Source organism: Bubalus bubalis, chromosome 3, assembly GCF_019923935.1.
Source record: "Bubalus bubalis isolate 160015118507 breed Murrah chromosome 3, NDDB_SH_1, whole genome shotgun sequence".
NCBI lineage: Eukaryota > Metazoa > Chordata > Mammalia > Artiodactyla > Bovidae > Bubalus > Bubalus bubalis.
In genome coordinates, this window is record NC_059159.1 from 44,760,142 (window position 1) to 44,904,320 (window position 144,179).

The 144,179-nt window shown below is 45.3% G+C and overlaps 3 long non-coding RNA genes, 1 other non-coding gene and 1 pseudogene across 5 annotated transcripts; 1 reads left to right on the forward strand and 4 right to left on the reverse strand.

The window, feature by feature from the left end:
- Window positions 1-1,329: 1,329 nt before the first annotated feature.
- Window positions 1,330-1,464, reverse strand: LOC112584104. The gene has a single exon (XR_003108453.1). It is a non-coding gene; the product is annotated as a small nucleolar RNA SNORA70 (small nucleolar RNA).
- Window positions 1,465-4,166: 2,702 nt separating this feature from the next.
- Window positions 4,167-91,739, reverse strand: LOC112583775. The gene is made up of 4 exons (XR_006549656.2): window positions 91,291-91,739; window positions 43,870-43,950; window positions 5,908-6,015; window positions 4,167-4,225 (listed from the first exon to the last, which is right to left on the reverse strand). It is a non-coding gene; the product is annotated as an uncharacterized LOC112583775 (long non-coding RNA).
- LOC112584014 lies at window positions 56,707-56,803 on the reverse strand (annotated as a pseudogene).
- On the forward strand, window positions 89,058-91,800 carry LOC123332694. The gene is made up of 2 exons (XR_006549658.2): window positions 89,058-89,537; window positions 91,174-91,800. It is a non-coding gene; the product is annotated as an uncharacterized LOC123332694 (long non-coding RNA).
- An 18,286-nt stretch (window positions 91,801-110,086) lies between these two features.
- On the reverse strand, window positions 110,087-121,451 carry LOC123332695. Of its 2 annotated transcripts, none has more exons than XR_006549661.2 (4): window positions 119,795-121,451; window positions 115,585-115,870; window positions 111,032-111,328; window positions 110,087-110,709 (listed from the first exon to the last, which is right to left on the reverse strand). It is a non-coding gene; the product is annotated as an uncharacterized LOC123332695 (long non-coding RNA). The 2 variants fall into 2 exon arrangements; XR_006549659.2 differs by having other exon boundaries at window positions 111,110-111,328; window positions 119,795-121,447.
- Window positions 121,452-144,179: the final 22,728 nt, after the last annotated feature.

Consider the following 144,179-nt stretch of genomic DNA (forward strand, 5'->3'; position numbering starts at 1 on the left):
CCGCACAGCAAGGAAGACCCAGCACAGCCACCCCCCCAAAAAAATTCTTTTTAATAAATCTTAAAAAATACTGCAATGTAGGGATCTCTGCTTATGATACTGAAAAATATGTGTGTATAGCAATGTATGAGATTCCAAATGAACAAGTAAAATAATGGGGTTAAATGCCTGATACAGTTCTTGCTCTTTAAAATGACTTAAACAACTATCATCAAGAGGATTCTTGTATCATGTTTCAAAACATAAATACCTTTAAACTAGATTGCCTGAACATTACTTCCAAGGTTTAACCTAAACCTCAGTAGGTTAAACAGTTGTGCTCTTTACCATCTTATACCAATAATATAGATAGAAAAATCAAGCTGGAAACCAGGGAAGAGAAACATAAAATTACAAGAGCTGTTCACTGGCTTTCCTGTCTTCCATGGCCCACTTATCCTCTTCAACACCACCATGGAAGCCAAAGTTAAAATTGTGCAGGCCCCTAGCCTGCCGCAGCACCAAGACACAAATATTACTGAGACACAGGCCTACCCTGGAGCATCTCCTTGGCTGTTACTAGGGTCACTTCTACTCATAGTCACACACCAAAAGAAGGGTGAGCCAGCTACAATCCAATCTGGGGGAAAAGAGATTTGCTACAATGACTATATAAACGAGAACTACATATCATTTTTATCTATTGAAAGTAACAAAACATTAAAAAAAAAGCTATAATGCTTAATAGAGGTGTTGAAGTGGTGAGATGCCATGCTCATACATTGCTGATGGAGTGTAAATTGTACAGGACTGGGAGGTGGGGAGCAATTATGTTGTATCTACGGAGAGCCTAAAAATACTCAGAGTTGAGGATTTATGTTAAGGAAAACATGAAATCCAGAGAAGTTTATGAACACAAAGATATTCGTGGCAGTGTTCTTTAGAACGGTTTTCCTGTATCTCCAGGTTTTCAGGGCTTCTTTTTTGGTTGTGGCTTTTTGACAGGAAAGTAGGCCTTACTGGTGGGCATGATTAAGGAGAGGATGGTGCCAAGTATCTCATAAGCCCAGGGCCTACCACTTATCCAGCCAGCCACGACTACAGAGGTATCTGACCCCACGGCCCTCTGGGGTGAGCTGCTTTTCTGCTGCCGTGTTTTCATATTTATCTGCATTGAACTTAGCAAATCACTTCTTGGAGATGTGGATTTTCTGGCAGCCAGGGAACTTGAACTTGGCCCTGCAGAGGGCCTCAATCACTGGCTCCTTGTTCTGCAGCTTGGTGCGGATAGATACCTGTCTGGAGCTTAGACTGAGGACAGCATGCCAGTCATGAAAGTCCACTGGAAAGCGTTGTCTTCAAGGTCCCTTAGGGCAACCTGTACAGACAACTGACTGCTTACACCACCAGGGAGGCTGCTCTGTGCAGCCACTGCACCCTGGGACCCCACAGGGAAAAGCACGCAGTCAGCTTGATTGGCTGCAAAAGGGCTTCTTTTTCTGTTTATGTGTTTCATACACCAATGGCCTACGACTGTGTCAGGCTCATCACTGGCTGTGCCCCTCCTCCTCATTCTAGCAGGATACGGGCCCAGTTTTGGCCAGGGCTGTATTTCTGCTGCAGAGTAGACCTTCCTGGGCACATCTGATAAACCAATAGGACAGGCTTGCCCATGACTCTACCCAGAGAGATAACTGTATCCAACAAGGAAAAGGTGGCAGGCCCACTCAAGTCTGCTCAGGGACTGAAACTTCAGGGGTCAGAGGTCAGAGGGGAGGGGTGAGTTCAAGTCCTGTGTGAATCCCAGGCAGAGATGAGGCTGCAAATAAAAGCTGAAAGAGCTATTTCACCGGAACCTTTGAATGACATTGGTACTAAATGTTCCTCCACTCTGAGGAGGGTATCTCAAAGCATTCCACAAAGTATGACATGAGGCCTTGTCCTCACTTCCTCATAGAGCTTAGCATGCTTCTGCCCTGGCAGGTGGTTCGACAGTGGGTCCCAGGCTCCTCCACTCCCAGCCTGGAGGCCTCAAGTGTCTGATGTTGACATTGATGAGCACCTGGAGGGCTTCTGTTTGGACTCCCAGAAAGAAAGAAGAGACTGGAGACCCTTCAGGCATGCATGAAAGCTGACAGTCACCCAGGAAAAAAACATTAGCAAAACATTCCAACTCTAGGAGTTTTACTATCTCCAAAATATTTTTATGACCTCCTTTTCATTTGGTCCTTCCAGCAAGGAGTTCTTCCTTTCAGTTTCAGTTAAGGAAACTGGGGCCCAGAGGCCACCTTCTTTGCTAAAGACCATCCCTGTGGTCATCCACACAGCCCAGCATCTCTGCTTTACTTTGGCACACCACAGGGGACTGTGGGTTTCCCAGGGGGCTCAGCTGTAAAGAATTCACCTGCCTATACCGGAGACGCGGGTTCATTTCCTAGGTCAGGAAGATCCCCTGGAGGAGGAAATGGCAACCCACTCCAGTATTCCTGTCTGGGAAATCCCATGCACAGAGGAGCCTGGTGGGTCTCAGGGTCACAAAGAGTCAGACACAACTGAGCAGCATGCATGCAAGGGCCTTTATCCTGGATCCAGCCTTAGGGGAGAGGTTCAGAAAGATGTTGCAACCTTCAGCCTAGGTCTGATTCAGGGAGAGAAGGAAACTCTTTTTGAGCCTTTACTAAGTATATTATGTTTTTAAAATCTCACAACAGTCTTCTAAGGTAACAGACACTCAAGAGAGCACTTATACATCTCAGACACTTCCCAGAGTACCTTATAGACATTAAGTCTTCTGACCCTCCACCATCCCTAGGAGGTGGTTACAGCAAGTACGATCACCATGATGAGGAAACTAAGCCCAGAAAGGTCAAGTAGATTGCCCACATGGCTCACAAGAGGTGGAGCCAAGATTTAAACCTGGCATTTATTCCCTGAGGCCAAGGTTAATCCAGATTTACAGATGAGGAAATTGAAGCTCAGAAGCTCATTTGACACCTCCCAGTTGGGAAAGAGCAGGGTCAAGAGTCAAATTCAGAACTTCCTGCTTCTCATTCACAGTGCGTTATAGGTCCTCTTTCAGTGGACCAATGAGCAAGGCAGCTCGCTTTCTCTTCTCTTTTAGCACCAGGGCTTTCTCTTCTCCCTCCTTGCCTCTGCACCACCCATCTGCCTATGCACAACAGTCTGTGAATACAAAATGCATACCTATAGACATGTAATCAACCACACAAACCTACAGCCAAACACTTATAGACATACAATCAAACTACCAAAACAACAAAAAAAACACAAAGAAAAAAAATTGAAAACAAAGGAAATAACAACATATTTCGTGTTGTTTTTGCTCAGTCACTAAGTCATGTCTGACTCTGCAAACCTGTGAACTATAGCACACCAGGCTTCCCTGTCCTTCACTATCTCCCAGAGTTTGCTCAAACTCATGTCCATTCAGTCGGTGATGCCATCCAACCATCTCATTCTCTGTCGCCGCCTTCTCCTCTCACCCTCGATCATTTTGAGCATCAGGGTCTTTTGCAGTGAGTTGGCTCTCTGCATCAGGTGGCTGAAGTACTGGAGCTTCAGCATCAGTCCTTCCAATGAATATTCAGGACTGATTTCCTTCAGGATTGACTCGCTTGATCTCCTTGCTGTCCAAGGGACTCTCAAGACTTATTCTAGCACCTCTCTCAAGACTCTCAAGACTCATTCTAGCACCACAGTTCGAAAGCATCAATTCTTCAGTGCTCAGCCTTCTTTAATATACTTCATACTAAGGAGCAATGTTTTGTGTGTGTGTGTGTGTGGTGTGTAAAACTGACTTTTCATCAGAAAGAATGGCGGCCAAGAAACAGTGGAACAACATCTTTAAAGCACAGAGGAAAAATTCTGTCAACTCAGAATTTTATATCCAGTGAAAATAGCTTTCAAAAATGAAAGTGAAACAAAGACATTTTCAGATACATGAAAGACAAGAGGATTCCTCACCAGGAGACTCATCCAAAAGAAATGCTAAAGAAGTTCTTCAGATATGTGTTCATGCTCAATCGTGTCTGACTCTTCGTGACTCCACAGACTGTAGCCTCCAGGCTCCTCTGTCCATGGGATTTCCCAGGCAAGAATACTGGAGTGGGCTGCCATTTCCTCCTCTCGCGGATCTTCCCAACCCAGGGACTGAACCCATGTCTCTCATGTCTCTTGCACTGGCAGCAGAACTCTTTGCCACTGTGCCACCTGGGAAGCCCAAGTTCTTCAGAAGGAAGAAAGAGCAAAGGAAGAACAAAGGCACAGGCAAACTTGGGTAAATATAGAAAACTATTTCCCTTTTCGCTTGTTTGTTTTGGTTTTGGGGGACTGTGCCATTTGGATGGTTGGATCAACCAGGGATTGAACCCGGGTCCTTGGCAGTGAAAGCACAGAGTCCTAACCACTGGGCCACCAGGGAATTCCCCATTTCCCTTGTCTTAAGGCGCATGTGACTGTGTAAAGCAACAATGTAACAATAAATTGTGGGTTTGCAGTGCATGTAGATGTGATATATAGGACAGCTGGGGTGGGGTCATGGTTAATGGGCCCATAGAGCTGCAAGGTTTTTATATGTCATGAGAGTACAAGTAGTCAGTCAGGAAGTGGTAACGTCAAGGATGACTAATGCCCAGATCTCATCCTCTTTGTCTGCATCAGACAAGAAAAGTAAGCGGGCAGGAAGAGAAAACTAGACCAGGGAGAGAGTGGCTGCTTCGGGGCGAACAGCTGCCCGACCCGGAGGATTCCCAGACCTCAAAGTCTAGCCCAGTGAATGACAGGACCCCACGTGCCTGGGCAGGGATGGGGCCCAAGGGAAGGGGTCTCGTCAGCCCCTGTGTCTGAGCAGACGCACCTGGGATAAGGTGTCCTCCAGAGAGAATAGGGAGGTTCCTGTGGCCACAGTGAATCCCACCCCTGACCAGGGACTGGCTAACTCTCCACAGATGGCACCATGCCAGCTATCCAGGCTAGCTGAGCCTATGCAGAAGACCTAGACAAAGTATTGGGGGAGCTGGGGTGGGGTACAGGTGTTACCCCAGCACCCCGGAGTCAGCCTCGTAGACTGTGGGAAGCCTGTTCCCTTCATACAATATACTGAGGTGGAGCCCAAAGTCCAGACTTTGGGCTCATCACCCCAGAACCAGCCCTGCCACGCCAGCTCAGCAGCATCCACAGAGTTGGGTGCCTCCCTGCTCAGTGTCTAAGCTTCAGCTCCAGGGGCCCCTCCAAGCTCCTAGACTCTGGCACCCCAGCCTCTTCCCAGGAGGTGAAAGCTGCTTTCTATAGTTCTTTTCTCCAGATTTCTTTTCCTGCTTAATATAAATACTTATATTAAATTTCCTCTGAAGAAATTCTGCCGTGATTTCTGTTTTCCTGCCAGACTCCTGCTGATACGGAAAGAAACAAAGGTGCTCCTCCCAGAAGCCTGACGTGGCCCACAGGAGACAGTTGTGGGACAGAGGGAAAGGCTTGGCTTTGGGCTCTGGTGGTCCCAAATTCAAATCCCAGCTCTGCTTTCATTCCCCAAGTGACTCCAGGCAAGCCTCAGCTTCTGCAACTTTCTCTGAGCCTGAGTTTTCTCACTTGAAAATAGGTTTGATAGCACAAACCTGATCTATCATTCTCTCTGGGTACAAGAGACAAAATCATGATTTGAACTAGATTAAGCAAATGGGTAAAACTATGGTGGAAAGTTTCCAGAAAATAATCAAGTGCAAAAGGTGAGAAGGCAGGGATAGAGCCTGCTCACATCTGACTGGAAATAGGATCTCAGATGCATTCAGGCTTTCTTTCTGCCTCTGAGACTGCCCCTTGGTTTGTAGAGCTCATCTTTCACCACAGACCCAGGTTCCCATATGGTAGAGGAAAATGGCCTCCAAGTAGCCTTCAGACTCTCACACTTACAGCTTTGCCCACCGAAGAAACGGCTCCTCCTGACTGAACCCAGCTTGGTAGTTTCCAGGGAAGGGCTCCAACTGGCCAGGATGGGTCACCGTGGTCTTGAAGCAGGGTCTTAAAAGGGATGACATCTGTCAGTCAGCTATATCATATCTGGATCTTACGTATCCAGGTCAGCCATTTCCGCGATGACTATCCCCATTTTACAGACGAACAAGCAGAGGCTCAGAGAGGAAGGAACCTGACCACAGTGGCTTTCATCTAAGTGCCAATGCTGCATATTAGGTCACTAAAAGCATGTTATTAGTAGCTTTGCAAGTTTCACAGAAAGCAGCTGGCTGGGAGTGAATGAGGTTTTGCAGAAGGTGAAGGAGCCCACACTGGCTTCATGCCCACAACCCTGGGCACGGGGTGGGGGTAGGCAAATAAACTTGGGAGAGCCCAGCTTCCTCCAGGGGAGTGCGTGGTGGTATTGGCCCCATTTGAAAAAGAGAAGAAAATGAAGGTTCAGAGAGGTTCGGTATCCAACTCCAGGTTCCACAGCTCAGAAGCAGGGCTGGAGTTCGAACCCGAGCCTCGTGGCTTCTCGGTATTACCCATCACAGCATCAGCGTGCCCAGTCCCCTTGGGAAATGTCGTGCTAGTGGATGGACTCAGGATTGAATGACCTGCTCTGGCTTCGTGTGCTCCGGTCTTAGATGCTAGCAGAGTACAGGTCCCTGTGGGATTGGGACATTTGAAAAAATGTGGGGAAAGGGTGCAGAGAAGCGAAAAATGGTGATTAAGAGACAAAAAGGGTCATCTGGGGAAAGATAAAGACAGCTGGGACTGCGTTGCTAGGAGAGGAGGCCCAGAGAGACCGTGGCTGAGGCCCAAGCTCGCTAGCAAAGGTTGGCACTGTCGGCCGTAGCGCTCCCCAGGCTCCGTGAGCTGCCCCTCGGCAGGCTTGCTGCAGTCACGCCAGGCCTCCCGTTCACCTGACAGTCCTATTTCATGCTCAGGGTGCTGCGACCCCTGAAGGAAGTGGGCTGAGCCCTCCAGGTGGCCACTGTTGGGAGCAGTTACCCCCAGCCCACAGGCAGCCCAAGAAGCCACAAAGCTTATGAGATTCAGGGAAGCTGAAAGCCCTCACCCGTCCCACCCCTCAACAGTCTGAGGTTGCTTCCTGATTCATCCCTTTGGTAAAAACACAGAAGGACAGCCTGAGAATTCAAGTACACAATGGTCGTAATCGGCTAGTAGTAAGCAGCCTGCCTCCAGTTTGGGCCTTGCTCCAGGTTTTTTGAGCAACTCTTTCAGTCACTTTCTCTTTCCGGGCTCAGTTTTCTCACAGGTCAAGGAGTAGACCAGCTTCATGATTGTGAGAATAAAAAGTGGAAATGAAGACATACTGTAACACCCAGGTGACAAGGCTGCCAACAGAGGGTGGGAGCTCAAGAGGAAAGAGTAACAAGAGACAATGCCAGAATTCACAGAGCAGGTAAAGCCCACTGGTCCAGAGAAGGTGCCCCTTGGAGAGAGTCTGGACACCGCATTTCTGCAGGGTCATGTCCAGACCCTCCTCTTGCCCTGATTCTGGCTTTTCTCCAGCCCTCTTCTCTGCCTGACCCTTCAACCACACTAAGTTACTTACAGTTTCCCAAATATGTCACTATTTCCTGTGTCCATGCCTTTGCAAAAACTGTTTTCTTGACCAAAAAAAACCTTTCCCGCCCCCATCCAAACCCTGTCCTCCTGGGAAACTCCTAGGTATCCTTTAAACTCCACTTCAGTCACCTCCTCTGTGAAGGCCTCCTGACCCTTGGCAGTGGGCCCTCCTCGCCCCCTTCACCGGGGTAATTGCCCCTTTTTCTTTGTTTACTGTTGTACTCAACACTTTTTCTCAGCCCTCATCTGTGGATCTGCTGCATCTGAATCATCACGGGAGTAATTTAAAAATATTCAAGCCCAGGCCCCACTCCATGAGAATTTGACTCAGGGAATCTGGGGTGGGGCCAGGTATCAGAACCTAAGTTGAAGCCCCAGGTGCTCGTCATGCTCAACCAGGTGTGGGGATCACTGGGGTGTGTCCCTTGAAAGCAAGGCTTGTCCTATATACTAGGGCCTGGCTCAGAGGAGTGCTCAGTGAGTGAGAAAAGAAGGAAAGAAATAAGGAAATGAAGAGGAAGGAGAAAGGAAGGGGGAGTAAGGAGGGAGGAAAAATGGTGAGTAGTGAGAGGAACAGAAAGATAAAGATGACCATGGGACTTCCCTGGTGGTCCAGTAGTTAAAAATCCACCTGCCAATATAGGGGACATGAGTTCCATCCCTGGTCCAGGAAGATCCCACGTGCCATAGAACAACTAAGCCCATGCACCTCAGTTACTGAGCCCACATGCTCCAACTGCTGAAGCCTGTGTGCCTAGAGCCTGTGCTCGGCAAGAAGAGAACCCACTGTAACGAGAAGCCCGAGCACCATAACGAAGAGTAGCCCCCATTGCCACAACTTGAGAAAGCCTACACACAGCAACGAAGACCCAGTGCAGCCATAAATAAATTTAAAAAAAAAAAAACAAAAAAAAAAGATGAGCATGATTCAGGGGATGGGCAGGAAGGGGCGGGAAGCAGGGGAACTCAGAGGCAATGCTCCAGGACCACTTCTATATCACACCTTGCCGAATGTTGGCAAAGACAGTGATTCTGGAGTCAGACCTGCCAGCGTGTGCGTCTTGGTTCCTCCACTCACCAGTTGTGTGTGCCTTAACAATTCACTCCGCCTGTCTGTCTGCTCTGCCTGTTGGTGGTTAAGAGCTGCATCTGTCTCACTGATGATCTGAGGACCCAGGGACCTCTCAGGGTCAGCACTTTGCAAGCTCTGTTGTGTGTGCGACCCATCTGGGGATCTTGTGGAACTGTCGATTCTGACTCAGTATGTCTGTAGTTTAAATGACCTTCCAAGTGGAGCTGGCACTGCTGCTCTGTGGACCAACTCTGGTAGCAAGGACCTAGATCAGAAGTCAGATCCGTTCTTGTGCTGTTATGTGGCAGCCTGGATGGGAGGGGAGTTGGGGGGAATGGATACATGTATATGTATGGCTGAGTCCCTTTGCTGTCCACCTGAATCTATCACAACACTGTTAATCTCTCATGTCCAACTCTTTGCAACCCCATGAACTATGCTGTCCATGGAATCCTCCAGGCCATACTGGAGTGGGTAGCCATTCCCTTCTCCATGGGATATTCCCAACCCAGGGATAGAACCCAGGTCTCTCACATTGTGGAAAGATTCTTTACCAGCTGAACCACCAGGGAAACCCACGAATACTGGAGTAGGTAGCCTATCCCTTCTCCAGTGGCTCTTCCTGACCCAGGAATCGAACTGGGGTCTCTGCCTTGCAGGTAGATTCTTTACCAGCTGAGCTAAAAGGGAAGCCATGTTAATCTCTGCTGCTGCTGCTGCTAAGTCGCTTCAGTCGTGTCCGACTCTGTGCGACCCCATAGACGGCAGCCCACCAGGCTCCCCCGTCCCTGGGATTCTCCAGGCAAGAACACTGGAGTGGGTTGCCATTTCCTTCTCCAATGCATGAAAGTGAAAAGTGAAGTGAAGTCGCTCAGTCGTGTCTGACTCTAGCGACCCCATGGACTGCAGCCTACCAGGCTTCTCCGTCCATGGGATCTTCCAGGCAAAAGTACTGGAGTGGGGTACCATTGCCTTCTCCGTGTTAATCTCTACTCCAATGCAAAATAAAAAGAGTTTTAAAAAAAGAAGTCTGATCGGTTCCCTTTCAGGGTTCCAACTTGTTCCTCTGCAACAGGATAGGAATGAGGCCCCGGGGCCCCCTCCCCTGGGCACTGGGTGTGTGTTCCAGACTCCATGCTAAGTTGATCCACACCCCACCTCACTGAGTAAAGGGAGGCCCCTGTGTTTTCAGAACCTCAGCAACAGCGATCATACATTACTCGCACCACACTGTATGAGTTTCCTGTGGCTGCTGTAACAAAGTGCCACAAACTCAGTGCATTAAATGACACAAATCATCTTTCAGTTCTGGAGATCAGAAGTGTGAAATGAATCTCAGGGGGGCTCAAGTCAAGGATTTGGTGAGCTGGTTCCTCCTAGAAGCTCTAGGGGAGAATCGGTTCCTTGACTCACTCAGCTTCTAGATGCTGCTGGAAGGCAGCAGTGGCCATACGGCTCCAATCTTTGCCTGTTGTCACATTACTACCTGTACTCTCTGACCTCTTGTCTTCTTCTTATTGATAAAAGGACCCCTCAGTGTTGACATTGACCACCCAGATAAGCCAGGGTAATCTCCCTATGCTGAGATCCTTAACTTTACCATACCTGCAAAGTCCGTTTAACCATGGAAGGTAACATACTCACAGTTCTGGGGGTTGGGAGGTGGACATCTTTAGGGGCTGCTATTCTGCCTGAGTCAGACCCTGACAGTAGCTCCCAGACTGCTCATTATCACTAGGGAACAAACTGTTTTTCATGGCCCCTTCAAAGTCCAGGCCCTGAGCTGCCAGCAGTGGCCAGGGAGAGCAACTCCTCCCACTGGCCACTCATTGGCGTGACCTGCAATGTCCCGTGCACTGACCTTCTGAGTGTTAGAGGCTGAAGGGGCAGGACAAAGGTCATGGTGTGCCCTCGAGCCCCAACCATGTGCTTACCATAAAACGCAGTGCTTGTAAGAGCCAGGCCAGAGGTGACCTCTCAGTGCCAAAGAGGAGCACTGAACAAGGGCCAGACAGAAGTGGGCGGGGCCCTGGCTAAGGAGGCAGAATGGACAGTCTTTGAAAAGAAGAAGAGAGCTGAAAAAGTCCAGCCCTACTTTTCCCTAAAGCTGTAACACCCTTGTCCCCACAGACCCTGCTACGTGAGTGCAAGCTGAGCCAGACTCCCCTGATGGTTGCATGCTCTGAGCCCATTCATGGGTCTTTCGAGTGAAGAGAGTGACAGGTTCCCATTTCTGCCAAGTGTCCAGGTCAGAGGGTGAATCTACAGGGCAAATGGAGCCACCCCCTTGGCCTGTCCACCATCTCTCTCCATTGACCTGCAGGGAGGCGACTAGCCATCCAGATTTTCCAGGGACTGAGGGCTTCCCTGGGAAAGCGAGGACAAGTCAGTCACCCTATTTGTAGGGCAGCTACACAAACCCCAGCAGTGGGCTTGGCTGCCGTCCGCCTTCCAGCCCCAGCTGAGCTGGCAGGCTCCTGACCCTGTCAGCTGGTGGGGTTCATAGCTGTTAAGAAAGACTATCCGTGTGAAGCAATGTCTGTGGGTGACAGGTGGACCTCAGGGGCCCTCTCCTTCGGGGCTGCTGAGTCACACAGGCTCAAGGTCTGGGAAATTCAGGAGCTTGATTTTTCTCAAGTCACTAGAGGGTAGAGGTGGGGCTCAGGCTGGAAAGAAGGGGATGAGGAACAAGACCCCAGGGTTAAGTCTCCACCGACCATCCAGAAGCTACAGTGATACCTTTCCAGGGTCGAGGCCATGCTGCTGGGAGGGAGTATGGTGTGGGAGGACACGGGAGGCTGGGGTCAGACAGACCCTGGCTTCTCTGCTTCCCAACAGAGTGCCTTTGAGCCAGCCCACTAGCATCTCTGAGCTTCGGTTTTCTCCCTAGTGAAAAGGGGTTAATAAGACATAGTGCAGAGTTAAGATGAGCCATAAACACCCAACATGAACCTGCCTAATATCCCAGAGGTGGCTCCTGTCCTGAGGCCCAGATCAAGGTCAATAGGAAAGCAAATTAGCAACCAGAGGCTGCCTGGTGAGCTTTGAACTGAAACAGAGGGAGCAAGACAAAGTAGAGCTCTGGACTCAAGGCCCTTCCCTCCATTGGACATATTTCTCACCCGCCCCCTGGCACTCCCATCCTTCTAGCATGACCTCATGCTGGCTGCATTCCAGATGAATCAGATTCTACTTCCATCATATGACACGCGGACACTCTGCTAGGTTTTAAAGGTTTTTTAAATCTAAGTGATCTCATTTGACCATTCCAGCAACTATTTGGGGGTGAGGGTAGATGATACTCTCCCTATTTTACAGATGTGGAAACTGAGGCTCGGAGAGGTTGAGGAAGTCTTATGGATTCAGGCCAACGTCTCCAGACTCACAATTCCATGTTTTCCCCACTGAAGCAGACCCTGTGACATCAGTCACATGAACGGGGTATCCCCCTGAAGAAAACATAGTGCAGGCACCCACTCTAGTGGACAACATCTGGAAGGTTCACCCATCCTCTGGGTAACTTCACTTGACTGCAGAAGATTCGTTTCTTAAGACTACGGTCCTCCTTCTCATTCCTGGCTCAGCTACCGAGAGATAACGTCCTCGTTCTCGTGTCTAACTGGCCCTCCCAAAATCCCTCACCCCAGACACTGCGAGCCAACTCCCATCCACTGCTAAAAATGGAAGTGGCAACTCCAACTTCCTTTTATGAGAGAAAAGGAAATTTATCAGACTTGAGCAGAAAAGGATATATCCTGATAGGAGTGTGACGCGTGTCAACTACAGTCAGGGAGAAGTGCCCAGTCGTGTGGCTGGCTTTGCTGGCCTAAGTCACAGAGCCCACTTCTGCTATGGCAGGACTGCCACCCACCCCAGAAAAAAAAAAAAAAAAAAAAGCCCTGGCATCCTTGGGAATCCAGCCAGAGAAGGCGTCAGGGGATAGGGCTCTAGAACTTGTCCCCTGATGGAAGGCTTCAGAAATTTGCTTACTAACTTGTAAACTGGGAGATTTTGAAGCCCAGAATTGACTGGAACTTTGATCTATGAAGGAATTGCCAAAGCCTTTATCACTGGATGTGGCTGCAAATCTGACCAGCCTCAGAGGTGGGGAAGGAAGCGGAAGAAGGCAAGGATACAATGCAAAGCAGGGGAGAAGGCACTCTCAGCCTCAGACAGGTACAGCCAGCGATGGTCACTGCTGCATGCCTGGTGGTCAGGAAGCCCTGGAAACTGCCTACTCTGCCCATCAATAAAGGAAGCATTACACAGACCATAACAGCCTCACCTTTCCAAAGAAGTCTCTACACTATTTTTTAAAAATGAGGACAGTACAGAGGTTCCTCAAAAAATTAAAAATTGAACGACAATGTTCAATTTTTTAAAAATATTCAGTAATCCTACCCTTGGGTATTTATCCAAAGAAAGCAAAGACACTAATTCGAAAAGATACTGTATCCCTGTGGTCTCTGCAGCATTATTTGCTATAGCCAGGATACAGAAACAACCTGCATGCCCATCAGTGGATGCATGGACAAAGAAAATGTGATACACACACACCCACACACACAATGGATAATTATTTAGCTATAAAAAAGAAGGAAAAGCTTGCCATTTGGGGCACCATGGATGGACCTTAAAGGCATTATGCTAGGGAGAGTAAGTCAGACAGAGAAAGGCACACACCGTATGATCTCATTTATATGTGAAGTCTAAAATAAACTGAACTCATAGATGCAGAGAATGGACTGGTGGTTGCCAGAGATAAGGGAGTGGGGGCAGCAAAAGAGATGAAGGGAGTCAAAAGGTACAAACTTCCAGTTATAAGACAAATAAGTCACGGGGATATAAGGTACATCAGGATGACTCTAATACTACTATATTATTTAAAAGTTGCCATGAGAATAAATCCTAGCAGTTCTCATCACCATACACACACAAGACATGTAATTATGTATGGTGACAGACGTTTAACTAGACTTATTATGGTAATCACTTCCCAATATATACAAATATTGAATCACTATGCTGTATACCTAAAACTAATAAAATGTTACATGTCAATTACACACACACACACGCCAAAAAGGAACGTGGACAGAAAGATAATTACACTGGTGGGACTGATCTCTAAAACTAATTAAAAAAAAAAAAACAGATTGCAGGGACTTCCCTGCTAGTCCAGTGGCTAAGACTCCACGCTCCCAATGCAGGGAGCCCGGGTTTGATCCCTGGTCAGGGAACTAGATCCTGCTTGCCGCAGTGAAGACTGAAGATCCTGGCTGCCACAGCTAAGACCTGGCAAAGCCAAATACATACATAAATAACGGGGGGAAAAATAGATTGCAAAACAATGCATAGTATATCATTTCTATTTAACAAATTAGACAAAGCAGTTATATATATGTATTCATGTATATAAAGTCATAAAAAAGGATTTGGGAAGATAAACACCAAACTGATAACAGAACCCCCATTATCTCTGGAGAGGAAGGTCAAGGGGGAATTTATCTGTACTATTTGTATTTGTATATTAAGCAATTAAAACAAATGACTTTTAATAAAACAAATGTTTTAAAAAAGAAAGCAAGTGTGGGCTCCAGCTGGCTAAGATGTAAAACAGAGACGGTGCTGAGTTTCCATGGAGGTTGGGGGAGGAGCCTGAGGATGGAGCTTGAGGAGCTGGCTGCTTCATTCTGTCCCAGGTACTCAAGCTGCAGCCGCCCAGAGTACTGAGAATTTGCCCGCTCACTGGTCTAGTGGCAAGGGCACCCCACCGAGGCGAGCGTAAAGTGAGAGCAAGTTCCCCTCCACTAACACCCTCACCTGGACCCTGATTCCAGTACACAAAGAGCTGGTGTCTACATCTTCATCCATACCTGGGGGCAATGACATCTCTGGGGCAAAGTGAGGCACTTTGAGTTCCTTCAAGCTGTGAATTCCTGTGTCAGAGGAGGCAGAGCATGGCTTGTCCACTCTCTGCTGGAGCCAGCTCAGTCTCTGCCTGTTATGGGGTTGGCCAAAATGTTCATTTGGGTTTTTGTTCATTCTGTAACATCTTACAGAAAAACCCAAATGAACTTTTTGGCTAACCCAGTAGTACTATACACTCCAGGTGCAGAATGAAGGATGGAGGCCATGGGAGAAGAGACTGGATGGGGTGGTACAAAGCAGTCCTTCTACTTTGCAGCCTTGCCTTTCTAGTACAGCAAGAGAGAAGTGCTCAAGAGAAAGGGGCAGCCCCGCCTTGACCCAGTTAAGGAGGGGAAATGCGCAACAGTGGACGGGTGGGGCGGGCAGAGGCTATAACTGCAAGGTCTTCAAGTGCTGGACTGGAAGCAAGGAGCCAAGCCCTGGATCTCAACTCCCAAGGGAGAGCAGGGCCCTCTGTCCCCTCTCTCATGATTGCGGGTAGGATAGGAGGGCCAAGTCTTTACAGAGCTTTTAATTAAAGTATAGTTAATTTGCAACGTTGTGTTAATTTCAGGGGTACAGCAAAGTGATTCAGTTATATACATATGTGTGTGTATATATATACATATAGACAGATCTGCGCTTTTTCAGATTCCTTTCCCTTGTAGATTATTACAAGCTATTGAATATAGTTTCCTGTGCTACACAGTAGGTCCTATTGTCTGTTTTATATTTAGTAGCGTGTATATATTAATCCCACACTCCCGATTTATCCCTTCACCTTCAAGCCCCAGTTTTGCTCCTCCAGGCCTTCGAACAATTTTATAACCAAATTTCCCAATTAAATCTTCTATTTGACACACCTAGCATACATTTTAATGACTAGATGTCTACTCTTACATCAGACTGAACAACACACACACACAAATAACAGAGTAAATGTACATGGCAACAGTCTACACTGGGAGGGGGTGAATAGAGTCTAACTGGTTTAAGAATCTTCTATTGTTTGGGAGGAAAGCAAAGGTTTAGATTAACTTTTGACCTTGACAGGTTAAGAATGCATGCTGTACCTTCCAGGATATTCATTAAAATAGTGGAAAAAGAGGTTTTTTTAAACAGTGGAATTGAGTTTTTTATAGATATAATTATTTCAAAAGAAGGCAAGAAAGGAAGGGGAAAAACCAATATGGAACAGGCAGGACAAATAGCAGAAATAAGGTGGTAAATTTAAACCCAAAGATATATATACATATTATATTAATTATATAAATACTCCAGTTAAAGATAAAGATTATCAACATGCTTTAAAAAGAAAAATCGAGACTTCCTTGGTGGTCCAGTGATTATGACCATACTTCCACTGCAGCAGACATGCGTTCAATCTCGGGTTGGGAAGTGCCACACGCTTCTGAGTGTGGCCAATAAATAAATGACTAAAGTAAAAAGAAAAATCCAACTGTGTGCTGTTTATGAAAGACAGAAGAATACATTAAGGGTGAATGCAAAAGGATAGGAGAAGATAAACCATGTAAACACTACCCTAAGAAGGTCTATGTGCACGTGTGCTCAGTCGCTAAGTTGCGTCCAACTCTGAGACTGGACTGTAGCCCACCAGGCTCCTCTCTCCATGGAATTTTCCAGGCAAGAATACTGGAGTGGGTTGCCATTCCTTCTCCAGGGGATCCTCCCAACCTAGGGATTGAACCCGCATCTCCTGTGTCTCCTGCATTGACAGATGGATCCTTTGTCACTGAGCCCCTGGAAAGCCCAAGAAAGCTTATATAAATTGCATTCATTATTACAGTCATTTTACTACTATCAGACAAAATAAACATTAAGTTAGGTTAAAAGACATTACGAAAGCTAAAGAGGGTCACTTCATAATGGCAAAAAGGCTCAATTCACCTAGAAAATGTGTTACAAATTTTATGCAGAAAAGAGAAGTAAAAGAATTGGAAAGGAAAAACAAAACTGTCATAATTTGCAAATATAAATTTTGCACATAGGAAGTACAAAGGGATCTACAGAAGAATTATTAAAATCAGTAAGTTTGACAATATTGTTAGATATAAAAACCAGTATGTGTGAAGTCGTTCATGGTTTTATTATACCAGAAACCAAAAGTATAAAAAATGGTTTTAAAATATACTATTTACAAGAGCAAAGAAATATTAATTATGGAGAAGAAAATTACCAAAAGATATGCAGTCTCTTTGTGGTACAGTTGTAAACCTGTATTGAGATTTTTTAAAGGCTTCAGTAAGAACAAAAATATCCCATGCTTGTTTGATCCATACCTTTTATTATATATAAAAGTTAACTCAAAACAAACCATAGACCTAAATGTAAATACTAAAACAACAAAAAGAATACATAGGAGAAAACCTTTGCAACCTTGGGTTAGGCAAAGATTTCTTAGATGTAAGAACAAAATCACAACTCGTAGAAGAGCAGATTGATGAACTGGACTTCATTAAAATGAAAACCTCTGTTCTTCAAAAGATCCTGCTTAAGAGAATGAAATGACAAACCACAGACTGAGGGAAAAAATCTTTGCAAAGGAGTTATATCCAGAATATAAGACATTCTTGAAACTCAATAATTAGAAAACAACCCAGTTAAAAATGAGCAAAGGATGTGAACAGACACTTCACCAAAGAAGATATACAGATGGAAAATAAGCACATAAAAAGCAGTTCAGCACTGTGGAAAGGAAGATGGGAAGGGCCGGGGAGGAGGGATCACCAACAGAAATGCAGAAACCTCTGGGCTGATGGATTTGTTCGTCATCTTGTTTGTAGTGCTGGTTTCGTGGGTGTGCACAGATGTCAAAACTTATCACATCTCACACTTTAAATATGTGCAGTTTATTGCATGTCAGTCTTACTTCGGTAAAGCTATATTTTAAAAGACTTCAATAAAAGCAGAAATGCACCGTGTTTGTGGGCTGACAAACTCAACAGTCTCCCTAGTTTGATTTATAGATTCATTGCAACCCCATTAAAAATCCCAGCTGCTTGTTTTCTTTTGTGGAATTTGATGAGCTAATTCTAAACTTTATATGGAAATGCAAAGGACTAAGAACCATCAAGACATTCTTCAAATGTTTCCCACAATGTGGGAGAATTTGGTTAATGAAATATAAAGATTATTATAAATCTGTAGTAATTAAGATGGGGTGGTATTGGCTCAGGGACAGACCAACAGACCAATGAAATAGGAGAGAGAGCCCAGAAATAGGCTTGTGCTTACATGGACACCTGAGATGGTTTGCAGAGCATGAGCGGAAGAGCAGACTTTACAATAAATGGTGCTGGGACAGCTGAGCATTTTTCAGGGGGGATTAGGGGGTGAATATTGGACCCCTACCTCACACCATACACAAAAATCAATTCCAGATAGTTCAGTTCAGTTGCTCAGTCATGTCCGACTCTTTGCAACCCCATGAATCTCAGCATGCCAGGCCTCCCTGTCCATCACCAACTCCCGGAGTTCACCCAGACTCACGTCCATCGAGTCAGTGATGCCATCCAGCCATCTCATCCTCTGTCGTCCCCTTCTCCTCCTGCCCCCAATCCCTCCCAGCATCAGATCAGATCAGATCAGTCGCTCAGTCGTGTCCGACTCTTTGCAACCCCATGAATCTCAGCATGCCAGGCCTCCCTGTCTATCACCAACTCCCGGAGTTCACTCAGACTCACGTCCATCGAGTCAGTGATGCCATCCAGCCATCTCATCCTCTGTCGTCCCCTTCTCCTCTTGATCCCAATCCCTCCCAGCATCAGAGTCTTTTCCAATGAGTCAACTCTTCGCATGAGGTGGCCAGAGTACTGGAGTTTCAGCTTTAGCATCATTCCTTCCAAAGAAATCCCAGGGCTGATCTCCTTCAGAATGGACTGGTTGGATCTCCTTGCAGTCCAAGAGACTTTTAAGAGTCTTCTCCAACACCACAGTTCAAAAGCATCCATTCTTCAGAGCTCAGCCTTCTTCACAGTCCAACTCTCACATCCATACATGAAATATTAGAGACAACAAGTTTAGAAAAATGGTTTGGGATAATATCTTCAAGATGACAGGGTAGAAAAGAAATTCTTAAACACATGGACAAAAAGCACAAGTCATAAAAGAAGACATTAGTAATCTCAACTATATTAAAAAAGGAAGAACTTCTGTTCTTGAGAGAGCAAAAAAGACCACTCACAGAGTGAGAGAAGATATATTTTGCAAGTCATAGAATTGATCCAAAAAAGTAAATCAAAACTACATAAATAACATTGGTTGCCAGGGACTGGGAAGGAGCAGAGAATGGGGAGTTATTGTTCAACAGGTGTAGAGTCTCAGGTTTATAAGATGAAAGAGTTATGGGGGTGGATGGTAGTCGTGGCTACACAACAATACCACTGAATCCTAAGCTTCAAAACGGTTAAGATGGTAAATTTTACATCACATGTATCTTAACACAATGAAAAGGAAAAATTAATTACCATAAAAAACACTGTACACAGACAACCCAATAGAAAATCGTCAAAAAATTTTCTAGACATTTCGTAAAAGAGGAAATACAAATGGCTAATAAACATGTGAAAAGGTGCTCAATCTCATTAATAATCAGGAAAATGCACATCGAAACGACAGAGAGATATTACTATATATATATCACGTTGATAATCAAAATCTGACACCACCAAGCATTTAGGGAGGATGCGCAGCTACAGGAACTCTCTTATAAGACATGTAAGTTGGTGTAACCACTTTGGTGAACAACTTGGCATTTTCTGGTAAAGCTGAATACAAACATACCTAGAGAGACTCATGTATCTCTTCACCACGAGTCATGAAAAATGAACGTTCACAGCAGGTTTCTTGTTAATCAGATAAGTTAAACCTCCATGTCAATGAATTATAATATATTCATAAATGGAGTACTGTACAGAAATGAAAATGAGCAAACTACAGCTATATATGTGACAACATGAAGCTTACAAATATTATGCTGAGCAAACAATGAATACAAAAGAATACATTTAGCATAATTCAATTTCTTTTAAAAATCTTACATATGTCAAAACATTCAAAATATATTGATATTATTTAGGGATGAAGTTATGACCAACCTAGATAGCATATTCAAAAGCAGAGACATTACTTTGCCAACAAAGGTCCGTCTAGTCAAGGCTATGGTTTTTTCCTGTGGTCATGTATGGATGTGAGAGTTGGACTGTGAAGAAGGCTGAGTGCCGAAGAATGGATGCTTTTGAACTGTGGTGTTGGAGGAGACTCTTGAGAGTCCCTTGGACTGCAAGGAGATCCAACCAGTCCATTCTGAAGGAGATCAGCCCCGGGATTTCTTGGGAAGGAATGATGCTAAAGCTGAAACTCCAGTACTTTGGCCACCTCATGATAAGAGTTGACTCATTGGAAAAGACTCTGATTCCGGGAGGGACTGGGGGCAGGAGGAGAAGGGGACGACAGAGGATGAGATGGCTGGATGGCATCACTGACTCGATGGACGTGAGTCTGAGTGAACTCCAGGAGTTGGTGATGGACAGGGAGGCCTGGCGTGCTGCGATTCATGGGGTCGCAAAGAGTCGGACATGACTGAACAACTGAACTGAACTGAAGTGAACATGGGTGTTAAAATCAAATGAAAAGGGACTTCCCTGGTGGTCCAGTGGCTAAGACTCCATGCTCCCAATGCAGGGGGCTCAAGTTTGATCCTTGGTCAGGGAACTAGATTCCACATGCAGCAACTAAAGATTCTGAGTGCCACAATCCCTGGTGGCTTAGTTGGTAAAGAATCTGCCTGTAATGCAGGAGACCTGGGTATGATCCCTGGGTAAAGAAGATTCCCTGGAGAAGGAAATGGCAAGCACTCCATTATTCTTGCCTGGGAAATGCCATGCACAGAGAAGCCTGGTGGACTACAGTCCATGGGGCCACGAGAACTGGACACAATTTAGCGACTAAGCCACCACTGTCAAATAGAAAAATATAAAATGAAAAGTAAGAGAAGTCAGAATGGTAGTTATTTCTGGGAGGAAGGAGTGGGTTGTTAATGGAAAAGGTACACGCTTTTGGAATGCTTCTTGGAATGCTGTCAAAATTCTAGGTGTTCAAGTCCAATGAGCCTCTTCCCTAATCATGGAATTAAAGTCTCCCTCTTCATCTGATTGGTCCAACCTAATTCATGTGCCCAGCACTGACCAATAGCTATGGTTAGAGGAATTGATGGGCTTATTCTGGAGTTCGGAAGTTATCCCTGTGAAGAGAGATGAGATTTCTTAAATTTAGATCAATCAGTTCCATCCCTAAAGTTGGGATGGGATCAGCTTTCCTTTAAGGCACGACATGAACCATCTGGGATAGAAATGATAACTGAATAAAATTGTGATTCTTTTAAGAAGGAAAAGAAACAAATACTGTGAAGGAACCCAATTGTGTACTGTACCCATAATTGGTGCTGCTGTGGTTAGACTTTCATAGTTGCCATTCCTGATGTTACCAGCACTGGACTCCGGACCCCTCTATTAGCACCACCACGTGAGAAATTTCTAACTCTCCCTGGTAGGACAAGGGGTCTTTTTGTCACTCCCTCAGAATTCAAGGACCCAGGCAAGAGCACAGAGTTGCATCTAGGTCACTGGCCTTCCCTATGTGCCAGGCAGTGGAGGAGAAGATCATCTTCTACCTTGATTCTCTTAGTAAGAGGTGGCCTGCTTCCTATCAATTCTGAAAGTCCTCTAAAATAGGACAGGGACAACCTCTTATGCTAGTTAGCCAGTGGGGGAGCAGAAAGATATATCCCTTGATCCATAAACCATGTTCAGATCCATTCTCCCCTTTGCCCCTGCCAACACCCTTGTATAGCAGATGGGGCTGTTACTATTTCCATTGACAGCAGAGGAAACTGAGTCTCAATAAATATATCTGCCTTGCCCAAATTCACATAGCTATTGAGTGGCAGAACTGGGACTGAACCATTTCTTTGAGGCAGGAATTTCTCTCCCTACAGCCTCAGGCTGCCTCCTATCAGTGAGTTTCTGGTCATTAATAATGGAGCAGGTTTGACTGGGAAAGCAAATGGCTTCTCAGGAAATGGTGCAGAGATGGGAGGCTGGGGCAAATCCTACCCAGGACATTGCTGGGAATCTCAATCCTCGAGTTCAGTTGCACTGAGGTTAGGGGTGGCTATTTTGGTCTGCGGTTAGCTAATCTTCAAATCTCAACTCATCCATGGCCACCAGCCACACCCCTACCCATCACTCCAGCAAATTCCAGAAAAACATCGACTTCTGCTTTATTGATTATGCCAAAGCCTTTGACTGTATAGATCACAACAAACTGTGGGAAATTCTTCATGATGTGGGAATACCCTCTGACCTGCCTCTTGAGAAATCTGTGTGCAGGTCAAGAAGCAACAGTTAGAACCAAAACATGGAACAATGGACTGGTTCCAAATTGGAAAAGGAGTACATCAAGGCTGTATATTGTCACCCTGCTTATTTAACTTATATGCAGAGTGCATCATGTGAAATGCCAGGCTGGATGAAGCACAAGCTAGAATCAAGATTTCTGGGAGAAGTATCAATAACCTAAGATATGCAGATTACATCACCCTTATTGCAGCAATTGAAGAGGAACTAAAGAGCCTCTTGATGAAAGTGAAAGAGGAGAGTGAAAAGGTTGACTTAAAACTCAACATTCAAAAAACCAAGATCATGGCATCTGGTCCCATCACTTCATGGCAAATAGATGGGGAAACAATGTAAACAGTGACCGACTTTTTCTTGGGCTCCAAAATCACTGCAGATGGTGACAGCAGCCATGAAATTAAAAGACGTTTTCTCCTTGGAAGAAAAGCTATGAGAAACCTAGACAGCATATTAAAAAGCAGAGACATTACTTAGCTGACAAAGGCCTGTCTAGTCAAAGCTATGGTTTTTCCAGTAGTCATGTATGGATGTGACAGCTGAACCATAAAGAAAGCTAAGCGCTGAAGAACTGATGCTTTTGAACTGTGGTGTTGGAGAAGACTCTTGAGAGTCCCCTGGACTGCAAGGAGATCCAACCAGTCCATCCTAAAGGAAATCAGTCCTGAATATTCACTGGGAGGACTGATGTTGAAGCTGAAACTCCAATACTTTGGCCACCTGATGTTAAAAACTGACTCACTGGAAACGACCCTGTTGCTGGGAAAGATCAAAGGTGGGAGAAGGGGATGACAGAAGATGAGATGGTTGGATGGCATCACTGGCTCAATGGACATGAGTCTGAGCAAGCTCTGGGAGTTGGTGATGGACAGGGAAGCCTGGCATGCTGCAGTCCATGAGGTTGCAAAGAGTGGGACGTGACTGAACTGAACCCATCACTCAGCAGCCATGCCAAGACTGGAAAGGATGATACTTTAGAGACTTGAATGAGGGCTCCTGTGGAGCATAAGAATCAAAGACTCTTTCTTTAACTTGACTCCCTATGCTATGCTATGCTGAGTCACTTCAGTCATGTCCGACTCTGTGTGACCCCATAGATGGTAGCCTACCAGGCTCCCCCGTCCCTGGGATTCTCCAGGCAAGAACACTGGAGTGGGTTGCCATTTCCTTCTCCAATGCATAAAAGTGAAAAGTGAAAGTGAAGTCGCTCAGTCATGTCCAACTCTTAGCGACCCCATGGACTGCAGCCTACCAGGCTCCTCCGTCCATGGGATTTTCCAGGCAAGAGTACTGGAGTGGGGTGCCATTGCCTTCTCCAACTTGACTCCCTACCCAATGCATAAATCCTTTTGTACCAGAAACCCATGACTGGGTACCTCTGGGGCAGGGAACCCACCTCCTTTGCCAGCTGCTCAATCTAATGTCAGGCTAGACTGACTTAGAACCTTCGACTCCAATTGAGTCCGAAGTTCCCTCTATGTACTGCCCACTCCCTCGTATGGTTCCTACTTTCTGCAACAGCATAGGATGAGTGTCTCCATGACACCCCTTCAGGGACAATAAGGGGGGGGAAATGAAGAAGAAACAAGATGGGAAAGGAGACATACAGGGGTAAAGACAAGGCAGAGGAAAAAAGGGGATAATTTCTTCCCCATGCTAAACATCCCAAGTCCTGCAACCTTGACCACTGTTAACTGAAAACTGCTCTTCCTACCAGAATCAACCTTACATGGGCAAGAAGAGCCCCTGATGTGGGCTTGCCTATGACAAATGCACACAGACTAAAGATATTTAACAAATAAAGATATGGTTTTTGCAGTAGCCATGTACAGATGTGAGAGCTGGACCACAAAGAAGGCTGAGAGCTGAAGAAATGATGCTTTCGAAATGTGGTGCTGGAGAAAACTCCTGAGAATCCCTTGGACTGCAAGGAGATCAAGTCAGTCAACCCTAAAGGAAATTAGTCCTGAATATTCATTGGAAGAACTGATGCTGAAGCTCCAATACTTGGGCCACCTGATGCGAAGTGCTGACTCATCAGAAAAGACTCTGATGCTGGGAAAGATTGAGCACAAAAGAAGTGGGAAACAGAGGATGAAATGGTTACATGGCATTATCAACCCAGTGGACATGAGTGAGCAAACTCTGGGAGACAGTGAAGGACAGGGAGCCTGGCGTGTTGCAGTCTATGGGGTCACAAAGAGTCAGGGGTAACACACTATATTAAATATGTAAGGTCTTACCTCCATGGGTTTGATTACAGAAACTAATAAAGTATTCTCTAAATTAAAAAAATCTGCTTTCTATTGATTTTTTCATTTTGTCAATTATATTTTGAACTTACATGTCAATTGTATTGTTATGAAGATGTATTTGAATGAGTGGAGGCTGGATATTTCATATGACAGTTTGTTAACTCATAGTTAAGTTAGCTCTTCATGTGTTAGGTATGAGCAATTTTGACTTATAACTTTAGATTCTTTGGATTATTGACTGATAGCTTTTAACTATTTTGATGCATGGCACCATTAACTAGCACTTTTACCCTGGCCCCACCAATGTTAAGAGACCGACCTGCCCACCAGGAGAGGGTCAGCCACATGCTTGTCAGAACAGGAGGTAGTGACAGACTTTGGAATCCAGTTTTCCAGGTTCACATCCCACTGCCACTTAAGCGAGTCAGATCCTTTAACTTCTCCTCATTTTAGTTTCCTCAGTTACACCACAGGAATAAAAATAGCACCTACCAAGTAAGATTGTTGTGAGGATTCAGTGGGGTTCAGACCCTGCCAGCTTATCACAGTTCTGGTCACAGATGCAAAACATTTAGTGATGGGTGATGACGTTAACATACATGGTCCAGATGTAAAAAGGATAAAGATGCAAGCTCGAGACATGTACATTATTCCAAGTTTAGTATATAAAGGGGAGATATTTATACAAAAAAACATATTGATCGTCTCTTGTATAAGCCGTATATAAGTCCAGAGAATGTTTAAGAAGCTAATGACAACAGTTACAGAGGGGACTGAGCGGGGAAGAGGGACGAGTGGGCGATTTTTCACTGTTTACTTGTTTGTGCGGGGTTTTCTTAATTTTATTTTTGGCCGCACCTCACAGCATCTTATTTCCCCAACCTGAGATCGAACCTGCACCCCTCGCACTGGAAGCACAGCTCAACCCCTGGACCATCAGGGAAGTCTCTTGTGTGTTTTAGCTTTATATTTGAACTCTGTGAATGTAACTCTTATTTCTCTTCATTTAATATTTAAAATGTGTTGCTCAGAACTGGACGCAACGTTGTGACAGATCAGGGCAGAGCCTTCAATGCCCTCCCTTGCCCTGGAAGCACCCCAGAGACCGCGCTGGCTTGGTTTTGCCTCTGAATCACACATTTCATTCCACTTGGGTTTGTAGTCAACAGACTTAGGTACTTGGTCTGGCCCCTGACTGCAGCCCCCTGACAGGAAGCCCAGCATGGGCCTCACAGTCCTGCCTGGCCTTGACACACCTCCCACACCCACTGGTCCACCTGTCCGAACCTCATGCTACCACCTGCAGGCCCGCGAGTCCAGCTCCGCTGCCCTCCCTTCCCCTTCTCTACCTGAGTCCCCAGCTCAGGCCAGGTGCTGAGCCTCGGCCCACTTGGCACCTCTGAGTTTCGGCCTTGGGCAACCACTCTGTCCTTGGAACCTTCCCCAGGCCCACCCTGGCCCCTTTGGACCACTTGGGGACACATATTGGAGGAAAAAAAAAAATTTTTTTTCAGTACAGTTCCTTTTAGAAACCTGCATTTTAAAATTAGGGAAAAATAGCTGTTTGAGACACATCTTTTTTTTTTTTTTTTTTAACTGCTGTATTTAAAATGAATCACCAACAAGGACCTACTGTATAGCACAGGGAACTCTGCTCAATGTTATGCAGAGGGGAGTTTGTATGGCTGAGTCTCCATGCCATTCATCTGAAACTATTACACTGTTAATCAGCTATGCCCCAAAACAAAATAAAAGTTTAAAAAAACAGACACACTTTCAATTCTTTTCACAGCTTATGACAGAAATAACCAGCAGAGGAAACCCTTGCACGCACGTTGGAAGCTAGGATGCATCATCCGCACACCAGAAATGATGAAGACTTTACGCTAAATATGCAGCATGTAGGAAGAAGCCAGGGGAGGACCTTTGGAACTGGTTCCTGAGCTACCTTGCCTGGGAGAGGTCTGGTTTCAGAAAATCCACAGTTCTCCAAAAGGGGTAAGAATCAAAAGATTGAATTCTTTGGAAAAAGGTTGTAAAACCATAGGACTGAGCCAAGAAGTGCGTCCCTGCTCCCTGCCCCCTCACCTTCTCGCCCCGGCCCCCAGCATCAGGAGACAGCACAATGCAAACCTCTGAAAACCATCTTCAAGCATCATTACGTGGCAGCGGTCCTACCACCACCCATAAATATTTTTCTATTGACTTTTGTTTTAGTCTTTAACAGTGTCCTATGAACAATTTCAATAAACAGTGCAAGGCAAAGGAAGAGAAGCTCCAGAGAGCAGAATAAATCTTCAACATGTTAACAAACTCCTAGCCAGCTCTGCCGTGGACTGAGAAGGAACCCAGGGACACTGAGAGAGGCTTGGGCACAGACCAGGCACGGATGTGGCCTCCTAGGCTCCGCCAGCATCTCCTGCGGCGTGGCCAAGTGGAGACGGAAGGAAGGTTCCAGAACGAGGAGAAAGAGGCCAGCTGGAAATGGGGATGGGTTGAGAGAGGAGGTCCAGCCAATCACCGAGTTGTGAGGCACCCCAGAGCCCCTCCCCGATCTTCCCCACTGTGCTGCGGACTTCAGAGCTCAGGCTGTGGAACCCAAATGCCTAGGTTCGAATCCTGGTCCCACCACTTACTAGCTGTGCCCCCTCCGGCCTCAGTTTCTTCACCTATAACTCAAGGATCAAAGTAGTACCTGCCACCCGAGACTGGTGTCAGCATTAAGTGAGACAGTTCACACAAAGTCCCTCGGCACAGGAGGCGATGTGCTTGATAAATCACACCTGATGTGATGTAACAGGCAGGGAAGTGGGGAGCTCTGAAAAGTCCCAGGATGTCCCACAAGCCAGTCTCTTGGATTCAAAACGTCTTTCATTTGCTTTTTCCCCAGTTCCCCCAGGGATGAGCAAGTTCTGGGAAATGGTGCCGCCAAATATTAATTTGTTTACAGCTCTCACTGTGGGCCATGGCCCATGAATACCTGGACTGGGACGGTTAACCCTGCTCCCAGGAGGCAGGCGCGTTCAGGAAACCAGCCCGTGGATGGGTTGGCGGCTTGTGAATGGGAGCGGGGGAAGGCACTGGAGGAGCAGGGTCCAGATGGAAGGAGCACAGCGCTGGGGCAGAACCTGGCTCCCAAGCACCCCTTGTGTGGACATGGGCACGTCATTTAACCTCTCGGGGGGCCTTGACCTTTCTTTTTTATACAATGGACATGATGGTACTGTTGCCAGGATTTCTGTCCAAAGCAAGTTCGATAGCAAAGGTGAAGAGCCTGGTATGAGCAGGTCCCCCACCCCTGCCTTGAGGAACTGAGGGAATGGTGTCCCCCACTGAATTCTGAAGATCCAGGGGGGTCTCCAGCTCACAGGACTCTCCAGCAAGTCCCTTTTCTGTTAGGATCCAATTGGATCATGTGCTTTAAAGCAGCAGTCCCCAAATCTGTTTGGCTCAGAGACCAGTTTCATGGAAGACAACTTTTCCAGGGACCGAGGTTGCGGGGAATGGTTTGGGGATGATTCGAGCATGTGACATTTATCGTGTGTTTCATTTCTATTATTATTACATTAGTCCTACCTCAGATCATCAGTCGTTAGATCCCAGAGATGTGGGACGCCTGCTTCAAAGTGTTTTTGTGCATGCTAAGTTGCTTCCGTCACATCTCTTTGCGACCCCATGGACTGTAGCCCAGAAATTAAGGCTCCTCTGTCCATGGGGATTCTCCAGGCAAGAATACTGGAGTGGGTTGCTGTGCCCTCCTCCAGGGAATCTTCCCGACTCAGGGATCAAACCTGTGTCTCCTGCATTGGCAGGCGGGTTCTTTACCACTAGCACCACCTGGGAGGTCCAAAGTGCTTCAAGAATGACAATAATTTGCTTATTTTCTAATACATGCTTTTATGTACGAGGCCTCACTGACACCTCTGAGGCTCAGAGAGGTAAAGTGATTGTCCCAGGGTCACACAGCAAGAAAATGGCAAAGCAGATCAGATGCTTGTTTTGCAGCTCTGAGTCCCCAGCGTTTTCTCTCTGTGTCCAGCCTGAGGGGCAGGCCCACCCCACACCATCCCCAGGCCCTGCAGGGCATGGACAGTGCAGCCTGGGCCAGCTTCCCAGCTCCTTCCCCACTGGTAAGACGACCCAGGGGCTATCTGCTGCCATCCCTCCAGTGTCCGCTGTGGGGCTGGGTTCAAGCCCCAATCCATCCAACTCTGCAAGTGTCAAATGGGTTAATATCTAGAAGCAATGAGCACAGCACTTTGCCCCTGCTCGTCTCCAGGGGCAGTGAGCAGGCTATGGTCAGACTCGGAGCTCTTACAGGCAAGGACTGTGTTTTCTCTGCGTAAACTCTGTTGACTGCAGACTGAGAAAAGCACAGGACTCCACGGAAGAGCAGGCCCTGGGATTGTGGCCGAGAAAGAAGACGACTGCGTGGAAGAGACGGGGCAGAAGCGGCCAGCGAAGTCGGAGGAGAACCAAGGGAGTATTGTGGGCCAGAAACTCAGGGAGAAGAGTTTTTCAGGAAGGAGTAGGCCACAGTGCCAAATGCTGCAGGGAGGCCTACAGGGTTGGAATGAAGCAGTCTTTGGATTTTGCAATCGGGAAGCAAAGGAGGCCATGGCAAGGGCAGTGTCCATGGGGGACCAGATGGCAGAGGTCTGAGTGGCTGAGGGAGGAGAGACAGGGACCAAGGAGCTCGCTCCAGCTCGGCAGGAACAGCCCACATTCACCCACTGTCGAGCTTATTATTGTTCATTATTTCAGTAACTTTTCTCAACAATCCTATAAGATGTGCTGTTATCCCTATCTTATACATTACAAGATCAGAGAGGTTAAATGGTTTCCCCAAAGTCACACAGCAATGAAGATGGCGATCCAGGAGCCAAGTATAGTTCTCTTCAATCTCATAAGCAGGGTTAGAATTGACATGCGGGAGAGGCTAAGGATACAGGAGAGGAGGCAGAAGCAGTTGGGGACTCAGGATCCAGGCCATGGAGCCAAGGATCTCCCTTTCTGGTTTCTGCCCCTATGAAGCACTTAGTCTGAACCAAGACTTATTTTGAGGGCTCATAGTTTTACAGACTGATGGAACTTCTCTGCACCCCAGTTCTACAGTAAGCTCTTTTGGCAGTTGGACCAATGAAGAAGCTTCTGGAGTAGAGTGGAGCCCAGAATCCATTAACGATTAAAATGAACACACACACACCCCCCTCTTTACATGAGTGTAGCCGACTGAAGCGACTTAGCAGCAGCAGCACTCAAACTTGCATTAGCTCAAATGGTCCTGCAGCAGCCCCAGGTAGACACACAGGGAATCATCGCCACTTGGCAGAGATGCAAACTGAAGCTCGGGGATTTTCATCAGGCGCCGAGGCACCAGAGTGCGAAACTGCTCTGCTGAGAGCAGGTTTTAATCTCATCCTGGCTGATTAACTCTGCCAAGAGCGCAAGGAGAATGAGATCAGAGGGAAAACTCCAGGATGAGTCATTTGCTCTACATTCATGTATTGACCACCTACTATGAGCAGACCCTGTTCCAGGAGGAGATTTAGAGACAAAAGGACAACTATCCCTGCCTCCAAGCTGAGGGGACAGATAAGGACACGAACGGCGATTTCTTCTTTGGCAAGTGCTGGGGAAGCCTGGGGCCCTTGGAGCAAGGGCACAGGAGGAGAGGCGGCTATTGAGTGGGGAGGAAGACTGTGACCTCTCTGGGGTGGGGGTAGCTGTCCTTCACCCCTGAATGTGTACCTTCCTCACCCTGGTGCTTTCGTAAGACAGGCCATCCAGACACACCCACAGCACTTCTGGGCTGTCCCCATTTCTCCCTGGCAACCTCAGTGACAAACCCTGGCCAGACACTGCTGATGGGCTGAGCTTCGGGGAAGAACCTGGACCCAGCACGAGTCGGGTTCAAGACAGTCCCGTCCCTGCCACCAACTCTATGTGGCCTAGGGCCACTCAACTCACAGCCTAAACCTGGATTTTTCTCATCTCTCCAACACCATTGGGCCAACTCCAGGGAGCTGCTGGGAGAATGAAAGGGATCGTGTTCACAAAAGTGCTTTTTAAGCCGAAAATCTCTTTACAGAGAGTGAGGGGCTTTTCTAAGGCTTCTCCTGAATTCCTCCAACTGAGGTTCAAGATGGGCAGAGCCTCTCTTCCAAAAGCAGCGGACGAGTTAAGTCTTAAGCTCTCCAGCCCAGGGGGAGCAGAGGCAGAGTGAAGGGCAAGTCCGGAGGCCTCTTTTGGAAATGACAGGATCCATTTAGCAATCAATTAGCGAGGTCCCCAGGCTCCGGGCCTGCACGCTCGGCAGAAAGAATGCACTGCACCGTGCTGATTAGAAACAGATGCACTGGCAAACAGACCTGGCCGAGCAGGGCCGGAATTCCTGGGCACCCAGCTCCTGGCTGGGAGACGGGGTTCGTTATTACATTCTGGGCACCGACGTGGGGAGAGAGGCCAAGGAAACCAAGCTCAGAGAGCAGCCTGCCCAGAGAATGTGTACCTTTTGAGGGGATTCGGAGGCAGGAGAGGGAAGAATGTTGACTCTGTCAGAAATAATCTGGGATAAAATTAGTTCGGCCAAATACAGAACATGACATTTGACCCACAGAGGCTGATGCCAAACACGATATGGCTGAAGTGAGTGACCTGGGTGCTGAGCAAGTTGCAGGGGGCCCAAAAAATAACCTGCTGCCATCCAGCTCACTGACTGAGTGCTCACTGTATAGAGTGCCCTGCAACAAGCCCTCTATACCCTCTCTCATTCATCTGTCACAGTGACTCTGACTTTATGTCCATTTTGCAGATGAGAAAACTGAGATACAAAGAGGTTCGGTAACTTAATTCAAGATCACACAGATAATTAGTAGATCCAAGACTTGAACTCACTTGGGAGGTCCCCTCTCCTAACCATGATGGTAATTATTTCTCTCCTTCCAACTTTTTCCTTCTCCTTTGACAGATGAAAGGGGACTTTGAGGGCCTCTTCTCCAGTTTCTCAGCACTGCAGGCAAGCTCACCGCAGTGTCCCTGACCATGGGCAGCAGCCTCCATCAACCGTCCCAGTGAGGCTGGGCTCACCACCTCCCAAGGCTGTTGGTGCTAAGCTTGGACAGTTCCCAAAGCCAGCCACTCTTACTTCTATTAAGCCTAAAGCCGGGTGGGTCCCTGCAAGCCTGGGGTTTCCCCCAGCCATACTGCTTCTGCCCTCTTCATCCCCTCCAACAGTGTCTAATTCCTTTTCCCTGGGACCATCTCAGGTCATGATCGTGACCTCGTCCTTATTTTTCTAAGCAACACAGCCTCTGTTTGACAGCTGCTCCCTGAGGTCAGCTGTGCAACTCCCCCACTATCACCAACACCCTTCCTGGACACCCGCCAGCACCGATGTCCCTGGTGGGTCCAGATGTGAACATGGGGTCAACCAGCTCTCCCATCTCCCTCCAGCACAACATGGAACACTCTTTAAAATATTATTTTAATACAGTTTACCATTATAAGAGTGATACAGTTTCACAGTAGGAAATACACACGTGCCATGAGCAGAACAAACTAGCCTCCCCAGAGAGGGAGAAATCACCCGTTATTCTACCTCCAGTCTTTTATGCTTCATTCGTATCTGGCTTTGTTTATTCTATAAATCTGTGACCTGTGTGTTTTCACTTACCATTATAGCACAATCACTTGGCTGTGTTTTTAGAAAGTCTCTGAAAATGCTGTTCGTAATGGTCACATCAAAGTCAATGACATGGACAGACCTACTTTGGGACAGCGCTATGAATCCCCGTCTCCAATTCTTCCTGACTACAGAACCTCGGTTTTGTTCGAGGTCTCCACAAGATGTCACCTACATACTAGGGGATAGGGCCCTTGATTCTAAACTCGTGGCACTAATGTCAAGCCCCTTGGCCCTATGTTTTCATGATCAAGGAACTTTGTTATCAGGCCTGAGCCAAGGGCAGAGATGGAAACTGAAGCTCGGGGATTTTTGTCAGGCATCCCTAATACACAGACCAGTATTCTAGCACCTAAACCCTTTTTAGTACCTTACTTGATTTTGTAACCTCAAGATGGCATAGCTGGAGAGGCCTTTAAAAATTATCCTCTCAATTTTTCAGATCATAAAACTGAGTGCAGAGAGGGCAAGTGAGTTGCCCCAGGTCACACAGGGGTGATGCTGGTCCAAGAACTAAGGGCTTTGGACTTTCAGCTTGGGGGTCTCTCCACAGCCACCCTCATGCTACCCAGGGTAACTGTCGCTCTCAGCCAGCTAGGGAGGGCTCATGTTAGGGCAAAGTTTGATTTTCTTCGACACCAAGAAGAATAAATCAAGAGAATCATTTTTAGCTAAGACAACTGGCCTCTTACCAAGAGTTCAAATTTCACCAAACAAAACAAAATAAAACTAAACCCAGTGGAGGGAGGAGAGGTTGGGGAGAGGAGAATGGAAATCAACAATAGCACATGGGCCAGAGATGAAGCAATGGAAGCACAGGGGCCAGAGGGGGCTGGCCACCCTCTCCAGCTTCCCCGCTTTCTCTCTCTTAGTCTCAGCCACTATTATCCAGAAGTCCTCCAAGATCATCAGACTTGAGCCTCTTAGACAAACATACTGATGTCTTGAACCCTGGAGAAGGGAATGGGAGGACCATATTCTCCAATAAAATAAGATTCAAAGGGCAGGACCAAAGGATTTCTGTCTTCTGGTAACTACAGGGATGGATAATTTATGGAAAACACAGATATGTGAATGAATGAATGAATGATATCAGCTAGAAATCACCTCAACCAGCACTGAACCGCCAGAGACTTAAGTCATTTCATGTCTCTGGTCTCAGAGTCCTCATTTGTAAAACATATCCTCCCAATTCGTTCCACAAATGTTTCCCGAGTGCCTTCTGTGTGCCAGGCTCTGTGCTGGGCACTGAGGGAAGGGCAAAGGCTTAAGGATCCCGGTTACCAGGGGACACAAATAAAGAACAAAAGAATACTTTTTTACTATCTTTTCCCCAGGCATAATGATAGGCCAAAGGGCCACAACAATTAACAAAAACAAGTAGTAAGCCTTATAATTTTGGAAATATGGTTTGCTAAATAACCTGAAGATCCTTCCACTAATAAACACTTAGAAACTGTGGATAAAGTATAACAGGCGTCCTTTGAAAAACAGAGCCAAGTTCTCAAGGAAGAAAATCCTCAGGAGCAAGAAATTGAAAGGGGATTAAATATCAAAGGAATAAAGCTTTGAGTTGGCTGGATGGCATCACTGACTTGATGGACGTGAGTCTGAGTGAACTCCGGGAGTTGATGATGGACAGGGAGGCCTGGCGTGCTGCGATTCACGGGGTCGCAAAGAATTGGACACGACTGAGCGACTGAACTGAACTGAATGCTGTAGCTGTGTGGGAGGAACCCTACCCCAGTAGTCTAGAAACTCCCAGACTGGTAAGGTAACATGGTAACATTAGTCTCAGGACAGTGATACCCCCTGGATTCCTGACAGTAACAAACACGAAACCACTCAGGAGAGCACACCCTCTTCCAAGGCTGCACATGATTCTCACAGATAGAATGCTGCAGGAGATGAGCTCATAATCCTAAATTACAAGATGACTGAGCAAGATTCAGACAAAATAAGCAATAGCATTTGATCCCCACTCTACCCATGTCATCACCAAGACTTTAACCACTAGAACAAAAACACACGGTCTACAAACTACGTATAGCTTGAATAATTAACAATGTAAAGGAAGGAATTTTAGAAAGGAAAGAGAAAGGTATTTGTGGAATGAATTGGGAGGATAAGTTTTACAGAGGAGGACTCAGACCAGAGACATAAAATCATTTAAGTCTCTGGTAGTTTAGTGCTGGTTAAGGTGATTTCTAACTGATATCATTTGTTTACTTATCTGTGTCTTCCATAAATTATCTATCGCTGTAGTTAGAAGAAGACAGAAAAAGAAGTCCTCTGGTCCTGTCCTTTGGATCTTACAGACATATTTGGATCAAGCAAACATACTTGGAAAGCATCTAACTTGAACTGCTAGAGAAATATAGAAAGTCACTGAAATTAAAAACCCAATGGATGAGTTAAATAGCAAATTAAATGCAGCTGAAGAGATGACTGGTGCACTAGAAGGTACTTCTGTTAATAATTTACCTTATTGTTTCTTATGCAACAGAACATTTTTGAACAGAATTATGTTGTTATAGGTTGCAGTGTCATTTTAAGACTCTTCGTACAAAGGATAAACAAAGAGAAATTGATTGCTTTAAACACAGATGTAATGAACTCTTTAACATTAACTGTCAAGCACATTCCTATCATACTTTTGAACAGACTAGCCTCTGGTACCAGGCATTTCAAACCTTATTTCTCCATCAGTATTCACACACTTCTAATCAGTTCAGTTCAGTTGCTCAGTCGTGTCCAACTCTTTGCGACCCCATGAACTGCAGCACGCCAGGCCTCCCTGTCCATCACCAACTCCCAGAGTTCACACTTCTAATACTGAACATCGTAAGACCGGTCATAGTACGATGCCTGTCCCCTGCACCTTAGGCCGCAATTCCAGGTGAACCGACACAGTGAACAGTAGTATTTATTATCCCTGGAAGCCATTCCCAAGCCAGGATGGCTAGTGATCCCTGACTTATATATGGAAATGACTGCAAACCACGTAAGTATATACAATTGAGGCAAAATGGTCTGCTCCACCATCCTCACTTCTTGTAAGTCAGAGAATTACTTTTCCCAATATGGCCCCAGGTTAGAGTTTGCCAATGAGAGAAATTTGAACAAGATTGGAAGGTGGAAGAGATATAAGGTGAAATACCTGAAATATTAGCCATTTTTTCCCAGAAGTTTGTGGAGGTCGGAGATGGCGTCAAAATGTCTCAACAAGCTACCACTCTGAGGCTATGTCAAAGTAGTTGTTCACAGCCTTTCCACACACTCATATTTCACAGTCGTGATGGCAAGGTGTGGTAGTTTCTCAGACTGTCCTACAATCAGGGGCTTCTCCCAGTCTATCCTGCCTCCCCTTTCCCACACTGGGCCAGTGGTATAGATACTGGGCTATGTTTATTCATAGAAGCTGACAGTTTGGCTGGATGGGCAGGGACTTTGAAATAACAAGATTGGATGCTGCTGCTGAGTCGCTTCAGTCGTGTCCAACTAGTTGGCAACAAAGATATAGGGGTGTGAGAAGATCTCTCCAAATGAATGTATTTGCATGGGGTGGCTCAGCAGAAGAGGGCTCCAACATCAGCGAGGAGGAAAGCCCATTCTACAGGCATCATTTGGCCTTTTCCCCCAGCCCTCATGGAAAAATAGCCATGGGTGGGAGTGATGGAGGTGAGACACGGGCTCAGCAATAATCCCCACTCACCATGGCTGCTCTGCCTACAGCCCCTGTGAGAGTCCAACTTGCTGACCACAAAGATAAACACTGAGCCCTGAATACAACACCACTTTCCACAGGGACCAGCCAAGCCATTTGACAGAGCAATGATGGCATTGAACCAAGTCCATCATAGACAGCTTCATGGAAACTAACAAGCTGATTCCAAAATCTGTAAGGATCACTACAGGACCATGAAACCTAAGTTACTCTTGAGGAAGAACAAGAAGGAAGGATGTGTCCTACCAGATATCAAGATAAAGCTAATCAAAACAGTGTGGTATCAGTGCAGGAATAGAAAAATAGTCTGATGAAACAGAAGAGCGCGCCCAGAAACACACACACATATATGGAAACTGGATTTATAGCAGAACAGATGTTAAAGATTTACAAGGAAAAGGATGGACTATAACAAATGATACTGACACAACTGGTTATCCATACAGAAAAAGATTAATTCCTTCTTCACGTCCTACATAAAAATCAATTCAGGAGAGATTAAACAGAAATAGGAATGATAAAACTATAACAAAAATTAGAACACAATATAGAATAATAATTTTAGGCCCTCAGGATAGAGGAGTTCTTAAATAAGGTATAAAAAAAGCACTTACCTTTAAAAACAACAACAAAATAGGTGAATTAAGAATTTCTGGGGATTTCCCTGGTGGTCCAGTGGCTAAGACTGTGCACTCCCAATGCAGGGAACCCAGGTTTGATCCCTGGTCTGGGAACGAGATCCTGCATGTTGAGACTAAAGACCCCACATGCAGCAAAGAAGATGGAAGATCCTGAGTATCATAACTAAGACCTGGAGCACCAAATAAATATTAAAAAAAAAAAACTTCTGGTTTTCCAGAGATTTCATATTGAATGAGAAAAAACAAGCCACCAACTTGGAGATGAAAATTGCAACACATATGACAAAGGATTAATTTCCAGAACGTGTAAAGAATGCTTGTAAATCAATAATAAGGAAAATAATCCCAAAGGATACAGATGAAAGGCAAAAACAGGAATTCCACTGAAAAGACAAATGTCAAATAAATATGAGAACATGCTCAACAAAACTGAGTAAAGGAACTGCAGATTACAATCACAATGCCTAAATTAAAAATTTAAACACACACAGAGTGGGGCAGGATGCCCTTGAGCAGAGGCACAAAAGGAGGATATAAGATATTAGGTAATGTTCTGTCAACCTGAATGCTGAGTGCATCATTCTTTGGAATAGGTTTTATATGCATGTTTATGTATGATACACAATAAAAGCAAACACACAGAGGGCTAAAGCAAGTGTCACAGAACTGAGGCTGCCAAAAAATGGTCCATTATATGTAATACTGTAATAGAGAGGAACAAATCTGACTTCATATTGGATCTGTTTCTTTGACTTTAGCCTTTGTAGTCTACTGCCTTTGCTGCAAGTTCAGAATGTTGCCTATAGCCTGAAAGATACAGGACAGCCTGTTCTCAAGGCTCTGACCTTTAAAGATATAACACTTTTTCATTCAAACAGAGATAAAACACTGCAGAACAGATAATACAGTTTGTCTTGTTGAAGGTTTACAGGAACATTGTACCCAGACATACATGGACAGCTGCAAGAACAAAGGATTCCGGCATCAAGAAGTTTGAAGCAATCAACCCTCATCTTTTAGTTTTGAAGAAGGCTGGATTCTAACTCAAAGAAGATGGTTCTCTGGGACACTAATTCACCATCTTCTCAGTATGGTGGCTTTCCACATAGAGTCTCTATTCCTTGCCCCAACAACTCATCTCTCAATTTACTGACCTGTTATGTAGTGAGCAATATGAGCTTGGACTTAGTAACAACATCTAGCATGTTACAATAGCAGCCATGATAGCTTTAAAGGGTACTGGCAGATCAGACAATTGGAGAAGAAAAGGACATATTAAGTTGATGATACATTAACTTTTTTCTTATGATACAATTTAAAATAAAAGGTTTTTAATGCAGGGCTTCTAAAAAGAGAAAATGGTTAAGCACTCACTAGAATTGATGGATTTTCAGACATAGGACGCACACGGTGAGTCCTTAGAGGGTAAGTGAAAGTGAAATTATACTTATGTACATTATAGTTAGGATGATCACATAATTTATCACTCTACATATGGTATTTTTTAGAATGAGAGAGATGCTGTTAACAGTTCAGTTGCTCAGTCGTGTCCAACTCTTTGCGACCCCATGAATCACAGCACGCCAGGCCTCCCTGTCCATCATCAACTCCCAGAGTTCACTCAGACTCACGTCCATTGAGTCAGTGATGCCATCCAGCCATCTCATCCTCTGTCGTCCCCTTCTCCTCCTGCCCCCAGTCCCTCCCAGCATCAGAGTCTTTTCCAGTGAGTCAACTCTTCACATGAGGTGGCCAGAGTACTGGAGTTTCAGCTTCAGCATCATTCCCTCCAAAGAAATCCCAGGGCTGATCTCCTTCAGAATGGACTGGCTGGATCTCCTTGCAGTCCAAGGGACTCTCAAGAGTCTTCTCCAACACCACAGTTCAAAAGCATCAATTCTTCGGCGCTCAGCCTTCTTCACAGTCCAACTCTCACATCCATACATGACCACAGGAAAAACCATAGCCTTGACTAGACGGACCTTTGTTGGAAAAGTAATGTCTCTGCTTTTGAATATGCTATCTAGGTTGGTCATAACTTTCCTTCCAAGGACTAAGTGTCTTTTAATTGCATGGCTGCAGTCACCATCTGCAGTGATTCTGGAGCCCCCAAAAATAAAGTCTGACACTGTTTCCACTGTTTCCCCATCTATTTCCCATGAAGTGATGGGACCGGATGCCACGATCTTCGTTTTCTGAATGTTGAGCTTTAAGCCAACTTTTTCACTCTCCACTTTCACTTTCATCAAGAGGCTTTTGAGTTCCTTTTCACTTTCTGCCATAAGGGCGGTATCATCTGCATATCTGAGGTTATTGATATTTCTCCTGGCAATCTTGATTCCAGCTGTGCTTCTTCCAGTCCAGCGTTTCTCATGATGTACTCTGCATATAAGTTAAATAAGCAGGGTGACAATATACAGCCTTGACGTACTCCTTTTCCTATTTGGAACCAGTCTGTTGTTCCATGTCCAGTTCTAACTCTTGCTTCCTGACCTGCATACAGATTTCTCAAGAGGCAGGTCAGGTGGTCTGGTATTCCCATCTCTTTCAGAATTTCCAACAGTTTATTGTGATCCACACAGTCAAAGTCTTTGGCATAGTCAATAAAGCAGAAGTAGATGTTTTTCTGGAACTCTCTTGCTTTTTCCATGATCCAGCGGATGTTGGCAATTTGATCTCTGGTTCCTCTGCTTTTCTAAAACCAGCTTGAACATCAGGAAGTTCACGGTTCACATATTGCTGAAGCCTGGCTTGGAGAATTTTGAGCATTACTTTATCAGCATGTGAGATGAGTGCAATTGTGCGGTAGTTTGAGCGTTCTTTGGCATTGTGTTTCTTTGGGATTGGAATGAAAACTGACCTTTTCCAGTCCTGTGACCACTGCTGAGTTTTCCAAATTTGCTGGCATATTGAGTGCAGCACTTTCACAGCATCATCTTTTAGGATTTGAAATAGCTCAACTGGAATGCCATCACCTCCACTAGCTTTGTTCGTAGTGATGCTTTCTAAGGCCCACTTGACTTCACATTCCAGGATGTCTGGCTCTAGGTCAGTGATCACACCATCGTGATTATCTGGGTCGTGAAGATCTTTTTTGTACAGTTCTTCTGTGTATTCTTGCCACCTCTTCTTAATATCTTCTGCTTCTGTTAGGTCCATACCATTTCTGTCCTTTATCGAGCCCATCTTTGCATGAAATGTTCCCTTGGTATCTCTATTGTTAACAGTTATGCAAGGGTAACAGGTGCTGTCTGGATTGTCCAGGGCAAACCAGATCCTGGTGAAGCCACAATCACAGAGAAAATACATATTGCTTAAAAAGGAAACAGTGTAGAATGCAATAGACTTTTCAACATAAACCAGGAGACAATGAAAAAATACCTTCAAATTACTCAGAGAAAATAAAGTTCAACCAAGAATTCTATATCCAGCTAGATGTAAGAAAACAAACAAACTATGTTTGCTCAAACTAAGAAGAGAGTTTACCATATTCATGCTGAGAAAAAGACCTAAAGGATGTATTCAGGGAGAAGAAAATTAAATATAGAAAAGAAAGGAGAAGCAATAAACAATGATGAGCAATTAAATTGATTAAATTGATAAATTTAGATGAATCTAAATAAACCATGACAGCTAAAGTTGGGATTTAACACACTTAACACACTTAACAACAAATGAATCAAAGAAGAAATTAACATAGAAAAAGAAAATATTTAGAACTGAATAATAAAATTCTACACATCAAAGTTTGGGATGCAGCTACAAACAGCACTTAGAAGTCATAGCCATAAAAACATGCAGTAGGAGACTGTGGAAAAATTAATGGATTAAGTAACAAATTCAAGATGTTATACATACAACAGAGTAAATCCAAAAAAAAATAGGAAATCATAAAGAAAGAGCCAGGTATTAACAAAAGGCAAAACAAAGGAATAACAGAAGAGGTAATCAAGTTTGGGTCTTTGAAAATATCAGTAAAATAGACAAACATCTGAACTGATGGATCAAAATATGAAAAGGCACAAATAAATAACATTAGGAGTGAAAGAGGGATGAAAAGAATTTAAAAACAAGATAATACCATGAATGAGATTATGCCAATACATTAGAAAATTTAAATGAAATGGAAATTTCCCCAGAAAAAAATAAAAACTTACCAAAGCTATTGAATAAGAAATAGAAAATCTGAACATACAACTAATCATTAAATAAACTGAATCCATGTTTTAAAAACCTACACATAGACACAAACACACAAAGCCTGGCCCAAGTGATTTTATAAGTTAGTTCTATCAAACATTTGAAGAACAGGTAATTCAACCTCATGCCAACTATTCCAAAGACTAGGAAAAGAAAGAAACTTCCCCCAACTATTTTGTAAGGTAAATATACCCTTAATACCAAAAGCAACAGCAAGGAAAACATAAGGAAGGAAAATTACAGCACAATCTCACTTTTCAACATAAATGCAAAAATCTTAACGTTTGCCATTCAATATAATACACAATACAATTGTATATTGTACAATACTATGTACAATAATAACCATCATCAACATAAACCAATGAGGTTGGTTCTAGAATAAAAGGATGATTTAATATTAAAAAATCTATTTATAGAATTCATAGATCAAAGAGGGAAATTATATGACTATTCAATAAACAGAAAAATTCTTTTAAATATTCAACATCCATTTATGATATAAATATTTTTTAAGGTCTTAGCAAACTAAGATTTGAAGGAGACTTTATAACTTAAAGTGTATCTATGAAAACTTTGGAATGAACATCAAGCTTTATGGGCAAATATTAAAAGCATTCCTTCAGAGGCAGGAGCAAGACCAAGAGATCCATTATCTCCTCTTCTAGCCACCATTATTCTGGAGATTCTAGACAGTGCTCAAATACAAGAGAGAAAATTAAAGCTGTAAAGATTTGAGAGGAAAAAATGAAACATTCACTACAGATTATAGGATTGTCCATATAGAAAATGTAAGAAGCAGTTACTGCCAAACCATAGGTGCAAATAAAAGGGTTCAGAAAAGTGCTTGCTAAACCACCAGTGTGCAAAAAATCAACTATGCTCCTCTAATCAGCAACAGATGATTTAAAACGTCATTTTTACAATTCTATTTACAAAAACAAAAAAACTGGAAGATACCAAAAATTAATCCAACAAAAAATGCACAAATATCTTTAAGAGAAAAAGCACATAACTTTATTAAAAGACCTTAGGAAAATAAAAAAGAGACATAAACTGTGTTCACAAATGAGAAGACTTGGAGTCATAAAATTGGCAATCTTCTCTCCAAATCAATAAATACAATGCAGATACAAACAAAATTAAACAAATTTCAACTGTGTTGAATGTGTGCGCCTGCACACATACACACATGCCTGCCACCTAACAAACTTATCCTAAAGTTTATAAGAAAGAGTAAAGACCCTAAGTAGGCAAGCTGATTTTCAAGAATGAAGAAGAATGACTTACCCTACCAGATAGCCAGACATTTTATGAATTATAGTAATTAGCACAATGTGGTATTGGCATAGGGACAGAAAAATAAACCAATGGCACAGAATAGAACCCAGATACAAATCTAAATCCATGTGGAAATCTCATTTATGACAGAGCACTGCAATTGGGGGCGGGGGCGATGCTCTAGTCAATAACAGTTTTGGGAATATTGGTTACCCAAATGGAGAAAGGGGGCAAAATAGATTCTTATCTCACACAGTAGACAAAAATCAATTTCAGGTGAATTCAAGACCCAAAAGTGAAACACGAAGTTTAAAACCTTCCAAAGCAAATATAGCAGAAAATCTTTATGACCTCAGAAAAAGAGTTCTTAAAAGCAAGCAAAAAAAATAAAGGAAAAGATTGTTAAATCTGATGACAGACAATGCCCTTAACAGAGTCAAAAGATGAAACACAGCGTTTCTCATAAAGTTAAACATACACCTTCTCTACAGCCCAACAATTTCACTCTGAGTTACTTACCCTAGAGAAATGAAAACATATGCCCACAGAAAGACAGGTACAAGAATGTTTATAGCCATTTTATCCATGGTAGCCAAAAACTGAAACAACCACACTGTCCATCAACGGGAGAAAGGATAAACATATTGCAGTGTATTTATACAATAGCAATCTACTCAGCAATAAAAAAAGAAATCTACCCAACATGGATGAATCTTATAACATTATCCTGAGCAAGAAGCCAGACACACTCACTGTATGATTAAATTTATATAAAATTCTAAATCGAACACGATTAATACAATATGGTAAAAGATGTTAAAACAGTGGTTGCCTGGAAAGGAGAACAAAGACCTTACTGGGGTGATGGAAGTGTTCCATGACATGACAGAGGAGTAGGTTACATGGTTCCATACATCTGTCAAAACCCACCAAACTGCAGCCATTAAGATTGGTGTGTTTCCTGTTGGTGGGAATGCAAACCTAGTACAGCCACTATGGAGAACAGTGTGGAGATTCCTTAAAAAACTGGAAATAGAACTGCCTTATGATCCAGCAATCCCACTGCTGGGCATACACACTGAGGAAACCAGAAGGGAAAGAGACACGTGTACCCCAATGTTCATCGCAGCACTGTTTATAATAGCCAGGACATGGAAGCAACCTAGATGTCCATCAGCAGATGAATGGATAAGAAAGCTGTGGTACATATACACAATGGAGTATTACTCAGCCATTAAAAAGAATACATTTGAATCAGTTCTAATGAGGTGGATGAAACTGGAGCCTATTATACAGAGTGAAGTAAGCCAGAAAGAAAAACACCAATACAGTATACTAACGCATATATATGGAATTTAGAAAGAGGGTAATAATAACCCTGTGTACGAGACAGCAAAAGAGACACTGATGTATAGAACAGTCTTATGGACTCTGTGAGAGAGGGAGAGGGTGGGAAGATTTGGGAGAACGGCATTGAAACATGTAAAATATCATGTATGAAACGAGTTGCCAGTCCAGGTTCGATGCACAATACTGGATGCTTGGGGCTGGTGCACTGGGACGACCCAGAGGGATGGAATGGGGAGGGAGGAGGGAGGAGGGTTCAGGATGGGGAACACATGTATACCTGTGGCGGATTCATTTGATATTTGGCAAAACTAATACAATTATGTAAAGTTTAAAAATAAAATAAAATTAAAAAAAAAAAAAGATTGGTGTGTTTCACTGTATTTAAGAAAAACAAACAAACCTCCCATTCCCCCTAAAAGACAAACTACAGCCTGGGAGAAGATCTTTTACCTGCCAAGAGATTCATGTTAAAAATCTATAAAGAACCACCACAGATCAATAAAATCATCAAATAAAATAGGCAAAGGATAGCAACCAGCAATTCACAGAAGAAAAAAAAAACATTTGAAAATATGCTCAACCTCACCAGCAGTCATATCCTTTATCCCATATCCAAGACAGCACTTCATATCCTTTGCACGCACAAAGATTTCGAAGTCTGGGGATATTGAGCACTGGTGAGACCACAGAAAAACTGGATTTGGATACCCTGCTCCGAGCATGGGAACGCAGATTGGCGGTATCTGGGAACGGTGAGGATGCTCATACCTCACAGTTCCATGCCAGGTGTGCCCCAGTGATCTTCAGCTGGAGGGCATCTGCATCTCTCCCGCATGGACGGCAGGGATCCTCACCGCAGCATTGTTTATAACCGGAGAAAAAAGAGAGAGAGAAATGAAAGGTGAGGAAAGGGAAAGGCTAACAATATCTACTGCATCTATCAGCAAGAGAACAGATTAAGTGCAGGAAATCCCCTACATACCAACCTCCACGTTTCGAACTTTCAAAGACGTAAACACGTTTGTGTGTACAATCACATCAGGCATGAGTGAAATTGCAGCTTGCCCTCCATCTCCTATCCTTCAGCTCTACCATCTCCCACTTCCTCTCCCTCCTCTAGTCAGTAACTCTTCTTGCCTGTTCACTTGATGCCAGCCCTGTATGCCAGCTGTTGCCCTGTACTACTATACTCTTCAAGGTATTATCCTGTAAGATTAAAAATGTTTTATTTTTGTATTTATTTTTTATGTATTATTTGTGTGAAAAGTGTTATAAACCTATTATGGTACAGAACTATGTAGCTGATTATGTTAGTTGGGTACCTAGGCTAACTTTGTTGGACTTATGAACAAATTGAACTTAATGAACGTGCTCTCAGAACGGAACTCGTTTGTATGTAGGGGACTTACTGTATGGTGAGTTCATACCACGGACTAAAACTCATCAGTGAAAATAAATGAACTCCAGGGTAGACAGAGTGTCAGAATAAAATGTGAAACAACAAGCCACAGAAGAACATAAACTGTGTATTTCATATACATAAAGTTTAAAAAAAAAAAACAGCAAAACTAAACCACCAATTGTTGAGGGATGCAAATATTTTTGGCCTAAGTATAGAGAAAAGCCAGAACATCAAACACACAACTCAGGATCATGGTTACCTCTGAGAAGGGAGCAAAGCGGGTGGGATGAGGAGGGTTTCAGATGGACTTTAAAAGTGACAGTTGGGCTTCCCTGGTGGCTCAGTGTTAAAGAATCTGCCTACCAATGCAGGAGACACAGGTTCAATCCCTGGTCCAGGAAGAACCCACATGCCAAGGAGCAACGAAGCCCATGTGCCAGAACTACTGAGCCTGTGCCTGGAGTCCATGAGGCACAACTACCGAGTCCATGGGCAACAACTACTGAAGCCCAGGCACGCTGGAGCCCGTACTCCACAAGAGAAGCCACCGCAACGAGAAGCCCACTCCCTGCAACGAAGAGCGGCCCCCACTTGCCACAACTAGAGAAAAGCCCGTGCAGCAACAAAGACCCAGCACCACCAAAAGTAAATAAATAATTAGCAAAATTATTTTTAAAAGTGATGGTTATATTCTTTTTCCCCAAATTGGGTGGCGAGTACACAGACATTCACTGTCAATGGGGGTGGAACTCTGGACGGAGTGACAATCATTAACGTGGTGAAGGGAGGATTCCATGAGATAGAAGCCAAAAAGAAGTGGCTGGGAGGGCTGGGGATGTGGGGAGCTTATGGGTAGGGACGCGGACCGGAAACCAAAGGACTCCATGAATGGTCTTTACCATATACTGCTTATGACAGAGGCAACAGGGTGTCTGCCGACAAACGGGAGAGAGGGGCCACCTTGTCTCCCCAGCCTGACTGCAAACGCCTGTCCATACCAGTGTCCTTCAAGTTCAGCCACCATAGGAGACAGCAGACAGCTGCCGGAGGGGATGCTGAGAGGCTGTCCCGGAGTGGCCAGAGAAGAGGCAGTTGTTGCTCAGTCGCTCAGTTAAGTCTGACTCTTTGCGACCCCATGGGCTGCAGCACACCAGACTTCCCTGTCCTTCACTATCTCCTGGAGCTTGCTCAAACTCATGTCCACTGAGCCGGTGATGCCATCCAACCATCTCATCCTCTGTCGTCCCCTTCCAGGTGGTGCTAGTGGTAAAGAACCCGCCTGCCAATCCAAGAGATGTAGAGAGACGTGGGTTCAACCCCTGAGTCAGGAAGAGCCCCTGGAGGAGGGCATGGCAATCCACTCCAGTGTTCTTGTCTGGGGCAGAGGCAGAACCTGCTTCGATGGATGACCGCCCCTGCGCCCAGTGGCCACTTTACAGTTGGCACAGGCTGCGAGCAGCAGGGCACAAGGGGTCTCTGTGGGCGCCTTCCTGGCGGAGGCTGGGGTCCCAAGAGAGAAGGCCATCTCAGGTCAAGAGTGGGGGCTCTCTCCCAGTTTCATCCACCCCCTGCCCCCATCCCAACTGGAGCTCCTTCACAAGTAAACGCTAGGAAAACAAAGGAAAATTATCCAGCAGGGGCCTTCCCCTCTGTGGAGCGAGGAAGTCTCGGTCTCAAGGTGAACGGGGAAAGAGGAACTCGCTTGGCTGTGCAGGTCACAGGGTCAGCAGGAATTCTGATAAACAAGAGGGACGGTGGCACCAGAGCAGGGTTCGGGTGGGAGGATCACTGAGATCTGGCCACAGGGTCAAGAGGAGGCCAAGGATGCACCCGTCTCAGGGAAATGAAATGGTGGTCATTTACAAGCACAAGTTGTTTAACATTCCAGGGGAGCTGGCTGCTAAGCCAACTCTTCCTGTAGAAGTTTAGGTGGTGGGTGAGTCATTGTTATAAATAGACCAGTGATCAGAAAGTCATCGGAAAGGACACAGTCCCAGAGACACAACCTTGGAGGGAGTAGGAGGGGCCACATACTTGAGAGCTGGGTTCCAAGAGAAACGCAGAGGGAGTGCTCTGACCGGCTACGGTGGAAGAGGAAGCAGACACTTAGCAAGAGGAAGACGCTGCAGGGGACTGACAGGGACCAGCCTCCCGCGTGGCTGAGCTAAGCCCCGCTCACAGCCCACCACTCCCTGGATCAGACCAAGCCATCTCATCTTCTAGAAATTCCTCCAAAGAATTCAGACTGTTCTAGGATCCCAAGAGACCTCATCCACCGAGGCACGGGAGAACAAAACTCTTCATCCAGAATCAGCTCCTTCATTCTCCTACAGTTGGCATGCCTGATGGGTGCTGGGGACACAGACAGCCCCTGCCCTCAAGTTCACAATGACTCAGAAATCTTAGGAAACTTGTCGAAGGGGAGAACACCATCAGGGTAACGAAGCCCTAGGCCCAGAGGAAATCTGAGTCCAGCCCGGGGTGGGGAGAGGTTGCCCAAAAGTTTTTCCTGATCCCCCTGAGGCCAGGCTGGGCGCCCTCCTCTTGGCTTCCCTGTACTCCATCAAATCGTGGGTCATGGAAAGCATTCAACTGTCCTGGAACTGGGCCAAGTCCCAAAGCTGAGAACAAAAGGAGCTAAGAACCTGGTACCTCCACACTCAGAAGGGGAGGCAGGGCTTGCCCAGGCAGCATAAAGCACAAGCCCCAAAAGGACTCAGAAGCCACGGAATCCACCCAAAAAATGTCAAGGGACAGGAAAGGGGGGTTTCACCTAGCATAATGGAAAGCAACGTGAAAAAATAAAAATGCTTCCTGTTTAGACGCCTGTGAACTGACATTCTCCAATAAACCATGAATCACGGGACGATGGCTTCTGTTTCCACAAAGGGACTGTAAGCTCCCTGAGTGGGGAGGACATGTCCCCCTCTGTCCCCAGCACCTGCAGGGTCCCAGGCCCAGTAATGTCGCTGGAGGAACCCGATGCCCAGCTCCCTCCGTTCTCACCTGGGCTCCTCACACTGCATCTCTGGTCGGACTAGCCAACTCCTCAGAACCAGAAGCAGCCACATCTCACACGAGGCATCGACCCTTCGGGGGTCTCCCCTCATCCCAGGGCCCCCGATGTGGGCCTCAGAGTAAAACTCACTTTTGGGAAGACTCGCCCGCCCACCCTGGGCCTTCTGACTTCTCCTCTGGCTCGACCCTCTCCCCTTTTCTGGACTGAGGACCAGGCCCTCAGAGCCTGGCACACTTTATGGAGTGGACATTCCAGATTTCTTCTGGGAAAGCCAAGGGAGGGAGCTGCCCCACCCCCCACAATGACCCACCAGCTGGAGGTCAACAGGAAGTGGCCAAGAAGCCCTGGAGGAGATTCCCTCCTGCAGTGTAGAAAAGCCCCACGTCTATTCAGACAGGAGGTCAGGGAGGGGATGACAGTCCCCGTGAGCAGAGCCGACGGCCCCGGCCTTGGCAACTGAGATGCTGGGGCTGGACAGCTGGTTGGCTGACCCACTGACACAGAGGCCTTCCTCGGGTCTTCCTCCCAACACTGCCCCAAAGTGGGTAAGACATGGGAGGGCAGTTCCGAACCACCAGCCCCCTCAGACACTCCAGTTAGGAGGGCCCAGAGACCCAGCACCCACTCATGTCTCAAGATCCCCAGGGAGGCCTCAGGATACAAGCACATGGCCCCCAAAAGACCTCAAAGGTCACCCAGCGCAATGGTTATCACTGTGCCCCAGGGAGCCCCAGGACCCCGGACAGGGGCAGCACAGCCAAGACCTGGGCCCCTCCTCCCATGTGGGAGCTTAGCTTTTTTTTTAATCAAATATTTGTTTGTTTGTTTATTTGGCTATGACAGGTGTTAGTGCAGTACACAGGCTCTTTAGTTGTGGCATGTAAACTCTGAGTTGCACAATGTAGGATCTTAGTTCCCTGACCAGGAATCGATCCCAGGCCCCTTCTGCTGGGAAAGCAGAGTCTTAGCCACTGGAACACCAGGGAAGTCCCAGAGCTCAGCTTTGATCTGTTCTCCTTATGAATGCAAAAGGAGGTTACCCAGGCAGGGTTTTGTTTCACAGCTGGGGAAACTGGGACCAGAGAGTGGGGAGGACTGGACCAAGGACACTGAAACAGGGAGTCAGGGTCGGGCTAAGGAGCTGGAGCTAAGTGTAGCAGGCACTGGGGAGCCAGGGAAGGTTTCAGGGAGGGAGTGGCAAGCCTGAAACAGGCAGAGAAGAGACCGACTAGGGGATGGCTGAAACTGGCTACACTGGGAGCTGGGAGATGCGGCAAGAACTCAGCGGGAGGGGACGAAGAAGATAAGAAAGAAACAGACCTACTCTGAAGACATACAGATCTGGGTCTTGGCACCTGGCTGAATGGTGCCAGCAAGTATGACCTGGCAGGAATGGGCAAGTGAGCAGAGGGGCCAAAGACAACCCTGAGTTTCTGACGAGGTTGTCTGAGAAGCTGGTGGGGCCTTTAGCAGGAAGAGAGTAGTCAGGGGGCTCAAATTCAGGCAGGTTTGCTTTGAGGAACAGGAAGGACAAGGCCACTGGGGTTGTGGCTTAAGTCTACTTTCCTACAGTGGATTTTTTTAAGCTTTTTATTTTATATTGGAGTGTAGCCAGTTAACAAAGTTGTGATAGTTTCAAGTTAATAGCAAAGGGACAAAGCCATGCATATACATGTATCCATTCTCTCCCAAACTCCCCTCTCGTCCTGGTGGCCATATAACACTGAACAGAGTTTCCTGAGCTATACAGTAGGTCTTCCTACAGTGGGTTTTAAAGTCAGCTAGAGAGACTTCCCTGGAGGTCCAGTGGTTAAGACTCTGCGCTTCCACTGCAGGGAGTGTGGGTTTGACTCCTGACTGGGGACTGAAGATCCCACATGCTATGCAGGAAAGCCAAAAATTAATAAAAATTATTTAAGTAAATTAATTAATTAAAAAATAAAGTCAGCTAAACTTGAGCGCCAGCCCCCTAAGCTCTTCCATCAATTGTTTAATCTCTCTGAGCTCAGTTTCCTCACCTTGTAAACCGAGGGTAATAATAGTTCACACCCTAAAGATTATCAACAGGACTAAGACACCACACGTAAAGTGCCTGGTGCATTTTAACTGCTGATAAGTATTTGCTGTTGTTCTTATTACTGAACTTCCCTGGTGGCTCAGACAGTAAAGAATCTTCCTGCAATGCAAGAGACCCAGGTTCAAGCCCTGGGTTGGGCAGATCTCTTAGAGAAGGGAATGGCAACCCACTCCAGTATTCTTGCCTGGGAAATCTCATGGACCGGGGAGCCTGGCGGGCTACAGTCCATGGGGTTGCAAAGAATCGGGTACAACTGAGTGACTAACGTTACTATTATGTCAAGTTCTTAACATACATAACCTCATGTCATCCTCCCAGCAATCTGCAAAGCTGTTCTTTTCCCAATTTGCAGGAGAGACAAACAGAGGCTCAGAGAGATTAAAAAAGTGACTCAGGGTCACACAGCAAGCATTAAGGCGAGAGCAGAGATTTGAAGCCAGATGCTTCTGGTTCAAAACACAACCTTCCCAGCATCAGCTGTACCTCCACTGCCTTCCTGGGACTGCAGGGCTCTCTCCCACTTCTAGAAAGGGGAGAGTCAACAGATGCGAGAGTGGGTGATAGGTTTGAACCTATAGGACAGAATCACCTGGACATGGTTTGGACAATTTCATTTGTCTCCAGTGGACCCGATGACATTTTCCTTTTTTCTGTCTCCCCACTTTTTCTTCTCTCCCATCAATGAGACTGTACTCTCAACTCCAGTGAATCACCGGAAAATTTAAGTTTAAAAAAAAAAAAATTAAGAGGAACATTGCTCCTACGTAAGCCCCTGCCATCTGTGAATCATTCAAGACAGGTATAATGGACATAATTATAGCTCACCCACAAGCTAGACCCAAAATCAGTCCTAAAGGCTGATTTCAGAATCTAGTGGTTTCCCCAGCAAAGCCCCGGGCAACTCAAACCTGAACGGGTGCTCATGGCCTTGGTCATTTCACTGGGGGCCCAGAGTGGGAGGAACCTGGGTACCATGCCCTGACCCCAGAGACATAGCAATTTTAGAACTCCCCTCCAGCCCCACCCCCACACCAGCTTCACCCACACCACCTTTCCACCCCCACTTTCTCAGGGCTCCTCCCTCCATTTGAACTCATCCTCCTTCTGACCACCTTGCTTCTTATTCCTTTATTTCCTTTAATAAAGCCAGACCTTTATTCCTCCATCACTGTAAAGTCATCTGACCTAGCAAGACGTGGGGCGATATTCAACTCATGATACTACAAATAACACCTTCCTTTACATGTCCAGACGGCCAGGAGCTCGATTATTCACAGGGTTTGTGTGGCAGTTCAGTGAGAGGATGCATGCAAGGTCCCCTCGCACAATGTCTATGTTCAGTAAATGCCAGCTATTATTAGCACTTCCAGCCTCTTCACCATCCTGGGAGATGGACGTCCAGGAGCTCCCAAGTAAGAGGGCCGCCTCCACCCACAGCCTCGGGGCCCCGTATTCTGGTAGCCAGGATAAGGAGTCCCAAGGGGACACGAGTTAGATTGTCAGAGCTGGCAGGTCATCCATACCCAATAGGGAAACTGGGCCCCCAGAAAGGCAGAGACCAGCTCAAAGCCACCCAGTTGGTCAGTGGCAGAATCAGGGCAGGATCCTAAGCCTCCTGCACCCAGGCCTCTTCTCCTTGCACACCAGTACATGTGCCCCCCTCAGAGTCACAGAGATCATGGAGCAAGCTTGATGCGTCTCTGCGATCCCAAGAGATGAGACGAGCTTCTGGGAAATGGGAGGCATTCTGCTCTCAGCTAATTCATTCCAAGATTCTCTAGCTCAAGGTCAGATGCAAAGGGCCTGTGGTCAGTGAGAAGCATGCTCTTGCATGTTAATCTCGCTGGTACCAAAAGGAAAAAAAATACCCCTAGAGTTCTCAGGGAAGAGCCCTGGAATCGGCCTAAAATATCATCAGGAAGCACAGTTTGAAGACCTCCCTTTCCAACCTGCTCTCCAGGACCCCTCTGCAGGGACTGCACCCCCAGACCCATCAGCTCACCACCTCCTCCAGGCCTCAAGACACCCTAAGGTCTCACATTCCCTATAGTCCTTTCCGCATCAGCAATTCAAGAAAGGCCCCTTGCCAGTCTACCGAGACAAAGGCATGGTCCCTCCCCTCCCAGAGCTCATTGGCTGGCCGGTGGAGAAAATACACAAATGGAGAGGAGATAGGTGTGGGCAGAGACAGTCCAGCGAGACCTTGCATGAGTCAAAGTAAAAAGATGTCATCCCAAGAGGCATGTGGTCCTCCCTGCTGCTGTGGTCTTCTTTCCAAGCAAATCAGCTACATCTTTCAAGGGCCCCTCCTCCAGGAAGCCTTCTTTGATATAAACGGTGCAAAAGCGCTCCTCTGAACTTCCACCCTCCATCCTAACTGGGCTGTGACCATTCAGCGCCTTCCCCTGCCCCATAGCTGGGCCCTTGACCCACCTGCAGGGTCTACCCTGCCCCAAGCACAGAGCTAACGTCCACCTGAGGTAGCCTCAACTCCTGACCTTCTGATGGCAAACCGGCCCCTTTCCCAGTTTCCCAGGCTGCCTTTATCTGCTTCCTCCCACAGGAATCCAAGGCAGCAAGAGGCTTAAAAAAAAAAAAAAAAATCTTCCACTCCCTCAGCAGCATAGGGTCCTGGGTTGCAGTGGAGGCTGAGGTTTTGTATCAGAAGGGTCCTGACCCCATCTGCCCCATGATTGGCAGGGAGGAGCAGTGTTCCTCGTCCAGTCAGGGTTCCACCCTCTAGGCTACCAGTAACAAAAACCTCAGCTAACACAGACTTCAGCACACTGAGGGTTATTTTTCTCACATAAGATGTCCAGAGATGTGTGCATGTGTGTGTGCTAAATCACTTCAGTCATGTCTGACTCTTTGCGACCCCATGGATTGTACCCTGCCAGGTTCCTCTGTCCACGGGATTCTCCTGGCAGCAATACTGGAGTGTGTTGCCATTTCCTTCCCCAGGGGATCTTCTCAACCCAGGGATGGAACCTGAGTTTCTTACGTCTCCTGCATTGACAGGTGGGATCTTTACCACTAGTGCCCCCTGAGTGGGACCTTCCTAGTGGTCCAGTGGCTAAGACTCTGAGCTCCCAATGCAGGCGGCCTGGGTTCAATCCCTGGCTGGGGAACTAGATCCCACATGCTGCAACTAAGACCCAGAGCAAACCTGGACTTTTAATGCCCAAGCCAGAGTCCTTCCCAGGCTGCCTCTGGCTGTTTCATTCAGCCAGGGACAGAGCCAGAGGTGGGAGCTTGGATGCTGAAGCCTGATGGAGCCCATCCCAGCCTGGACTCTTGGGGGGTTTCTGGAACTTCTTTGGTTCCAAGGCAAGAGGCACCAGCCAGGAGGGCAGGCTGCAGGGCCCACGGCAGCTCTTGAGAGGCTGGTTCCTACCACCAATCCTTAGGCTGAGCTCTGAATCATAACTAAATGGATAAAAAGCATTTCAAGGGAAATTCTGGGTAAGGCAAGTTAGTACCAGTTGACTCACCTTGAAACTGCCCTCAAGAAGTTCTAATTAATATCTCTAACCCTTCTAGTTTCAAATGTACTCTCCTTGCCTTGGGATTTCACCCCGTGCTCAAAGAAAAAAAAACAGTTAGAACCCTAGAAAGACGCATAAAGGCCTCAATATGGAACACTTTGACGTAGTACATTATGCAATGTACATTTTTTAAAAATTTTCTTTCTTTGTGGCTGTGCTGGGTCTTTGTTGCTACGTGCAGCCTTTCTCTAGTTGCAACTCACAGGCTTCTCATCGCGGTGTCTCCTCTAGTTGCAGAGCATGGGTTCTAGAGCATATGGGCTTCGGTAGCTGCAGCACATGGGCTCATTCACTCCCCGGCATGTGGGACTGAACCCATGTCTCCTGCATTGGCAGGCAGATTCTTTACCACTGAGCCACCAGGGAAGCCTGTATATATTTTAAAATAAAAGCTAAGAAGAGAAAGCTCTTAGACACTGGAGTAATTGCCCCCATTTTCAAGGTTGCTTCTGTTAAAGAGGTACTAACTACCAAAAAAGTAATTTCACCAAAAGGGATCTGCATCAAAGAGACAGTGCACAATGCAAATTAAATGACAAGGGCTATCATGTTTCACTTACCAAATTAGGCTCCCAAATTATTTTAATTATATATCTGCTGTGGCAAGGAATAGAGCAGACCCTCTTGCATGCTCCTGGTGGGTGTTATTAATTGAAACACACTTTCTAGAAAGTAATTTGGTGATACCTATTGAAAACCTGACAAAAGTTCATATCCTTTGATCCACTGTTAGGAATCTCCCCGCAAAGAAGCCATTCAAAATGCTGGCAAAGAGCCAGATGCAAAGAGGTTCATTATAAGTATTTCATAATGAGGGAGAAATAAAAACAGGCTAGATATTCAGCATTAGGCGAACCATCAAGTAAAATGTGGGTCATTCAAAGTATTGCATCTTATCTGGTTACTGGAAGTTTTTGCTAACAGGTGGAAGACCCAAATCAAGGGTTATGATTGAGCAGTGATGTCTGCTCCTTGCAGGACTTTGTGAGGAGGGTGGAGAGCAGACACGTGCTATGCACACAAACGATTCGGTGGAAGACTTGAGGTCACCAAGCAGGAGCAGGAGGTCGCAGTCTCTGGTTTCTGTTCTCATTTGCAGTATGTATGGATTTCCTTTAGCATTTTTGCCTTCTTCAGGCCAGTGCTAATCCACCATGTCTGTCTCTGGACATTCAGATGACTGGGATCTCCTCTAGAACCAGGCACTTTCCCATGTAGAAACCCCAAGACTGAATGACCTCTCTCATCTCTGTTTGCATGATGATTTGTTCTAATTTTTTAAAAAAATGTCCTATGATCAGTATGTAGAAGGTTTAGTAAGTACGGTGGCAGGAGCGGGGAGGAGTAGAAAAATTCACAAAGCCCACATCCCCTAGCTAAGGGTGGGTCAACAGCTCTTTCAAGGACCACCACCTGCTTCAAGATATTTGAGGAACCCAGGAATCTCAAGCCCCACATTTAGATTGAGTTTATCTCAGATTCTAGAGCCCCCAGGCACCTGCCAAAGAAATTTAAAATCCTCTTAAAAGAAAGCATCATTGTTTTACAAATAATTTTTTCCAACACCATTTCCTCCACCAAATAAACAAGGGACAAGACACCATGAGTGAAAACTGGCAGAAAAAATAGACAAGAGATACAAACTAATAGGGAGCCTGGATCCTGGCATTAATCAGACAGGACCACAAAATAACTGTGCCTGCTACGTTCAAAGAGATAAAAGCTAAATTTGAAAAGACTGGCCAAACACTTGACATTATAAGCAGTAACATGTCAGATTTGGAAATGAACCAAATAAAATAATTGAATTTACTCAACTGAAAATATAATAACCAAAATGCCTAGGCAAGATGCCAGCATCACAGACTGTCCCTTTCTGGTCTGTGTTTTGGGGCAGTGGAGAGCTGACACTGAGCCAGGGCTGAAGTTTACTTCTGTCTCGTGTTGAAGCACGTAAGGTTTGTTACCACCAATGCACCTTGAGTCAGGTCGGGAGATTTTGCTTGCTTCTCAGCCCAGACTCTGGAAGTAGCTTTCATATTAATTTCAAAGGCACCAGCAATTATAGCACCCTAGGGTGGTAACTAAGGACTCTAATTTTGATCCCAATGCAAGAGAAAGAGTCTCACCAGAATGCTTGGCTAAGGCAGGAAGGATGAGATATATTTGAGGAAGACTTCTTTCCAAATGTTTGCAAATTTGTTTTAAATTGCTCAACTTTCCTTCTCAGGAAATCTCATCTGTAGAGCAAGCATGACCTCTCTCTTTGCCAACTTTCCTAAAGGATTACTTAGGCCCATTTGCAGTGGTCATCCCAATGTTACTTATAATGGAAGCCCCCTAAGTGTTCAACTGTAGTGGAAGGGCTACATTAATAGGGCCACAGCCACTGATGAACCATTTATTAGCTACCCTGTGCTGGGCTTTCCTGGTGGCTCAGACTGTAAAGAATCTGCCTGCAATGCAAGAGACCCAGGTTCGATCCCTGGGTCAGGAAGATCCCCTGGAAAAAGGAATGGCTACCCACTCTAGTATCCTTTCCTGGATAATTCCATAGACAGAGGAGCCTGCTGGGCTACAGTCCATGGGGTCACAAAGAGTTGGACACGACTTAGCAACTAACACTTGCACTTTTTCACTGTTGCCTCTCAAAGCTGGTGGGGAAAGAGAAGAGGCCAGAGGGGCCATTCCTGGCCCTCCAAACAGCCTGCAGACATCCACAGCTTAAAACTGCAGGCCTGGGGAGAAATAAAGACAAAAAGCTCTAAGATATGAACCAATCCTGAGACAACCTGCCAGCAAGGTCAGTGGGGTAGCTGACTCTGACTTCAGCACCTCTGACCTTCTCTTTACTGATTTAGATGGACAGAAACCCAGGACCTAGCTGCCAAGAGAGCAGCCAGGTTGTTTTGTGGTTCTGGAGTCAAAAGTCTGGATTTTTTACAATATCTATTTATTTATATGGCTGCACCAGGTCTTAGATGCAGCATGCGGGACCTTCAGTGGAGGCATGTGGGATCTAGTTCCCCAACCAGGGATCGAACCTGGGACCTCCTGCACTGGGAGCACGGAGTCTTAGTCACTGGACCACCAAGGAAGTCCCCAACGGTCTGGATTTTATCTTCAGGTATCCGAGGGGAAATATCTCACCACAAGAGCTGGCTTCCCGCCCCAGCCAACACATACGCTCCTGTTTTAACCCAGCCTCGAATGGCACAGGGAAGACCTTGAGACCCTCTGATTGTCTAAGACAGGAACCCAAATAGACAGGACTAAAATAGTCACACGCTCCCAAGTCTCACTCTCTCAGAGGCCACATGAGAACCTGGCCAAGTACAGATGGTCATTTACCTGACGCAGGAGAGAACGAGAGTTGACAGCCAAAATGGGGCAGAACTGGAATTTTAAAACTAGATCTCATGCCAACAACCATCCTCTGTTCTCTGCATCAGTCAAGCTGTGTGTAAGGCTGGACCCCACTGCTCCCTCTCGCACCCCAAGGCTGAGCCATGACTTTCCTAAACATTTTTTAATTGGAGTAAAATTGCTTTACAGTGTTGTCTTGGTGTCTGCTGTATGACCACGTGAATCAGCTATAAGTATACAACTGATAAGAACAGATGTTATACTTCATCTTAGCCAAAAGGCCAAGAAGGGATCCTAAACATTTTAAAAGAGAAAGAACTGACAATATGGTTGCTTTGCCCAAGAGTTCAACAAGATATGTGGTGATTTACTCAAAACCCAACCCTGGAGAAAATACTGCATGATTTTATAAAATCCTCCCTCACTACCTGTAACCTCTTTTACTACATGCTGGGAATTTAAGTCAGGAAAAAAAAAAAAAAAAAAAAAAAAAAACACCTTTCTCATACAAAAAAAAAAAGATAAACATGTGAGGTGATAGATGTTCATGAATGATGGGAATCCTTTCACAAGTGGTACTTACATATCACCAAAATGTGTGCATTTAAGTGTTTTGAGGTGTACTTTAAATACCTTACAATTTTATTTGTCAATTATGCCTCAATAAAGCTGGGGGGGGGAATCCACAATGATTACCCCCCAAAAAAAAGAAATGAAAAAACTTGAGTTTTTTCCCCCCTTGAAGGAAGAGACTTAACATTCAGTGGGTGATTGCTCTGTGCCAGTTAATAAAGTAGACAATTTAAACTAATTACCCCATTCAAGCCCAACTATCAGATGAGAACACTGAGACTTGGCAAGCTTGGCCCTCTCAAAGCTGCATGGCAAAGAAGTGACTGACTCATTACTCAGAGCAGCCTGAGCTCCCTACTAAAGCCCTTTCTCTTAGCCTACTAGCCAGCCAGTAGGGTGGTCCATTCATTCGAGTCAGCCTGGTTTGCCTGGGACTTTCCAGGTTTCATCCATCATCTCAGAAACCCTTCAGTCCAAGGCAAAGTGGAAAAATGTGTCACTATATTGGGCAATTATCCAAGGCTAGGGAAACATTATGACGGCTGCTGGCTGCTAGTTTTCACATCATTTTGGTTTAAATCAAACATTTTTCCTTTTGGTACATCTGAAGCACAGAATATGTCAACACATCCTGACTTCCCCATTTCTGGATTTTCCTTTCTTTTTTTTTTTTTTGGCTGTTGTTGTTCAGCCATTAAGTCATGTCCAACTCTTTGTGACCCCATGGACTGCAGCACACCAGGCTTACCAGACCTTCACCATCTCATAGAGTTTGCTCAGATTCATATCCAGTTAGTTGGTGATGCTATCTAACCATCTCATCCTCTGCTGTCCCCTTCTCCTTTCGCCCTCAATTTTTACCAGCATCAGGGTCTTTTCCAATAAGTCAGCTCTTCATACCAGGTGGCCAAAGTATTGGCACTTCAGCATCAGTCCTTCCAATGAGTATTCAGAGTTGATTTCCTTTAGGATTGACTGGTTTGATCTCCTTGCTGTCCAAGAGAGACTCAAGAGTCTTCTCCAGCACAATTTGAAAGCATCAGTTCTTTGGTGCTCAACCTTCTTTTTGGTCCAACTCTCACATCTATACATGACTACTGGAAAAACCACAGCTTCGATCATATGGATTATTTGTCAGCCAAGTGATGTCTCTGCTTTTTAATACTCTGTCTAGGTTTGTCATAGCTTTTCTTCCTAGCATTTTTTAATTTCATGGCTGCATTTTTATAGCCCTGAAAACACTAACTTCATCCTGAAGTCCATGTACTCTACCCAGGAAAGTAGGAGGCTTGAAAATTAAACAGGAATTGTTGAAAGCCCCATGTTTCTTCCTTAGAGAAAATGGAGTCTCTAGGGGGTGGATATCTCCTCTCAAAACCAGAAGCCCTGAGCTGGTTCTGCCCAATAAATAGCTGTGTGTCCTTTGGTAAGTCCCTTCCTCTCTCTGAGCCTCCATTTGCAACACAGGAGTTTTAAGCGATCCCTCAAGGAGTACACAGGCCTTGATGCTCAGCCCCCTCATTCCACAGATGACAACCAAAGGCCAGAGAAGTAAGGAGGCTTGGCCAAGGTCATCCAGCAGGCTGAAGCACTACAGGAAATCTCAAGAGCTTTGTCCACCCCCTCGAATACACAGCAGAGAAAAAGCAGAGTGTGCTAAGAAACAGAATCTGTTTAATGTTCCCTTCTAAGCCTGTAAGGCAAATGAGCCAAATGCTGCAAGATTAAGGATTCTGATCTTTAAAAACAAATCAGGGTTTAATTTGGGTTTTCTTAAAGCCTCATAAAAAAGGGGAGCTGAATCCTTGACCAAATATTCAGCATTCCAAACTGGGAAGATGAGATAGATTTTAATCCCCTGCGTGAGGAGCGGGTGGGCTGGAGGATGTATGCTTCCATTGGCCTGCATAATTTTCAGATGTGTAAACGGCAGGCCGACTGGAGAAGAGATCAGCCCCAAAGGGCCAGACAGGGAAGGTGGGGGCTCTGAGCAAAGCCAGAACGAGGGCTAACTGGGCTGCACACTGGTGGCCCAGGGAGGTCAAGTAATTTGCTTAAAGTCATCCAGCTAGTAGGTGGAGGAGTCAGGAATTGAAGCCATATCTACATTCAAGTTTAGGGGCCCACTGGCTATGCTGATCAGCTGGTAAAGAATCAGCCTGCAATGCGGGAGACCTGGTCGATCCCTGGGGTTAGGAAGATCCCCAGGAGAAGAAGGGAAATGCTACCCACTCCAGTATTCTGGCCTGGAGAATTCCATGGACTGTACAGTCCATGGGGTCGCAAAGAGTCAGACACAACTGAGAGACTTTCACTTTTCACTTTTGGCTATGCTGTGTAATTTTTGTTATTGTTCAGTTACTCAGTTGTGTCTGACACTTTGCAACCCGTGGACTGCAACACACCAGGCTTCCCTGTCCTTCACTATCCCTCAGAGTTTATTCAAACTCAGTGCATTAAGTCAATAATGCCATCCAACCATCTCATCCTTTGTCTCCCCCTTCTCCCCTGTCCTCAATCTTTCCCAGCACCAAGGTCTTTTCCAATGAGTTGGCCCTTCGCATTATGTGGCCAAAGTATTGGAGCTTCAGCATCAGTTCTTCCAATGAATAGTCAGGGTTGATTTCCTTTAGGACTGACTGGTTTGATCTCCTCACTGTCCAAGGGACTCTCAAGAGTCTTCTGCAGCACCACAATTTGAAAGCATCAATTCTTGGGCACTCAGCCTTCTTTATGTTCCAAGTCTCACATCTGTACATGACTACTGGAAAAACCATAGCTTTGACTAGATGGAGCTTTGTCAGCCAAGTGATGTCTCTCCTTTTTAATATGCTCTCTAGGTTTGTAATAGCTTTTCTTACAAGGAGCAAGCATCTTTTAATTTCATGACTGCAGTAACCATCTGCAGTGATTTTTTAAGAGCTGAAATTTGAATGGAGAAATCAGGGCACCCTTCAATTGTCCAGAGAGTCTGCTATGAACTCTCCAGGTTCTTTCTGGATATTTCTCCTGCTACAATCTTCCAGGCTGTTTCCTTAGCCTCCCTATATGGCATTGAAACTTATTCATTTATTCAGTCATTCACTCAACAAATGTTTACTAAGCATCTACTATGTGCTGGCTTCAATGCACAAGGGGATGTGGGCTGACATGTCCCATCAAGGAAATAAGCCAATCAAGCTGACATGGAGATGTGTCTAAGTCCTGTAGGATTAAGAAAGGTTTCCTGGAGGAAGCAATATTTGCAGTGGCACTTGAGTTGGATTTGAAAGTATCAATGGTCACATCAACATAAAACTTGATTGAACTATTTAGTCATTTACTAGCAGCTTGGGTCCCCCCACCTCCAGGATAGTATCATCAGCTGAAACAAATTTGGGGATTGTCTAGGAATGCCAATTATCCTCAAATATTCCAAAATTAAGCATTATCAGACTCTCAAGGAACTCTATCTCACTTATAGACACTTGCTTCCATCAGTTTTGGGCAGGTAGGGGAGGGAACTCCCAGAGCCCTTGCATCCCTGCACCAGTTACTTCAATAAACACACAGGCCTGTGTGGGCGGTAACGCAGCCTCATGTTAGAGCTGAAGAACAAGCTCAGAGAACGAGGGTGACTTGCCAAGGTCACACCGTTATCCAGGGCAGCTCAGGGGTGCGAATCTAAACCTCACCGCTGCTTTCATGGCTCTATCTGCCTCTGTGTGCCAGACATGAGGAGATGCTTGAAAAACAAAATCTCTCCAAAGAATAGTCCCATAAAGACGTCAAACAGGAAATGATTCTGCACCTCCAGGGAGCTTAGCCTCCTGCTGACACCTCCTGATGGGGGTTCACAGACCTCACCTCCAGGAAGCTCTTGCTCTGCTCAGAAAGACCTAAACGTCTAGAAACCACAGAGGCCCATGTCTAACCTTGAGCTGAGTTGTGTGGCATCCCTGGTGTGCTCAGTGGTGGGTACCAATGAGGGCTGGTGGAGCGGGGGGGTGGTGGTCAGAGATCAGGGGAGACAACTTCATGCTGGCTAAAAAGGCTGGGAAGGGTTTTGACAAGGATATGGAGAAATTGGAAACCTGTGCCTTGTGGGTGCAACTCATGGAAAATATGACAGTTCTTCCAAAAAGTAGAAACAGAACCCCACGTGACACAGCAATTCCACTTCCAGGTATACACCCAAAGAACAGAAAGCAGAGTCTCAGAGAGATATTTGTACACCCATGTTCATAGCAGCCTTACTCACAATAGCTAAAAAGTGGAAACAAGTGAAATGTCCACTGATGGATGAATGGATAAACCAAATGTGGTATATCTATTCAGTGGAATATTATTCAGCCTTCAAAAGGAAGGAAATCCTGACATGTTACAACATGGATGAATCCTGAAGACACTATATTCAGTGGAATAGCTTCCCGGGTGGCACTAGTGGTCAAGACTGCCACTGGCACCAACGCAGGAAACATGAGACAGGGGTTCAATCCCCGGGTCAGGAAGATTCCATGCAGAAGGAAACGGCAACCCACTCATGCCCGGAGAATTTCATGGACAGAGGAACCTGGCAGGCTACAGTCCATAAGGTCGCACAGAGTTGGACATGACTGAAGTGACCTAGCATACACACAAGCCAGACATAAGAAGGACATATATTGTGTGGCTCCACTTATATGGGTAGTATATACTAGAGGAATCAAACTCAAAGGCAGAAAGTAGAATGGTGGCTGCCAGGGGCTGGCGGAATGCACAAATGGGGAACTGTTGAATGAGTACAGAGCTTCAGGTTTGCAAGATGAAAAAGTTCTGGAGATTGGTTGCACAACAACATGAATGTACTTAACACCCCCAAACTGTACACTTAAAAATGGTTAAGATGGTAAATTTCATGTTATGTGTATTTTACCATGATTTTCTTTGCAAATTAAAAGAAAGGGAGTGGGGACAGAAAAGAAGAAAGGAAGGAGGGGAGGAAAGATCAGGAAGGCTTTGGACAGACAAAAGGGGAGGAAGAAGCCATTTGATGGCTGATGCAGATAGAGAATGGTCCTCCAGCACTAACAGACCAGGTTTCTTTCCCCCCACCCCCTGCTCAGCTCAGCTCTACAACTTCAGGGTAGTTTCAGGCTTGATTCTCCAGCTCAGGCTGCAGCAACCACATCCTTCCAGACCCAAATTCAGCCAAAAAGAGCAAGTGTCCCTGCAGAAGTGCAGCAATTCACTCTGGTTGGACCAGCTTAGGTCACCTGCCCACCATCCACCCAGGAGGCAATCAGGGGGCATTGTGATACACTGCTCAGCTTTGGGTTGAATCATGGGTTCTACTCCTGATGCTGGGAGCAGAACTAACTCCACCCAGAAGTTCACAGACCAAAAGCGGGACAGAGATGTTTCGAGGGGAAAATTAGGGCATAGCTACCAAAGAGATAGTAATGGATGGACATGGATGCAGAGTTTCCTGGACTCAGTAGATATTCACCGGTTCCATGTCCTGAAGAGAATCTGAGGTTCAGAGTGGTTTCATGACTTTCCCAAGACAACCGAGCGGTAAGAAGTAGACTGAGGACTCAAGTTCAGGTCTTCTGCTCCAATTCGAAGATATAAACTCTGTGTGTCTTGGGAGGTAAGAGTACTAAAGCCTACAATCGGGCTGGATGGTGATACAGATGAAGGTATCTTCTTGATAGAATGCACCCAGCTTATGGAGAGTTTTACAAGTCAGGAAGAGGAGGCTGAGTTTAGTGAAGAAGGAAATAGGAAACTTCTGTGGGTTTCAGTCGAGACAGTGACAGGGTGGAAGCTGAGACCCACCCCACAAGACTGCTGTCGGGGGATCCAGACTCATCAGTTCAGACGGAAACTCCCTGTTACACCTTGGGGACATTTTCAGAAAGACGGTCTCTGCAAGGCGTGCCTACTCCGCACCCCCACCGCGTGGCTCCAGCCTGTCCTTGGGAGATGCTAAGGGCCCCTCCCCCTTCACCATGTTGTGGCTTTGGCAACCACTTTGGAAACTGCAAGTTTTAAATGAATTTCCACCCCAGAGGAAGTTGAGAAGCAGGCATGTTCCGCCAGGCACTTCTGAGCTCCCAACATTTCTCCTTCCCCTTCAGTCAAAGGATCAAACACTCTTTCACAATGGAAGGAGGGGACAGAGGGAAGAAGCAGGCAGAAGGGTTAACAGAAAGAAAATAAAAGAATAAGAGAATCTCATTTGATCTTAATCAGACAAAGTTTACATCTGAATTATACATTTTTCCCTTCCCTGCTGAGAAAACCAATACATGAGGGAAAACAAATCACATGGTATTTATTTACTTCCCTTGAAATCTCTCTGATTGATTCCAAAAGGATTTAGGAGGCTTCCAAGACTAAACACAGTGGTGACTATGATAATTAGGGACCAAAAAAAGGCAACAAGACCGTGAAGGTAGCAGAGAGAGTATGGATCAGCAGACACCTGAGGGAAAAAAACTGATTTGTGACTTGGAGCTTCAATTTGGCCCCATGTGGGCAAAATACTAGCTCGACATTAGTTTCGTCCTCTGATGATAGAAAGCATTCAAATGCATCTGTGGCCACAAACTTTTTTTTTTTCCTGAGACTCCACTCAAGATGAAATACATTACATGAGACTGACAAATTACATCTGAGCTACAGAGAATAACAAGGGCAGTAAACCCAAAGGGCTTTTGAAGGAGGCGGTGTCCAGAATGGCAATGAACGTTCTACACGGCATTTTTTGTTGCCAAAAGAATAAGCATACTGTTGGACTGAATCATGTGTCCTTTGAGTAGAAAGACGTCCAGCTCATCCCAGGCCTGGATGAGTTAACTGTAGCCAGATGGGCAGTGTGGAAGGTGCTGAGATGTAGAGCTTGTTGACCTGATCTGGACCTACACATGAAGCTGGAGCACACAGAGGAGAGGAGAGGACTATAACCAGCTGCCCATCCGTTCCTGGCCCTTTAAGCAACCTGACCCAATCACACACCCCATCCCTGGAGGTCAATCAAGCACCTTTCCTCCCCATCCCTTAACCCCTGCATGCTTTAAGATCCTGTCGTATCTGAAGTCTTCAGCTACCACTACACAAGTTCAACCTCCAATTAGAATGAATATCTGTAGGTTGCCTCCCCACATCCAGGCTTCCCTGTGGCTCAACTGGTAAAGAACCTGCCTGCAGTGCAGGAGACCTGGGTTCGATCCCTGGGCTGGGAAGATGCCCTGGAGAAGGGAAAGACTACTCACTCCAGTATTCTGGCCCAGAGAATTCCAGGGACTGTATAGTCCATGGGGTCGCAAAGAGTCAGACACAACTGGGCAACTTTCACTTACTTACTTCCTTCCCCACATCCATTCCCTCCTTCTCCCACTTTAGTGTGCCTGAATGTCCTTTGAGAGCACTCTTGCCCCCATTTTCAGCCATGTGGTTTTGGGTGGGATTGATTCTATCCCCAAACCTAGGGCTGAATCCTCTGACTCAACACTTAATGAATCCATACATCACATTTTCCTGACCCTGGTGGTTGCCTTCATGGAAGGACAGTGACCCAGATCAGGAAGCTTAGTTCTGGGAGTTTTGATTTTCTCTTTCTCCTCTGGAAAGAAAGTGGGAAGGATGCAGTCCCCACCACTGCTGGCAGCCACCCTGTGACATGAGGTCAGGGCCAGTTGAAGAAAGAAGTAAATAAAGAAGAAACTAAATGGGAAGATGGGCACGACTGGATTCTAGTGATACCATTTAAACCCAAGCAATGAGCCATTCTTAAAGCCAGGTTTACCCCTGGACTTCCCAATTAACTTGCTTAAACCAGGTTGGGTCCTAATAGATAATCCACCCTTGCCTCCCATGGAGTTAGGATTACCTCATTCTCCCTTCCACTGGGACCCTGACACTTTCTGACAGATCCTGCCCTACCCCACTCCTCTTGAGCCTTTGGTATCTCCTACTAGCTCGGGTAGTAAAGAATCCACCTGCAATGCAGGAGACCCCGGTTTGATACCTGGGTTGGGAAGATTCCCCTGGAGAAAGGATAGGCTACCCACTCCAGTATTCTTGGGCTTCCCTGGTGGCTCAGACAATAAAGAATCCACCTGCAATGCAGGAGACCTGGGTTAGAAAGATCCCCTGGAGGCGAGTATGGCAACCAACTCCAGTATTCTTGCCTGGAGAATCCCCATGGACAGAAGAGCCTGGAGGGCTACAGTCCATGCGGTTGCAAAGAGTTGAACACGACTGAGCGACTAAACACAGCACAACAGAAGGTAGGAACTTCCTACTCCCAGTTTCCACTCTTGATGGTGCCGGTGGAGCAAGCCCTGGCCTCCAAGGAAGACTGGGAATAATTCCAACATCAGTTACAGATGATAAGAGAAAGCTGGATCAATAGGCAAAGTGCAGCAGCTAATCAATCCAAGCAAGCCTTTGGAGGCTCCTGCTCTCAGGAGCTTTGAGAGCCAGACTGAGCGGTGTCTCCAGGAATCCAGGCAGGTGGTACTTAGCAGGCCTGTCAACAGGTAGAAGGCTCCACAGCACCAGATTGGGGTCTGGGGCTAGGACTCCTGATTAGGAGAAGAACTGGCAGAAGCAAGCAGGATTCCCAACTTAGAAAGAGCCAGGCCAATTATTTAGCAAAGAATTCAGGCAAGAAAACATCCAAATACCAGAAGGGGCCAGTTCAGTCTTTGTATCAGAAACCAGGCAGAAGTCCAATGACTTCAGTGATGAAAATATCAGAAACCAGTTTGGAGGCCAAGCTGACCTGACTCTGGGTCCTTAAAGACATCAAGACAGAGCTGGTGCTGCAGCTGAGGGTTCAAGGGCCTGACAGGACAGCTGTGTGCATGCTCAGTCGTGTCCAGCTCTTTGTGACCCTGTGCACTGTAGCCCGCCAGGCTCCTCTTGTCTGTGGGAGCCTCCAGGCAAGAACACTGGAGTGGGTTGCCATGCCCTCCTCCAGGGGATCTTCCCAATCCAGGGATTGAACTCACGTCTTCTGCATTAGGAGGTGGATCTTTATCACTAAGCCACTAAGGAAGCCTCCAAGGACCTGAACTATGTGGTTTTCCACTCAGTGCAAGAAAGCATTTAAAACAGAGACTCTCTCCTACCCCAAATCTACCTTCTCTTCTTACTAAATATTAACCTATAAGCTTTGGTCAAAGTGCCAATGTACCAAACACTGACAAAGGAAAAGGTTGTTGTTTTTTTTCCCATGTTCCCCCTTCTTCATGTTTGGAATGCTGGTTTAAGTAGGAAAGGCCCAGAGCTATGGCAGCCATCTTGCAACCCTGAGGAAACAGCCAACAGATAGTAAAGCCATGGTCTAGAACCTGGTATCAATGGAGCTATTAAACCATCCCTGGGACCACCCTCTCCTGAACTCTTCGTTCTGTGAGGGAACTGAATCTCTCAAGTGTTTAAGCCAGTGGTTCTCAAAGTATGTTCCCAGGCCAGCAGCACCAGCACCATATGGGAATATGTTACAAAGACACATTCTCAGGCCCCAACCAGACCTATAAGAACCTGAAATTCTACAGGAGGGCCCTGCAATCTGAGTTTTACGAAGCCCCTTGGTGATTCTGACGTGTGCTACAGTTTGAGAATTCCTGGCTTAAACCACTGTTTATCAGCTTTTCTGAGACTCAGCTGAAAGCATTTACAATTGACACATTTCTTCACAGCATTCCTGAACTGCTTATGGGATGTCAGGAGGCTGAGGGCAAAGTGGGGTGACTGACATTCAGAAAATCAAGAGAGTTTCAAAGAGGAAATGGAACTCACAAAGGAAAACATAAATAAAAATTAAGCACTTCTAGCCATCAAAATAATCACAAATACAATTAAAATCAAAAGACAACCAAAAGAAAACACTGGGGAGAATCATTGCAACAAACAGGACAACTCTCCAAATCCTCTCTTTGTCAAAAAGACAAAATGTGAAAACTATAAAGGAAAACAATAAAATCCTAAATAAAAAGACAAAAAACACAAAAAAATTTTTACAGAATGGGAACTACAAATGGATAATTACGAGCAAAAATGCTCAACTTCTTAGTAATCAAAGCAACTGTGAATTAGTATGAGATAGGCTGATCCATTGAGTTAGCAAAGATTGAATAAGAGAAACTTCTTGATGAGGTAAGGGCAGAATAAGATGAAGACTTTCCTGCACAGCCAGCAGGGGTGTTTAGATTGGAACTGCCACCATTCTGGAAAGCAACCAGGCCACATTCATCAAGAGATGGTTCGATGTTCATACTGTCTGAAATCAGGAATTCAACGTCCATTTGTCTAATCCAGAGGTCGGCAAAGGCCTGTTTTTGTATGGTCTACAGGCTAAGAATGGTTTTTACATTCTTAAAAGGTCGGAAGAAGAATGAGGAAAGAGAAAGAAGAAAAAAAGAGGAAGGAGAAGAAGGAAAAGATGGGGGGAGGAGAAGGACAGAAGAAACAGCAAACAACAGAGCCCACACTGGGTATAGCTAAATCTATTTTCTATCTGCCTTTTACTGAAAAAAAAAAGTGCCCATCCGTGACTGGTTAGTCTAAAGCAGGGTTGGCAACCCATGGCCCGTGGGTCAAATCCAATCAGCCACCTGTTTTTATAAGTAAAATTGTATTTTAACACATCCACACTCGTTAGTTTGTAGCTAATGGCTGCTTTTGTGCTACCATGGGGAGCTGAGTCGTTATGGCAGAGATTTTATGGCCCACCAAACTTAAAATATTTATTATCTGGCCCTTTACCAAAAGTCTGCCAACTCCTGGTCTAAAGAACTAATCAGAAAGCTAGATTAAAATGTATGCACAGAGATGTTCATCACAGTGTTATTCACAGAAGACCAGTTAAACAAATGATGGATTATTTACCTGAGACAATGAGCAGGCATTTACCTCATACCCTTACGTCTTAAGGACTCAATAAGCAATAGCAATTATCAGTATCTATTTTCTTAGGCTCCAAAATCACTGTAGACAGTGACTGCAGCCATGAAATGAAAAGATGCTTGCTCCTTGGTAGGAAAGCTGTGACAAACCTTGACGGCGTATTAAAAAGCAGAGATATCACTTTGCTGACAAAGGTCCATCTAGTCAAAGCCATGGTTTTTCCAATAATCATATACAGATGTGAGTGTTGGACCATCAAGAAGGCTAAATGTGGAAGAACTGATGCTTTCAAATTGTGGTGCTGGAGAAGAGTCTTTAGAGTCCCTTGAATAGCAAGGAGATCAAACTAGTCAATCCTTAAGGAAATCAACACTGAGCATTCATTGAAAGGACTGAAGCTGAAACTCCAATACTTTGGCCACCTGATGTGAACAGCCAACTCATTGGAAAGAGACCTTGATGCTGGGAAAGATTGAGGGCAGGAGGAGATGGGGATGACAGAGGACGAGATGGTTGGATAGCATCACTGACTCAATGGACATGAGTTTGAGCAAACTCTGGGAGACAATGAAGGACAGGAAGTCCTCGGGGCCACAAAGAGTCAGACATGACTGAACAACAATGGTATATGGAGTCATTTTTGTGTGTTTTCAAAGAACTAGTCATAAAACAGAAAAGCAGGCTTTAGCAATACCTAAATTTGTTTCTTTTGTATTATTTCAATTAAAATTTAAAATATAGAGATGCAGAAGGAAAAAAGGAACTGAAAAGAACGAAGCAAAGCTGCACCAGTATACAGCACAGGGAACTATAGTCCACACCTTGCAATCATCTATAATGGAAAAGAACCTGAAAAAGAATATATTCAATACATATACAGTAAGTTCTCTACAAGAACCTTCAAATTGTGAGCTTTCAAAGGGACGAACATGCTTTCCATCCATGTCAGGCATGAGTGAAATTGCAGCTTGCCCTCCGTCTCCTGTTGCTGATGGTCCTTCAGCTCTACCATCTCCCACTTCCAGTCAGTAACTCTTCTTGAGCATTCACTCGATGCCAGCCCCTGTATGCTGGCTATTATACTGTACCACTGTACTTTTCAAGGCACTGTTCTGTAAGATTTAAAATGTTTATTTTGGGGGGTTGTTTTTAATGTATTATTTATATGAAAAGTATTATAAACCTATTACAGTACTGCGCTATATAGTCAATTGTGCTCATTGGTACCTAGGATAACTCTGTTGGGCTTATGAACAAATTGGATATATGAACACACTCTCAGAATGGAACTCGTTTGTATGTAAGGGATTTCCTGTACATAACTGTATCCCTGTGCTGTATACCTGAAACGAACATAACATTGTAAATTAACTATACTTCAATTTTAAAAATGGGTAAGGGATTTCCCTGGTGGTCCAGTGAGAAGAATCTGCCTTCCAATGCAGGGGACATGGGTTCACTCTGCGGTCAGGGAACTAAGATCCTACATGACACAGCAAACTAAGCCCATACCCTGCAACGAGAGAAGCCTGTGTGTGCTGCAACAAAGACTCAGCACAGCCAAAAAAACTGTCGTGGTTTTTTTTTTTTAATCTCATCAATAATTCTTTTAGGGTTACAGGATCCTGGATAACTTTTCATTTGCTCCCATCTACTTTTCAGCAATTTCCAAGTTTCCTGTAATGGGTGAATAGTGCTCTTATTATTGTTCAATTAAAAAGCCTTATTTCTCAGAAAGTAATTGAATTTGGAAACCCAGCTGAGGGCCAGGGGCAGGCTTTGGATCTAGTTGCTACAGAAACCTGAACTGGGCTGCATAGCATGAGGAAAAGGCTGAGGAATGAAATTTGGAAAAAGAAGCCAGGGTGTGGTGTGAGACCGGGCCCAAAGCAGAGGCAAGTGGCCTGTGGAAAACCGCAGGGGCCACAGAACTTAGAAAACACGAGCAGGTCTAGCGAGGCTACTCACCGAATGGACCCCAGACCGGCCGCACTGGTACCACGGGTCAGAAGCGGACAGCCTCAGGCCACGCCCCAGACCGCCTGCGTCAGGTGATGTGCGCGCATGCTCACGTCTGCGGAGCCAGAGCTGGTCTGTCTGGACTGTTAACCCTCCTCCATTCACCACTCTCTTCCTCCTCAGGCTTTTCCAGTAAATTCATTACACTTAAAATACCTTCCAAAGGGACTTCCCTGGGGGTCCAGTGGCTGGGACATCGCCTTCCAATGCAGGGGGCATGGGATCAATCCTTGGCCAGCGAGCTAAAATCCCATGTGCCTCAAGAGACCAAAACATAGAACAGAAGCAATGTTGGAACAAGTTCAATAAAGACCTAAAAAATAAAACAACTTCCATGAGAGATTCATGCCTTCCTCACAGATCAAAATGGAAGCTTAAAACAGATAGATGGGCAAACCACTGCCCACCCCCACCGCACGCACGCACTCTCTCTCTCTCTCTCACATACACACACACACACACACACACACACACACAGGCCAGGCTTGAGCAAACATCAGGAGCTGGAAAACACCTGAAGAGCAGCAGGGGTGTCATCCAGAGGCCCAGAGAGGCCTGTCAAGCCTCCAGCGACTTGTGTTCTAAGTCCCTTCAGTCCTGTCCGACTCTTTGCAACCCCATGGACCGCAACCCACCAGGCTCCTCTGTCCATGGGATTCTCCATGCAAAAATGCTGGAGTGAGTTGCCATGCCCTCTTCCAGGGGATCTCCCCAACCCAGAGGTTGAATCCACATCTCCAGTGTCTCCTGCATCTGCAGGTAGGTTCTTTACCACTAGCGCCACCTCAGAAGCCCGTAAAGCCTCCACAGAGTAGCTGTTATTCTTGGGTCAAGCTTGAAAGGACCACTGCAACACTAGGAGTGTTCCCAAGGCCATCCTTTTGCTGATTTCCCAGACATTTTATTTCTCATTCAAGTATCTGGAAGAGCCATTTCAGAGCTGGAAAGACCGGACGCAGGATGAAAGGGGCAGAGAGACAGGGAGCAGTGAACAGGACTCGGGCCGTTGGGCTGCAGCAGTCCCTGTCAGCTTTCTGAGCTGTCAACAAAGAGGGTAACCGCGGCCTTTCCACGGGGCCGAGAGCTGCACAGGCGTCATCGACGTGGGTGCACAGCAGTCCACTGAGGTGGGGACTGTTGATATTCCCATTTGATAGAGGTGGAAACTGAGGCTCAGGGAGACTGAGTAGCTCACCAAGGGGTGACACAAGGAAGAGACGGAGTAGGGATTCAACTTGAGGTAGCTGACTCCCAAGGTCAAGTTTCTTCCCAGACACCAGTCTGTCTCCTTTGAGTTTAACTGGTGAGTAGAGGAGACGGCTGCTGAGTGATCTTTTCAGGTGTGAGCAGCTCTGCTCAGAGATGCCCTGAGGTCCACAGCCTGTCCTGAGTCAGAGCCATAAGCACCCGGGGTCAGACAAAAAGTCCTGCTTCCCCCACTGTCAGAGAAGGGTCTCTGTGGGGTCCATGTGGCTGCTCGGATACCAGTCCCAACTGGAAAGCCTCCAGATCCTAGAGTAGCTGAGCAGCTCTGGCAAGGAGGAGCTTCCCTGGTGGCTCAGATGGTAAAGAATCTGCCTGCAATGAAGGAGCCCCGGGTTTAATCCCTGGGTCGGGAAGATGCCATGGAGAAGGGAATGGCGGCTGCTGCTGCTAAGTCGCTTCAGTCGTGTCCAACTCTGTGTGACCCCAGAGACGGCAGCAGCCCACCAGGCTCCACCGTCCCTGGGATTCTCCAGGCAAGAACACTGGAGTGGATTGCCATTTCCTTTTCCAATGCATGAAAGTGAAAAGTGAAAGTGAAGTCGCTTAGTCGTGTCCGACTCTTTGCGACCCCATGGACTGCAGCCTACCAGGCTCCTCTGTCCATGGGATTTTCCAGGCAAGAGCACTGGAGTAGGGAATGGCTACCCTACTCCAATATTCTTACCTGGAGAATTCCATGGACAGAGGGGCCTGGTGGGCTACAGTCCATGGGGTAGCAAAGAGTCAGACACAACTCAGCGACTAACACTTTCACTTCCTGGCAAGGAGGGGCCTGGAGAGGGAGGCAGGTCTCAATCAGTAGTGGTATGTCGAAGCTTCCCAAAGCTGCACCAGATCAAGGAGAAATAACACATGAGAAGACTTTCTAGATGAAGGTCAGATGGTACACACTGTGTACGTGTGTGTGTGTGTGTGTGTAAGAAGGAGCGGCATCCAAGACATAGAAGGAACCTAATGTCCACCGACAGATAACTGGATAAAGAAGATGTGGTATAAATACAAATATACACACAATAGAATACTACTAAACCATAAAAAAACAATGAACTGATGTCAGTTGCAGCCACATGGATGGACCTAGGGATTATCATACTAAGTGAAATAAGCCAGAGAAAGACAAATATCAAATGGTATCACTTATATGTGGAATTGAAAAAAAAATGATACAAATGAACATATTTACAAAATAGAAACGGACTCACAGACACAGAAAACAAATTTATGGTTACCAAAGGAGGAAGCGGGTGGGGGAGGGATACATTGGGAATTTGGGATAACAGATATACATTATTATATATAAAATAAACAGTAAGGTCTTACTGTATAGCACAGGGAACTATATTCAGTATCTTGTAATAAAGGATAATAGAAAAGAAACTGAAAAAGGATATATGGGTATCTGAATCACTTTGCTGTACACTTGAAACTAACATGACACTGTAAATTAACTATGCTTCAATTAAAAATAAAAGACAAATTAACAAGAGAAAAGAAAAGGGAGAGGCACCAAAAAAATTAAACATAAAATTACCATATGGTCCAGCAATCCCACTTCTGAGTATATATCGAAAAGAACAGAGCAGGGATTAAAACTGATACTTGCACACCTCTGCCCACTGCAGCATTATTCCCAACAGCCAAAAGGTGGAAGCAACCCAAGGGTTCATGGACACGTGAACGGATAAACAAAATGTGGCATAAACATACGACAGAGCATTATTTAGCCTTAAAAAAGAAGGGAATTCTGAAACATGCTCCAACACAGACAACTTGGAAGACATGATGCTAAGTGAAATAAGCCAGACACAAAAAGGATAAATCCTGTATAATTCCACTTACGAGTTACCTAGAATAGGCGAATTCATGGAGACAGAAAGTAGGAGAGAGATTACGGAGGGCTGAGGGGAGAGAGGAACAGGGAGAGCTTGTTTAATGGGTCCAGAGCCTCAGTTTGAGATGATGAAAAAATTCTGGCGATGGATGATGAGGATGGTCTCCATGGCTCATTCACTCAGATACTGAGTATAATTCCCTGTGCTATACAATTAAGACCTTATTGTTTATTTTATATATAGTCGTGTGTATCTGTTATCCCAAACTTTCTAATTTTTCCCTCCCCCAGCCCCTTCCTCCTCTGGTAACCATAAATTTGTTTTCTATGTGTGTGAGTCCATTTCTACTTTGTAAATATGTTCATTTGTATCATTTTTTTCAATTCCACACATAAGTGATATAATTTGATATTTGTCTTTGGCTCATTTCACTTGTTGCCTAGACAAGTGAAGGTACTTAATGCCACTGAATTGTACATTTTAAAGTTGTTAAAATGGTAAGTTTATAACACTTATATATATGGGATTTCTCATGCAAGAACACTGGAGTGGGTTGCCATTCCTTCTCCAGTATATATTTTACCACAATTTTTTAAAAAATAAGCAAAAAGGTGGGGCAGATAGGGCAAAAAAGGAGAGCCCCTCAGGCCCTGGGCAGAGGAGGGGGAATATGTATCCAAGTTCATCAGCTGCTAAGCCTGGCGCTGGGTGGCCGCCTCATATGTGCCATTTCCTTTAATTCTCAAAATGACCCTTTCAAGTAGGAATTGTTGTTGAACCGAACTTCAGAGAACACTTGTGTCATCAAGCCAGACAGGGGTAGATGGGGACTCAAACCCAGGTCTGTGTCCTCCAAGGCACCAGCCGTCCAAACGGTGTCACAGACAGGAAGCAGTGGGGAGGCCTGTCCCCACGGCTCAATCTCTCAGCATCCCTGAGCACCTCCTCTGGACTGGACAGCAGAGACGGCAGCAAAGGGGACGCAGCCCCTGACAATTAGCACAGCTGGCAGCTGAGGGACCACACCTCGTCTTACTTCCCATCCTCAGAACTTTAATACTGAGCATGGGCGTTCCGCCTCTGGCATTACCTGGCCTGATTTCTGCTGATATTGGATCCTGCAATGAGCTAGGGCTAGGGTCAAGATGAGACCAGAATTGAAATCTGAGCATCTCAGGAAATGAATCCCAGACATCCTGCAAGAGCTGAGGGATACAGGTGGAATAGGAAATGCATGGGCTCTGGAGTCTGGACACACAAACTGTGGAAAATTCTTTCAAGAGATGGGTATATCAGACCACCTTACCAGGCTCCTGAGAAATCTGTATGCAGGTCAAGAAGCAACAATTAGAACTGGACGTGGAACAACAGACTGGTTTCAAATTGGGAAAGGAGTACGTCAAGGCTGTATATTGTCACCCTGCTTATTTAACTTATATGCAGAGTACATCATGTGAAGTGCCAGGCTGGATGAAGCACAAGCTGGAATCAAGATTGCAGGGAGAAATACCAATAACCTCAGATATGCAAATGACACCACCCTTATGGCAGAAAGAAAAGAACTAAAGAGCCTCTTGGTAAAAGTGAAAGAGGAGAATGAAAAAGTTGGCTTAAAACTCAACATTCAAAAAATAAGACCATGGCATCCAATACCATCACTTCATGGCAAATAGATGGGGAAACAAAGGAAACAGTGACAAAATAAACAGACTTTATTTTGGGGGGCTCCAAAATCACTGCAGATGGTGACTGCAGCCATGAAATTAAAAGACACTCACTCCTTGGAAGAAAAGCTATGACAAACCTAGGTAGTATATTAAAAATCAGAAACATTATTTTGCCAACAAAGGCCCATCTAGTCAAAGCTATGGTTTTTCCAGTAGTCATGTATGGATGTGAGAGTTGGACCATAAGGAAGGCTGAGCGCCAAAGAATTGATGCTTTTGAACTGTGGTGTTGGAGAAGACTCTTGAGAGTCCCTTAAACTGCAAAGAGATCAAATGAGTCCATCCTAAAGGAAATCAGTCCTGAATATTCATTGGAAGGACTGATGCTGAAGCTGAAACTCCAATACTTTGGACACCCTATGGGAAGAACTTATTCACTGGAAAGACCCTCATGCTGGGAAAGATTGAAGGCAGGAGGAGAAGGGGATAACAGAGGATGAGATGGTTGGATGGCATCACCAATGAGATGGACATGAGCTTCCTCCAGCAGTTGGTGATGGACAGGGAAGCCTGGTATGCTGTAGTCCATGGGGTCGCAGAGTTGGACACAACTGAGTGACTGAACTGACTGGAGTCTGGAGCCCTGGGTTTGCAATCAAACTCGGCTACTTACTCTGTGGGGGCTTTCCCAACAGTTCAGCGGGTAAAGAAGCCGCCTGCAGTGCAGAAGACACAGGTTCAATTCCTGGATTGGGAAGATTCCCTGGAGGAAGAAATGGCAATCCACTCCAATATTCTCGCCTGAAAAATCCCATGGACAGAGGAGCGTGGTGGGCTACAGTCCACGGGGCCACGAAGAACTGGACATGACTGAGTGACTAATCACACACTTAGTGTGTGATCTTGAACTCATACAAGCCTCAGTTTTCTCACCTGTCAAAGGGGCATGTCATACCTGCTTTATAAGGGCCACCACATGTGAACTGTGGAGCCAAACCACCTGGGTTTAAATCCTGTTTCCCCACCATTTATCAGGTATATGAACTAGAATAAGTTCCTTAATTCTCTATGGCTCAGTTTTCCTCATCAAAAAAAAATGGGAGTAGACATTACTTTAATGGGCTGTTGTAAGGTTTTAATGTGTTAATACAGGTAATATGCGGAGCACAGTCCACACAAGAAGGTTTTTTTTAATATATATATATACATTTTTGGTAACTGTTAGGAAATATACATAAAATCCTGGCACGGGGCAGGGGCCTCACCAATGGTAGTTTTCCCTTCCTTGGCCATCCAGTTCCCCTCCTGTGTGTGACTCAAACTGTTGCTGTGTATTTGTCCTGGATTTTTCTCTAAATATCCGAATTGGACACGGCCAGTATTAGCAGGAACCTCTGGCTTTTCCTGTGCTTCCCCTCTGCCCACACGGACAGGGGCTCCTGGAGAGAAGCCCATTAGGCTGAACCCTCCAGGAAGGAGGTCAAAGATGAGTCATTCCAAAAATGTGCTTCTTGGCCGCCTGTGGCATTCCCACCCCCACCCCACTGGTCCTTAGTGTGGATTCCAAAGACCCAAGGCAGCCAAGAGCACTAGGGGAGACCCAGGCCTTCCCTGCAGCAGGGAACGATCCTTCCCCAACACGAGCATTAACTGTTCATCTCCAGCTACCCTATAGGAGCAGTATTGCTTTCTCCATTTTACTGATGAGGATACAAAGGCACAGAGAGGTTAAAACACTTGGCCAAAGTTACCCAGCAAGGCCGCACATGGGTCAGATATAAATCCAGGTCTTTCTTGATCCAAAGACGGGAGCATTCCACATTCTCTCCCTGCTGAACCATGTCACCTCCAGTGCTGCCGCTCACGGGCTCTATGAACTTGAGTAAATCCTCGCACTTCTCTGAACCTCAGTATCCACAGCCATAAACGGGCAAGCTACCTGACAAAATAGTTGTTCATTCAACAATCACTGACTGAGGGACTTCCCTGGTGGTCCAGTATTTGGCTAAAACCCCACGATCCCAAAGCAGAGGGCTCTGGTTCAATCCCTGGTCAGGGAACTAGATCTCACATGTCAGAACTCAGAGTTTACATGCCACAAACTAAAGATCCCACACACCATAACTAAGACCCATCACAGCCAAATTAATAAAATTAAAAAAAAAAAAATCACCGAGCCCAGAGCCATATTTATGGGGACGCTATTGAGGCTTCAGTTTCAGCGCCCCTCCTGCACAGGCTCTTTCCAGGATCCTGAGAAGGGTCTGGTAATGTTATACACTTTTCTTAAAGAGGGTCCTCAGGCTTACAAAACCTGAGCCCAGACCTGCTGCCATTGTGCGCCAGGAACATGCCACATGCCTTGGATGTGCGTGCGTGCTAAGTCACTTCAGTTGTGTCTGACTCTTTGTGACCCTATGAACTATAGTCCACCAGGCTCCCCTGTCCACGGGATTCTCCAGGAGAGAATACTGGCTGGAGTGGGTTGCCGTGCTCTCCTCCAGGGGATCTTCCCAACCCAGGGATAGAACCCAGGTCTCCTGTGTCTCCTGCATTGACAGGAGGGTTCTTTACCACTAGCGCCACCTGGGAAGCCCTGTCCTGGATCGGGTGGGCACAAAGGGACACCAGGGGAGCCTGTGTGTGAAGTTCCCAGCAGCGGACCTGACCCACGGCACCTGAGCTGAGGGCAGCGGGCATTGCTACCTGTTTGTCTGTCTGTCTCCGTTAGAATGCTAGCTCTCTGAGGACAGCGAACCTTGTAGGTTTTGTTTGTTGACGGTGCCCCAGAGCCCAGAACAGTGCCCGGCACGTGCTCAGAACCCAGTAAACATTCCCTGACCCTTGAGATGGTGCGGTTCAACTCTCCAATTCACAGATGAGAAAACTTGTTCCAGAAGGTGTATCTTTCCCACGGTTGGGGCCGGGCCCAGGGCCTCATCGCTCCTGTGAAAGGCTCTCTGTTACTTCTCGCTGCCTCTCTGGTGACTCACGCTGGGACCCGAAAGACATTTTTGGAATAAAAATCTAGGGAGCAACACTGTGAGTAAGAAAAGCAAGGGAAGTGGCAGAGGGGGAAAGAGTAGGGTTGCCAGACTTAAAAAGAATGCAAGACACCAGTTGATTTTGAAACTTAGGAGAAACAAGTCCTATTTTAGTATAAGTCTGCCCCGAGCAACGTTTGGAGCATGTTTCTGTAACATTAAGAGTCACTGTTATATCCTGTGATAAATCATAGTGGAAAAGAATATGAAAAAGAAGATATAGGTGTGTATAACTGAGTCACTTTGCTGTACAGAAAAAATACAACATTGTAAATCAACTATACTTTAAAAACAATTCACATTTAAAAAACCTTTTGTAAATCTAAATAAATACAGGACTTCCCTGGTGATTAAGAATCCACCAGCCAATGCAGGGGACACAGATCTGATCCCTGGCCCGGGGAGATCCCACATGCCTCAGAGCAACCAAGCCTGAGGCCACAAACAAGAGGGGCCACCACAGTGAGAAGTCCCAGCACCGCAGCTGGAGGGTAGCCCCCGCTCTCTGAAACTAGAGAAAGCCCACTCACAGCAACGAAGACCCAGCACAGCCAAAAATACACTGATTTTAAGAGAGAAAAAAATTTTAATAAATATAATACATTTGAGAACAAACAAAAAAAGTCACTATTCATCTGCAATTCAAACTTGCCTGAACGTCCTGTTCTTCATTCTGGCAATGTTGCCTTCGAATTCCATGGAACTGAGTTCAAATGCCTGGTCTCTGCCAGACCATCGTAGGTGAGAATCTTTACTACTCAACGCTTCAATTTCCTCATCTGCACACCGTGGCCAGTCCTAATTCCTCATGGACTTACTGTGAGCATCAGAGGAAATAATGTCTCTTACTACAAGCACGCGGTGGGTAGACCCTTTCAATGCTGGCTTTCCTCTCCTGTTTTTAAGACACCATTGAGGAACTCGGTGGGGAGACTGACTTGCCAGTTGTAAGATAACATGATAACTACAGTGTGGATACTTTTCCAAGCAGCACACTTGGACAGAATACGAAGTTATGGATCCTGTCTGCAGAAGGCAAACACCTCACTTGATATTTCTCAGCCTTATCAGACCCGATAATCCCTTTTCATAAACATTTTCAACTTCTCCTTTGCCTTTCTTAAATGAAACTCGGTGATAAAAATGATCCATTTACACAGAAACGGAAAAGACTTGATATTCGACCTGCAATTTAAATGCAAAATAAAAGGAGTGCAATAAAATAACACTTCAACACGCGAGTGCTTGGGCATGTGGTAGGGAGATGTTTGCAAAGACTAAGAAGAAATAAGTTTGGATTAAGAAGTTGGACAATATTTGAGGACTTCCCAGGAGGTAAAGTGGCTAAGACCTTGTGCTTCCATTGCAGGGGGCATGGGTTTGATCCCTAGTTGGGGGACTAAGATCCCACATGCTGCACTGTGGGGCCAAAAATGAATAAATAAGCAAAACTGATTTAAAAAGAAAGTTGGACAATATTAAATATTCAGTTGAACCATGTGAAACTGCTGATAATGGAACTGCTTTTGACCTATGAAAATGGAATTTCATATGATTCAACCTAACATTTAACATTCTAAATACTAGCAAACTAAATTCAACTATTGTGTGTGTTTAATACATGTGTATGTGTGTGAGTGAAATTCATTCAGTCATGTCTGACTCTTTGGGACCCCATGGACTATACAGTCCATGGAATTCTCCAGGCCAGAATACTGAAGTGGGTAGCCTTTCCCTTCTCCAGGGGATCTTCCCAACCCAGGGATTGCCTGGCATTGCAGGCAGATTCTTTACCAGCAAAGCCACAAGGGAAGCCCAATACATGTGTATATCATACCACGAATCAATAGCTACACACATGGGCAGGTATACATGTGCTGTTGACTCAAATACCATAAATACCATCACCATTTGGGTTGTGATTTTCCATACTGATGGTCCACTCTTCTAAAAATCACAAACAGCTCAAAACACATCATCTTCTCTTGTTTTGCCTAGTAGCTGCACTTCTGAAAAATAAAGCTTGTCTTCTTTAAATGCAAAAGCAAAACACTGCACTTTGTTGAAGGTCTCAAAACCCTTAACCCAGTAATTCTAAGAATCCTCCTCTTCTAAGAATTCCACTTCTAAGAATATATAAGTAAACAATCCATTAAAACCTCTGTGCACAGAAAGCATGGTATAGAAGGATGGAACTAATGACATATCAACAATAGGGAAATGAGCAGTAAATGACGTATACTTTCTCTGTGGTCTAGGACCTAGCCATCAGAGATGAACTGTTGGCAGCTGTTGAAGGGCATGGGTGCCTTGGGGTTTTTTTTTTCCCCTTTGCTTTTCTCGTTTTCTATAATGATTTTCATTCCCATAGTAATTGGAGGAAAATCAACTTGAGGAAAAACAGAGGACCATGAAGCCCCTGGTTGGAATCCCTTCCCTTTCATTACTTTGCACAAATAGTGGATGGAGAGGAAAAAAAAAAAAAAAATCTCACATATGCACCCAAGCTACAAAACGAGACCAGTGGCCCCATCGGCTCACCAAGAAGGCTGAGCACGAGCTGAGGACAAGCCCTCTGGTGACCTGTGGCAGTGGCCGCCAAACTGTACCTGCATTCTGGGGGCAACCACGCTGAAGATGTCTACAGGGGGAGTCATACAGGCAAGATACAGCCCAGGCTGGGCCCACGTTTGCGCCAATCAAGTGTGAAAAGGAATCAACAAGAAGATAATCGGAGGCTATAAAGCAAAACAAACTCAAAAGACAACGATCAGCCAAGAAACAGACACTGGAAAACGCAGGGGACAGGAAATCAGATGAAGCATGGCTTTCTCAGGTGTGTTTGGGCAGATCGTCTGAAATTAAGTATAAAATATGGCCACTCATCCATCATAGAACTGGCCTCTGTGGTCCCAGTCACTATAAACAGACCAGTTCCCAGATGGTAGCTATCTGCTTTGCTGGAGCATAATCAGGAAAAGATTATAAAGTATCTCAACACAACGAATGAGGTAAAAAAACTATCACCATTTTACAAAATATTTTATATTTCACTAGCATCTATCAATCTTTAACTTTTGGTAAACATTATATCCTATGTCAGGGATTTTGAGATTTGGGGCGTTTGATTTAATAAATACTACATGTCTTTTCTCAAATTATTTTTTATTTACAGGTTTTTTTCCATTGTCCAGTTTTCAGAAGAGCTTATTCAAATTATTACCTGAATTTCTCTAAACTCCCCAGCTTACATATGTGCCAAAAATGAATGTATTTATTTATGGTAAGGGTAATTTGGATTTCAGTTCTTATGTTTTAGAGATCCAGCCTAAACACACAGCACTTTTATCCTCATTGATGTCTTTATAAATCAGCATTATAAGCTAACAACTGATATGACCCATAATCTCTTGATCAGAAGTTGCTACCTTTGTGCTGGCTTTTAGGACAATTTCCTAAATGAAGGAGGCCATTCCATACTTGACTCTTCTTCATCTGACTGACTTTATTGTGAGTTCTGAGAAAACATTCATACTGGATTCTTACTGGTTACAATTTGTACTACTTCGAATATAATCATCCAATTTCTTAAGTACAGATTCCAGCCTGTACTGAGATAAATGTTCCCTGGTTGTCCTTTGTCAACAGTCTCCTCATTGCTACAGTTCCCTGGTTGGAGTGCCACAAGCTTACTTTAAGAAACACTATGTGACCTGGGGACCCATCTGTCATCTGGAGATACTGTTTTCATTTTAATTACAATTTATAATCTTAAACAAACTGAAAGCCTGTTACCACTAGTGATTTGCTAATATGTTGCCATGTTAAGATTAATCAAAACCTACAATTACAGTAAAAAAAAATAATAATTTTACAAAGGAAAAGATAGCTCAAGCCATATGCAAGTGCTTAGTTAAGTAAATGGATTGGTAATCAACACGGCACAGTGGTATTTGGAGGCTGATCCCTAAACTGTTTTTTTTAAGTCTTTATTGAATTTTTTACAATATTGCCTCTGTTTTATGTTTTGGTTCTTTGGCAGCAAGGTATATGGGATCTTAGCTTCCCCACCGGGGATTGAACCCAACCCCCCTGCATTGGAGGGTGAAGTCTAAACCTCTGGACTGCCAGGGAAGTCCCATGATCCCTAAAAGTTTTACGGACTATATATGACCTGAAGTTTTCTTCCCAACTTTCTTACTTTTTCAGAACACGTTTTTGAGGCTTAAGAAAGCACTTGTTAAACCACATTTTCTTAAACACACGTGCACACGCAACTTCCAAGTAAAATCTCTGCAATGGTTCAGGAATGTTGCCCCTTACAAACAGAAATTTGTTTTTAACATGAAAGCTAACAGATACTTGGCTCTGTCCAGGTTTGTTTTACCCAAAAAAGTACTGAATACAAATTGTATATGTAAATCTGAGATCTATTGCCAACTTTTAAAAATAGGCTTTTAAAGGGTTCTTTTAAAAAATCAAGTGTTAAAAAAGTGAGACCACTTTTGCAAAAAAGTTAATCTATACCTATACACACAGAAAAAAATTTGTAAAAAAAAAAATTCCAAATATTAATGCCAAATAGCTCTGGGGTTTATGAGCCTGGAGGACATGGTCTTTTTTACACCTTTCTGTAGCACCTAAACTTTTATAGTGATTCTATATTGCTCTTATAATCAGGAGGAAAAAAATCAATAATCCATTTTTTATTTTCAAAAATGATAAAGGAGGGGAAATGGCTAATGAAAGTGGGTGCGAGTTGCCCACAGGCCTGGGAGCTGGAAGGAACCAGAAGGACTAATTGGGAAACGGCACGGGCTGACCCAGACAGTCATGGCTCCTCAAACAGTCTCTGAGGAGAAGAGCCGGGCACACGAGCAACCTTGGAGTCACATGGCTCCAGAAAGAGCCAGACATGTGCACTAGGGACCAGCGGTCCTAGGAGGAGGGCCCTGCCCTAGATACAAAGATCACTTGGATCCAGTCCTTGGAGAAGAATCCAGTGTAGAAGAGCCAAAGAAAAGCATGGTGACATCAGTGAAGAACAAACCACTAGTATAATTCACAACATCTCCTAGAAATTAGAGGGAAAAAACAATGAGACAGTGTCATTGCCCTCCACCTGAGAAAAGAACAAAGAATTTTAGAAGGCTGGTGAGGGTGTGTGGAGACTAACATTCACTCACGGCTGGTGGGAATTATTATATGACTATGTGCTCCTGAAAAGCAACTGTACCAATCGTTGAAAGATACTCACATCCTTTCGTAATTCCCTTCCTAAAAATCTACCCTAAGACACACGTAAAATGCTTTATTGTCAAAGACAGTCATTGCAGTATGATTTATAATTTTTTAAAAAGGAAATAACCTGAATACTGTCCAACAATAGTTAGAATGGTGATTTTCGATATAACTCTCAATGGGCATTATGGAGCCTTTATAATAAACACATAGAGGAATGTTTATGTTACCGTGTTAAACGATACAGTAGGATATAAAATTGTATATAGAATACTATTTTAACTACATAAAAGTTCACATAAACCAGGAATAAATGCTCTAAAACTTTACACAGTTCCCTGTAGATTGGTTGGGTTATGAATGGGTTTATCTTTTAAAAAATAATTTATTTTGAAATAATTTCAGGCTTACAGAAAATCTGTAAGAAAAATAAAAACTGTCATATTCCTTTTACTCAGGTTTCCCAGTGTTACCATTTTTCTACATTTGCTTCATTGCCTGCATGTGTGCACACAATCTTTTTTTTTTTTTTTTTTTGGCCACACCGCACAGCTTGTGGGATCTTAGTCCCCCAACCAGGAAGTGAACCCAGATTCTCGGCAGTGAAAGCTTAGAGTCCTAACCACTAGACCACCAGGGAATTCCCCACACAGTGCTTCTTAACACACATACAATATCTGCAATCCTTAGTCTTTCTCTGAACCACCTGAGTATCCTAAAAACAAGAATACTCTCCAACACAACCTTCCCAACAGAAATCAACACTGGCACAGCACCGCCCTCTAACCTTTGCCCCACTCACCCTTCACCAGCTATCCCGCTGTCTCTTTTTCCTTCCTGGTCCAGGATCCAATCTAGGAATACACTTTGCTGTTAGTTGTCACGCCTCTCCATTCTCCCTCAAACTGCAATATTTCCTCTTTTTTTCCCCCATCTTTCATGTCTTTCTTTGACAGCTGTTTGTTTGTTTTTTAGAGTGTAGATCTTTCATTTTATAGGGTATCCCCAGCCTGAGGCTGACTGTTGTTTCCTCTCGATGAGACTTAGGCTATGCCTTCTTGGCAGGAATAGCACAGAGACGAGGCTTTATCACCTAAGGAGGCCCGTGACCCCAACCTATCGGGCCCTGGTTCATTTTGAACACCTGCTCAGATTGGTGTCTGCCAGGTTTCTCCCTTTGTAGTTGGGAAGTGTTTTCTGGAGATACATTCCAGCATCACACCCAAACTATTCTTCAAACATTCACCTGCCAATCTCAGCACTGTTGCCAAGTCAGCCCGAACCAATCATCACTGCTGTTGTGCGGTTGCTAAGTTGTGTCTGACTCTTTGCTGCCCCATGGACTGTAGCCTGCCAGGCTCCTCTGTTTTCCACTATCACCGTGATGGGTACCGAATGTGGAGTTTTCCTATTCGCATCAGTAATTGACAATCTTTTATAATAAAGAGCTGACCTTCTCTCCTATTAATTTTTTTAAATTTACTTAACTATATCCATATGGTCAGGACTTCCGCGGTCGGCCGGTAGTTAAGAAACTGCCTGCCAGTACAGGGAACACGAGTTCGATCCCTGGGTCTGGGAAGATCCCACATGTCGTGGGGCAACTAAGCCTGTGTACCACAGCTACTGAGCCCCGCTCCACAAAAAGAAAAGCCACTGCAAGGAGAAGCCTGCACACGGCAACTAGAGAAAGCCCGTGTGCAGCAATGAAGACTCAGCACAGCCAAAAATACCTAAGTAGATAAATAAAAATTTTATTAAAAAAAGAAGAAAGAAACCAAGAGCTGGGAGCTTGGTGTGTTTGCCACACCTAGAATTGCTTCTAGGTCCTCTATAAATTATTTAATAGGAAATTCATGCACATATGTAAGTGTACAAACACCTATCATTGTGTATATATGAATAAGTTTGCATATATATATATACACACATACACACACACAGAAGCTTCCCAGCAGCTCAGTGGTAAAGAATCCACCTTCGGTTCAGGAGCTGCAGGAGATGCGGGTTTGATCCCTGGGTTGGGAAGATCCCCTGGAGGAGGGCATGGCAACCCACTCCAGTATACTTGCCTGGAGAATCCCATGCACAGAGGAGCGTGGTGGGCTATGGTCCATAAGGTCACAGAGAGCTGGACATGACTGAAGCGCCTTAGCACACATACATATACACGAAATTCATAAGTGTTAATGTGTGTATAAATATGTATATGTCAGTGAGGTTATTCCTATGCAGCCCTTTCAGGGTTCTTTCTAGACATCCCCCTTTCCATGTTTGCAAGTCACCTAACTGTGAGACACTTGACTGCGATTAGCCTCGATTTATTCATTTATTTGCTCAATGTAACCAGTCTCTTAGCCACACCAGCTGCCTTCTCTGCCCACTGCCCCTGCATGTACCCTACCTCCTCAGCCACCGGCCACACCAACACCTCTGCGAAGCCCTCCACACACCCCACTTCTTCAAACACCAGGCATGCCTATCCTTCTGAAAAATATTGGTTTTATGTATTATCAAGTCCCACCTTTTTTCTTCTTTTTAATTGATGTTTTAATGTGAACGCCACTTAAGATGTACTACCTGCTTTCCTGAGGTGGCTGAGTACCAGCGTTTCCCCAGGGTTATATCACTTGCATCCCCAGATGCTATTAAGTGAATGGAGCTAGAATCGTTAGGACAACGCACCCCCACAGGCTTCCTTTTCTCTGCCACCTGCACTCCCTCTGTACCTCCCCCGACCCTAGGCAGCAACTCCCAGGGATGTGGCCCTTCTAAGGACCTCTCTGCCTCTTGAGAGGGTCCCTGCAAGGGACCTCATCCTCACAGACCCGGCACTGAAGAAACCAAACCATGTCCAACCCAGAAGAGTGTGGGAGGAAGCATAAAGGACACACAGGTCTGACTTGTCAAAAGGGGCTCCTTCCTTAGACAGCTTGGAAGTCACAGTGTTGCTTATGAATGAGCTGGAAGCTTCAGAAAGATGGCAGCAGCAAAAGCAAGAAATGGAAGGTTGTGGAATCAGAATCTAAGGGCCGGGGTAGGCATGTCGGGCTACTGTACACAGAATAGCCAGAGGGGTCCCTAATTCCCCGACAAGCTACCCTGCAAGCAGAAGTCACCCTCCAGGCAGGACCTGCCTCCCCCACACACACCAGGGCAGGACCACAGGGGTCCTCCAGTCCTCCGGATATACTGGGCCCCAGTCCACTCTTCCTGGCCAGACTGAGCACACATGCAGCGCAGTCCACCCTCTGTTCAGGAAGCCCTGAAGGCAGATCCTGCCCCTGCTCCCACAGGGTCTCCCAGCCACACTCAGCCAGGAAGGGAAGTCAGAGTCTCCCGAGTCTCCTGCACGGGTAGGCAGATTCTTAACCACCGTACCACCTGGGAAGCCCCTACATGGAATATTACTCAACCATAAAAAAGAATGAAATAATGCCATCTGCGGCAACATGGCTGGACCTAGAGATTATCATAAGTGAAGTTAAGTCAGAAAGAGGAAGAAAAATACCATACGATATCACTTATATACAGAATCTAAAATATGACACAAATCAACACACCTACAAAACAAAAAAGACTCACAGATATAGACAGAAGACTTGTGGTTGCCAAGGGGGGATGTGGGGTAGAGGAGGGGAAAATGGGAACTTGGAATTAGCAGATGCAAACTAGTATACATGGAATGGATAAACAAGGTCCTATCGTATAGCACAGAGAACTATAGTCACTATCCCGGGATAAACCATAATGGAAAAGAAAAACCATATGAAAAAGAATATATCTGTGTGCATAACTGAGTCACTTGGTTGTACAGCAGAAATTAATACAACATTGTAGATCAACTATACTTCAATAAAATGGAAACAAAACACTGAAGCATCAGTTTGGGTCTCAAGCCTGCCAGCTTTCTCAGGGAATCAACACCACTGGCTCTCTCTGACCTTCAGACTCAGAGGGAACGACACCCTGAGCTCTCCTGGGTTCTTAATCTCACTGACTCACCTGAAGATCTTAGGACTTGTCAGCCTCCATAATCACATAAGCCAGCTCTTTGTAATGAATCACTTCATCTGCACACACACACCCTATTGCTTCTATTTTTCTGGAAAACCCTGACTAGTGTGGTGGCCCAGAGAGAGACAGTGACTTGACCCAAGCTCCTCAGCATTGCAGAGGAAGACACAGGTGCTCAGCTTTCAAGCACAGCCTCCTCCTATTCCCCCTCACCCCAATTCACAAGGACTGGGACCCTCGTTACAGAACAGCACCCCCTAGCGGCTTCAGCCAAGGTGGGTTCCGCCCAAACAGACTGGACATCCACTCAGGACGCCAGGATGGAGCATGCGTGTGCAGAGTCGCAAAGACCTGGGTTGAAAATCCAGCTCCTCTGCAGACTAGCTCTGTGGCCTCAGCACTTTGCCACACCGCTCCAGGCCTCGGTGAGCACCTCTGAGCACTCCCATTTTAATGGGAATCATATCAGCACAAAGCTGTTGGAGGATTAAACAAGACACTGGTAGTCCAGTAACCAGCACAGGGCCTCGTCCATCAGTGAATCCCAGGGGGTGTTCTTTCTCTCCCCTATTCTGCTGTTGTTTTGTTGTTGTTATTTAGCCACTAAGTCGTGTCTGACTCTTGTGTGACCCCGTGGACTGTAGCCTGCCAGGCTCCTCTTTTCATGGGATTTCCCAGGCAAGAATACTGGAGTGGGTTGCGATTTCCTTCTCAAGGGGATCTTTCCAACCCAGAGATCAAACCCGGGTCTCTTGCATTGCAGGCAGATTCTTTGCCACTGAGCCACAGGGGAAGCTCCTACTCTGTTAATTCTCCCTTAATCTCACCAGGTGATTGAGAACCATTGACTGGGGCAGTGGTGAAAATCTGTTAAGTCCATTAAAGTCACCTGAAAAGGCTTTGAAACATACCAAGGTCAGGTCTGTGCTGCTCCAGCGCCTCTCGTTTTTAACCCCGTATCCCCCAAGGAGGATACTCAAGTGCAGTCAGGGTGAGAACATCTATGCAATCACCAGAATTTCTCACCCTTCATGCTCCCAGAAAACTAAGCTGGGAGGACTCATAAGGGGGCCTGGGGCTGGGCATGGGGCCAGTCAAAGGCAGCTCCCTATCCCTTCATGGCCTGATCTCTCTGTCCTGTGACGCCAAGACGAAACTCTCCTCCTCTGCGTCCCTGGAGGGGCTGAGCCTCATAACGTGGGCGGCACTCCCAGTGGAGATATTGAACATCAAACCTGCCTGATGCCTCCCAGGTTCAGTTCCTTCATCTGCAGGGTGGGGAAGCATAAACTCACAGGAGAAAAACCCCAGCACAGTTCCCAGCTCCAGGACCTCGTCTAAAGTTCAAGGCTTTCCATCACCCAGCCGCCTCCTGCATCTCCACACATGCTACCCACTTTGCCTAGAATGTGCTCCTCACTTTTGCTACCTGAAAACTCCTACTCATACTTCAAAGCCCTACTCAACTGTCATCCCCCACTTGGCAGACTCCTGTAAATCAGGGTTCTCAGAGACTACAAAAGCCCAATTCAAGCTTCACGATGCAGAAAAGTGATGTTTTTGGCTTTCCCACCTGGTATCCAGTCATTCCTCTCCTGCTCTTGATGCCAGCTTCCACCTTGTCTTCACTCTCCAGCGGGCTCACTCCACATGGTGACTAGGTGGCCAGCAGCATCTCCAGCCTCACAGCCCACCAGTGAGCAGCCCCAGCAGCATGGGAGTTTCCCTGACCCAGTGGTAATTCCAGGCCTAGGCCCGAGGTTGCTCTCACTGGCCTGGCTTGGATCCCATGCTTCTCTCGGAACCCAGTGGTTGGTATCAGAAATGTTCTGATGGGCCAAACAGGCTGGAGGTGGCGTGTGCTCAGCCTCGGAGCCTGAGGATGAGCTGGGCCCACCTCCAACCAAATGCAGGGAGAGCAGGAGCTGTGATTCCCAAAGGGATTCTGGAAGCAAATACCAGATGGAGGAACAGGAACTCGGGAACTTGGTAAAATCAACCTGCAGCCTCCAGCCTACCAGGGTCAGGAGCCCTCCTCTCCACTCTGGAAGGCTCCGAGTGCCCCCACATCAGAGCAGAGCAGTCACTGCGTGGACTTGGCCTTGCAACCGTGGCTGCAGAACGGAGCTCTGTGAGGCAGAGGCAGTAGCCTAGACACATTTAAAACAACCAGCAAGATGGCAAATCTCTGACAGCTGAGCAGGTTTCGCCTTGACTGGGGAATTAAGCTCCCTGGGGCCAGGCGGTCTCCGTATAGAGAACACCTGTGAAAGGTGGACACTGGATGGTGGGAAGGAAGTCAGGGAGAAGAGAGAGCAAAATGGCTCCTTTGGATAAAATCAGGAATTTGGCAGCCCAGTAAGGAGCTGGTGGGAAGGCCTGAGATGGAGGGGAGGAGAGAAAGCTGGGGAACACCTTGGGAGGCAGACTCGAGGCCACGAGGCAGCCAGTGTCTCCCAGAGGCTGGAAGAAGACAGAGCATTAAGAGTTAAGGCTGGGCTGAGCGGGCCATCCCCCTTCTGACTCCTTCAGGTTTTCAGTGAAAGTGAAAGTTGCTCAGTCATATCCGACTCTTTGGGACCCCATGGAATTCTCCAGGCCAGAATACTGGAGTGGGTTGCCTTTCCCTTCTCCAAGGGATCTTCCCAACCCAGGAATCAAACCAAGGTCTCCTGCATTGCAGGTGGATTCTTTACCAACTGAGCTAGGTTTTCAGTACTCATCTGCTAATACCCCACAGCCTGTGCTGGCAGCTGATGAATCAAGGGAAAATTCCAGATTCTTTGGTAGACTCCATACAGGGCGGAGAAAAGAAACCAGGTCTTGGAGGAGAGGTGTAGCAAAAGCAAGACTTCCATGGAAATGTTCTAAATGCCACTGAATTATACATTTTAAAAGTTAGAATGGTAAATTTTATGTATATTTTATCACAATCTCTTTTTTAAATTTTTTTTAATTGGAGGAAAATTGCTTTACAATGTTGTGATGGTTTCTGCCATACAACTACACAAATCAGTCATAATTGTATATCACCTCCCTGATATAATTTGCAATGAGAACAGACTCATTTGAAAACACCCTAATGTTGGGAAAGACTGAAGGTGGGAGGAGAAGGGGACGACATAGGATGAGATGGTTGGATGGTATCACCGACTCAATGGACATGAGTTTGAGTAAACCCGGGGAGCTGGTTGATGGACAGGGAGGCCTGGCCTGCTGCAGTCCATGGGGTCGCAAAGAGTCAGACATGACTGAGAGACTGAACTGAACTGAATCACCTCCCTCTTGAACCTCCCTCCCCTCCCCAATCCCACCCCTTTAGCTCATCACAGTCTTTTTTAAAAATGACAATGATCTACATCAGTGGTACCCAACATTTTTGGCACCAAGGACTGGTTTCACGGGAGACAATTTTTCCACGGACCTGGAAGAGGGGGTGGTTTGGGGATGATTCAAGTGTATTCCATTTACTGTGCACTTTACTTCTATCATTATAACATCAGCTCCACCTCAGATCATCAGGCATTAGATCCCAGAAGCTGGGAGGCCCCTGACTACATGGTCGGGCATGGGGGGATGGAGCAGAGGAGAATCCAGTAGACAGAGGGAACCAAAGCTAGACGCAGTGTGGGGAAGGAGAGGGTGGGAGGAATTGCAAGATCAGGACTGACATATATACACCACCATGTGTTAAACAGATAGCCAGTGGGAAGCTGCTGTATAGCACAGGGAGCTCAGCTCTGCGCTCTGTGATGACCTAGAGGGGTGGGAGGGAGTAGGGGGGAGGGAGGCCCAAGAGGGAGAGGACATGTGTATACACACATATATATAGCTAATTCACTTCAATGTACAGCAGAAACTAACACAACATTGTAAAGCAATAAAATTAAAAAACAACAACAAAAAAGCGAGAGGTCCCAGAAGAGAAACCTAGACGTGGGACGGGGGCTTCAGTAAAGCCACCACCACGCACACACTTGACTTGGAACCAGCTTTCTTAACCATTAAGGAGAAGGGCGCTGTCACATGGCTCAAACACAGGCATTGTTTGGCTGTCACATGGTTCCATTCCACTAGCTTTGAGCTGATGGTAAACCTAATACCGTATCTTATTGATTCCCAGATGCCCACCTTTCCACGATTCCACAAGCCTGAAAGTGGCGTGCACCTTACAATCAGCAATACTGCACAGCTCGCAGCATTGTTTCTTGTCAGCACCTGAAATGACAACGCTTCTTACCATCATCATCAGATCTTGGGTTCTGTGGAATCCTGTCAAGAAGGAGAACAAGAGCCACGTGGTCTGTTTCAGGGAAGGGAACTTGGACAGATCCGCATCCTCACAGAGCACAGAGACACGCTGACTGTAATACTGGGGGGCATCGACTCCATCAGCCCGCTGTCCCACCACTTCTATTTTATTAAGTCTGACCCCAGCCTGCACAGCTGGGAAAGATGTGTCTCAGAAACGGAAATGAGTTTCTCAGATGTGCGATGTTTGCAGAGGAAGTGAAACATGGTGTTTATTCCGTGAGCCCTGCATCCTGCAATTAGGAGGTGCCCGTGACCCTCGGAGGGCCACACCAGACTCAAGGCCCCTCCAGGGCTGGGACATGATGTCTTTGTGTGTGAGGGGTGGGGACAGTTAGCAATCACCTTGGAAATGCTCTGCCCTCCCTGTAAGGAAGTGCTGTCTTACCTTAAGGTCAGCAAATCCAGGCTCCTTCCCCAGGTGCCTTGCGGCTCCCTCCCTGTTAACCCTCTGCCTGCCGGTGAACCCTTGGGCCCAGCCTCTCTTATTCTGGCCGCACACCTGGGACCCCACTGGGAGGAAAACAACCCGGATCTCATTAAGGCCCAGGAGACTACAGCTGAGCCCAGCCCTCGGCAGCAGGCAGCATGGTGTGGCTTAAGTACCAGGGACATAGGTCCCCTCCCCCTTCCCTTCTCATCCCACACCTCTAGGTTGCCACATGTTGATGTATGGCAAAAACCATCACAATATTGTAAAGTAATTATCCACTAATTGAAAAAAATAAAATATATTTAAATAAATATAAAGAATCAGAGACAGAGTAGCCTAATAAAATATCTGGGTGTCCTACAACTTGATTTGCTAAATCTGGCAACCTTAATGAGGTGAAAAAGTAAAAGTGTTAGTTGTTCAGTGGTATCCTACTCTTTGGGACCCCATGGACTGTAGCCCACCAGGCTCCTCTGTCCATGAGATTCTCCAGGCAAGAATACAGGAGTGGGTAACCATTCCCTTCTCCAGGGGATCTTCCCAATCCAGGGATCAAACCAGGTCTCCTGCATTGCAGGCAGATTCTTCACTGTCTGAGCCACCAGGAAAGTACAGGGGCAACACAAACGCCATGAATCTCTGGACCCCTGTGGCCAGCACAGAGGCTCCAGGTGAGGGAGGCAGTTTTTCTCCAGCTCCTTCACACATCTGTCCCATTCGCCTTTCTGCTGTGAGCCTCAAAAGCTGCTCTTTCAAACCTGAGGATTCAGCTGTGAGCCTGGCAGGGCCTAGTTCAAGGGCACATGGGTTGGCAGAATAATGGCCCTGAAAGACAACCAGGTTCTGACCCCCAGTACCTGTGAATGTTACCTTCTGTGGCTTAAGGCAGGGGTCCACACCTCTAGATCTCATACCTGATGATCTGAGGTGCAGCAGGGAATATTATATTCCCTGATGCTGGGAAAGACTGAGGGCAAGAGGAGAAGGGGGCAACAGAGGATAGATGGTTGGATGGCATCACTGACTCAACGGACATGCGCTTGCACAAAGTCAGAGAGATAGTGAATGACAGGGAAACCTGGCATGCTGCAGTCCATGGGGTTGCAAAGAGTCAGACATGACTTAGCAACTGAACAACAACATATATATGTAATAATATTTATATAATATAAAAATATATTTAATTGTATAATATAAATATACTTATAAAATAATATATTATTATACTACTGATGTGATAATAATAGAAATAAAGTACATAATAAATGTAAGGTGCTTGAATCATCTCAAAACCATGCCCCCTCTCCCTGGGCCCATGGAAAAATTGTCTTCCATGAAACTGGTCCCTGAGGCCAAAAAGGTTGGAGACCACTGGCATAAGAGACTTTGCAGATGTGATTAAGAATTTTGAGATCATCATTATCCAGCATGGACTCCAAATGCAGCCCTCATATAAGAGAGTAGCAAAGACTTGGCGACAGAGGAGGTAGGAGATGTGACCACAAACAGAAGCAAGAAATTGGAGTGATGAGAGGAAGGGGTCACAAACCGAGGCATGCAAGAGGCTTCCCCAGGCTAGAGGCAGCAAGGAAACCCATCCTCCCCTAAAGTCTCAGAGGAAGGGAGAAACAAATTGAATCTAGCTCAGTGAGACCATTTCAGATTTCTGGGCTCCAGAACTGTGAGGAGGTTAATTTGTATTGTTGTTTGTTTGTTTGTTTGTTTGTTTTACATTTTATTTTATTTGTTGTTGTTTTAATTTTATTATTATTTTTTTTTTTTTTACTTTACAATATTGTATTGGTTTTGCCATACATCAACATGCATCCGCCACTGGTGTACATGTGCTCCCCATCCTGAACACCCCTCCCACCTCCCTCCCCATACCATCCCTCTGGGTCATCCCAGTGCACCAGCCCCAAGCTTCCTATAGCCTGCATCGAACCTTGACTGGCGATTTGTTTCTTATATGATATTATACATGTTTTAATGCCATTCTCCCAAATCATCCCCCCCTCCCTCTCCCACAGAGTCCAAATGACTGTTCTATACATCTGTGTCTCTTTTGCTGTCTTGCATACAGGGTTGTCGTTACCATCTTTCTAAATTCCATATATATGCGTTAGTATACTGTATTGGTGTTTTTCTTTCTGGCTTACTTCACTCTGTATAATAGGCTCCAGTTTCATCCACCTCATTAGAATTGATTCAAATGTATTATTTTTAATGGCTGAGTAATACTCCATTGTGTATATGTTCCACAGCTTTCTTATCCATTCATCTGCTGATGGACATCTAGTTGCTGCCATGTCCTGGCTATTATAAACAATGCTGTGATGAACATTGGGGTACATGTGTCTCTTTCAATACTAATAGATGGAGAAATATACCATGTTCATGAATCAGAAGAATCAATATAGTAAAAATGAGTATACTACCCAAAGCAATCTATAGATTCAATGCAATCCCTATCAAGCTACCAATGGTATTTTTCACAGAGCTAGAACAAATAATTTCACAATTTGTATGGAAATACAAAAAACCTCGAATAGCCAAAGAAGAATGGAACTGGAGGAATCAACCTGCCTGACTTCAGGCTCTACTACAAAGCCACAGTCATCAAGATAGTATGGTACTGGCACAAAGACAGAAATATAGATCAATGGAACAAAATAGAAAGCCCAGAGATAAACCCATGCACCTACAGACACCTTACCTTTGACAAAGGAGGCAAGAATATACAATGGAGAAAAGACAATCTCTTTAACAAGTGGTGCTGGGAAAACTGGTCAACCACTTGTAAAAGAATGAAACTAGAACCTGGAAAATCCCATGGATGGAGGAGCCTGGTGAAAAGTTGTTGTTGAATCACGCAAAGACACCGGGATTCTTGGCCCCTAGAGGAGAAGAATTCAATCCGGGGCCAGAGATGAGGCTTGATCGCTCAGAGCTTTTGTGTAATAAAGTTTTATTAAAGTATAAAGGAGATAGAGAAAGCTTCTGACATAGGCATCAGAAGGGGGCAGAAAGAGTACCCCCTTGCTAGTGTTAACAATGAAGTTATATAATTCAAAGAATGTCTGGAGGTTGTAAAGACCTCATCAGACCTACTCCCATAATTTACATTTTAAGATAACACTGTCCTCAGGCAGGATACATCCTTGTAAAGACCAGGTCTACTCCCATAATTTACATTTTAAGATAACAGAAGGTTTAATCCAGAGACTGTCCTTAGGCAGGATACATTATTGTTATATAATCCTAAGGAATGTGGAGAAAGAAAAAAAGTTTGTCCTTTCTTCCTCCTTGAGAATTCCAGACCCCTCTCTCCTTGGGGACCCTTAGACTCCTTATCAACCCACCTAGGAAATGACTCTGTCACTGGTAGGCTGCAGTCCATGGGGTCGCTAAGAGTCAGACACAACTGAGCGACTTCACTTTTACTTTTCTCTTTCATGCATTGGAGAAGGAAATGGCAACCTACTCCAGTGTTCTTGCCTGGAGAATCCCAGGGATGAGGGAGCCTGGTGGGCTTCCGTCTATGGGGTCACACAGAGTTGGACACGACTGAAGTGACTTAGCAGCAGCAGCAGAACACTTTCTAACACCATACACAAAAATAAACTCAAAATGGATTAAAGATCTAAACATAAGACCAGAAACTATAAAACTCTTAGAGAACATAGGCAAAACACTCTCCAACATACATCACAGCAGGATCCTCTATGACCCACCTCCCCGATTATTGGAAATAAAAGCAAAAATAAACAAATGGGACCTAACTAAAATTAAAAGCTTCTGCACAACAAAAGAAACTATAAGCAAGGTGAAAAGACAGCCTTCAGAATGGGAGAAAATAATAGCAAATGAAGCAACTGACAAACAACTAATCTCAAAAATATATAAGCAACTCCTGCAGCTCAATTCCAGAAAAATAAACAACCCAATCAAAAAATGGGCCCAAGAACTAAACAGACATTTCTCCAAAGAAGACATACAGATGGCTAACAAACACATGAAAAGATGCTCAACATCATTCATTATCAGAGAAATGCAAATTAAAACCACAATGAGGTACCATTTCAGGCAGTCAGAATGGCTGCGATCCAAAAGTCTACAAGCAATAAATGCTGGAGAAGATGTGGAGAAAAGGGAACCCTCTTACACTGTGGGTGGGAATGCAAACTAGTACAGCCACTATGGAGAACAGTGTGGAGATTCCTTAAAAAACTGGAAATAGAACTGCCATACGACCCAGCAATCCCACTGCTGGGCATACACACCGAGGAAACCAGAATTGAATTTGTATTGTTTTAAGCCACTTAGTGTATAGTAATTTGTCACCAGCTCCACAGAGCTTATGCTCAGAAGGGCCCACGCTTGGTTTAATGCTCTGCTGGTGCAGTCTTGAAATTCTAGTTTTTGAACAAGGGGCCCCACATTTTCATTTTGCACCAGGCCCCGCAGTAGCTGGTCCTGGGGCCTGGTACACCTGCAGCTTCCACCCTTACCCGCCCCCACCCCCGCCCCCAGTAAACCCAACACACCACCTGGAACATCAGTGTGACTCCAGAATGGGGCAGAACAGCCTTATTTTCATATCAAAGCAATCACACATTATAGGAGAGCACGAGAAAGTCACATAAATTAAAAGCTAAAATGAGAGACTCTCAATTTTTTTTAACATCAGGAAGTTTGCACATGAACGTGTGTGTGTGCTAAGTCACTTCAGTTGTGTCTGACTCTTTGCAACCCTATAGACTGTAGGCTGCCAGACTCCTCTGTCCATGGGATTCTCCAGGCAAGAATCTTGGAGTGGGTTGCCATGCCCTCCTCCAGGGGATCTTCCCAACCTGAGGATCAAACCCATGTCTCCTATGGCTCCTGCATTACAGGTGGATTCTTTACCACTGAGCCACTGGGGAAGTCCATCGGGAAGGTTACTCCTGGCCAAATGCTCAGGCTCTCAAGGGCTGAGCTATCTCCTTGGCTGTCAGGGATGCCCACCCAAGAGCAGCCCCAGTATTTCCCCCTCAACCCAGTGCACTCTACAATGCCACCACCTCCAGAAGTTTCTGAGCACTGATCACAGAGGGTTAGAGATCTGTTTCTCAGCTTATCCCTCTCAAAACCTCCCTGGGCTCTCCAGCCTCCCTCACTGCTCCTGTCCCTAATATGCACAGCGCTGGGGCATACATGGGGCACAGACCCTGTCTGGGACTTATTAGTCAGCAGTTCCAGCCTGAGCTCCAGGGTCAAGGTCATAGCTTGTTCAGCTGGTATTGGAATGAAATTGCATGGGCTTTGGAGTCAGATAGTTGAGGGTTCAAATTTTGACCCCACCAAGGACCAGGAATGATTCTTGCAGTCATTTAACTACCACCAAAGCACCTGCTATACGTCAAGAGCTGTTCTAGATATTGGCAATACAATGGCATGTTGGATTGTATGTTTTCAACTTGGCATAATTGCCATCTCCTTCTGTAGTCTGCTCTACAAAGGGAAAGACAAGAACCATATTTCCCAGAATCTCCTCCCCTGTATGTTTCTGGGTTCAAGGCTGTCAATGAGACAGATTCAAAGTGGTAGATGTGAAGCTTGTAGCAACTTCCAGATGTTAGTCACTCAGTCCTTTCCAATTCTCTGGGACCCAGGGACTTCAGCCCATCAGACTCCTCTGTGCATGGAATTCTCCAAGTAAGAATACTAGAGTGGGTTGCCATTCCCTTATCCAGTGGATCTTCCTGACCCAGGGATTGAACCCAGGTCTCCTGCATTGCAGGCAGATTCTTTACCATCTGAGCCACCAAGGAAGCCTACTTGCAGGCAAGTGTGCTAGCCAGCAGCGGCTTCCTGGAAGTTCTTTAAGATTCACAGCAGCTTCTGGGTAGACTCTTGAAAACTTCTTTCCTTGTTGCAACAGATTGAAATCATTGGCAACCAATTCCAGTATTTCTCAAAATTCACAGTGGCCTCTTGGAGCGCTCTTGAAAACCATCCACTTTTCCTCTCCCCACCTGTGGCTCCCCACCCCATCTTAACTCCCAACACCCTTCCAATAATTGTGAGTCTCCAATTCTACAGATTAAAACCCTTCAAAAGTGGAATCCATAGAGTAGTGTCTATTTTCCTGACCAAACCATAGCTGAAAAACAACAGCCCACAAATCAAAGAACCTGTCCTCAGGAGAACTTATACTTCTAGTGGGCAGAGTCAGGTCACAAACAATGAAAGGCATAAATAAGGGTAGGTTAGGGTACTCAGAGGGGCCCTTCTGGAGGCACTGACTTTTGAGTTGAGACCAAAAATGAGCTGAAGGAAGCCACCTGGGAAAGTGCAGAAGTTTCCAGAGGGGGAACAGCAAGTAGAAAAAGCCTTGATGTGGGAATGAATGTAGCATATCCAAGAAATAGCAAGAGTCTCTCACTACTAATCAAATTAGGAGCCACCACTAACGCTACCTCTACTTGTTTGAGAACCTATTACTGTCTGCAGTGATCTTACTTAGCGCTTTGTTGACTGGACTATTGTCCTTCTATTGATATTTCAACTACAATATAAGTCTATGTGAAAGGGGTCTTATCTTGTTCAACACTCCATCTCTAGCACCTGGCACAATATCTGACCATTGGACATTTAATATTTGGTGAATGAACCAACAGGTGAATGAAGTGTGATAAATACCATAATACAGATGGGTTCACAGTATAATGGAAACTCCAAGAAGGGACCATGAACCCTGAAGGGGCTGGGAGGTAGGCTGGGAAGTTATTTATTGCAGACACCTTACTGACAAAGGTGTTTCTTACCTCTGATAAAAGAGAACTAGACTGACTATCCAAGGGCCTTTGGCTTTGAACTTCTGGCTCTGCTTATCCCAGGACTGTGTTGGGTTTGGTTCAGTCTGGTGTGGCCATTTTTCTGGGCACTAAGTGGAAAAGCAGTTTCAAGGCCTAATTATTGCTTGTCCTCACACAGTGTAGTTCTCTCATGAACAGAAATTAGCTAAGCTTCAAAATCAGAAATGCCTCCAGATGTATGGGGAGAAGAGGTTTGCTGGGGAAGACATCTGCATTTGCGTTGACACAGATCTGCTTGGATGGCAGCTGATACATCAACATTTGTTAAAGCCTGAAACGTTCATCCACTTAGGTTGCCGTGGTGACACCCACTATCCAGGATGGGACCAAGAGCAACTGAAACTGACGCAGTCAGCTTACTAAAGTCTCATCCTTCTTCACGGTCCTTCCCTTCTCTCTGCTCCTTCGACCATGGTTTCCCATGACAGCTGAGGCAGAGAGCAAGTGGTTGATAAAGTGACCCCTTTGAAACACAAATCTAATCACATTGGTCCCCAACGTGATTAAACCAGTCAGGGGCTCCTCTGCTCTTCAATTAAATTCCAGACGCCTGTGGTCTGTGCGACTCTGCGTAAGTTTCCCCGTGAAAGCGACAGTTCACTGCCCCAGGTGAAGTCCGCCACCCCGGATACTCCTTCCCAGGACTCAGGGTTTTCCACTCCAGCCCAGCCTATAGTGTATCATGACATATTCATTTGTTCACCATCTGCCTCTCCCATTTAATTATAAGCTCTTTAATGCCAAAGTCTATTTGTTAACTCTAATAATCCATCGCCTAACACAGTACCTGGCATGTAAAAGGTACTCAACAAGTATCTGCTATTAAGCTATCTGACACCCATCTCCACTGAAAGGCTTCCCTGGTGGCTTGCCAGAATTCCATGGACGGAGGAGCCTGGTGGGCTATAGTCACCGCGGTGTCGCAGAGAGTCAGACACGACTGAGTGTTAACACTTTCACTTTCCACTTGAAGGAAGGAGACTGAGAAGCACCACTCCCCAACCCAAGGGTGGAGGAAGGGAAAACCTGAAGTGGGAGAATCAAAGACCTTCAGAGGGTCCCAGCTCAGTCCATGCAGAGGAGATAAAGGAGGAGTCCTGGCAGGTGGTCCCTATCCCTGGGGAGGCTGCCGCTATCACCTTGGGACAGACCTCCCCAAGTTGGTCCTTCTTCCCCTGGTCTCTAGAGTTGGGGAACAGCTGCCTATACTTAGAAACAAGGCAGAAAACTCACTCCCAGCTTAATTCCCTAGTACTTGGGAAGTGCAGTCATTCCCCATGACTTTTTCATCTTAATAATAACTAGCATTTACCAGCACATGCAATATGCCAGAAACTGTGCTGAGAGCACTTTACAAGAATATCTTCTTTAATCCACACAACAGTTCTCTGAAGTTGAGGTCACTGTCATCCCTGTTTTCCAGATGAGGATGCTAAGTTAAGAAAATTACCCAAAGTCATAGAACTACTAAATTGGAAAAGCTTGAGGTCTTAACCATTACGTGAGACCACCTCTCCTTAAATCTAACCTGTATCCCCTTCCAACCAGCCTCCTGCCTCTCTGTGAGGCAGAGAAAAAGCCCAAAGTTCCATCGACTAGGCAAAGGGTTAGTTGAGGGGTACGGAGGGGAAGGGCAGAGAGCACAGCTGAAGAGACTGGGAGTTCACCCTTACTGAGAGAAGGTTTGTGATTCTGTGGGAGAGTCTGGAGATGAATTAGGATGATTGAAAGGATATTAAGCAAACTGGAGAATTAAAAAAAAAAAAAAAGCTGGAACTATTAGGTATTAAATGGTAGCTGCCATAACAGACACATCTTAAAATCTCAGCGGCTTAACACACAAAGGTTTATACCTCATCCATGTCACAGGCTGAAACTGGTCGGCAGCTCTCCTCCAGGTGGGGACTCAGGAGCCCAGCCCCCTTCCATCTTGCAATGCCACCATTTCAGTGCCCTTCGCTCCAGCTTCCTGGAGGGGACGGTCAGGGAGTGGGGAAGGCCTAGGACTGCCTGGGGCTGATCAGGGCTGTATCACTTCCACTTGCATTTCCATTGTCCAGAACTTAGTCACATGGTCCCAGCTGACCCACAAAGGAGGCCTGCTTTCCCGGGAAAAGGAAACGGGATGAACACATAACATTGTTTCTACTATATCATATAAGAAATAAGATGTAATAATTGCACCTCATGTAACTCAACCATGGAAAGTATGTACATAGCCACAGTAAGGCAAACCCCAGATATTGGTTCAACCAAAAATCACAATATAACTATATTCACACTAAGGCAAACCCCAGATATTCACAATATAACTGAATTAAGAGCATGAAGACAGCAGTGGTTGTAGAGGCAGTTGCCAGGTTGGAAAAGGAGAGCAAAATCTATTTAAGTAGGAAGTCAGTAGATAATGTAGAAAAAAATTTTTCATTGAGAATATATTTCATAATACATGTAAGTCAAACCATCATGGTGTACATTTGAAAGTTATACAGTGATGTATGTCAATTAGATCACAATAAAACTGGGGTGGGGGGGAGAGAAACAGCATTTTAAACAGATTTTTTTTAAATACAGTAGAAAATGCCCAAAAGAAGACTTAGATTTTACGATGTTTGACTCTAGAGAGTTGGATTCTGGCACTGGGTGTGATACTTTCCAATTTTTATTTTTTAACCATGTACTCATGTTACCTTGATAAAAAATAAAAAATTAATTTTTAGGGACTTCCCTGGTGGTCCAGTGGTTAAGACTCCACATTCCCACTGTGCAGGGCATGAGTTCAATCACTGGTTGGGGATCCCACATGCCACACTAAGGTGTTGCAAGCTGCACATTGCATCAAAAAAAATAATAATTTTGGGGGGAAGGAAAAAACAAAGAAAGATAATGCTATTGCTTCTCTAGCGAGTAGAGGGCAAGGACAAACACCAGGTGTGACATGCAGAGGAGACACAAGGCAGAAACCCAGAAGCATGGGCCTAGCAAAACACACACTGTGTCTCAGTCTTGCCACACCCTGGAGAAGTATGCTTGGGCTGGACATGGCCGGAGCACTGCAGGCTGTCCTCCAGGGGAGGGACCCTGCATTGATTAAGGGGGCTGAGTTAGGCTATCGAAACACCCCCAAAATCACAGCGGCTTCTCCCAAGTTTCTTGCTCACTCTTGTTCGTATCCCATGAGGACTGGGGAGTGGCAGGGCCCTGCTCCCTTCAGGCACGCGGGAACCGAGCAGAAGGAGGCTGCCCTACTCTGGAGCTTCTCCACAGGCCACACGGCCTCCTCAGCTGCCATGCACCTGCTGTTGGACGCCTCCCCCAAGAAGGGACACGTGTCCTTCCCTCTCACAGCCCACTGACCAGAACCACACGGCCCCGCCCGCCTGATATATAGTCTTCTGAGTGCCCAGAGGGCAGGAAAACTGGACACTGGTGCACCCTGGCTGTGTCTACATGCATCGTAATTTCCCGTCACCAGGAAAATTTTAGAGGAGTTGGGGGGAGGTGGGGTCCCCCTGACTGGGTTGGCAGCTCCAGGCTTTGCAATCAGAGTGACAGCCTTCCACCAGAGTCAAGCTAAGGACACGCTTATTGGTAGTCTACAATACGGAGTCTGTAATCTGCATCGGAAACTCCTGTTCCACGAAATGGGTTATTATTTTGAAGCACTAGGGAGATGAAGGAGAAAGGAGGCAGGGCTCAACTATCTAATCCATTTCCCCGCCTCTCAGTAGGACCTCATCAAACCAGCCACAAGGAGCACAACGCAACAGAAGAAGGCAAACGAGACAAGACTTTAAACCACAAGCAGAGCTCCTTCTCAAGACCCAGCAGGTCAAGGCCAACTTCCCTTTCACTTCTTTCACAGATGACACGAGACCTGTGTGAACCAGTCACTTCATCAACAAGCACCCTCATCTCACCTTTGCGCTGCTCCAGAAGTCAACCTTGGCCTGGGTAAACAGAGTCTCCACTGTCCTGTTCCGGAGTTTTATTCTAGATACTTCTCCATGTGTGGAATACGCAAAGGCTGTTGTTACCAAATTGGCCCAAGGCATCCAAGACAAGGAAGCATTCAATCCTGGTCTGTTTCCATCAATGTTAAAGATTATTCCTAGAGTCATGTGTCTTAGGGAAGTGGTAGCAACAGCGATGATAAAAAGAACAATGGCCAACATTTATTGAGTGTGCCCTGCACAGACTGTTTACTTAACTCCTTTAGTCCTCCCAACAGCCCAAAAAGGCAAGAATTTTTATCACCCCCATTTGCAAGAGATTTAGGAATTTCCCTAGGTACACACAACTGGTCAGTGGAAAAGCTAGGATCTGAACCCATACATTCTGGCACCAGACCCAGGGTTGGGAGTTTTACAAAATTTAAGTTTAAATTCTGGCTCTGCCACTTCACACATGCATGTTGTTTTAGTCGTGTTTAGACTAAGTCGCTTTAGTCGTGTCTGACTCTTTGTGACCCCAAGGACTGTAGCCCGCCCAGGCTCCAGGCAAGAATACTGGAATGGTGTGCCATGCCTTCCTCACACATGACATTAATCACTTCTTATCTTTGAACCTCAGCGTCTCCCTAAAAAATAAGCCTCAGTTTCTCCTAAAATGGCGGGGGGGTGGGTGGTGTTAAAAATTTACTTCTCTAGAGGTGGTTGAAGATTAAATAAAATACCCTGGAGATTCTCTGCGCAGTCCTGGCTGGTGAAGGAGAGCAGGGCGAGCCCCTTTGGAGATGTGTTTGAGCCAAAGCTGCACTAGAAAGAGGTCTGGATTGACTTCTGGAGAGGTCCCATCGCCCCCCTCCCCCAACTCTGTTTTCATCCAAAAACTAGAGACCAGTAGCCTTGCGATTGCACAGACACAGAGTAGGTGCTAGAACACTTTCACCCCTCCTCCCCTCTCTGACCGTTGGGCATTTGGGTCATTTCCAGGTTCTCACTGTTATAAACACTCAGCCTCACTGGTTTTTTGCCCAGGCCTGTGCCTAGCTCCACCTCTGGCATTTCTCCCCACGTTCTGAGTCAGACCTTTGGAGGTGCCTAAGTGGAGCTGGCCAAGGAGCCCTCGCCTGGCACAGCCCTCGCCCTGGGACTGGAAAGAGCAAAGACTCAGCTGCCAGCCGCCCAGCACCAGCTGGGGCTCGGTCTGCCTGTGTCTACAGACCATCACCCTGCCCGGGATCATGCCTGATAAAAGGGAGTCCAAGCAAATTCATTTCTGTTTACCCATATCCACTTTAATATTAGTCATCGCTCAGCTTTCACACCCCACGGCCATCATCCATCTCAGTGGACACAAGCTATTACCTGCCAGAACCACAGGCCAGAGTAAGAGCTCACCACCTCTGGAGGCCCGAGTACAGCCATCGCAACCATTTTATGGCTTTTAACTTATTTAAATACCTATGAAGAATCAGAGAATCCTAGAGCCAAGAATCCAAACTAAGTTTTGGACCCCAAACAAGAAAGAACCAAGGGGCTTCCCTGGTGGCTCAGTGGTAAAGAATCTGCCTGACAATGCAGGAGACGCGGGTTTGATCCCTGGTCTGGGAAGATCCCACAGGCCACGGAGCAACTAAGCCACAACTACTGACCCTGTGCTCCAGAGCCCAGAGACCGCAACTACTGTGCTTCACAAGAGAAGCCTCCACAATGAGCAGCCCGAGCAGCAACGAAGACCCAGCACTGCCAAAAAGAAGTAAATAAGTAAAATTATTTTTTTTTTTTAAAAGAAAGAACCAAGCTGATTCTCTGAGCCTGAAATGAAAATCCATGTTTTTTTCCTGAACTACAAATCAAAGCCAAATCTTCCCAGGAAATATCCAATGAACTATTTTGATCTAAATCATGAGCTGAGCCTCAGTTTCTCTATCTGTAAAATAAGGTTAAAAAGTACTCAGTCCATATGGGCTGCTATAACAAAAATACCATAGACTGTATGACTTAAACAACAGAAATGTATTTCTCATAGTTCTAGAGGCTGGGAAGTCCAAGATCAAGGCTCTGGCAGACTCAGTGTCAAATCCTACATGTCATTCAGGGCCCAGTTCAAACGTTACCTCCTCCGTGAAGTCTTCCATATTAATTAGGGTAACCCTTAATAATCCCAAACCATCAGTGACTTATTGTAATAGAAGTCTACTTTTTGCTCAAATAACAGACCGATGTAGGTATTCTTGGTTGGCAGGTGCCCTCCCTCCTTGGAAAGAACTTCCTGCTGTCTGGAGATTCTGCCTCGGCCTCCTCTTCTTCCAGCCAAGAAAGGACCAAGGAGACAAGCCACTGCTGCTGCTGCTGCTGCTAAGTCGCTTCAGTCCTATCCGACTCTGTGCGACCCCATAGACGGCAGCCCACCAGGCTCCCCCGTCCCTGGGATTCTCCAGGCAAGAACACTGGAGTGGGTTGCCATTTCCTTCTCCAATGCATGAAAGTGAAAGTGAAGTTGCTCAGTTGTGTCCGACTCTTCGCGACCCCATGGACTGCAGACTACCAGGCTCCTCCGTCCATGGGATTTTCCAGGCAAGAACACTGGAGTGGGTTGCCATTTCCTTCTCCAATTCATGAAAGTGAAAAGAGCAAGTGAAGTCGCTCAGTCCTGTCCGACTCTTAGCGACCCCATGGACTGCAGCCTACCAGGCTCCCCTGTCCATGGGCTTTTCCAGGCAAGAGTACTGGAGTGGGGTGCCATTGCCTTCTCCGGGACAAGCCACACTCATCCTTAAATAACTCCAGACTGGGACTTCCCCGGTGGTCCAGTGGTTAGGGGACAAGGGTTCGATCCCTGCTCCAAGAAGATTCCACATGTTGCGGGGCAACCAAGCCCACACGCCACAGCAACTGAGCCCACGCTCTAGAGCCGGTGCTCCACACCAAGAGAAGCCACCACAAGGAGAAGCCCTCCCTCGCCGCAACTAGAGCAAGCCCGTGCGCAGCAATGAAGACGCAGCGTAGCCAAAAATAAATAATTTAAATAAACCAATAAATAAAGCTCCAGCCTGGAAGTGTCTCAGGTTTCATTGGCAAGAGCAATTGGCGGGGGGAGGGGGGCCACTTGGGATGCCAGGAGGAAATGGCAGCCCTGGCTGGGCTTTACCCTGTGGAACAGGAAGCACACATTTCTCGTAGAGATTCAGCCCTCGCTCTGCGCTTCCTAACCTGAGCCGCTGCCCTGCGCAGCCCCGCCCTCCATCCCAGGCGTCCCTCACTGCACTGCATCTGCTCTCGCGCGATTTCTCACACCAAAACCAACAGTGTGTGGTGGCGTGCTGTGTGTGCCTGTCTCCTGGCCCTGATGTCAGGACCTTGCCTTCCACCTGTTCTTCCTCACGACACTTAGGACAGTGCCTGGCACACACCAGGGCACAGGGCTGGCACTTGTTATGTCAGAGTACTCTGTGTTCTTTCTACGTTCCTGGGTTTCAGGCGAGGTCGCTTCAGTTGTGTCTGACTCTTTGTGACCCCGTGGACTGTAGCCGGTCAGGCTCCTCCGTCCATGGGACTCTCCAGGCAAGAATACTGGAGTGGGGCTGCCACTCCCTTCGCCAGGGACTCTTCCTGACCCAGGGATTGAACCTGTGTCTCCTGCATTGCAGGCAGATTCTTTACCATCTGAGCAACCAGGGAAGCGACTTTCCTGGGTTATTTCTCTCTAGCAATGGCACCCCACTCCAGTACTCTTGCCTGGAAAATCCCATGGACGGAGGAGCCTGGTAGGCTGCAGTCCATGGGATCACTAGGAGCGATCTGAGCGACTTGCCTTTCACTTTTCACTTTCATGCATTGGAGAAGGAAATGGCAACCCACTCCAGTGTTCTTGCCTGGAGAATCCCAGGGACGGGGGAATCTGGTGGGCTGCCGTCTATGGGGTCGCACAGAGTTGGACACGACTGAAGCGACTTAGCGGCAGCAGCAGCAGATGACTAGTACTAACTCTTAGTATCTAATCTCCTCCTGCCTCAGACAGGGCTGGAAGCACAATTTGCTTCACTTTACAGCTATAATAGGAAGTTAGATAGAACTTTCCTGTTGTCTCAATTTTTCAGTTAAAGACTTAAAGCAGAATGATAGATAACATATATCCCCACATTTTAAGGAATAATGTTTTTTCTAAAGAAGACATACATATGGTCAACAGGCACATGGGAAGACGCTCGATGCCATTCATCAGCAGAGAAATGTAAATTAAAACCACAATAAGATGTCACCTGTCAGAATGGCTAGCATTAAAAAGACCACAAATAACAAATGTTGGCGAGGATGTGGAGAAAAGGGAACTCTCGTATACTGTTGATGGGAATGTAAATTGGTGCAGCCACTGTGGAAAAGAGTGTGGGGCTTTTTCAAAAAACTAAAAACAGAACTACCATATGGTCCAGCAATTCCACTCCTGGATATATATCCCCCAAAAATGAAAATACTAATCCAAAAAGGTACATGCACTGAAGCTTTCAATGGCTAAGTCAAAGACTTCTCTTGGTAAATGTCACATTACACTTGAAAATATGTGGGTTATTTTCAAATATCTCCTGATATTAAATTGCTAACATAATTTCACAGCGATAGGAGAACAGACCGTGTATGATTTCAATACCTTTAGACCATCAGATTTTTGCACCTAGTCTTATGTCCCTGGATATGTTCCAGTGTCTCCAAGTTTATAGTCTTTGGGAACTTGAACAGAATTTGTATCCTACTGTTGTGTGAAAATGTATAAATCTTAATTATGTTGAATTGGTTCATAGTGCTCTTCATAGCTACTATATCCTTCTACTTCTCGTATATTAATTCTATCCATTTTTGAGAGTTTGACATTGAAACTCCACCTAAAAAATCTTAATTTATCTACCTAAAAAAATAATTGTAATATATATATAGTGAAATTATATGCGAGTTTGTCCTGTATTTTCCAAGTCTCCTGTAAATGTGTTACATTTTCATAATTAAAAAAAAAAGAAGCATGCACCCAGTGTTTTTGTTTGTTTGGCTTGGTTTTTCTTGGGCACACCACAGGGCATGTGGATTCCCCAACCATATATAGAGACGTAAATAAAGAACAAACCAGTAGTTACCAGTGAAGAGAGGGAGGGGGGAAGGACATGATAGGGGTGGGTGATTAAGAGGTACAAACTACTATGTATAAATTAAATAAGCCACATAAATATATTGTACAGCACAGCAACGTAGCCAATATTTTATAATAACTATGAGTGGAGTATAACAACAGAAAACAAAAGGATCTTGTCATACAGAAATTTTTAAAGCTTTCTTAAATAATACTTGGACAAAAAAAATAAAACTGACTTTTGCTTCCAGCCAAGATGGCCTAATAGAGACGAGATGTACCTCTTGCCTGAAGCAACCAAAAACCAGACAGAAAAAGAAATTTCAAGACACTGGACATTAGTAACAAAGGACAGTGACCCCTGAGTAGTTTTCAGGCTGCAGCACAGGGTGGGGGCCCCAAGGAGAGCCAGGCGGGTTCCTTGAGTCGAGGAGACCAAGGCAGCTAGATTTCACAGGACAGAGGACCCGAGAGGACAGAGCTATGCAAAGCGAGGACTCCAGAGATCAAAGCACCCTCTGACTCTGTTTCTGCCCATCCTCATTGGCACCACCACAGCTCAGACCACTGTCACCTCTCACAAAGATCCCTGTAACCCTCCTGCAATCTAATCACACAGCACAGACACACACATCTCATAGGCAAACCCTTCAGTGGCTCCCCATCACCACCAGGACACCAGACTCCACAACTCAGCTAATAAGACCTCTTTTAATCTGGCCCCGACCTGTTTTTTTCAGCTTCTCTCTCATCCCTCTCCCACATCACATTTCATACTCCAGCCAGAGTGAATACTTGCAAATCCCCTGAATGTACCATATTCACTCTTGCCTTTGGCTTTTTGCACATGCAGTTTCCTTAACCTATGGCTCCATCTCTTCCCTCCTCCATTTCCCCTGGCCAAAACTTTCAGGTATCTCCTTAAGGCCATTTCCTCTGGGAAACTCTCCTTAACCCCATGAGTCTGCACTAGGTACTCCTATCAAGGGCTCCCCAAACTTCCTGTCCCTAACTCCTAACACTGTATTAAGAAATGTGTCTGTCCTTCTCACCCACCAGGCAACGAGCTCCCTAAGGGGAAGAACTTGATCTTATTCCCTGCTGGCTTCCCAGACCCTAACACAAAGTAAGCAATCAATAAATACTTAGAGAATTTTCAGCTGCATGAATAAATGACTGACAGTCACCCAGCTGTGTTACAGCAGTCAGCAAGCCATCTGCCTGCCTCCAAGGCCCCCATCCTCTCATTTCTCTGGAACACTTGGGAAGGGCTGGAGAGAAGTTTCTGAACTGATAACCTGTGGAGGGTGGACTTCAAGGCTATGTTAATTCTCTCTTTAATTTCTAGGTGGCCTCCACTCCATCTCCTTGATGAAGGGGTTCCCAACCTCCGGGCCATGGACTGGTACCTCCTGTCAGATCAGCAGTGGCATTAGATTAGAAATAGAGTGCACAACAAATGTAGTGTGCCTGAATCATCCCGAAACCATCCCCCACACCAATCCGTGAAAACACTGTCTTCCATGAAACCAGTCCCTGGTGCCAAAAAGTTTAGGGACTGCTGCCTTAATGCATGGTTTCCAACCTTGGCTGCACTTTGAAACCATTTAAGGAGTTTTAAAAATTACTGACACCTGGGCCTCATCCCCCAGAGGTTCTTATTTGACCGTCTAGAATGTAGCTTGGGATTCTAATCATTTGGCCAGGTTGAAGCCTGCCCCTAAGGCTATACAGGGCTTTCCTGGTGGTTCAGACGCTAAAGGAACTGCCTGCAATACGGGAGACCTGAGTTCGATCCCTGGGTTGGGAAGATCCCCTGGAGGAGGGCATAGCAACCCACTCCAGTATTCTTGCCTGGAGAATCGTGGTGGACAGGGGAGCCTGGTGGGCTATAGTCCAGGGGGCTGCAAAGAGTCAGACACGACTGAGCAACTAAGCACACACAAGGCTATACAACCTTTCCAGCACGACTCCCATTTACTTTTTAAAACCCACAGCAGGACTTCTCTGGTCCCATGGTTAAGAATCTGCCTGCCAATACAGGAGACACAGGTTCAATATCTGCTCTGGAAAGATCCCACATGCTGCAGAGCAATTAAATCCGTGTGCCCCAACTACTGAAGCCCGCGAGCGTAGAGCCCGTGCTCTGCAACGAGAAGCCACCACAGTGAGAAGCCCACAGGCGACAATGAAGAGTAGCCCCCACTCACCACAACTAGAGAAAGCCCATGTGCAGCAACAAAGACCCAGTGCTGCCAAAAATAAAATGTAAAAAAGAAACCAGGGCAAATGCCACCTCCTTAGAGAAGGCTGCCCAGGCTGACACACACACAGCCCAGGATTAATCACTTATTTCTCAGTTCTTTAGCTTTTGCACATATTTCCCAAGAGGCAACTTGCGACACCATCTCCAGCTCCCAGCACAGGGCCGGGCACATAGAAGATGCTCAACAGATTCACCAGATACACATATGTATAGATGAGGCAATTCCTAAACCAGACATCCTGCCTGAGATTCCCAAGTCCCAGCTGGAGGCCACACATTAGCATGCAGTAGGCGATGGTCCCAGAGAATGATGGTCCCTTTAAACCAACTGGAAGGACACTGCACTCAGAGGCGGATCAGCCAGACACAAGGTAATTGTTGCTCCCCCAGAAATTATGGTAACAAAGCCAAAGAGATGCATAATCATTAAAAACAAAGTTTTCTCCTTGGCACTTTTACAGTTGGGCTGATGGATCAGTTATGAAAATACTGAATAAATAATGAAATGATGGCCCAGGGAGAGCATCTGACAAGAAGGGCTCATGCAGCCATTTTTAAAGGCAGAAACACAGGTTTATTGAACCTGGCAGATGTGCTCAATCCTGACTCTCAGAGCTGAGGCTGCGAAAAATTCTGTCCTTCCACATACCACCAGAGGTTTATAACTACTTCAACTCTAAGTGCATCAGCACGGCTGGGCTTCCTGTCTGCATGAGTTCCAGGGGCCTCAACAACGAGAGAAGTCACTGCAATGAGAAGCTTTCACACTGCAACCAGAGAGGCGCCCCCACTGTCCACAACTAGAGAAAACCCATGCACAGCCCAACACAACCAAAAATAATTTTTTTTAAGAAGACTTTAAAATAATCAGTCTCAGCTTCTCCACTCCCTTTCTCTTTATCAGTTAGCTTCTGATTTAATCGATCTTGGTGGGCAGTTGGGTACTGAAAGTTTAAACTCACCCCCACACACAGGTGACTAAATGCACAGCAAGAGGTGAGAAACACTGACCCACAGGAGGTGACGTGAGGGATGCTGAGAATCTCACCTGGGGTGACATACCAACTAGGTACCAGAGGGCCATAGTCAGAGGTCCTCAGAGCAGCTCTTCATCCAAAGTACATACCAGCATTATCCTGAGTGCTCTTAAGAAGAATGGATAAGAGGCCCTGCCCCAGGCCTTTGAAAAGCTCCCAGGTGGTTCTATGAAGCAGTGAGGGTTGAGACCCACTGGGCTAAAGCAGTGCATCCATCCTCCAGTGTGTGCGAGACTGAGACTCATCTGTTGCTCTTCAGGCTCTAAGTCATGCCCGACTCTCCATGGACTGTAGCATGCCAGGCTACTCTGTCACGAAAAAAAAAAACAAAAACAAAGATAAATGAGTGGGTGGTTCCCCAGCCACAAGAACCCTGGTTCATTCATTCAGTCGGTCAGACCACAAGGGCATCAACCTTTTCTACACGTCTGCTCTGCAGCAAGGACTGGGATACAAGCTGATAAGATAGCCGTCCCTACTTTTTTTCCCAAACTATGTGGAATGGTCTGTCTCACCCTGCAGACCATCTCCAGTTCCTCCCCCAAGAATCCAACCCTCCCCTGACTCCCCTTATCCTTCCAGACCTGCTCTGAGCTAATTCTGCTGAAGAGCAGAACTGACCTCTGCCCTTTGTTCCACCCCCACCCCTGGACACACATCTGCCAGCCCATTTACAACAATGCTACCCATGACTTGTCTGCACCTCTAGTCTGGGCTCGCCAAAAGGACTGGGACTCTGGCTGGTTTATCTGCAACCCTGGTGGCTTGTAGCTGGTAAACATTCAATGGATATTTATAGTTTATCGAGGCAGAAAGACACACACACATAAAACAGAGCAGGAATTGCTAGGATGGAGATAACTATAATGAAAATCGGTGGTTCCTTGGTGGTCCAGTGGCTAAGAGTCTGTGCTTCCAATGCAGAACGCCAGGGTTCAATCCCTGGTCAGGTGAACTAGATCCCACAGGCTGCAGTAGACCTAGTACAGTCAAATAAACATTTTTTAAAATAATGAAAATGCAGGCATCAGGGCCAGACAGAGTGCTTGGCCCAACTGGAGATAGAGAGAGGGATAAAGCACAATTCTACACCCCAGGACCCCTCCCCCAGTCTTGGAAGAAATGTGGAAAACAAAAACCATGACATAAAGCCAAAGGGAAGGGACATTAGGTAATCAGAAACAAGGTGTCCCCCAAAGGGACACATCATTTCCAGCTATTAATCTGTAAATGTTTCAAGGAGAAGTAGTATTTGAACTCAGATGCAAAGGACAGACTTGTATATTTTTGAATGAGCAGATGTGGGATGGTCAGGCACCCTAGGAAGAAGAACTGGTGTAAGCAAAGGTATAAAGGCAGGAACAGGAAGACATGCTTAGGAAGGTCGAGAGATGAGACGTCATGAGCCAGAGCCTCAGAGCAGAGTGTCTGGGGGTTGGAAAGTCACAGACAGGAGTCTGAAGGGACACAAGTCCTCCTGTATAGTCAGGCTCTCCAAAGGGGCCACCAGAAGAGTCTGGCCTCCCTTTGTCTGCTATTTCCACATTTTCTAGATTTATATTTCTTAATTAATTCGATTTCCTCAGTTCACACATACCCAGTATTTGCAACATTTCCCCTGGGCCTGGAAAATGCATTACATGAAAGCTGAGTTATCTGTGTTGAACAACAGTTTGGAAGAACTTCACAGGCAAGGTCAGAAGTTGATCAAACCGGGTCTAGCTGGGGAGGCTGGACTCTGCATTGGTTTGTCCAAGAGATGAATTCAAAATGAAGTGTGGTTCCTTCGAGGAAGGGGATTTCCTTTTTCCTGGCCTTCTCTCCTAATCCCAAGGGCTGAGGCCAATGTCAAGTGCTCTGAACAAGAGCTCAGTGAAGACCAGGTGACCCGTGGCCAGACCCCCACGATCAGTTCTGGGTGAAGTCTAGTGGAGGCGTTCAGGGAGGGCCACGAGTGTCAGCAGACACTCAGCAGAGCCTGGGGAGAGGGCATGAGAAGTCTGTTATTGCCTCCTATGCTGTTGGTGAGAATTTAAGTTGGTGCACCCACTGTGGAAAACAGAATGATGGTTCCTCGGAAGGCTAAAAATAAAATTACCATATGATCCAGCAATCCCACTCCTGGGCATATATGTAAACAAAACTATAATTCAAAAAGATACATACACCCCTATCTTCACAGCAACACTATTTATAATAGCCAAGAGATGGAAACAATTTAAATGTCCATCGACAGATGAATGGATAAAGAAGATGTGGCACATATATACAGTGGAATACTACTACTACTACTAAGTCGCTTCAGTCGTGTCCGACTCTGTGCGACCCCAGAGACGGCAGCCCACCAGGCTCCCCCGTCCCTGGGATTCTCCAGGCAAGAACACTGGAGTGGGTTGCCGTTTCCTTCTCCAATGCATGAAAGTGAAAAGTGAAAGTGAAGTCGCTCAGTCGTGTCTGACTCTTCACGACCCCATGGACTGCAGCCCACCAGGCTCCTCCATCCATGGGATTTTCCAGGCAAGAGTACCGGAGTGGGGTGCCATTGCCTTCTCCGACAATGGAATACTACTCAGCCATAAAATAGAATGAAATAATGCCATTTGCAGCAACATGGATGCAACTGGAGATTATCCTACTAAGTGAAGTAAGTCAAAAGAGACAAACACAACATGATATCGTTTATATATGGAATCTCCAATATAACACAAATAAACCCATATATGAAACAGAAACACAACCATGGGCATAGAGAATAGACTGACGGTTGCCAAGGGAGAGTGGGGTAGGAGAAGGATGGATTGGGAGTTTGGGATTAGCAGATGCAAACTAGTATATACAGAATGGAAAAGCAACAAGGTCCTACAGGAGAGTGCAGGGAATTATATTCAATATCCTGTGAGAAATCCTAATAGAAAATATGAAAAAGAATGTATCTATGTGTTTAAATGAGTCGCTTTACTGTACAGAAGTGATTAACACAATGTTGTAAATCAACTATATTAAAAAAAATTGTTTTTAAATGTCTATTCTAGGAAATCCTGAGCCAAGGGAAAGAGAAGTAAGATGGACATTAACCAGCCATGGAGCAGGGGTCAGAGGTCTGAAAGCAGCTAATGATCACCGCCTCGCAAAAGGACAAAAGTATAAAGGTCCGGGCTTAGGGGTCATCATTCAATGAGATACACACCGGGCACTCACTAGGGTGTTTCTGCAACCAGGGTTGGAGACTGAGATTCTTCTCAAGGGCCCAGGCCAAGTCTCATCTTTACTTTATGGCCTAAGTATGTTGTGACTGCTGATTAAACACAAGAGAGCTGGCTAGTAGCTGGGTGGCAAGGCCCAGACCCTCTTTAGAGCAGCATTATCCATTAGAAATACAATTTGTTGTTGTTGTTCAATAGCTAAGCCGTGTCTGATTCTTTGCAAACCCATGGACTATAGCACACCAGGCTCCTCTGCAGGTTATGCATGAAATATGACACGAGTTAACTATGTAATCTTGAATTTTCTAGTAACCACTTTCAAAGTAAAAAGAAACAGGTGAAATTGATTTTATAGCTATATTTAATGCAATTGATCCAAAATATATTTTATTATATAATCTATGTAAAAATTACTAATAAGATTTTTGCATTTTTTTCAGCTAAATCTTTATGTATTTCACACTTACATACACACTTTCACACTTACACTGGGAATTTCATCCCAATTCGGACAAACCACATTTCAGGTGCCCAAGAAGAGCCACGTGTGGCTTAGTGGCACCCACACTGGACAGGGTAGCTTTGAGTTGATTTAGTGAAATCAGACTTGAAAAAGAATATCTCTGCCTCATTCATGGCTGGGGATTCCCTGGTGGCTCAGCAGATAAAGAATCGGACCACAATGCAGGAGATGTGGGTTCGATCCCTGGGTTGAAAAGGTCCCCTGGAGGAGGAGATGGCAATCCATTCCAGTATTTTTGCCTGGAGAACCCTATGGACAGAGGAGCCTGGCATACTACAGTTCATGGGGTCACAAAGAGTCAGACATGACTGAGCACACACGCATTCACCCCTGGCCAGAGTGGCTGGCTAGAACGGTGTCCCTTCTGTCGTCACTGCCTTTCAATGCCCACCCTGAGGCAACACGGTTGACAAACGTGCCCTTGTACACAGAGAAATGCTACAGACATGGTGTGCTCCCTTCCAGACTCCCCACACCAGTCCTCACGGCCCAAGTACAGAGGCAGGTGCGCTCTGTGCTAAAAGAGGAAGGGCTAAGGGACTTCCCTGGTGGTCCTGTGGTTAACAATCTGCACTTCCACTACCTGGGGTACCAGTTCAATCCCTGGTCTGGGAACTAAGATTCCACATGCCAAGCAGCCAAAAAGTTTTTTAAAAAATTAAAATTAAATAAATGGGCAAAGACATTAAAAAAAAAACAAAAACACCAAACTTTAAGAAAAGGAATGGCAAGGCTTCAGGCAAAGACTGCAGAGGGGGAGGGGTATTAGTCTGCTCGAGCTGACGTGACAAAGCACCACAGCCTGGGTAGCTTAAACAACAGAAATTTGTTTTCTTACAATTGCAGAGGCTAGAAGTCCAAGATCAAGCTGTTGGCAGGGTTACATCCTTCTGAAGCCTCTCTGCTTGGCTTGTAGATGGGAACCTTCTCCGTGTGTCTTCACAAGCTCTTCCCTCTGTATGTGTCTGTGTCCTGATCACCTCTTCTCATCAGAACAATTACAGGGCGTAGGGCTCACCTGCGTGACCTCATATTAACTTAATCACCTCTTTGAAGACCCTGTCTTCAAATATCCACTCTGAGTTGGGACTTCAACATCTGAATCTTGGGGAAGACAATTCAACCTATAACAGATGAAAACACAGGGATACTGAGATTAAATGTTAGCTAGAAGTCCCAAGATCCTTGAAATTTCAATAGGAAAGGCAGAAGCTAAGAGTAGGAGGGAGCCTATATTTTCAAAGCTTCAAGCAGGTCTCCATGTCACCAGAGTTGAATTCGCCTCTAGAGAAGACAGCCTTTTATTTGAGGACAAATCCACTCTGTGTGTCTCACAGTTGTGAAGACATAAAGCACACATTCCCGTAGCTATGGAGATGGTAGAGACAGCTATGGTTCCGAGGAACCAGATGAACCCATGAGACGCAGGGAAAGGTTATCTGTGTAAGTGGTACCCTGCAGACTGGGAGAGAAAAGCTGCTTGCACTAGTCAAGGATGTGACTATCCTGTACAAAGAAAAAAAAAATTATCCTTAGGAAGCTCTGTGGTCTTATTCAGGCAATACTCGCAGAAGATGAGAAACTGAGGCCTGGTCTTCACTGAGAGTTGGAGGAGAGACTGTAAAATGAACCTGGGCCAGACTGTTAACGTCCACCTCATGATGCCATTCAAGACTGAGGTCTCTGGGGACTGGTATGGTTCTACTACCCAGATGATTAAACAAAAAAAGGAAATTTATTCAGGAGGAGATTTGAGACGAAACATCCAGAAGTAAAACCATGGCCCAAAAGGAAACGGCCAGCCATGTCAAGCTCGATAAGCTTTAAGAACCAGCCCAGCGGCAGTCACTCCCACAGCAAGCATCGTTTTCACTTCTGCTTCAGGAACTTGACTTTGCTACCTCTGGGAAGCACCGTCATGGCAGCTGCCACCACCAAAAGCTGGGCACCTCTGCTGCCATCCACACCAGCCAACATGGTGGCCTCACCCAAGCCTGCTTCTTCCTGTGGCTCCCATCTGGAGCAAGGTCCGCGTGGATGCATCTGACTGGGGGAGCTGGGTCACAGGCCTGCATCCCAGTCCCAGGGCAGGTGGAAGTGTGGCTTCTGACTTCCTCACTGGGAAGACAGAAGAGGAATTTCCCCAGATACACAAAGACGGTTCAAGAGACACTGGGCAGCACAAGATGAAAAGTGGATGGGTGGTGGCGATGGTTGCACAAGAATGTGAATGTACTTGATACCACTGAACTCCATGCTTAAAATGGTTTAGATGGTAAATCTTATATGTATTTATTTTGCCGCAATTAAAAAAAAAAAGACACGAGGCAGCTGTGAATATGACAAATGACCACTGCTGATCTCAACGAACGTTTAGTGAATAAGTAAATAAAGGGAATAGGTGGGGGTGCTGGACTCCTAGACACACGGTACTTGTCACCAGCCGCTGTTTAACATTTCTCAGTGTTCTGAGCAATTCTTGGTGTACTTTGTACTTCCTGCTATCAGAGCTCATACCCACAGGATGACTGTTGTTTACATAATTACAGCTAATTTGTATAAGTATTTACAATGTGCCTGGTGCTTACACACCTTATCTCAATTACTCCTCGCAATAACCTGGGAGGTGGGTGATGGGTGACCTCATTGCTCAGAGGGAGTAATTCATACTGGAGGAGGAAGACGGCATCAGTCAACAGAAATAGAAAGTGAATTCAGGGCAAAGATCCAGAAGAACCTGTGGAGAAGCAGAGATTATAAAGAGAGAAACGTCAGCCTGTTTTTGTTTTGGGGGGACCACAATAGCAAGGGGCCTGGAAGAGGCTGGAACAAAGGGGAAGTGTAGCTAAATAAGGTCAGGCTAAAACAGAATATGCCCTATACCCAGTAGCCCTAGCAACAAGCCCTCACTCTACAGTCTGATATTATAGTAAGAAAAGCTACATACAAAGAAAGTAAACAGTCATCCCAGATGGGGCCACATAGAATCCAGCTGGTACTACACTAAGGAAAGTTCTGGGAGGACTTTGAGAGGAGTTTGTGCCATAAGTTGAGGTCAAAAGAGATATCATCTGAACCGTGCATGATAAAGAATTAACCTGGGGCTTCCCTGGTGATCCAGCAGTTAAGAAGCTGCCTTGCAATGTAGGAGTCACCGGTTCGATCCCTGGTCTTGAAAGATCCCACATGCCCCCGCGCCACAACTACGGAGTCCGCACTGGAGAGCCCTCAAGTTGCAACTACGAGCCCACAAGCCTTTGTGTTGGTGCTCTGCAATAAGAGGAGCCATCACAACGAGAAGCCAGCGCGCTGCAACTAGAGAACGCCTGAGCACAGCAACAAAGACCCTGAGCAGCCTACATAAATAAATGTACAAGGGTCTGAAAAACACCCATCAGGCTCTTAAAAAAAAAAAAGAATTAACTTGAACTACACACTCAAGGGAACCTATTGGTCCAGCCCGTACCCGTTGCTTCTGCCACAGAGTTTGACCAAAGTCTGTGAGATTAGTCGATCGTGTGTGCGCTCATCCAAATGGTCTCACTGGATGTTCCTCCCTGACGTCTCTGCCTGGAAGGAAGTCCAGGCTGGAAAAGTGTAGAAGTTCACTCCCTAGTTTGAAACTGAGCAGCTGCGGCAGCCCTCTACCTACACTGCTCTCTTGACCCCCTACTACCACCCAGCTGGAAGTTAAAAAGTGGAAGTGTTAGTCACACTCAGTCGTGTCCGTCTCTTTGTGATGCCATGGACTGTAGCCCATCAGGCTCCTCTGTCCGTGAAATTCTCCAGGTAAGAATACTGGAGTGGGTTGCCATTCCGTTTTCAAGGGGATCTTCCCGACCCAGGGATCAAACTCGAGTTTCCTGCACTGTAGGAGAATTCTTTCCCATCTGAGCTGTCAGGGAAGCCCATGACCCAGGTGATGCTAGGGGTAAAGAATCCACTGGGAAGATCCCCTAGAGGAGGGGAAGGCAACCCACTTCAGTATTCTTGGGACCAGTTAATGGGCCTGGGGCAAAATCTGTAGGAAGGGTACCCTTCCTATCTCCTTACATCAAGGATATGTGTTTAGCTAAGCCAGAGATTCTTAACGTTGGCCACATATTATTATCACATGGGCAGTTTTTAAAACATGCTGCCACCTGGTCCCACCTCCAGATTCCTGTGTTCAATGGTCAGGCATGCAGCCTGGGTGTTAGTGAATGGGGCAGTCAGGCTGAGAACCCCAAGCTAGGCAAAGATGCAGCTCTTGGGCTAACTGGGGTGCAGGAGAAGGAGGGAGCATGAATGTGGTTTTTTTGTATCAAGGAAGTAAAAGCACCACTGAGGAGAACATTGCTAAGGCCCTAGACACAAGCCCTGGGCGTTCATGACAAGAGCAGAGCAGAGCGCCTGCTTCCCAGCGGGTAGCTGCAGGTGTCACGGGCAAGACCTCAGAGCCGCAGTCAGGAGGCACACGCCTCCATTAGCCTGCATGGGTGTTAGTTGCATCCAACTCTTAGCGACCCCATGGGCTGTAGCCCGCCAGGGTCCTCTGTCCATGGGATTCTCCAGGCAAGAATGCTGGAGTAGGTTGCCATTTCCTACTCCAGGGGATCTTCCCAACCCATGAATCCAACATTCATCTCCTGCATCTCCCACACTGGCAGGCAGATTGTTTACCACCGAACCACCTGGGAAGCCCTCCTTGCAATCAGCCTGAGACACAGCTTATTGCAAGAGCTGCTCACCAGGCTACATGAAAAGGAACGTTGTAACTCCAGCTCTGTATCTGGCCTGCCTGACCATGGGAAGAGAGCTGCATGGCCGCCTGGAAATGGTCTGTTGTGTTTCCAGAGTCAGATAAATAAAATGCATTATTATTTTATTAGCAACTCTTAAAAGCTCCTGCAGTGGCGTGAGTTACAACAGATACCACTACTTTCATATATTCATTTTATGTGTTTAGTGCTTAATTCACACTCACTTGCATTGCAAAACACTCAACTGTAACACATTTTTAGTATGTTCTGTTCTTCCACATTCATCAGACTTTATTGATTACTCACCGTCAGGACTTCTCGAAAGCAGCTGCCTTGTTTCTAATCATCCCCTTCTTTTGTCGGTCTTAATCTGTCATCTTTGTTATCATAGAATCTGCTCTCTACGTTGCTTTCTTTCATTAGTCTTTCTTCTATGGTTTCTCTTCTATGGGTTCTTACCATTAGTCCACCATTTTGTGCTTCTTAAAATACTAAGACATAAGATTTGATTGAGGAAAATACTCAGAAAACTTTTTTCTTATCTCCCCACCCCAACGGCAGTGCCCCAACCATAAACCCACACCCCTATCTTTCAGTGCCATCTTCCCAATCTTCCACCCAGCTTCACTGGTTCTAGAATTTCTGAGGCCCCGCCTTCTGCCCCCTCGCTGCTCATTGGACAAACTCAACCCCAGGGATTCCTCTCCTTGGACCCATCTCTGGCTCAGCTGTTCCACCCAAACCCCTCCTCAGGTTCCTCCTCCACCCAGGCCCTGCCCCAACAAGCATAGGCTCCTCCCTAAGCCCCACCCATCAGCCCAAGAAGCACCGCCCTCAGAGCCTGAGCCCTAAATCCCCCACCCAGTCCTAAGACCTGGCCCCTTTCTCCCCGACAGCGGGTCCGAAGCAGAATCATGGCTCCCAGGCTTCCGGGGGCACTGAACTCATACTTCGGGGCTCCCGGCTCTGGCCATCTGGTCGAAAATTCAATTCTTATAAAAAAAAACCTTTCATGCTCTGTATAAAGCCCAGAGGATTAGATGGTTGGGTGGCATCACCGACTCAATGGGCATGAGTTTGAGTAAACTCCGAGATTTGGTGATGGGCAGGGAGGCCTGGCGTGCTGTATGTAGTCCATGGGGGTCACAAAGAGTCGGACACGACTGAGCGACTGAACTGAATAAAGCCCAGAATTGATGGTATGTTGAACATTACCTGGTGTAGAAATTCTATGCTTAGCTTTCCAAAAAAGGAATAAAAGCTCAGAAACAGGCATAGACCTTTGCATCAGTAGTCACCACCTCTGTCCATCTGGGTCCTCCAGGAAGCGGATGATGGACTTAGGAGTTAGCAGACCCAGAGCTGGGCTTCCCAGGTGGCACAGTGGTAAATCCGCCTGCTAATGCAGGAGGAGATCCAAGAGACGAGGGTTTGATCCCTGGGTGGGAAGATCCCCTGGAGAAGGAAATGGCAACCCATTCCAGTATTCTTGCCTGGAAATTCCATGTTCAGAGGAGCCTGGTGGGCTACAGTCCATGGGATCGCGAAGAATCGGACACGACTTAGCGACTGAGCACACAAAAAAACACGCAGGTCCAGAGTTGGAGTTAGAAATGAAAGATTTGTTGGAGAGCCATAACTGTGAAAGATAAAGGGTGAGAAGGCAAGACTGAGCAGGGAAAGCTTTCGGGAGGCCATGCAGACCCTATCTTGTGAAACGAAAGAGAAAGAAAAAAGGCCGGGAACTTCTCAGACCACAGCGCAGATCACGCAAAGTCCTGGGCAACGCAACGGGGGGTGGAAAAGTTGCCTATTGAAGGGTCTGCCAAGGGGCAGAAATGGCAGGTGCTGGCATCTCCTCCACGATCACACATTGGTTTGGGGGCTGTCGGGGAGGAGCCTGAAGCTGGCTGAGGAGCTGCTGCTGGAGGCGATCAGCTAACCGCGTTCTTCGCAGCTGAAAAGAACACAAGTTCTTGAAGGGAGATCCGAGCGCTGCGAGTCTGCGGCGGCCGCGCCCCTTCCCATCTCCTCACAGTGTAAACCTTTATAAATGAAAGGCTCGGCATTAGCTAAGGTTTTACTAAATGCCTCTCTTTTCTCGGCCTGGCAAGATTAAGTAAACTGCACTGTAGGAAAAATGCAATTAAACGTGTACAGAGGGATACAATTGATTGAAAGTCAGTGGTAGGGCCATGGGTAACTTTTCTTTCTGCTTTTCTCTACGTTCCAAATTTTAGACCTTGATTATTTATTTTCTTCTTGATTGGAAAACATTTTTCAATTAATTTTTTTTATTAGAGGATAATTGCTTTACAATGTGGTGTTGGTTTCTGCCATACAACTAGAATCAGTCATATATTTATCAGTCATATTTATCAGGTTTCCCTGGTGGCTCAGCTGGTAAGGAATCTGCCTGCTATGCAGGAGACCTGAGTTCGATCCCTGTGTTGGGAAGATCCCCTGGAGAAGGGAACGGCTACCCACTCCAGTATTCTTGCCTGGAGAATTCCATGGACAGAGGAACTATATCCCCTCCCTCTAGAGCCTCCCTCCCACTTACTCCACCCCAGTCCTCAATGGGAAGCCTTTATAATGAACATTTTAAAATCAGTCTTCATATCATGCCTTTTTGATCCAAAATGGCATTTCCCAACTTGATACCCCAACAAATTGCTTTCAACAAAGAGAACTGGTATTTGACCAAGCATGGCTTTGAGCTCAGACAGATCTGAGCTTGAATCCTGGCCCTATGACTACTATTCTATACTCTGGGCAGGCCTTTCATCAGGAAAGGGAGACTCATGTCCTTACTTCTCAGCTTTGCTTTAACAAAACATTTTTAAATTGGTTTTTAAGGCTTCCAAAACTGCTAGTGGCTTCCCTGATGCCTCAGAGGTAAAGGATATGCCCACCAATGCAGGAGACTTGCAGGAGACACGGGTTCCAGCCTTGGATCGGGAAGACCCCCTGGAGTAGGAAATGGCTAATTTCTCCAGTATTCTTGCCTGGGAAATCCCATGAACAGAGGATCCTGGTGAGCTACATACAGTCCATGGGGTCGCAAAACAGTCAAATACGACTGGGCAACCAAACAACAAAGCAATAAAACTGCTGCTGCTGCTGCTAAGTCGCTTCAGTCATGTCCGACTCTGTGCAACCCCATAGACGGCAGCCCATCAGGCTCCCCCGTCCCTGGGACTCTCCAGGCAAGAAAACTGGGGTGGGTTGCCATTTCCTTCTCCAGTGCATGAAAGTGAAAAAAGTGAAGTCGCTCAGTCGTGTCCAACTCTTAGTGACCCCATGGACTGCAGCCCACCAGGCTCCTCCGTCCATGGGATTTTCCAGGCAAGAGTACTGGAGTGTGTTGCCGTTGCCTTCTCTGAATAAAACTGCTAGCAATTCCTAAATAATCACAAAGGACAAAAAGTGGCCATAGCTTAGAAAATCCAAAATAATTTCTGGGAAAGTCCCAAAAACGAGTTCTAAAAACCGCCTTGATAGCAATTGCCCTTCTAGGTATACAGGCCAAAGAATTGAAAGTAGAGATTCAAACATGTATTTGTACACCCATGTATTCATACAGCAGCACTATTCACAATAGCTGGAAGGTAGAAACAACCCAAAAGTTCGCTGACAGATGAATGGATAAACAAAAGGTGGCATATTCATATTATGGAATATTATTCAGGCTTTGAAAAAAAAAGGAAATTCCAGTACACTGTAACACAAGTGAACCTTGAAGACATCATGCTAAGTGAAATAAGCCAGATACAAAAGGATACATACTGTATGATTCCACTTGTATGAAGTACCTGGAATAGTCAAGTTCATAAGGACCAAAAGTAGAATAGAGGTTACCAAGGGCTGGAGTGAGGAGGGAATGGGGAGTTAGTATTTAATGAGTACTGAGCTTCAGTTTGGGATGATGAAAAAGTTTTGGAAATGGATGGTGGTGATGGTTGCGCAATAGTGCGAATGTACTTAATGCCACTGAATTGAACACTTGAAAATGTTTCAATGGTAGATTTTATGTTTTGTGGATTTTACCACAATAAAAAAAGAATTTTTAAAACCATGTTAAACTTTCCTGGTGGAACAGTGGATAGGAACCTGCCTGCTGATGCAGAAGACATGGGTTCAATCCCTGGTCCAGGAAGATTTTACTTGCCGCCGAGCAACTAAGCCCATGTACCGCAAGTACTGAGCCCGCCAGCCGCAACTGCTGAAGCCCGCACACCCTAGAGCCTGTGCTCTGCAACAAAAGAAGTCACCGCAATGAGAAGCCCACACACCACAAGGCAGGGTAGCCCTCACTCCCTGCAACTAAAGAAAGCCCGAGCACAGCAACAAAGACCCAGCACAGTTAAAAATAAATGAATTTTAAAATAATGAAATAAAATAACTACAACCCACCCAAAAAAAACCTCTTTTGTCAATGCAGTGTTACTACTTACAGGAAGCAAAGCTGAGCTGCCCGCAGAAGTTTCTCACATAGAAAAGCAACACATACTTTCTGCAATTCATTGTATTTTTCATCACTTTTAATTATAAACATAAGAAAACCACATCACAGAAATATTTGAAAGTAAAGAAAAAATTCATAATCCCCTTTCTTTTCTTCTTTACAGGAATTTTTTTTTTTTACACCTGGTTGTAATCATACTGTTTGGACAAGTCCCAAAAGTGACTTCCGGAAATCGCCTTGGCCCAGAGCAAGATAATCACTATGATTTCTCCTGGGATGCTTAGCTGTGCTTCCCCCAGAGTAGGAAGCATCCATTCTCTGGTGGATGTGGAGGGCTGAGAGGTGGTGGGAGAGGGGAAGGAGAGTAGGAAGAGAGAAGGCTGATGGCCCTCTATGACCCCTTTATGCTGGCACCAGGTCATTGGCACACGTGTGCAGGTATACGTACAAGTACACGCATGCACGTGGGTTCTCCCCAGGAGGAGGGTCTATAACATTACCCAAGGCTCTGTTTTGGGTTAAAATCCAAAAGGAATGTTGCGGTAGCCCCAGACCCTGAACACAAGGACAATCTAGTTGATGGCTGAGACCCTCTGCAAGGAGCCCAGGACAGCGTACCCTGGGGAAAATGAAGTGGAACTACGGCCTCCTATTCGGTTTGATTCACACCAGGACAGCAGAATACAAGTCTAGGACTGGGCTCACCCAGGGTCGAGTCCCAGTACAGCCTTAAGGACGGGATTTGCTTTCATCCGGGCCTCAGTTTCCTTAGCTTTAAAATAGGAGTCATATTTCCTACCTCCTGATGGTATTATGAGGCCTGAAAGAGAAACCATGCAACGTGCTTGGCAGGGAGCCCTCGCTAAATGGAGGCTGTAGCAGATATAGCCCTCCTAAAGCCCCAGAAGCAACTTCACTGGCCCAACAAATAACTGAAAACCTTTCCACTAGGGACATGGTTGTGAACTCAAGTGAAGAACTCACCAAAATTATTTTAACATTGTAAAGAAACACTGGAAAAACAGAATAAAAGGTTTACTCAAATATTTTCAGAAATACATGGAACACTTAGGAAATTTAATTATATTCAGATCTTAACAAATTTCAAACATTTGGCTTCCTGTCACTTTTTCTAATGGTATAATTAAATTTGAAATCAATTACAAAACTAGGGGGGAAATGTGTTTGGAAATTAAGGAGCACATTTTCAAAAGTCATCGGTTAAATAATAAATCAGTGGAAGGACCTCCCTGGTGGTCCAGTGGCTAAGACTCTGCACTCCCAATGCAGGGGACTCAGGTTCAATCCAGGGAAACTAGATCCCACATTCCACAACTAAGAGTTCTCATGATGCAACTAAAGACCCAGTACAACCAAGAAGATAAATAAGTAATTTTTTAATAAAATAAACCAGGAATTTTAAAAATATTTAGAACTCTACAATAACAATAGTACTACATGTTAAAACTTTTTTTTTAACCTAAAGCATTATGGTGGTAGTAGGAATGTACACTTTTATGTTTTTATTACATAATAAGTTTTTTAAAAAGATTGAAAAACTAATAGTAGAACAAACCCAAAGAAAGTTGTAAGAAAGGGAATATAAATAAGAACACAGAATGATGAAAAATAAAATAAACATATACATAAGAATCAACAAAACAAAAATTATGCTATTTTAAAAGATTAATAACACTAACAAACCTCTGGCAACATGAATCAAGGAAAAAATAACAGAAGGCATAATATTAGGGATGAAAAATAGCATATAATTGCAGATGCCACATCGGAGAAGGCAATGGCACCCCACTCCAGTACTCTTGCCTGGAAAATCCCATGGATGGAGGAGCCTGGTAGGCTGCAGTTCATGGGGTCGCTATGAGTCAGACATGACTGAGCGACTTCACTTTCACTTTTCACTTTCATGCATTGGAGAAGGAAATGGCAACCCACTCCAGTGTTCTTGCCTGGAGAATCCCAGAGACGGGGGAGCCTGGTGGGCTGCCGTCTATGGGGTCGCACAGAGTCTGACACGATTGAAGCGACTTAGCAGCAGCAGCAGATGCCACATAGATTGAAACGATGGAGAATATTATGCACAATTTTATGCTAATAAATTTGAAAACTTAAAAGCACATGGACAAATTCCTAGAAAAATGAGCTGACTCAAGAAGGAATTTAAAATCTGAATAACCCTATAACCATTGAAGAAATCGTATCAGTAGATTAAAATCTCACCACAAGAAAAACACCAGGTCCGGATGGTTTTACTACTAACTTCTATCATTCAAGGATCAAATAACTCCAATATTTAAACTCCAATATTAATTCTTTATAGTATATGAAGAAACACTTCCCGATTTTTTTTTTTTTTTTTTTTGGTATTATAATTCATACCAGGGTTTCCCTGGTGGCTCAGTGCTAATGAATCCACCTGCCAGTGCAGGAGACACGGGTTCGATCCCTGACCCGGGAAGATCCCACATGCCAAGGATCAACTAAGCCCTACGCCACAACCATTGAGCCCATGCTCTAGAGCCAGGAGAGCCGCAAACTAATAAAGCCTGCACACGCTAGAGCCTGTGCTCCACAGCAAGAGGAGCCACCGCAGTAAGAAGCCCGTGCACAGCAACTAGGGAGTGGTCCCACTCACTGCAACCAAGTAAAGCCCGCACAGCATTGAAGACCCAGCACGGGGAAAAATAAATAAAAATTATAACAAAATTAATACCCAAACTGATAAGAACACTGCACAACACTTACAAGACAATTTCACAGATGAACACAGACACAAAACTCTTCTTTAAAAGTTAGCAAGCTAGTTCCAGCAATGTGTAAAACAAACTTAACCAAGTTTTTTTTTGCGGGACTCCAAGACTATTTAATGTTAAAAGGCCAATTCATATAATTCAAAGATTTAAAGGAAAAAAATATGATCATCTCAGTAAATGGAAAGTTTTGATAAATTTAAATAGTCATTCATGATTTTAAAAATATATTTAAAAACCTTAGAAAGCTAGTAGAATTTTCTCAGCTTCCTAAAGTATATATATGGAAAACTGACAACACAAATCCTATTTACTCTGAAACATGGAATGTTTTCTCTTTAAAGCCAAAAAGAGAACACCTGCTAATATCTGAATTCAACAATTATATTGGAGTAAGAGAAGAGAACTAAAAGTAAAAGGACTGGAAAAAATAAATCAAACATTTATTATTCTTACATATTATTGCTATGTGGAAAACACAAACATCTATAGAGAAATTATTAGTTGTAATAAAAGTTTAGCACGGTGACTGAATAAAAAGTTAATATACAAAAGTCAGTGACTTTCTACAGTCAGTAACAAATGAAAAGGTAATCATTAACAAGATAGTCATGCCAAAAATATTAACTGAAATGAATAAATCCAACAAAAACTATGTAAATGTTTAACTGAGAAAATAAATGTTTGGAAAATATTAAAGATCTAAATAACAGGGGGGTTGTGGATACTTTTTCATTTTAATATATTTTTCTCCTAAATGTTCAAAATCAATTATTGGGAAACATATATTAAAACAATTTTAATTTTTAAATATTTTATTGTATTCACTCAAACATCTCTGGCCAACCTACAGAGCATCCAGACAGAAACAGTTATAGTTAAATTCAGTCACATTTACTGTTTTGCCAATTTCAATAATAATAATTACATTGTTGTCCATGTATTTTTATGCATATATATGCATATCTACTGGAGAAGGCAATGGCACCCCACTCCAGTACTCTTGCCTGGAAAATCCCATGGACAGAGGAGCCTGCTAGGCTGCAGTCCATGGGGTCGCGAAGAGTCATACATGACTGAGCGACTTCACTTTCACTTTTCACTTTCATGCATTGGAGAAGGAAACGGCAGCCCACTCCAGTGTTCTTGCCTGGAGAATCCCAGGGACGGTTGAGCCTGGTGGGCTGCCGTCTATGGGATCGCACAGAGTCAGACACGACTGAAGCGACTTAGCAGCAGCAGCAGCATGCATATCTACTTTTTGACCTTGCCGTTAGGAGGGTGCATTTGTCAGGGTAGGAGGACGGAATACATTTAGCACTTTGTTAGCCTGATTCACAACTTTTAAATATTTGGACAGAGGGTATTTGGGCCTCCTTTTGTCTTCTTGTCATGGAATCCTCTGACATTAGGGGCAGGCCTGAAGGCATTGCAGTGGTCCTGGCTGTGGGCAAGGAACACATTTCTGGCTCCTATAGACTCCCTCAGCAGGCGCCAACCCAGGTGAGTCAGGACATCTGTAGTTGGAAACATCAATCAAACCCCAGGAAGTTGGTTCCTGGGAGGAAGCTATTGCACCTTCAGGGCAAACCTAGTCAAGCTACCAAGAGGGAAACAAGCATTTCAAAGCTTCTCAGTCTGGGGCTATGTTGAGTCAGGGCTGGAAGATGGGCATGTGTTGTAAGAAGTTCTTGACAGGAGGCTGAGGATCACAAGAGGAGAAAGAAAAGCCATTGCACCTTTCTGTCTGTGCATGAGCAAAGCTGCAATTTATTCAACAAACATTTTCAGAGTGCTAGTCATGGTCACCACCATCAAAATGGCTAAGATTTATTAAGCACTTATGCCCGGGGCGGAGAAGGCAATGGCACCCCACTCCAGTACGCTTGCCTGGAAAATCCCATGGACGAAGGAGCCTGGTAGGCTGCAGTCCATGGGATCGCTAGGAGTCTGACACGACTGAGCAAATTCCCTTTCACTTTTCACTTTCATGCATTGGAGAAGGAAACGGCAACCCACTCCAGTGTTCTTGCCTGGAGAATCCCAGGGATGGGGGAATCTGGTGGGCTTCCGTCTATGGGGTCGCACAGAGTTGGACACGACTGAAGCGACTTAGCAGCAGTAGCAGTATGTCCCGGGACCTGGGACAAATGGTATTTTACATAAAATCATGCACAATACATGTTATACAGAATAGTCAGTTGAACTAGATATAATACTATTATTTTCTTAATTTTATGGCTGAGGAAACAGAGGCTGGAGGTTAAAAGACTCATCCAGGGTCATAGAATTTGGACATGACAGAGCCAGTATTTGAATCTGGAGAAACTTAGATGTGTGTCTGGGTCTACGTACTGGGCCATGAGCCAGTGAAGAAGCTATAGAATGAGTCATGGTCTAGTGACAGTGTAACATGCACACAGAAGTGTTCTGATAACCCAACTTGGATAAAACTAGATGATCAGGAGGGACGTCTAGGAACTTCCCTCATGGTCCAGTGGTTAAGAGTCTGTCTGCCAGTGCAAGGGACACAGGTCTGACCCTGGTCCAGGAAGAGCCCACATGTCACTGAGTAATTAACGTGAGCACCATAACTACTGAGCCCACACTCTAGAGCCTGCCAGAGCCCATGAGCAGCAACTAATGAAGTCTAAGAGCTCTAGGGCTCACGCTCCACAAGAGAAGCCGTCACAACGAGAAGCCCACGGACCAAGAGGAAGAGTAGGCCCCACTTGCCACTCTAGAGAAAGCCCACACCCAGCAACAAAGACCCAGCACAGCCAAAAAATAAAAAATAAATTAAATTTAAAAAGGACATCTAAATGAAGCAAAGTTAATGACCTGGGAGTGACAGAACATGCTAAAAGTACAGTGAGGGACATATCAGATTCTAGGGGAAAAAAACAAAAAAACTCAGAAACAGCATGAATAAGTAGCAACCAAGTTAGCTTGGTTGGATTGTGGGTAGGGCTTGCATTTGTTTAGCTGGCCAAGGGAAACTAATTAAGATAAAGACCAGGAATAATAAGAAGGTACTACCAGGAATGAGACATAATCTTGAAAAATGAATTATGAACACTACATAGCAATAAAGAAATGCTTGTAAAGATAAGTGAAAAGACCAGAGTTTTTAAATTCACATGTACACAAGAATACAAATCTCTCTTTAAATGCCCCCCCCCAAAAATATACCCAAACAAATTAAGTGAATTAGCATATCCCCAAATCCTATTTTTAGTTCATTAATGTTATGGAATGAACTGTGTACCCACCCCACCACTGGACTTCCCTGATGGCTCAACAGGTAAAGAATCTACCTGCAATGCAGGAAGTACAGGAGATGCAGGTTTGACCCCTGGGTTGGGAAGATCCTCTGGAGGAGGGCATGGCAACCCACTCCAGTATTCTTGCCTGGAGAACCCCATGAAAAGAGAAGCCTGGGGGGCTACAGTCCAAAGAGTCACAAAGGATCGGACACAACTTAGCGACTAACCACAAACAAAAACAAATGCCTACCTAAAATTTGTAGGTTGAAGCCCTAACCCCCAGTGTAGCTATATTTGGAGATAGGGCCTTTAAGGAGGTAAATACAATACAAGGTTAGATGAGGAGGTAAATACAAGGTTAGATGAAGTCTAGTTAAGGCTATGGTTTTCCAGTGGTCGTGTATGGATGTGAGAATTGGACTGTGAAGAAAGCTGAGCACCCAAGAATTGATGCTTCTGAACTGTGGTGCTGGAGAAGACCCTTGAAAGTCCCTTGGACTGCAAGGAGATCCAACCAGTCCATCCTAAAAGAGATCAGTTTTGGGTGTTCTTTGGAAGGAATGATGCTAAAGCTGAAACTCCAGTACTTTGGCCACCTCATGCGAAGAGTTGACTCATTGGAAAAGACTCTGATGCTGGGAGGGATTGGGGGCAGGAGGAGAAGGGGACGACAGAGGATGAGATGGCTGGATGGCATCACTGACTCGATGGACGTGAGTTTGAGTGAACTCAGGGAGTTGGTGATGGACAGGGAGGCCTGGAGTGCTGCAATTCATGGGGTCGCAAAGAGTCGGACACAACTGAGCGACTGAAATGAACTGAACTGAACTGAAAGTTAGAAGGGTGGGACCCTGATCCGATAGGACTGCTGACCTTGTAAGAAGAGGAAAAACACCAGCTTCCTCTCTGTGCACACAAAGTAAAGGCCATGTGAGCACACAGCAGGAAGTCACCATCTACAAATTAAGAAGAGAGACCTCACCAGAAACTAATACCACCAGCTCCTTGATCTTGGACTTCCACCTCCAGAGCTCTGAGGAGATAGGTATGCATTGTTAAAGCCACCAAGTCTGGAGTATTTTGTTATGACAGCCCAAGCAGACTAACATAGTTAACCAGCCAGCCACCAAGTCCTGTCCACTCTTTCTTTGCAACACTCACTTAAAAAAAAAAAACTGCTACTGAATTTTTAATAATACTTTCTTTTTATTTTATTAATTGTATTTATTTATTTTTATTTTGGCTGCACTGGGTCTTCACAGTGGCACATGCAGGCTTTTCTTATTGTGGAGCACACGGGCTCTAGAATGTCCAAGCTCTCTAGTTGCTAGGCAATATGTGAGATCTTAGTTCCCTGATCAGGGATCAAACCTGCGTCCTCTGCATTGGAAGGCAGGTTCTTAACCACTGGATCACCAGGGAAGTCCCTGCAAGTCTTGCTTTCTTCCTCACTGTGTCTGCCGTCAGCATAGCTTGAGATCATCTTATGCCCAGATGAATGCAATCAACTCCGTTATCTTCTCTGGCTTTGTATTTTCTGACTTGCTTCTTTTTTTTCCCACATTCACCCTTTGGTCGTAGTTTAATCCACTTTTTCCTCAGAAGTTGACAAGCATCCCTATTGTTCATCACAGTTACTCAAGAACTTTTAAAACAGTTGTAATTGCTTTCTTGAGCTCTCCTTTTCTAAATCCATGCATGCTCAATCACTAAGTCACGTCTGACTCTTTTGAGACCCCATGGACTGTAGCCTGGCAGTCTCCTCTGTCCATGGGATCTCCCAGGCAAGAATACCAGAGTGGGTTGCCATTTCCTTCTCCAGGGCATCTTCCCGAACCAGGAACTGAATCCGAGTCTTCTGCATTGGCAGCTGGGTTCTTTACCAATGAGTCAGCAGGGACACTGACTTTCAAACAGATGGATTTGCTCACATCTCTCACAAGCCCTGAGCGTGAACAAAGGGTGACTCTTGAGGGTCCAACTGACCCGCACTTCATTAATCCAAGAGAGTGGAGAAGTGGATGGATCAGAATCATGGGGAAAGGAAGCTCTTCTGGGGTACCCACCTGGTCAGGATAGACCTTCTGTGCTTGTCCCCTCTGACTCAGTGGGACAAGAGGCCCTTGATGCCAGCTGGGAACACAAGGCCAGTGGGCAGGGAGGTGAGAGCAGAGGTTCTGGGGAAAAAGGGGCCCAGGTAGACTGGTACCCATAGGTCCTGAGACATGGCAGCACCAGGGTGCTTCCACTGTCCCATCCCAAAGACAGGTATGTATTATTACAGCAACAACCACTGAGGGACTGGCTCCAAGAGGCAAAGACAACCAGATAATGTTTATATAATTTTTCTTCCAGATTAGATTGTTCACATTAGTATTTTTCTAAATAGCCTCAATCATATCAGTTATTTTACATCTAAAGCATTTTGAATCTCTTTAATGAGTCAATCTGTTCTCCTTTTTATTAATATGTGCTTTGGATTGGCAAAGACCATCTTAAATTACAGCAGTTACAAATCAGTGATTCTCCAAGTATGGCTTTACTAGTAGAGATTAGAGTTTACATAAGACTTTTCTCCATCTATGTATTGTTTAAAAATATGACAACATCCTTGCTTCCAATCACAAATGGTTAGACTCTAATACTCTTCTACATCCATTTGTATTTATTTCAAAGACCTTTTCCTCATCTATGGCTCCTTTTTTGATTTATTTTCTTTACAGTAAGTTCTTGTTGGTTATCTATTTTAAATAAAGCAGTGTGTACATGGCAATCCCAAACTCCTAGTCTACCCCTCCCTCTCACCCTTTCCCCCTGGTAACTATAAATTCATTCCCTAAGTCTGTGAGTCTGCTTCTGTTTTACAAATAAGCTCATTTGTCCCATATTTTTAGATTCCACATGTAAGTGACATCATATGATATTTGTCTGACTTTACTTAGTAGAATAATCTCCATGTCCATCCATGTTGCTGCAAATGGCATCATTTCACTCTTTTTAGTGGCTGAATAATATTTCATTGTGTGTATATACAACCTAAATACAATGACTTGCTTATCGTATTCCCAGCCCCCGATCCCTACCTTGCCTATCATTTCAAACATTCGAAATGTTTCGATCTGACCCCTGGTATTTTCTTCGAGTACCAACATTTGGCTTCCCTGCACTCACCTCTCAGGGGCAAGTTCTCTGGCCTCTCCAGATGAACTAGAGTTTTTGCCTTTTTTTGGGGGGCCACACCATGTGGCATGCGGGGATCTTAGTTCCTGACCAGGGATCGATCCCATGCCCCAGGCGGTGAAAGTGCAGAGTATAACCACTGGACCACCAGGGAGTTTTTGCATTTTAAGTGTCTTACATGCACATGTGTCGGTAATATCAGAAGGATCTGTTCCTAGCAATGACATTTTGCTAGGGCAACTGATGTTCTTTCAAATGTACACTTTAAATGTTGATAGACACCAGATTGCCTTCTACAGGACTTGTACCAAATTAAACCCTACCCAATAACATATAAAAGAGCCTGTTTCCTCATAACCGTCACCAGCACAGTTTTTCCCATGTCTTTGATCTCTGACAAACGAAAAGGTAAAAATAGTATTCTGCTTTTGTTTCAGTATAAATCTGTCTGATGACAAAGGCTGAGTCATCCAGTTCAGGCAAGCACTCACATAGCTGGCATGAAGGCAGTCTCTTTCCACCTTTCCTGCCTCATCTCTGTGGGTCTTTCCTTCATTCCACATTCCCAGACTTCTATTTCAGACAGAATTTTCCACATGGAAGGAAAGAGGACCACCAGCAGCCGTAACCCTAAATCATCCCAACTTATCCAGCAAACTTCATAGGAAAGCAAAGTGTCTTTCTCGCACCATCCATAGGTCAAATTCCAGGAAGGGCTGTGACTGGTGTTTCTTGGGTCAAGAGTCTGCTCCTGAGTCTGGCCAAGAAGAAAGGAGATTCCTCTAGGCCAGAGCTACGTCTTGACACTCTTGTTTGCAAGAACAAGAGAAGCCCCTACTACCAGAAGAGGAAAGAGATATTGAGCAGATAAAAACAAATGTCTACTCCATGCTATATTTAAACTGGATAACCAAGAAGGACCTACTGTATAGCACAGGGAACTCTGCTTCATATTATGTGGCAGCCTGGATGCGAGGGGAGTTTGGGGGAGAATGCTGTGATGTGCTAAGTCGCTTCAGTGTCCAGCTCTGTGTGACCCCCTTGGACTGTAGCCCGCCAGCCTCCTCTGTCCATGAGATTTCCCAGGCAAGAATACTGGAGTGGGTTGCCATTCCCTTCTCCAGGGGCTCTTCCCAATCCAGGGATCCAACCCATGTCTCTTATGTCTCCTGCATTGACAGGCAGGTTCTTTACCACTAGCACCACCTGGAAGCCTCTAAGGGAGAATGGATACATGTATATGTATGGCTGAGTCCCTTCACTGTTCACCTGAAACTATCATCACGTTGTTTGTTAAACGGCTATACCCCAATACAAACTTAAAAGTTAAAAAAAAAAAAATGCTTACCCATCCAGGTGACACCTGAGCTGACGCAAACCAGCACAGAGGGCACCTTTCCCAGGGTCATGCTCACTGACTTTGCCACATCCCAGCAGAAATGAATCAGACGGCACCCACCCCCGCCAGACAGAGCCTGGCATCCTGTGCTGCCCCACACCTTTGGGGCCATAGGTAACCTATTCTGATTGCTAATCCAGGAGAGAAGCATTTGAGCGCTTCTTGGAACAATAGGAATGTTTTTCTTCTACAGTGATTCACACAAATTTGGCCGTAGGGTTTTACAGAGAAAGGAAAATACACATTGGCATCTCTGATGCAGAACTGTGAGTCCTCCCAGAACAAAGTTGAGCCTCAGTTGGACAAGAAGGATCAGGGGTGTGATGCAAAGGAGGAAAGTCTGTTGGTTTTAAAGGTTAGGTTAACATTGGTATAGAGTACAATGTCAGTCTGCAGAAGCTGCATCCTGGGGGGTCCCTTTAAACACAATGAGCCAAGGCTGGCAATGGAAAAGTGAACTGGGCACATGTGTATGTTGTTGGTGGGTTGCAAACTAGTATAAGCCTTTCCAAGAGCAGTTTGGCAATCCCATCTCTAAAATGCCAATACCCCTGGATCCACAAATTTTATTTCTGAAGAGCCACTCCAAGAAAACATTACAAAGTGCTGAATATGTTTTACACCAAAAAGAGATGTTCACTATGCTTATTATTTATAACAGTGAAAGTTTATGAACAACATAAAGGAACAGTAAGATACATTATGGTGAATCCTCCCCATGGGATATTTTTCAGTAACTAAAAAAGAAGTCTAGGGCTTCCCTGGTGGTCCAGAGGTTAAGAATCCACCTTGAAATACAAAGGACACCAGTTCCATCCCTGGCCCAAGAAGATCCCATATGCCGCGGGACAGCTAAACCCATCAGCAACAACTAAAGCCCTCGAACCTAGAGCCTATGCTTTGCAACAAGAGAAGCCACCCTAACAAGAAGCCTAAGCACCGCAACTAGACAGGAGCCCCTCCTTGCCGCAACTAGAGAAAGCCCGTGCACAGCAACACTCCAGCACAGTCAAAAATAAAACACCTAATTTAAAAAAAAAGCAAAGTCTAGTCAGTTCACAGAGAACAAAATATAAGTGGCTTTGAAAGATTAGTCTTTCTTGTAAGAAAAATTTGTATTAAAAATGAAATGCTATTTTTACCTTTCAGTTTGTCAAAGGTCAAAAACATTGTGGACCCTGGGCTCGTAATAGTATGGAGAAACAGGAAATTTTATAACTTGTTGGGTAGAGTTTAATTCAGTCCAAGCCCTGTAAGACAGCAATCTGATGGTGTCTATCAAAATTTTATGGTGCACATTTTACAATACATCAGATGCCCTAGGAAAATTTCTGCTCTACAAATTTATCCTACAGATGCTACTGAGACATGTGCATGAAGGGCAGCATTATTGCTTGAAACACTGTCTATAGGAGCAAAAAAAAAAGGAAAAGTCTTCAATAGGAGACTAGATAATACACTATGGTACATCCAGGCAATACATTTTATCAGCCGTTAAAAAGACCATGTCAAGATCATATGTGCTTTTGTGAGATGATTTCCAAGATATACATTAAGTGAAACAGACAAGAAGGCGGGTGCAAACCAATATAACTGGTATTCCACTTTTTGTGTTGAAAACCCCGTTTATATTTGAATAGGCATAGAATTTCTCTGGATATACAAGAAAATTGTGACAATGGTTCCTCTGGAAAGAATACCTGCAGTCGAGGGTGGGAAAGAAATTTTTCATTGTACACCCTGCACTATTCAAAATGTTTTAAATCATAAGTATGCATTTCCATTTCAAAATAAAAGACAATAAAAACAATAAAATACATAAGCTATAAAAAAGGATGCCTATATATATTTAGTTATATAAATATCTATATTGTAACAAGCAACAAATAAATTAAAATTATTCATATAGTATATTCAGTTATGTGAAAAGAGAAAAATGGTCAGAAAAAAATCAGAAGAAAATAATGTCCTAAAATGTTACCCTTGAAACTAAGAGTGACTGACTTATCTTTCAACTTTTTCTGTAGCTTCCAAAATGTATTTAATAATAACATTTTACTCTTAACAATAGAAAAAAAATAAACTTTAGAAAAACCATGTTAAATTAAAATATAGTATCCATCCATCTTTATAGTCCAAATGCAGCAGGTAAAATCAGGTGAGACAAGAAGTTTTAACTTTTCAATTCCATGATTCTGCATTAAAGAAGTTCGTTGTGGTTTCTTAACTCCTTTTCGCTTTTCCGGCTTGGCAACTACTACCAATAAAGACAAGACGTAGTTCATAAATCAGTCATGAGCAAACTGTATTTATAATACCCAGTATCAATGGATATGGAGATGGATGAGTTTTATCAGACATTAACTGCAGGCAAATTGATACCACTTCTCTCTTTTTTACTGTAGGCAAATTGATACCACACCAAAACCACCTGGCTATATGAATCTGAGCTATAAAAAGTGTTTAGGCCCCATGATCCAGTAATTTGACTTCTGGAATCTTAAGGAAAAAAACAACCTGAAATACTGGAGAAGTTTACACATAAAGGTCTTAATTAAGAGTGGTATGCAATCATAAGAAATTACAATTATGAATAACATGTAGCAACATGGGGGGAAATTTATGACACAGTGTTGAGTAAATGAAAAGAATACAGAAAAGTATATATCCTGCAATTTACAACCACTTCATAAAATGCACGTGGAAAAATCCCAGAAGAACCTTATACCAACATGCTCACAGTGCTTGTGTTCAGGTGATGGAATCCTGGGGGAATTCTTGATATTTTTTCCCCTTTTCTCTTTTCCAAAATGTTTATATTTTTAAATAATATATATTTATAAATACTTAAAAATTTGAAGTCTTGGCTGTTCCACAGGAAATAATTACCATGTCTCTAGTTCCCTTAACTGAAAATAAAATTCCTTCATCTCACATAATAATAGCAGTCACTGATACTTATTAAGCAACAACTTTCTGCCAAGCTCTTTACATGATCGGTTCCGTGAATCCAAAGAAGAAATTCTTATTACCGTGCTGCAGATGTGGAAATCTGAGGCTCAGACTGGCTCGATGGCACAACCAAGGGGCGACAGCAGCAGGATTCAAACCCAGGTTCTTCTGGCTTCCAATCCAGTTCTTTCTACCACGTCACAATAAAGACCCGAAACGGTTCTCAGGGTCTGGGGTGTGTGCAAGGGAGGGTGCTAGAGCTTTACACACATTCTTTCATTTAATAACCTTGCAGATGTCGGCGGTGTCCTCATTTTATAAAATGAGGAGATAGTGGCTGGGGGAGGTTAAGTCATCAGTACAGCTGGTAAGAGATAGAACTGGGATTCTTCTTTTTTTTTTTTTAATTTATTTTGGGGCAGCTCTGCAGGGCATGTGGTATCTTAGTTCCCCGACCAGGAATCGAACCTGTGCCCCTGCAGTGGAAGCTTGGAGTCTTAACCACTGGACCGTCCGGGATGGCCCAGAACCCGTGTTGGGAACCACGACGCTGTGTGGTGCCTTCCCACAACAAGGAAAAACCCAGAGTCTCCGAGCCTGGGGCGCTGGGCATCGTCATCTCTGGTGCAGCCACTATCAAAAAGGAAGCACCTGGCAGGAAGGTGGGAGACGGCAGGAGGAGGTGGGCTGCCCAGCTCTCCGGCCTGGGCCGAGCGGGATCTGCGCTCACCGCACACCCGAGGCCCGGCGGCTCAGCTGGTGCTGCGCACAGACGTCCAGGTGGCCTGGCCGCGGCCGGCACAGGTGTCACGTCCTCCTGCCAGCGCCGACAGTGCTGCTGCTAATCTGCCAAAAGGCCTCCAGCAAAGCCCTTAAAGCTCTCTGTAAGGATTCCTGGTTCCGGGAGGCGTGGGGAGACAACGCGCTGCCTCTTCCACGGTGGAAAATTCCAGTGCCACCTGGCTTGGCAAGAGAAAGGGATGTCTAACCTCCTTGACCCCCAGAAGCCAGAGGGCCCTGCGGGGCCCAGGGTCCAGGACAAGGCTGAAGCCATGTGCCTCAACCCAGAGGCTGAGCCAACAACAGGAGCCAGGGCTCCAACTCTCTGGGAAACAGGAAGTTCAGGTCAGCCTGGGGGGCGGCGGGGGAACCAGATCAGAAGAGCTCAGGCCAGAGGCCAAACAAGGCCTGAGTGAGGCCAAACAAGGCCTGAGTGAGGCCAAGGGGCCTCTGAGACGTGGACACAGCTAAGTGGACAGACCAGCACCAAAGAGCGCTCTGCGGTCATGGAGTGTTAGGAGCACTCATAGCCTGCTGGTGGAAGGTTAGTGGACTCCAGCACTTGGGAGATAGTTTGGCGTGGTCCAGTCCACTCTATGACCCGGTAGTCCTCGTCACAGTGCTCCTAGAGAAATTCTTTCACCACGTGGCCCCCAGCATGTTCGCAGCAACAGTGCTCATAAGCCCAAATAGCCCAGACCCCTGTGGACGTGAGAATGGGTTAAAAAATATATATATTCTCTCTTCAAAAATAGACTGTGGTTGCCAAGGGGGAGAGGGGTACGGGAGGGATGGACTGGGAGTGTGGGGTTAATAGGTGCAAACTATTACCTATAGAATGACTACACAACAAGGTCCTACTGCACAGCACAGGGAACTAAATTCAATATCCTGGGATAAACCATAAAGGAAAAAAATATGAAAAAGAATGTATTTTTGTGTGTGACTGAGTCACCCAACTACACAGCAGAAATTAGCAGACCACTGTAAACCAACTATACTTCAATTTAAAAAATTAAAAAATATATATTCCTTATTCATCCAAGGGGATACTATATAGTCTTGAAAATAAATATGCTACAACTTCATGAGTGAATCCCATCAGCACGATGTTAATCACATAAGGTAAATTAGAATATAATATATACAATGTGATTTCATTTAACAGAAGTCCAAAAAACTCTCCAGACTAAACAATTTATTGATCAGGGACATACGCTTATGTGGTGTAACTATACAAGCAAGACAAAGACAAACACAAAATTCAGGTTGGTGATTATCTGCCATGGGTAAGGGTAGGATTTGAGGAGAGCATAAGGGACGGGGTGGGAGGCAGTAGGAAGTACTGGAAACATTAATAAATTAGGGGCTGGGTATTTGGGTATTTATTTTTATTATTTGCTAAGCTGACCCTATTCATGTTATATACTTGTGGATATATTTGTTGTTGTTTAGCCGCTAAGTCAAGTCCAACTCTTTTGCAACCCTCTGCACTGTAACCCACCAGGTTCCTCTGTCTATGGGATTTCCCAAGCAAAAATAACTGGAGTGCGTTGTTATTTCCTTCTCCAGGGGGCATCTTCCCGACCAAGGGATTGAACTTATGTCTCCTGCATTGGCAGGCAAATTCTTTACCACTGAGCCACCAGGGAAGCCCAATGTGTCAATATTGCTTTATTAGTTATAAGAAAAGCATCATACTAATATAAGATGTCAATAATGGGGGAAGCTAGGTGTGAGATGTATAGGCCCTCTCTGTGCCATCGTCTTGATTTTTCTGAAAGCCTAGAAATAAAGTCTATTAATTAAAATTATATATAAATACATTTATGTATGCAGATATATAGTTATATATAAAAATTATAAAATATACATATATATAAAACAAAGGATAAAAGGGACCAAGGGAAGGAGGAGAGGGGTTGTTGGCCAGGCCCTAAGCCTCTGTCTTCAGGACCTTCTTTTCGGCAGAGGTGGCGGGCTTGTCCAGGGGTGCCCAAGTCCCCAGCACCAGAGCAGATCCTACCCACAGACTCACCATATCCTTACTATTGTCCCCACCACCCACCTAGCAACCATGACGTTATCCTGTGTGCAACATGGCTTCCCTACACCCCCTTCCCACCCTCTTTGGGGAATTGATAAATTGCTCTTTATTTCATAATTCTCACCATTGACATTTCACATTTGTCATCTCCTCTCCCAAATCAGACCCAGAGCATGGCAGATCACTGTGAGCACATAGAAAGTCCCCCTGAACTGGGAATGTTCTCCCCTCACAGTCAGGAGCTCCCATCAAAACAGAGATGGTCTCTCAGTTAACATGGAATCACAGACTCTCTGAGGCCACCCACCCTCAAGCCCTCATGTTATCAGATAAGCTGAGGCCCAGAGGGTCTATGTGATCTTGTGTAAAATCATAGCTAGTTTGAAAAAAAAAAAAAAAAATCATAGCTAGTTTGAAGGCAGGGCTAGAACTGGGACCAAGGACTCCTGAACCCCAGTCTCTTCTCTGACAGTGTGCCATTTCCCTACGGCTGATGTTGAATGGACTTCTGATTCTGGCCGACTAGACCCTCCAAACTCCTTCCTACTGAAGCATTCAAAAGGCTGGATAAAATATTGTCAATCCTTGAAAGTCACCAAGTAAACTTGCAAAAAGGGTTAAGAATAATCAGAGGCCAAAGAGGAAAGGAAAGCAGGAACCCAGAGAGGATGCAGAAGCTGGCTTTCTCCCTGAGGAGCCAAGCCAAAGCCAAGTTAGCATTCATTTTCAAGGCCTTGTGGAGTCCGTGCACAAGAAGACAAAGCCTGGCTCAGTCCAGGTGAAGAATTAAATGGAGAGCTTCCCATAAGGCTGGGCCCCATCTCCAGTCAAGAGTAGGCTAGAAATATACTTCAGTTCCCCAGAGGGGAGCAAGGAAAATTATCCATGTTAAACATTGGAAGTGAGTGGGAAACAAACAAAAAAAAACTTTTACCCTGAGAATTCTTGAACCACAAGCCAGCTCTTATATTTCAGTTCATAGATAGTGGGCGAAAATCCTCAAGCCAATTGAGCAAGGGTGTAGTGGGGGGCGAGAAAGTTATTTCTAAGACTCGCTGGGACAGAACACTCCAGAAAGGCGGAGGTGATCACCAACTCAAAGGCCCTAAGGCAGAGTCATGCCAGGCTTGTTCCAGGAACACGAAAGGCCCAAGGGGCTGGGGTGGATAGAGCCAAGGAGAAGTGAAGGAGATGAAGTCACATAAGAGGAGATCCGGTTGGACAAGTCCTCATGTGCTGTTCTAAGACCCTGGATTCTCCCTAAGATCTTGGACTCCTCCTCTGGAGTGTGAGGTCCATTAGAGGACTTTGAGCAGAGGAATGAGATGGTCTACCTTATATGTTACAATGATCACCCTGTGGTGAATGTACTTAATACCACTGAACCGTACATGTTAAACTGATAAATTTTGTGTTATGCACATTTCACCACAATTGACATTCCAGGAATCTAAGTAAGAAATGATGGCTCCAGCAAGGATGGCAACAGGGTAAGGAATGAGACCATATTCTGGATGTGCTAGAAGTAAGGCAACAAAAAAGGGAAGATCGTGGTGACTGCAAGGTTTCTGGCCTGAGCAACTGGAAGGATAAAGTTGCCATCAACAGGAGAGGGATCAGGTTTATAGGAGAACAGAAGAGTTAAGTTTGGGACTTCCTGGTTTGCGGGTATCTACCAAACTTTCAGGTGGAAACATCACGTGTTAGTGAAGATGTGGAGCAAGTGAAACTTTCACACACTGCTGAGGGAGTGAAAATTTGAAACACTGTTGGAAAACCCTTTGGCATGAAAGCTAAAAACGTGCATAATATATGACAGTGATTCTAGTCCTAGATATATGGTAGTGGTGGTTTAGTTGCTAAGTGGTGTCCAACTCTTTGCAATCCCATGGACTGTAGCCCACCAGGTTCCTCTGTCCATGGGATTCCCCAGGCAAGAATACTGGAGTGGGTTGCTATTTCCTTCTCCACCCTAGGTATACATCCAACAGCAAATCTGTCCATGTGTTCACCAAAAGATACGAACAAAAATGTTTATAGTATCATTCTTCATAATATCCCAGAACTGGACATGACCCATCAAAAATAAATTAGGTAAATGATACAGTCACATAATGACATTTTATCGAGCACTGCAAATGAGCAAGCTACTGCTATGCAATGTGGATGAACCTCTCATTAGAGAATATAATCTTCACAAAGTATGAAGTCAGACAGAAAATGAATCTGATCCACCAATCGCACTCCTGGGCATATATCTGGGCATATATCTCCTCTGTCCATGGGATTTTTCAGCCAAGAATACTGGAGTGGGCTGCCACTGCCTCCTCCAAGGGATCTTCCTGATGCAGGGATTGAACCCCCGTCTCCTGTGTCTCCTGCACTGCTGGTGGATTCTTTACCATTGAGCCACTGGGGAAGCCCCAACAATAAAGAAAAGAATGAAATAATGTCATTTGCAGCTAAGTGAAATAAGTCAGATAGAAAGATAAATATCATGTGATGTCACTTATATGTGGAATCTAAAAAATGATACAAATGAACTTATTTACAAAACAGAAATAGACTCACAGGCATAGAAAACAAATGGCTACCAAAGGAGGAGAGGAAAGGAAGGGACAAATTAGGAGCTTGGTGTTAATAGATACACACTATTATATATAAAATAGATAACAAGGACCCACTGTATAGCATGGGGAACTACAGTCAATATCCTGTAATAACCTATAATGGAAAGAATCTGAAAAAGACTATATATATGTAAAATCATTTTTCTATGCACCTGAAACATTACAAATAAACTATACTTCAATTTACAATAACTGATTCTTTAAAAAAAAAAAAAGCCTATGTATCATGTGACCAATCTAAACGTTTGAAAACAGATAAAATTGGTGCTCAAACAAAAATCTGTGCATGAATGTTCATAGCGGCACTATTCAAGATGGCAAAAAGGTGGAAACAACCCATACATCCATCACCTGATGGATGGATAAAGAAATGTGGTGTAGAAACACAATGGAATGCTATTCAGCCGTAAAAAAGGAACAAACCGCTGACACAGGCTACAGCATGGGTGAACCTGGAAGAGAGTTTGCTCAGTGAAGGGCACCAGACACACAAAGCCGTGAATCGTGTGACTCCATTTACATGAAATGTGTAGAACAGGCAAGTCCATGGAGACATAAAGCACATCAGCGGTTGCCAAGGGCTCAGGAGAATGGGGGTTGGGGAGCACTAATGCGTGTGGGGCTTCCTTCTGAAGCCATGAAAAAGGTCCTGAAACTAGTCATGGCGGTGGCTGCACAACATCGTGAGTGTACCCAGCGCCACTGAATTGCATTCTTCGAAAAGTTTAAGATGGTACATTTTACAAATATTTTACTGCAATCAAATTTAAAAATGATAAAACTCATCTATGGTGTTGTTAAGTCTGGATAGGGGTTATCTTGGGGTGTAGGGAGGGGTAAGTGATTGGGAGGAGGACAGGGCTTCCGGGGGTACTGATAATAGTCCTTCTTTTAAAAAACCCAGGTGGTAATTACACGAGTGTGTTCGTTTTGTTCAGATTCATCGAGCAAAAGAGACAAGTACAGACAATTCTTGCGAGGTGTTTTGCTGCAGAGTGGGGCTGAGAAAGTGGGCAGGAGCTAGATGCAGAAGCCGGATTAAGGAAGGGTTGTTTTCAGATGGGAGAGATGATAGTGGTTTCTGTGCACACTCTAAGCAGAGTGATCTGGTAAGGAAAGAGAAACAGACGATGTAAGAAAGGTAGGAGAGAATTGCTTAAGTGGTTCTCAGTAAGGGAGAGGCGACCTCACGCAGGCTCAT